Raw genomic sequence first — 137269 nt, 5'->3', positions numbered from 1 at the left:
CAGCTGGTGGGTTACCCCAGATTGGCCCATTCTAGTCCCAAGCTCAGATGGGGCAATTTCTAGAGCCTAGAAAGGAGGATCTAAGTGGCAAGCAAGCCTTTTATTAGGTAAGCAAACCTTAGGTCCATGAAGTATCTCTCTAGATTCACGCAAGTAAGATGCGAGTTCAAAACCCCAATCGGGCGGCTCAAATCTGAAATTTGCAATCGAAGGTCTAGAGAATCGAAGGGTGCGTCGTAAGCTCTAATGCACAAGTGAAATTCCTTTCTCTAACTATGAAACAAAGATGAGGATCCCTCTGCATCCCTGCCCGAAGCCTTTGTTTTAGCGTCTCAATAAATCTACCATTGTTGTGTTAGTGATAACAATCGTCGATTGTGCACATCAGCACAAAGAGTGTCGCGTTGGCGACCAACGGTGGGGATTGGACGGAATCACGACAAAATGCTATTTTTGTCATACGAGCTAAAGTTTATGTTTTTATTTGGTACATTTGAAAGGTTGGGTTATTTTTGTCGGACGGGCCAAAGTTTGTGTTTCTCTTAGGCTATTTGGCCTGGAACCCCAAGGGATTTCCCCTCCCTCAGCCCTCGATCATGGAACTTTTTCCAGCTAATATAGAGAATAGGAAGGAGACTTGTCATCTGTTGCCCTCATTAACGTCAATCTGTGTTTGCCGACACAATTAATATTAGTACTTAATTAATGTTACCTTAATGAACACCGGCCAAGAAAAGATTTTAGGTAACATTGCTTGGCGAAAGAAACACTTAGTCTAGGGAATGAATATCGTTACAGAATAGCTGGAATTTCTTCGTAAATTTAGATGTTATGAGAGACTTATGGGATAATAGATTGGTAAGTATGGACCCTTTGAAATTATCATGTTGTCCACTGTTTAAAAATATGTGATTAGTATCCATTATATTACCTGCCATGAGTCTTGATGGAATTTTCTGGCCAACCTTTCGAGATTGGAAGAGGCACGCATCTGTTTTATAATATAGAGAGATGATTTGCTCTAGGAAACTTCACAGTCACATCCCCAATTCTATATTCATTATCCCACGAACATTCCCAAACATGCATCAGAAGAACGCCCTTGCTGCTTTATTCAAAGTGAGAGGAGTATACAGGAAGCAAACCAGAACAAGCAACGCCCATACCGACTAGTCATTAATTTAGTGACCAAAGGTCATCACTTCAGTAGAGATTTTAGCCTCCTTGAAGCTTCCAACATGGACTCTCTGTGCCCGAATGCGCTCACTCTGATATACCCTTCGCCGCCGGGGCCAAAACCGGCCCCCGGGACGGTCACGACATGGGCCCTCTCCAGGATCTCATCGAACACCTCCCAGGAACTCCGGCCTGGGAAGTGCACCCACGCGTATGGCGCGTTCTTGCCACCGTAGACTTTTAATCCGAGAGACGTGAAGGCATCGACGATTATGTCCACGTTCTCGTGGTAGTAGTCTATGGATCTGCAAAGAGCCTGAGAAAGAAGTTGGAAATCCTCTGTTAGATTATCATACTCGGTGCTTTCGAAAAATCGAGAAATATAGACGAACGTCAATATCAGTTGATCTGATCACCTGGTAACCATCTGCAGAGAGGCAAGCTAGACCTCCTGCCTGAGCGATGCTCGATGCGCCATTAAAGCACGTGCACACGATGCGATTAAAATCCTTCATGACTGGAAATCCATTTGAGTATTTCAGTTCCTTTGGCACGACGGTCCAGCCGAGACGGACACCCGTGAACCCAGCAAACTTAGAAAAGGAAGAGATCTCTATTGCGACCTGCGCATAAAGAGCACTAGTCAACTTTAATCACACCTCAATCTTCCACCATTCGAGCTCATATGATTGGTTTTGTTTACCCTGCCGTACTTAGGTAACGTGTTCCATCTAACAATCTTCTTGGTCATCATGAGGGTTATTAGTGTAAAATGAAACAAACCTCATTGGCTCCGGGGATCTCGAAGATCGACCTAGGGCTCTCGTCTGAAATATACGAAGAATACGCAGAATCGTGAACTATGATCGACCCGTTCGCCTTGGCGAATTCCACTAGTCGCTCTAATTGTGGACGGGACGCGGCGGTGCCGGTCGGATTGTTGGGAGAGCAGAAGAAAATGACGTCAGTTTGCGGGGTTGTCGTCAGGTCAGGGAAGAAGTCGTTCTCAGGACAACCTCTCATGTACACAATGTTCTGATACTTCCCGGTTTCCTCCTGGAACTTCCCTGCTTGACCCACGATTATGCTGGAATCAACGTACGCCTGTCATGGATGACATGGTTTTCTGAGTACTTTTGACAGCTTAGTCCACGTAGATTTTTTAACTTTTCTTTTACCATGTATGTGCTTTACGACATTAACTTTTCATGCTATAGAATTATCGTCGTAATTACCGGAAAAGTTGGGTCCTGCACAGCAATTGTCACTCCGGATCCCAGAAGCATCTGTTGAAGAAAATTAAGATCATCGGGGTTTTCAAGCAATGTTAACTCTGCATTTCATTGACCCAAAAAATAAATAAATAAACTGCCTTAAAGAATAGTTCTTAGCTTTTTATACTTAGAACATTTATTTCTCCACAAAATTTACATGACTACGACGGAATACGCACATAAAACTAAGATTCTCTTTGCATATTTTGTTGTACGCTAATAGGAGAGAAAATATTTTTTAAAAGCCGCGTCAAATAAACGACATGTATATAACCGCATCGATCACGAATCTACATATAATATATCGAATGCGACTTGTGGAGACCATTTTTTTCTCTAGTAGTATTTCTTATCCTACTTTTGTTTATTTGTTATTATTAATTTTTTTTATGCTTTCTCTAGTAACAATGCATTACCTGAAGGCGAGAAATGTCACATTGGGCACCATCCGATATGAAAACTTCGTCCCACTTCACTCCCTTGTCTTTGTAAACGACGTTTGCGATAACCTCCCTCAGATCCTTCACAGAAGCCAAGTCGAATCTTAATAACTCGAGCGCAGACAACAACTACCGGACATAAGCTTCATTAAAATAGAAGAAGAAGAAGATGAAGCCCTCGTGACGTGATCGCTCATGCGTATGATCTCATCCTTTAGGACGCAGCACATTTGCAATTTATTTGAAACCCTAATCATTGCACTATTCTTTAACCTCCACATCGTGGAACATAAAGTAATGCAAGGTGGTCCATGTTATTTTTGTCTGTCGGTACACTAAATAGAAGTTGACCTAACATTGGGAACGCCTCACGAAACAACTCATTGGCCATATAATGTTGTCATGTGAGTAGAGTAGGTAGCGTTTCATTCATTGAACTTATGGGCGGCCACCTAATACGTCCAAAAATGACCTTTCATGGTACTTTGGTTTGGCATCTTATATGTTGATAAGGATCATTATCCATACTATGTGTTAACTACAAGAGAAATCATTTTCAAGGGCATCGGTGCAATAAGTCGTAACTATCGCTTGAGATAATAAAATTCTTGCAACATCCATGGCTATTGCTCTCCTGTCTATAATCACTACAGTATATTCTTTCGAATCCTAGATACAAAAGAAGCATATTTGGAGTTGCTCATTTATGGTGAAAGACAAGTAAAGAAGGGAGTCAAATTTGATAGGTGCGATCGACCCCTATTCCTTGACAATTCACCGAAGGCTTGAGACAAGTGAATTTTCTCTTTAAGGTAGTCTGACACACGTTCTAGGGAGTTGCGTGATTCAAAGGCTTAAATCTAGTCTTGGTGATGGAGCACTTTGGTCACATAACTCACGTCAAAAGCATAAATTTTCCACGACTGTGTAGTCAAGGATGGCTAGAAAAATAAGGCTCAATGCTCGTAAATCTACCATGCATAGAAAAGATAAAAAGGACCCACAAAAAACTGGAATTACATCGAGTTTGGGTTTCCTCTTCCTAGTTTGCAAGTACTATAAACGAGGAGGTCAAGCAATAACTTTCCGTGAGAGTTTCCTGCTCGAAAGCTGACATTATTTATGACGCAAGCAATAAATCATAAGTGCACAAAAGTTCTAGACCACGTACAGCTCATGGTTCATTCACAAGTTTAAGCCTAATCAAGATGCTTCCTCCTTTAACTTCTAACCCTCGAATTTAAAGGATCCCCGTGAGTAGAATTCGATCCGTCTTTGAAATCTCGATTTTACATAGTTCATAAAGACATTTTTCTATATTGAGTACAATCTAATTTTTTGTTTCCGCAATGAGAGCTTGCTTATACAAGAAACAAGGCATAAAAGTTCTTCCCCTCTTTGGTATGGGCTAGGTTACCACAACGAGGTAGGAAGAGACATTTCCTCGTATCTACCTGAGAAAAGTTGCTTGCATTATGGAGATTCTATGGTCCAACTCATTCTAACAAGTTTAGTCGTTGCAAGATTAGGTAATAAGATGGGTAAAAAGAGCTTACTTTAGGGAGTTTATACCTTGTACCTGACTTGGATTTGATTGACTCTTAAATATAAAAACAAGTCAAAGTCTAACTTGAAAAGTCAAAATGAATAGTCAGGTGTAGAAGTTGCCCCCTCCTAGCTTTTCCGTTTTGCGTTTTTGGGTTTTTAGTAAAGATAAATATGAATAGGTTTAGATTGTAATATATTGTAACAAATTTTTATATGCTTTTCGTGGTTTCTTGAGTAACAACCGCAATAATAAGTATTTTTAAATTTTCCTGACAAGAAAGCTCACTTTAAATAGGTGAATCTTGAGTCGATAAATAATCCACTAACAACATGGAGTAGACAAGATGCAGGCCAAATGTTGGGTGGATGGCCCGAATGAGGACTGTTTACACTTTGTAGGATGGGGAATTGAATTTGTACCGTGCTCCTAATCCACACACCAAGTCTGCTCTTTAATGTTAAATTAAACGAAGGCTTCAAAATGATAAATTCAGCAAATTTCTTCGTTGAGAATAAACTACAAATTGCGAGAAAAACACAAACACTAATATTTTACCTTGTTTCCTTGCTCATCTCCATATCCTGTGTATCCTATATCCGTGGAAAGAGCAAGTGCTTTCTGCAACAGGAAACCAAATCAAAGAAGAATCACTTAGAGAAATTAAAAAGAGAAAGGAAGAGTGGCTGCTGATTCAAGATCCAGCATACTTTTCTATATCAGATCCAAGATGGAAAGTAACAAATTATCCTAACCCTGCCCACCACCTTCCTCAAGAAGAAGGAGAGAGAGAAAGTATCCCATTAATTATTGGAGTATAACAAGAAGTTGTCGTTCGAGAAGAGAGAGATGCACCACGTGTTTTGACTTTCAACCCCTATTTAGATTCAGCTAGGGCAACCGGGAGACGGAGGAAGTTTCTTGATCATTTGGCATGTCTTGCCTGGCTATTGCGCTATCATGTTGTGTGCACGGGTTTTGAAGGGGAAAAATAGGATCTTGATCATGACCATGGCCGCCTGGCTATTACAGACAAATGGTTATACTTATCTTGACTCACTTATTTTCCACAGGTTTTTTTCTAGTCCAGCGACAATGAACATAACAAAATCTTCTGGAAAAGGGTATCCCCGCGTCGGTCCCTTAAATTATTGTTGACTTATAACCCAGTCGTCAAATTTGTTCGGGGATCATACTTGGTGTTAACTTTTCAAAATAATACAAGGGGCACAGAAGCTGGACCACGAAATTGAATTATAAGAGAATGCGACATATTGTAGTGGGTATGTGACTAAGCGAGTCATGACCAAGCATTCAATAACATTTTCTAATAATGATTTGTCAACTATTTTTATAACCCTATTTTTATAGCTCTACTATTTCTTTTGTGGACTTTGTCATGGGTACACGTTACTTGTAACTTGGGATTGATTTTCGGATTGATTTTCTAAGAGTAAGATCCATACCAAGAAGAATGATTTAGAAGTTTCATTTATAAAGTGATTGTGATAGGCTTTTATCAAATGTGGAATGTAAATGCAATCAAAGTTTCATGCACGTAATAATGCAGTCAAGTTTTAAGTATTTTACTAAATGCAATCAAAGTCCAAAATGTCTTTGAAAAAACGCAACTAAGTCCTACGGTAGTTCCTCTAAAAAATGACTTTCGTGACAATCGAAATTATCTACATGATTAACTTATATTACTCTTTTCGATGAGAGGACTCGATTTTACCTAAAATTGATTTAGGACTTGAATTGATCAACTAAGAGGCTTAATCTTCGATCATGTTCTGTACTCTAACATCAACTTTGGGTGCACTTTTTTTCGTCCTTTGACCTTTTAGCCTCTAGGGCCATCAACGGTGGACCAAGGTGTCCACAAGACCCGCCAGAAAAATCTTTAAACCGAAAAAGAAACATCGTGAAGGTCAAATCAAATATCGACAATATCAAAGTCTGTCTGCATAAAGTCATTTCACCTGGGCCATGGCCGAGGTTATGACGTGGGGAATAGGCCGTGTGGTGTCGCCTATTCCGAGCTTTATCAACTTTGCATGCGGATACTTCTCGCTGTGTTCAGCCTCACGAATCGAAATCTTTAGTTCCACCACCGAAAAAACCAGAACATGTCAGGAGAAAAACAAAATCTCAAAAGAAAAGAACTCGTCTTGCTCGATCGCCACCGTTGAGAGCTGACCTCGGGAAAAAGATAACCATTTTTCAGGCTCTCCATGTTGACATTTCGGGGGACTTTTGTGCAGTTACCTGTGATTGGTCTCGGAAGTATGGGTTAGATACGAGAAATTATTTGAAAACTTCGATACCATTGATCCATTCAAACGACCCTAGTTTGAATATATTAGACTGCATACATAAAACTAAGTCAAACACGAAATGGACCGATCTACGTACATGTGTGTCACGTATTGTGATAAGAAGAGAGAGAGAGAGAGAGAGAGAGAGAGAGAGAGAGAGAGAGAGAGAGAGAGAGAGAGAGAGAGAGAGCGATGAGATGAGGACACGACTGACGATCTCGCGTCTCTCTTGACTTTGAAGAAGAATAATCCACCCACTTGCTCAAGTTATAGAACAGAAGTACTCCCTTTGACTTTGTGAGTGAACACTCCTAAATTTTTTTCTCCAGGTTGAATTCTAGAAAAGCACGCTTGGAGAGACGTTGAAATGCCAACCGTGTAACGACCACGTACAAGTAAGACCACCATTCACATTTGGATGTATCCTTTTATTTTAAACAAATGAATTTTTTGGGTAACCCATTGATAACGTTGGAAAAAAGAGAGGAAAAGAAAATCCATTTTCTCCTTATTATGTGGTGATCGGACTAATCCTGTCACATGATGCTCCTAGAGAGAAATCGGTGCGCTGTTAGCAAAGTGAGATCAACCGAAGAAAGGGTTAAATCAACTTGAAGTGATAGAAATCCTGGCAATCAAAAGCTGAATTATTCCAATGAAGTCATGAGTATATCGTCGATAAGAATAATTTGTGTGCGTGACATGTCATGATTTGAATTCGTTTAATCAACTCAATTTGCCACCCGTGGATCAAGATGGTACGCATCCTACGAAAAGTGCATATTCTCGGTGTCGTGAGATGCACTGGGATAGACTTACCAAGTCTTGCCTTGTCCTCCGATGTTGCATTGCAGATCACCCTGAAAACACAGTGAACACGAAAGCTACTTTAGAGTAGTACCGGCACGATAACTCCTAATTCATCTTCCCCTTGAGCAATCTAATCTGACTTCATACGTGATTAACAAGAGAGATCGGGAGAGAAATTTGTAACCTCAAGTGTAACACGATATACCAGACCTGGACAAATAGAGTTTTGGATGGCGGGAAGAAGCTGCATGAGGCATGCAATAGCGAGAAGATGATGGGTAAAGATACATAGTTCTCCCTTCTTCGAGATCAGATACTTCTCTGTATCGAAAGAGCAAGCAAACGATGCTATAGATTGAATGATATGTGAGCTTAGGAAGAATTAGAGGGCCGGTTGGACATATATATAGTGCACGAGTACTAAGCCCTAGAAAATATTTGACCATTTGGTGGGTGTGGAAATCTAACTAGCCATGTAATTTTCGTCGGAACTTCCAGGAAAAGAACATAGGGAGATGAGACAGGTGCTCACGCAAGCCCGTCAACCATTTGGTGGCTTTCTCTCTCTCTCTCTTCATTTTCTTTGGGGCCTTCGTTTTTTAGCATGAATTATTATTTCTTATTCTAACATGCAGAGATATGATCGCTCTTTCATCCCACATGTATACGTATAATCTTCAAAGTACTTGCTCTCAAAATGTGCTTCGTTTATGTGGAAATTTTGTGCGGGGCACTCTTTCCCAGAACTTGCATCGTCTTTTTTGAGTCCATGACGAACCGTCACATGCAAATAACTTGCTTTTAGTGACTAAACAAGCGAACATCGTATTCATTCTAGGAACCTGCCCCGAAGTTTATATTTCGTACAACTTAGAACAGGAGCACATCTCAAAGAAACTACCCCTTGAGACAGAGGTCAAACGTGGGAAAAGAGAAAGGGGCTTTGAAAAAGTACTTCAAACCCTACGTTGAGTAGCTACAACGTTACTCTCTGCTAATCTGCTTTAGTAAATTAACATTCAAGAAGTAGCTAGCTGGTTCCAGGCAAGTTTCGAACCGTCTTCTACACTTGGACACAGCTCGTTCAACAAGAGAGGCAGCACAATCTGCAGATATATGTTATATTTGGTTATATGCTATTGGGTGTAGTGAAACTTCTCTGTGTTTTGCAAGTATACGCCGATCTAATGCCTAGAGCTAACTACGGGGGATCTAATCTTGACGCTGTGCTTAGTCATTACATAGTCGATAGACAATACATGATTTCCCCGGCCTTTCCACGAGCTGTCGACCTCATTCTGGTCTATTTGTACTTGTTATGGGCTTCAGATCGACATGTACACGCTATCGAGTACACAAATCCTTTAGTAAGTCCGCTACTCCTAAGGGTGCCTCGTTGTATCTCATCCGTTTGCCTAATTTACATGCATCGACAGCTAAGAGGTGATCGAGACGCTAATAGAAGCACCATATGTAGAGTAGAGGATCTTTGTATTAGTATCATCCCTGTCATTGTGTAGGGGAATTTTTTTTCTTATATTGGGAAAACCCATGACATAAATAGGTCCATGCGGGTTGGATAAATTGCCGAAGGTGCAAGGCTGGCCTGTCCTTGATTGGCAACAAGCTAGGCAGTCCTATCGCGACCTTCCCAGAGGTGAACTACCAAAGGGAAGGCTAATGGATTACTAAGCCCAAAAACTTAGCTCAGACATTACCAAGCGCTACCACTTACAACTTGGTACTCAATTTAATCAATTTAAACATGCAATTTTATTCGATCAGGAGTCGCCACTAATCAATTAGGGTCGATTAGAAACCCAATTAAAGTATTGAAGAATACTTAACTTCTACAAACCAGAGCTTTAATAAGTTCGAGGACTTGATTACGCCAAATTAATCTAATGCACTTTCGGCACATTTTCTCTTTATTTTCAAAAATATTTTGCAAGCAATTTGGATTAATTTTTGACCTAAACTACTAACATGCATGCGGCTGCACAATCAATTAATGTAACACTCAATAAATCAAAGCATTAAATAATTTGCTAGAATAGGGTAAGAATTTACTGCCTCAAGCGAGGAAACCATGGCCCTACCAATTAATTTCCAAATAACTACAAAGTATTAATTAAAAATGCAATACCTAGCCTAACATGGTTTCTAAATGACTAATTCTTATTGGGTTTTTCTTTTTAATGAAAATTAAACTATATGCAATGCATAAAATTCAATTTTAATCTAAGTTATGTCTATGTGATGCTAATTTAACATGACATATAATACACAATTTATATGTCATAATTCTACTGACGGACAAAATCTATGAACTATTCTAACATGGTATGCAATCTAATTTATATCACCCTAAATATGCATTTACTAGATTACATGGAATTGATGACATGACATAGGTGGTGACATGGCATAGATGAAGTGGCATATAGGATGATACGGCAGGTGATGCAACCTATTATATATAACATATTCAGACTTTTTTTTATTTTCTATTAAGCTAAAAAATTATGTGATTACCTAAATTACCATATATTTCCTAAACATGCAATTCTAATTAGGAAAACTAATCTATCATAATACGCAGTGCAATTATTTTTTTTCATTTTTCACAATAAGCAAGCTTATTAAATCGAAGACCTAGAATATAATAGACCCACATCCACATCAAAATATTCACCAAGACCCAAAAAATCATAATAATCAAAAAAATGATTCCGACATCGGCTCAAATGAATGATTATTATGATTTTTTGTTATATATGAAAATCCCCTAATTGGGTATTGCCTAAAATATCAATTTGGGCAATGCAAAGAATAAAAGTGTGTATGGTAGATAAAGATATGTTGTTCATCACTTTAGAGCACTTAAATTCTCATTTGAGTTCATTTGCAATAAGACACTAGAAGATTGATTCAAGTGAGGGCAAGCAATATCTATTCATTTTTCTCACCTTGTAATATCAACTTTACCTCCATTCTTCCCCGATGTGGGATGGTTCTTGACAAAGGTAATTTGAAAGAATTCTTTCAATTTTTCAGGCTCAATGGGGTTAACAATGATTTATCTGTAGTACTTAGGATAAAAAAGTGAAATGCGTCTCATCATTTCTAAGCGCTTACCTTTCGCAAGAAATCCCTTTACCTTTTACACTTAGGACTTTCCCACTCATCTCACACTGTATAAACAAGGAATTTTGTATAGAATTATGGCTTGCCTTTCATCATCCTGACATGTCTTATTTAGCATTCACAAGTAATTCCACATCATGCACTAAATTGGTCCATTTTGATAACCTTAGTGGAATTGGTGAATTAGATAGGTAAAATTACTAGGCAAAAAAGTTTATTTTAACGGTCAAAAACATTTCTTTAATTTCAAATAAATTCAGAGTGCTTCATCGCAATAAGAACAAAGAACATATGAATAACTAAACACTCAAATTAAATGTCTGAGAAAATGATAAACGATATCACGGATAGTATTTCTTCACGGCATCAGAATTGACTGTATTAGCAAACGTTCGCCCATCCATTTCTGCCAAGATCAAGGCACCTCCAAGGAGCTTTCTTCACGACATATGGTGCACTATAATTTGGAGTGAACTTGCCTCGAGGATCAGGATAATTGGCAATATCTTCCGTAGGACCATATCATTTACCTCGATATGTCTCGGGTGAATCTTTCGATTAAAGGACTTGGCTACTCACCGTTGATAACACTGACCATGGCACAGAGCCTCCAATTTCTTTTCATCAATCATATTAAGCTGATCAAACTTATGCTGCATCCATTTTGCTTCAGTCAACTTAACCCGAGACAACACTCGCAAAGAAGGGATTTTGACTTCCGTGGGCAAAACCGTATCTATGCCATACACCAGATAGAAAGTAGTTGCCCCAATATAAGTCTAGGCGGTAAGGAGATGAATATAGATGACAGATCTTGAAATCCTTGAACAGCTCATCAACAAGCTTGTTATTCAAATTAGATCCATTGTTAGTGAAAATAGCTTTAGGAACACCATAAAGGGCGATAATGTCACGATGGATGAACTTCACGACATTCCATGTAGTATCATTTGCATAAGAAGATGCTTCAATCCATTTGGAAAGATAATCAATGGCAAAAAGAATGAAACGATGGCTATTTGACGCCTTTGGATTAATTAGGTCAATCACATTGATGCCCCACATTGGAAAAGGCCAAGGCTCGGAATACTGACACAATTCATTGGGAGGGACATTAATTTTACTGTCCACTAAAAATTTAGACATGTCTATCTAAATTAAAATTGACTACACATCTATCTATCCAAAAAATCCGTCGAATTTTTTTAAGAACATATGTTTTTCGTAATTGAGGGCTTTGAAATGTCTACAATCACTTGATATAATTTTGACATGGGGAAAAAAATTCATGTAATGGATGATTCAGAATAAATATCTTTTTTATTATAAGGAAATGAAATTAAACAAATTCCAAAATCATCTGGGCACACATCAGGGTTCATATTTTCCACTTACTAGTTTTTTGATTGACAATTGCAAATATATGGATATCACTCATATGCGAAATCAACTAGTGCACAATCCGACTTTGATATCATTTTAGAATGTCCAACACAAAAGCTCAAACTGATAGGTGGAAGGAAACCACATGTGCCCATGATTAAGCAATGTGCGATATTTCAACACCAACAACACTACATTTTATGAGGCGGAGTGCTTTTTATTTAAAAAGCAACCAAACAAATTATTCTTATTTAACCAAATAAAAAGTAAACAATCAAAAAGTTTGAGCCATTAGATGAAAACCCCATGCATACACTAGATTTTGGCTAGACTAAAGCGTAAAATGTATATAAAAGGACTGCAAAATTAGGTGGATGGAAAGAATTTAATTGAGGACCTTTTATTATGATATGAACTTGATCAGAAAATCTATGAAAGCATGGGGACGAAGATTTGTGAAAGTAGAGGGACTTGATCAGAAAATCATAAAAATACGGGGACAAAAATTACAATTTTTCCTTCTAATATCATGCAAGATATGGAGAGATAGCTGCCAACTATTCTAATAACTTCAAGTTTTTATATGAAAGCATTGGTTAATATTAAAATGTTGTAAGAGAAACCACATGGTCTTCCACTACTCATCACCTAGTCGTTGCCGGTAGGAATACTAACGTCTCTATAGTGAACTTTTATGCTGAAATATTCAACAGGAACGTTTTCCCTGCTAGTCGTTACCAATAAGAATATAAACGTCTCTATAGCCAACTTTTATGCAGAAATATTCAACAGGATCTTTTCCCTGAACTTGCCAAACTATGGAATCCTGAAGGATCCCACGCAAATGATTACGTCATAATTCCATATATGCAACAAACTAAGCGGAGTATGCCAACAAATGAGAGTCCAATATCATAAAAAAAAAACAAGTGTGAACTTCGCAAGAGTTTCTGGCATTATAAATTGATCGATTTTCTTCACATTTGTAAGGGAGAGGATTGACGTCGGAGCCCAAATATTTTTCCTGTTCCACAATAATTTTTTTGAAATTGCGGTCTAACATGAATTTTAGTTTGAGGAGGAAAGCTATAGTTTGGGGCAGACATCGATGTTTTTTTAGGACCGTCTCGAGACAAATAAGACGAGACGGATCGCTTTTGAAGCAGGAGTCTCTGGCTGCTGTAAACAAAACCTAAACTTGTAGAAAATAGGAGTCGTGGTCGGGGAGAGCTGCTCGGCTTTGAATTGTGTAGTAGGGAAAAGTTCACTGGAGGGTGGGGGCATGGCCTCCCATTTTCTCATCGTCTCGGATTCCGTCGTATCCATATGCGTCACGTGTCAATTTAGGGTTGTCAGAGAGACAAAAACCTCCTACCCCCACCAAGACCCTTGGCCATCTTCCACTACATCGCCACTGCCATCGCCATCGCCATCGCCATCGCCATCGCCATGACGATGACTGCTGGTATCACCTGTTTCTCTCTCCTCTTTCTGTGAGAGAGAGATGGCATGGCCATGGCGGCATTGGTTTCGATCGTGGACCTGTAGATCCGAAGGTAGAAGTGAAGGCATCCGCACTATAATCTAGCCCGCTGGATCTGTGCAACACCGCAACACTGACTGAATCGATGTACTTTAGGCTTACCCTTAATTACCTGCTTCTACACAAGGGTGTTTTTCTTTCATAAAGTGCTATAGGTCTCATGATGTGTGTTCATGTTAACATACATGCTTATATAGAAGAAATAAAGCATCAGTCTCGGGACGTGTAGAGATCAATATGTCATAAGAGCAGCGAAAAAACATTTCTCTATAGGTCGATCTTATGTAAATTTCATTACAAAATACTTATACAAAACGACTATAGTAGAATATGCTAATGTTGGGTTATAATGATGTAATAAAGTGTCTTATCTCTTTTTCATATTTCCCAGCAAACTTGTTAACTCACTAATGAAAAGGTACACCTTCTTAGTTTTCTACTTAACGAATTAGATCATAACCGTGCAGCTTGAGAAAAACAGAGAGCGTGTGACATCTAGCTAAATTCGGAAAAATTTCAAAAAAAAGTCTTGAACTTATCGTACGGATGTCAATTCAATTCTAAATATTTCAACTTGGCTAATTAATTTAGTTATAAATCTTTTGACAAGTTGCCAATATAGTCATTTCGACTAATTTTAGCCAGAAATTGCTAGTGTGGACACCGGCCTCCTACGTGGCACGATCGGCACTGATGTGGACAAATTGAATTTTTTTATTTTCCTTTTTTATTATTATTTTTTATTTTTTTTCATCCTAGGCCCTCTGCCAATCGCAAAGAGGACTGTGATGGCCTCTCCTAGGCGAGTCCTCGCCAAATCCAGCAAGGGCAGCCTCACCTAGATTGTGAGAGTTTAGCCCTCGCCAGATCCGGTGAGGGGTCACGACTCTCACTCGCGGCCGGCGACTTCCGCTGGTCATGCCAAGGTCCGACGACCGGTGGAGGGAAATAGGTGAAAAAGAAAAAAATAAAGAGGAAAGAAAAAAAAAACAAAGGAAAACAAAAAATTAAAAATTTTAAAATATTGTACGCGTCAGCGTCGATTGTACCACGTAGAACGATTGGCATTTACGTCAGCGATTCTGGTCAAAATTTGTTGGAATGACTATATTAGCAAATCGTAAAAAAATTTAGGACTAAAATGGCACAATTTAAAATTTTAGGATTAAATTGGCCACCGTATAATTTAGGACTTTTTGAATAATTTTCCCAACTAAATTCAATGTGTCAAGCCACCCTTTAAACACTAACCCCTCAAAGAAAAATATGTGTGTCCGATGTAATGTAGGGAAAAAAATGACAAAGATGGAGCATTGAAGGCAAACATTTGCGAGCAAGGATTGAAGTCGAACTAGTTCCTAATAGTCTTGATTTGTCTTATTTTATACATAGACATCGAAAAAACTACAGCAAACAAAGATGGAAATGAGAAGTACAAAAATTATATGGATATACACAATAAAAAAAAAAAAAGGAACCTCATGCTCAAAAAACTATGAAATCACTTTTAACCCGTTTGAAAGTCCAAACCACCGAAAGACGAATGTATGATTTAATATTTAAGTACTTTCTTCGATGGTTTCCACGAAACAAAAGCTAAAATCTAGCAATTACACCAGAAAGTTCGATGACATCGACTCTTCTTTCTCCATCACCAAATGACTACAGCGTGGGAGTAATGTCACCCACGACGATAATTTATCCAAAATTCTCATTCAAATGTGGAAGCATGTTTCTAGCAAAAAGTCACCCTCGGAAAAATTCCAAATTGCCACGACCCGAACGTGCAAAGTCTTCAACCTAATCACTTATTATAATTTTATTTATTTTATTTTGGGCATTACAATATGAAAAGTGACCCGATCGGACTTGCTCAGTTTAATCAATTGATGCTTCGACCACTTTCAAAAATGGCAATAGATCCACCGTTTTGTGGGTGGAAAATTGTGGAGTTTACTAGTTAAGGTTATATGGGGTTGCCGCATTATTAATTCCTATGAAATGAGCCGCCAACAAGAACAGGGTATTAGAAATTTTTTTGTGAAATTCGCTTATGTATTCGTGTCGATTCGTATTTCGTGTTATTACAAAGCATGATCTTATCTAATATAATGAAAAGATCAAATGCTTTCGTCTCTGATTTCAGTGAATTGGAGTTGAAGAGGTGGTCGAATTTCATTGAAAACTCGTTGCTTCATTTTATCATTCACTTCATACAAAAGTATGCTCTTCCAAAATTTCAGTCTATGTTAGCTTAAAGAATATGTTGGAATTACAGATGAAGGGACACAATTGGAGTAGTTCTACAAGTTCAAGAACTTGTTTGAATAAATACAAGTTCGAAAATGAAATTGGAAAAAATTAGTGCATTTTCATGGACCAAATGTGTACTTTTTGAAAAATGACCATATTTTCCATGATCGCTAGTTCAATGAAATTTCCTCCGATTAGTCTTTTGATATGTAGATTTAACAATTGTGGGCATTGTCCCCATTTATTTTTAGTTAAAGTTACATTTATTTTCGCAAAAAATGAATGATTTGTAAAAAAATTTCCTAAAAATGATTACTTGTATTGCTTACAAAAGCGAAAGAACGAAAAATATTTTGTTTTTGTTTTTTGGTAACCCAGGAACCCCGCCCGCCGACAAATGGAGCAGAACCCTGGGGCGACACGTGCTTAGCCACCACATACGCGCACCGTTAAGTCACCCTGCGGCGCCCGGGATTCGAACACCCAACCATTTGCGAGAGGAAGAGTGCCCTTTCCAGCAGCGCCACCCAAGCGGGTGGTACGAAAAAAATTCTGTTCGTCTATGAAAATTTTTAGATATACATTATTGTTGATAATGAAAATATTTTTTATTGATGAATTATTACAAGCGATATTAGTGATCATTTGTAAGAAAATATTTTCCCCTAAATTAGCATGACTTATATCCATGAAATTTTTGAAGCTTTTGAGTGTCATCAAATCTTGACATTGTGTTTTGTCATTATATAGTCGATAGACAATACACCTCATTCTGGTCTGCATGTGCTTGTGATGGACTGTGGATCGACATGTGCATTATCGAGGACGCGGATCCTTTACTCAGTATCAGCTTTTAAGGATGACGACGTGGACATGTGTGGAAAATTTTAGGTAATATAGACCAAAGGGACTTGATAAGACAAAAGTATACGGACTTGAGGAGAAAAATGCGTAATGGTATGGAAACGAAAAGTAAAATTTTCTTTTGATATAATGTAAAATATTGTTGGATCACTCGTTCCAAAAAACCTTAAACCATAGTCTTCCACTGCACATCATCTATTCGTTACAAATACGAATATAAAACATCTCTATAGTGAACTTTCAACAGGATCTTTTCCTCGAACTTGCCAAACTCTGGATTCCTGTCGGCTCCCACGTGAATGATGACGTCATAATTCCACATATGAAACAAACGTAAGCGGGACTAAGCCAATGTATGAGAGTCCAATGTCCAATAGATCCACTTGATGTGACCTCAACGCAAAGCAACGTTGACAAAATCAAACGTGGAGCCAAATATTCTTAGCTTTGTGAAATTGCCCCCGCATAATTTAAGTTTTGAGGAGGAAAGCTATGGTAGTTCGGGCCACACCGCACATGGTTCGCTTTCATCGGTGTTTGTAATGATGCTGTCGAGACAAAGAAGACAAGATGGGATGGCTTTTTGAAGCAAGGGAGAGTGTATGGCTGCCATAAACAAAACCTGAACTCGTGGAAAACAGTGAGTCGTGGTCGGAGAGAATTGCTTGGCTTTGATTGATGCCACTTCAATTGGTGCAGGAGGAAAAAAGTTTCACTGGAGCGTGGGAGGAGCATGCCCTCCCCTTTTGTATTCATCTGGTGTCTCTATTCACGCACCGCCGTACCCACATGGGCCGCGTGTTAATTTAGAGTCGTGGAAGAAAGAAAACCTACCCCTCCCTACGCTAACCGATACCTTTAGCCATCTTCCACTCCATCGCCATCGCCATCGCCACGGCCATGGCCATGCCGATGGCTACCAATATCATCTCTTCCGCTGGTCATCTCATAATCTCAATGAAACTTATATTAAACAATACTTACACAAAGCGACTATAGTAGAATATGCTAATAATGTGTTATAATGATGTAATGAAGTGTTTTTCTTTCTTTTTCATATTTACCGGCAAGCTTCTTAACTCGCTAATGACAAGGTAAACCTTCTTACTTTTCCACTTAATGAATTGGATCATAATTGTGCGGCTTCAAAAAAAAAACGGAGAGCGTCCGGCATCGAAGAATTATATATAAACAAAGATGTAAATGCGAAGTACATGTATATTTGAACATGTGCAAAAGAAAAATCACGGTATTTTAAAAGTTTAAACCGTGAGATGAATGGATGATTAATATTTTTAGATGTTTCGGTGATTATCCAAAAGCCCCGTACAAACATGGCAGTATATTTCTAGCAAAGTCACCCTCGAAACAATTCCAAATTGCCATGACCCGAATGAGCAAAGTCTTCAACCTAATCACTTATTGAATTTTTTATTTTTGTTTTGGGCATTGGAATATGAAAAGTGGCCCGACAGGACTTATTACTCATTTTAGTCAATTGATGTTTCGACCACTCTTAAAAAAATGGTAAATTATTCACCGCTTCATGGGTGGAAAGATTAAGAGGTTTATTTTAATCAACGACTATATGGAGTCGCCGCATTATTAAATTCCTATGAGAAACTTCTTGTTTATGTTGGAACGATAAAAGCTAGTATTCGTTGGGCCGCCAACAAGAAAAAGAAATACAAAATATTTGGAATATTCGCGTGGGAGATGCTTATGAATTCACGTCCATTCGTATCATCACAAAACCTCATATTAGTTGATAGGGATAAGCGCATTGGAAGTCCTGAAACTTGCTATGAAAGTGCAATTGAGTCCCAAAACTTTAAAAAAGTACAATCAAGTCCTAAAACTTGTTAAATTGGTTCAATTAAGTTCTTTTTTTAAAGTTTTAGTACTTGATTGCATCTTCGTAACAAGTTTTAAGACATAATTACACTTTTTGGAAGTTTTAAAACTTGATTGCGCTTTTTAAAAGTTTTAGAACTTAATTGCACTTTCGTGACAAGTTTTAGAATTTTCAATGCTATCCCTAGTCAATATTATGAAAAGATCAAATGCTTCGTGTTCTGATTTCAGTGAATTGAAATTGAAGAGGCGATGGAATATCATTGGTGGCGCCAAATTAAAATCGAATAATTCTTTTAAATAATAATTAACAAAAAAATCGTCGGCGGGCCCGGCCCACCTCACTCATCTACTGGGCCGGGCCCGAACCGCAAAACAGGCCCGGATGTCGGGCCTGGACAGAGCCCGAGTTGTTACCACTCAAGAGCTCGCAAGTCCAATAGGCCCGGGCCAATGTGACCCGACCCGACCCGAACCGTGCGGCCGCTGAGCGTTGTGGGCGGGGGAGTCTCCATCTCGCTCTTCGAGCCCCCTCAGCTTTCGTCGATCTTCGGCATCTCTCTCTCTCTCTCGTCAATCCTCGATGCTGCGCGGATGAAAATTTTTACGGAGGTGCTCTTTCTCTGCTCGACCAAAACCATGCTGGGAATCGTCCGTTTCTTCTGTAGTTGATGATGGTGATGATGACGCGATTGCTTCGCGCTTCGGGTCCGTTCTTGATTTGACTCTCCCTTCTTTCCTTTGTGTGTGTTGTGGCGGCGGCGGCGGCGTCGGCTTCGCTTTTTTCTTTGGTTGGGGGTGTCTCTTCCGTTATCGGGGTTCTGCTCGAGGACGTGATTGGGAAGTAAGTAAAAAAGGGCTTTTGAATTTCCCGTTTGCTGGGTGGGTGGGTGGGTTGGTTGTTCTTGGTGCCGATGGCGGTTGGATTAGGGCGCGTTTGCCCATATGATGTCAAAAGTTTTTCCCTTCCGGTGAATTTTGACCCGAGGCGTGGCGGAGGATGTTTCGGGGGCAATGGTGCATTTGAACTTTGAAGACTGTCTGGATGCATTTGAGCTTTGAAGCATGTTTCGCGTCGTTCTTGTTGTTCGTAGCATTTTGGGAATCTTTGCTAAATTTGCGTGTTAGGACTTTCGCTGCCGTTTCGTTATGCGTTTCGAACGAGCTAAACGTTTGTTTTCACGACCTGCTTTAGATGTGGCGTTGTTCCCTCCTCTTTGCATGTTGAGATTTTGTGAGAGCGAAGTGCGGCTTCGGTCATCATCGAGGGTTGATTAGGCATTGTTGTGCATTCTACAACCCCATGTGCTGGTGCACTGCACTTGCGTTTTGGGGTTGTAGAGCCGGTTCAAGAAGCAGTTCTCGTCTTCTTTGGACCTATTCTTCCTGATTTTAAGGCACGCTGCTGGCCTTCGTCATCTGCTATCGCTTTACTTGGCTTCCTGGAAGTGCTCCATGTAGTGTGGAAATTAAAATGATCCACAAAGGTCTATGCATGAGCTACAACCGATGGATGAAATTACGGGGAAAATGAGAAAACTTAAAAATTTAATCGCGGGATAGGTCTGATTGTGACATCATTTAATGTTGCTGGACCTATCAGCATACTTCCATAAATTCACGAAGGTGTGGCTGTATTGTGATGTATTTCAATGAAACATTTAGAGCCCTAGCAATTTTCTGCTGAATTCCGCGAGATGGCACTTGAGATTTTTCTCTCTTGAACTTTGCTAGACAACCGCATTTCTTTTTTCCATCCTGAGTGTGATTGGGGCATGCTTTGGAAAGTTAATTACGTCATTCTTCTAACTTAGTCTTCTTGTTCCCCAGTCTTGTGTCTGGTTAGCCACTGTGTTTCTTGTTGATGATCAATACCTTCCTGAGAGAAAATAGATGCTCGTCCGCAACTCGGAAGGCATTGCGTGTTCCAACAAGTTCAAGGGCCTGGCTATCTAAGACCTATAGTACTATGCGAGAAGATAACAGTTTTTCCACTGGATGTGGTAGCGACTTAATCCAGAAATCTGCTTCCACATGTGACGACGAGAAATGCTCCTCCAGAAATGTGGAGTACACCCCGGAAATAGAAAAGAAGTATGTTCACCGTGTTTATGACGCTATAGCTCCTCATTTCAGTTCCACTCGATTTGCTAAGTGGCCAAAGGTTGCCACCTTTCTAAAAACTCTGCCTCCAGGATCGCTCATCTTGGATGCAGGTTGTGGAAATGGGAAGTACTTGGGCTTGAATCCCGATTGCTATTTCATTGGATGCGATATAAGTGCTCCCCTGATCAAAATATGTGCAGATAGAGAGCATGAGGTTCTGGTTGCGGATGCTGTCAATCTTCCTTACAGAACTTGTTTCGGGGATGCTGCAATCTCAATAGCCGTGTTGCATCACTTGAGTACGGAGAATAGGAGGAAAAGAGCGATTGAAGAGTTAGTTCGTGTCGTGAAAAAGGGCGGACTGGTTCTGATAACTGTTTGGGCTGTAGAACAGGAAGATAGATCATTGCTTACCAAGTGGACTCCTCTAGCACCGAAATATGTGGAAGAATGGGTAGGACCAGGAAGTCCCCGAGTTCGCAGCCCTTCATCTTTGATGTTGGAAAGCATCCCAGAGACAGATGACAGTTCCGTACAGAGCATGAGGGAAGTTACAGTTAATATAGCTGCGGAGCCAGAGAAGACTCAGAATTTAAATCATTGTGGAGAGGATGAGGCATTGGCATCGAGACAAGAAAAGAATATCAAGGATCAACAGGAATACTTTGTACCTTGGCACTTACCCTATCATCGTGCTGAAGTCAGTGGAGCTTCCATGACTGCTCTTGCAAGTGGTTTGGCAAAAAAGGATGATAAGAAGGGTGCCGTAGTGTATAATAGATATTACCATGTCTTTGGTGAGGGTGAGCTTGAGAGGTAAATCAATTTAATATGTTTTTAGATACAACTACTCATCATTAACATAGATACAACAATTTTATGTGTTCTTTGTCAATTCTTTAAATTAATTTTACATGCTCTTTATGGGTCTTTTGGCATCATGCTTCCTTTTAAGGTAGTTCTATCGTATACACTGTTGAGCAATTCTCGGATCAAATTAAAAAGTTCTACCTGTTGGGGTTACGCTGCTACTAAAGGTTTTGATGTTTTTATTCCTTAAACCGTTTTGCAAGAAATTACTTCCCGCCCATACTCTCTCATGGCGCTTGTGTTCAGCTGATAAAATTAACGTCTTGGCATTCGCAGGTTGGTATCTGGCATGGACAACATCATAGTTGTTGATCGTTTTTATGACAAATCAAACTGGTGTATTATTCTCGAGAAGACATGCTGACACAATCAGGTGTGGAGATCATGGATCTATTGCGGTGGGAACTGGTACATTCTCATGCTGATGCCAAAGCCTGCAAGTTATGTGCCTGAGCACAATATATGTTTTGAGTATGAATTTTCAGAGAATCATTCATTCCATAAACGAGTGGACAAGGGTATGATTGAGGCCGAGTTTTCACTTTTTGGCCAAAATTTTGTGGGTTTTCACTGTTAGTGTAGATTGCCGGCATGAAACGGTCGGAAATGCCAAGATGGCATGAAGCAACTGATCACTATGGTCTGCAACTCACTGTACTCATGATGTGCTTATCTGTTCTATAGCTGCCATTTTGATTCTTTGTAGTTTCCGTTATGCAATGGTCATTATAGCAAATTATATTTCATAGAGTTTCGGATTTCCTGGTCACAAAAAGAGAGCTGTTCTGTGAGCAGTGACTTTCGATAAACGATAATATAAGAAACATGGTTTTGGCATGTAGACTTGGTACTTTACAGAGACCAACTTCATATATTAGATGTTGGATCCTTGTTTGTTGACATGTCATTATCTTAAGCAGGAATACGTAATTGCACCCGGATAGGAAACTTGAAAAAGCTTTTCCCACGAGATTTTATTTAATGCGCAATCTGGGAAGGACGAAGAAGGCCAAAGACCAAGTTCGTGACACTGTTTAGTTTAGTTAATACTAACAATCAAAGCAGCAGAAGTTTCTTTCTTATATTTCTGCAGAGAAAGGTTGCAGGCATATTCAATTCAACAAGCATAGCCAGTTGAAAAAGGCAAATCTAAATATTTGAAAGCCCTGGCAGTTGTCTTATGGTCTCGGCAATGCGTTCAGTAGTATTTGCAGCTCAGTGCTGTCTTGTTTAACAAGTGGGAATACCAAGAACAAAATTACTAACACGCGACTTGCAAAATCTTCCCTAGCGCTTGACTTAGGGATTGTGTATTGGATATCATTATGCATGTACAATTGCACGTCCACATCTTTATCGATACAGACGAATTTCCCAGTTAAAGTGATATGAATATTATGCAATGTACCGATCACAAATACATTATAGGTGACAAATGAATTTTCTCGTTATGTACGTTTCGTCAGTTCTCCCTTTCCTTCAGCCACCCACACACCCAGCTCTCCAATGTTTACGGAGCTTTGGCATTTCCTGGAGATGACAAATTATATGATGTTAAGGAGTTCCATGCCCCACTTTCCTCCGTCACACGTTCCTTGATATTGCTGCATGGAAGAGGGTGGATATACCGGATATAACTCAGAAGTCAGGCCAATCAACCTTCGTGGCAGACTTTCTGTTCCACCCAGGCAACATTTCTTTAACATGTATATCATCTATTCCTGAGCCAATGGTTGTATACGGATCGTCATCCGGGAGCCAATGACTACTTCATGCACAATTGGTTTCCATGGAAATCGCATTAAGAGCTGAAATGTCAACTAGATTGCAAGCAATATTCTGATGAAGGTTCTTTGTCCCACTCCAAATCTCCACATGTAGTGAGAACTGTGGCGAGTACATAGTCATCCACCTCAATACCTTCTGCTCTCATCCGATACATGAGCTTTAAAGCCTCTTGGCAATGCCCTTTCCTTGCATACCCCATTATCATAGCCTTCCACGTTACCAGGTTACGCTGCGGCATGCTGTCAAAAACTTGAGATGCCTCTGCTAAGTATCCACATTTTGCATACATATGGACTAACGCACTACCAACAAACACGTTAGACAAGGCAGAAGTTTTGTTTGCAGAGGAGTGAAGTAACTTTCCTTGGAAAAGATCTTCTAGCTTAGCACATGCTTTTAGTGCTGATGAATACGTAAAGGCATTGGGTTCCACACCTTCATCCAACATATCTTTCAAGCGTTCAAGTGCTTCTGATCCCAGCCCAAGATGTGCGCAGCCAGATATCAATGCTGTCCAAGAGACAACATCTCTGAACGGCATCTGGCGGAGGACATTGGAGGCATACGAATACTTTCCGTATTTACAATACAACCATACAAGAGTGCTTCCTATGTGGACATTAGTTTGAACAGATTTCTTGACTATCTGTGCATGAACTTCCCTTCCCAACTCTAACTTCTTGATTGAACCACAAGCTAGGAGAATGCTTACAATGGTGAGGTTATTAGCAAATATATTCCTTCTCTTCATCTCCCTGAAAAGGTGTATGGCCACCTCACCAAGCCAATTCCGAGCGTATCCAGCTATCATGGTCGTCCATGTCACTGTGTTTCTATTCTTCATTCCATCAAAAACTTTTCTTGAATCTACTATCTCCCCACATTTTGCATACATATCCACTAAAGACGTCCACATGAAAACATCATTCTTGATCATCCTTTTAAATGTGATGCAGTGTAACTGTCTCCCGAATTTCAATGCCTTCTCCTCGCCGCATACATTCAAAATGCTACACACAGTATGCTCGTTGGGAAATAATCCATCCCTTAACATTCGCCCAAACATTGAAAAAGCCTCTTTTCCATGTCCTTGTTGGGAACAAGCAGTGATGATTGTCGTCCAAGACACCACATCATGCTCATTCATCCGGTCAAATGCACAAAATGCGCTATCAAGCACCCCACACTGTGCATAGAAATGAACTATAGCACTCTCAACAATCAAGTTCCGCTGCTCATTCTTGATAACACAGGCGTGAACTTGTTTTCCGAGTTGAAAATCTAATCTCCTGCTACATAAATTCAGGATGCACACATAAGTCTTGCAGTTTGCTCGAACCCCATTACCAAGAGCATCAAGAAATAACCTCAAAGCCTCCCTGTCCAAGCCAAACCTAACGCACGCATTAATCATCGTAGTCCAACTAACCACATTCCTCTCGGTCATTTCGTCAAACACCTTCCTGACCTCGTCCAGCCTCCCAAATCTCAAATACGCAGACATCAGATTATTATTAACGTAAGCAGCACTGGGTCCTGAACATTTCGAAGCCACAGCTTGAACTTTTTGAACATCCCTCACGCCAGAACACGACTGCAGCCAAGAAGCAAGAACATCATCGCTCATGCATTGAGCTCCAGAAGGGTCGTCGCACGAATCGCCATCTGGGTTTTCTCCGGAGCACGACACATCGCTGGAAAAGCGACATTCCGACGTCGAAGGCGAGCGTTCGGAGCACGAGGGACGACGGAACCTTCCGTCGCCGCCGTTTCTTGCTTCCGACGAAAGGCGGCGCTTCGGCGTCTGAGGCTTCTGACGGAGGAGAGGGGCGGGTACTGTGTCGAACGGAGCGAGGTTTGCGGAGAGGAAGGTGTAGGAGGAGAGCATTTGCCTGAAATGGTACGAAGTTCCTTCCCGGAGAATCGGTCTGAGAAGCTCGCTCATGTCATCTGTTCTGTTGTTGGTCGGTCAAAGGAAGTTCGCTTTATGTTCGGTTTTGAGCTTTGATATGATGACTGGCTTGTGTCGTTTTTCCCCGCGCGTGTACAAACTACAAACGGTGCATGGAAGCATTTCCTAGGACAAAATTTTTAATGGGAGAAAGGTCCAATTTTTCATAAAATAGATTATGAATATCTTGAGCTAAGTTAGGAGCTCCCTTTACAAAGAAACCGACATTATATGAATGTAAAGAAACTTTGTGTTATTTTCCGATATTATTAGCAAAAATTAAAGCATACATATATGAGAAAAAATGGGCAAAGATTCATAAAAGAAAAGGTTTGACTTGAAGTAGTTTACGAATTTGGTCAAAAAGATACTTTTAGAAAATGACTCTGAATTGTTGTAATTGAGAAAAAAAATTTAACTGCGATTTGTTACTTAGTTATGATCGTTATTCATCCTATAGTAAGGATACACATTGGTGTGGAAAGTTTGAACAAAAAATCGGTTTTTACTTTGGATTTGTTTTATAGTGTAATGAGATCAATTTTTTTCTAAGGCTCGGGACATAAATCCAAACAGTACGACTTTTCTCCTAACTTGTCTCATCAAGTTTCAAGTGAAGGGTGTGTTTGGCTCAATTTTTTAGAAAAGTCTTTGGAAAAATGCAAAGAATTTATTTAGGTTAAATTGTTTTTTTTCGTAACGCAAATAGTGATTAGCGACCTATAATATAAAAATGTAATGGAAAGCAACTTTAATTAAATGTTGTTCGAAAAACCACAATTATCAAGGACTTTAGCTTCTTTTTTTTTAAACTGAACCTTAAACCTTCACCGGATGCTGACAAAGAGCTTGGGCCGTTGATAAGCCAGATTTGGCACAAGCGACCATCGCCTAAGGTCACACAACCTCAAGCAACCCCAACAAGGGTCAACCTCAGCAAGGGGTCACCCGACCTCAAGTAAAGCTCTTTGGCAGTCAAATCTAGCATTGGCAATGTCACAGGAGATGGAAATTATTGAGGGCATTTTTGGAATTTGAAAATTTAGCGAGGCCAAAATTGAAAAGAAAAACATATATTAACATTTCGAAATTGCTAAAGTCCAAAACTCCTGCGAACCTATCTTGTGCTAAGGGACTCTAGAAAACTTTGGAAATGAATAATATTTCTCCAAAGCTCTCTAAAAAAATTTGCCAAAACGCCTTAGCATATGGCCAAGGGCTTTTAGAGACCAAAAGCCTCTGTAAAAGTGGCTGCCAGATGCAGCCTTAAACTTGTGCCTAAGACTAAAGCACATGCATTTAAAGTTTCTCGCGGTGACGATGTCCCGTACCATACGAGGCATAAGCCAAAAAAGTTAAGTGGGTTCATACAGGAATTCCTATATTTATTGATGAGAACTTTATATGTCCAGAGTTATTGCATTCAATGGCAATACTTGGAACGAACGAGACAGGAGAATCACCAAATGTAAAGCACCAAGGGCAAAATTTTAAGAACGAAATGATGAGAAATAAGAGTTGCGCATTAACAGGAGAAATTGCGGACATCATCACTAATGTCCAGTTAAAAAAGAGCGGTTCTAGTCCTTTGTTTTTGCCAACTTGGATTGTATTAGTTTGTCCAAGATTGGTGGCTCCAGAGGGATTGGATCAAGACAACGCTCCGCAGCAGCAACGATCACCTGCCCCATACATGACGAGAACCATCACGATTGCATTCTAAAAACTCGAGACAAGCAATGCAAAATAGCTAAGAACAGGAAATGTAAGTCAACAGATCACGAACACAACTTTTTTGTTAGACATTTGGCGAAATAACAGAAACCATGCATACAACTGAAGAAAAGGAGCTTGTTTTCTGTGCAAATCTAATCCTGACAAGGGACAAGTTTTAGCTGTCATTGATGCATGGAAGGTCAAACACAACAGAATGACATGGGAGTAGCATGACAGTTACCTTACCCCCAGCTCCAGCAAACGATTAGTCTACTAGGCCGACACTCTACTCTCAATCCTCAACAAAAAATTTCACAACAATAATATAGAAGACCACTGAGTAGCATGACAATGAAAAGCCAAAAACTCATTGGTAGAAGCTGGAGGGAAGGTCGATGCTTCTGCGTGTGAATTCTTTCTCACAAAATTTTCGCTAAATTAGAATTTTGAAGATTTTTCAAGAATTGCTAGTGGCATGGGATTGACTTCATGAAGATTCAACTAAGCCAGGTGTCAACTCCCTGAGATCGTCCTCCTTTATCCAGGTTAGGTAACATCTATGAATACTTATACCAACACAGGAGTTGAATAGGGAGATGAAAGCTGACACTGAACCGCAGTACAACCCAAATCAATATCCACCACAGATATGCTTGATCTTGCACTATATAATAAATTACCTCATCTAGCAAGAAGTCAATCGCAGCTTCATCCTCGGCACTTTCCTTTAAGGGAGCCCTTAGAAACTGAATATCCAGCTGAATTTGCTGAAACCCACTCCTATTGAAAGTTTGAAGTCGAACAAATTCTTGCAGACTTTTCAGAGACAGTTTTATGATTGTAGTTATGACCGACTCCTGAAATAGAGATATCGATTCAGATCATTTGATGACGAGACTGCTTACAACCACATTTTCCTAGCAGGAAGGGAACTAGACCTGTGTGTATTCAACTTTAGTGAAAATTTCCACTTTCTGCTTGAACAATTTTGCTAGATGCGTTTCCAAAAGCTGGCTCCTCGCCCTATTGGTATTAGATCGACCCATTTTGTCATCTCGTAATGGATTACTACGTGAAGATGTAGTGCTTCCATTGCTGTCAGAACGACGATGCTTTCTTTGGAGCCCTTGGGGTAATATCTGCTTCACTTCAGACCCTACTGCTTCCAACTATGACAGATAAAATCACCTCAATGTCAACTAAAGGCGAGAAGATTTCATATTTATTTTAATTGTAGATTATCCATTAAGAATGTAGCAGTAGCATAATTTGAAGGCATAGCTTCCTTCTCTTTTGGATACTGCAACATTAGAAATAGAACAAAAAAAAGAAGAAGTGCCAACCTCTTGCAGTAGTAAATCAACGAACATATGAACCTCTCTAGGCTCCTTATGCTGTCAGAAAAGAAAAAGTGAAACATACGGCCAATGCAAAATAAATGCATCTCACTCGAAGAAACTATAACCATACTGACCTTGACCCAATTTGGTGTAGTAAACCTCTTTCTCAGGATGACAGAGATCCTCTGTGTACTCATTTTTATGTACTGTGAAAAAGAGATACAATATCAACTTCCTTCAAATCCCTAAATACTAGAACAGACGAAATTCGGCAGAACAGACGAAATTCGGCTATACTAATTAGTACACATATTCATGATAGAAAACTAATTCCTCTAGGCAGTTGACTGGTCCTAGTAATAGAAAAACCAACAAGAATAAGGTTAGATGAACCCAATGTTTTTAACTAAAAGACAAGAAGGTCCAAGAACAACTTCTCGCGTCACTTCTAGCTGAAGCATCATAAAACATCTTCAGATTTTAAAATTGGAGGGTTTTCCATAACATTGCCCCTTGAAAAACAAAAAGCATAATGATGGCCAGACTTGCAATGTTGAATTCAGAGACACATCCTTTTCATTGAATTGAAGAGCCATCCTGTTTAATCGGAGTATCCCCCACCAAAGTACAATCACAGTTAGCAGCAATGCTATGAAAAGGTTAAGCTTGAAGACACATCCTGTTTATTGAATTGAAAATTTCTGAGTCAATGTGCTGATTTTGCTACCCTAAAGGCCACATTGACAAAAGTATGTCAGAGGATGCAATCGACTATCCACAAAAAGGGATCATCTGGTCTAACTGATAATGCTTCAACATGGTACCATTTCCAACCTATGCAGGTCAGATTTATCACTAGTCTGTCATGAGTGAAAGTTCAGACTCGTACATATGGATTCTCAAGAGATAAAATTCAAACCATACAAGGTGCAGAAACTTTTCTCCAGCTGATCGAAATCTGCGACAAATTTCTCCTGGAACAAAAGCAGGTCCATATTCATATCCTCGAACACCACCACCAGAAAAAGAAGCAGCGATTTCCTGGCAAGCAGAAAATTGGGTAAAAGCTCTAATCCATGCCCCAATGATAAAAGATGAAAAGCATAACGGGAATCATTAACCATAAATATCAAACTTGACAGCTAATGATATTAAACTCCTTGCCTCAGTGATTCTCGGAATTGCACTCTGCTCAATGAAAACAGAGATTTGAGACAGCACCAGGACAAGGCCCAAGAGACCTTTATCACTTTGTGTCACCTCCATTGTACTTTGCTCTTTATTCGCAAGATTCTTCTTCCCAGAAAGCAAGTTAAAGTGATCATCCAGTGTTTTAAAGAAATCTTGGAATCCTTCTTGAACCCAATCCACAATAAAGTCTCTCAGTTTAACTAGTAACCCCAAGTCGTCTTCCAAAAGTTGCTGGAAGTCCTAAGGTAAATATACTGAATAAGAGTCAGAAATTTGCTAAAAAAAATAAGAGTCAGAAAGATTTGTTACCAAAATTCACAGTCTAATTTTAAGAAAGGCCATATTAGGCAGTAGCCGAACAAAATACTGCTAAACAATGTGAAGATTCAAGCATCACATAAATGCTCACAATCCAAATAGGAACTTGCTGAAATAGGAGCAAAGGAGAGTGAGGCCAATACAGGGACTATTAGCTTAAGATACATTTCTAGTGCATAATGCAAATGTGGAGGATTGATGTGAACCTAAAATAAAAAGACATATGAGATAAAACTAACAGACCAATTACTCCATGCTTAAAGTCAGTAAAACTGTCACGGCAAGCATCTCTCACCAGTAAGACATTTATGCTGCCTTGAAGAACACTTTCTTTGCCAGCTTCCAAGGCAATCTGCAAGGAATAACTTACAGTGTTCTCGTTTCGCCTAAGAAGGTCATCTGTCAGTTCATAGTCATACGAGATCAATTAGCAGTTGTAAAAATAAAAATAAAAAAGTTATTCCGGCAGGCAGTCAAGTGATGCACAGATGATGCGGATGTCAATTAATGTAGTAAAACGTCCTGTATTTAATTATATCCACAAGTTCACCAATGGCAAGATAGTAATGTCCTGAAATACTTTCAAAATATTACACTTAACAGAATGATAAAATCATCATTCTTAACAACTCCTTTCATGTTAAATGATCCCCAAGAAAATATGGATAGATATTAACCTGAGATATCTTGTAGAAGGTAAGAAAATTTTCCAGCTACATACTTCTTGACAGCAACCTGGGCAGCCTGAGAAAAATTAGAAGAGGTCAGCACTACAGAGATCTACTAATTCACCCAAACAAGGAGGCAACATAAGGAATTAATCACTTTAGCAATTGCTTAAAGAATTCTAATGTGAGAAAACAATGGCGTAAAGGTTTCTAATCAGGACCTCCAGTGAGAACTCAGGTAGAGCAGCTTCCTTTAGGACCTCATCCATCAGAATCACATCAGTCCATATTGTTTCTGTATAAGACAGGGATTTAGTTAAGCATTGCTGGATTGACATGGCAAAGTAATAAGATACCCTATCATGAAGACTTAAAATCATGAATTCGTAAACCAATCCTGGAGGAAGTCCACTCTTAAAAGTAATTCAAACATGATCTTATGGAATGATACAGTGATTGATAAGACGTCAAGCATCACTTATCACTAAACAGTACAAATAACAGTCAGCTCCATGCCACGGGCATTGTGTTCTTGGCATCACTATAGCGAAAGCCAACTATACGACTATCAAACCAAAACACACAGTAACTTCCACCAAAACTTGATGCTCCCAAAAGTCCAATAATCTATTTGACTTGATTACTTTACCCAGATCATAGAGAATACTGTGTAGTAATCATTTAAAGTAAAGAACAACACCAAGAAGCTGGCCCTCAATATTACAGTTAAATGAGGACAGAAATTCATTAAGCATCTTTTGGCCACAAGAGAAGCTCATCAGGCATCTGACACTCATTTGGAAGGATTGGCAAAGCAAAGCTAGCCCTAAATTGTCTCGACATTTTTAACCTCCTGACTATGTATTGCTCCAAGTCTGCAGATCTCTTCCTTTTGTTTTCCTTTCTATACCTTTTTTAAATTTTTTAAGGATAATAACACAAATAATCCTTAAACCATGGTCCAATGTGCAATATCCAATGTACAATGTCGTCCTTGGACTTTTAATTTGTTTAATGTGGTCCCCAAACTATTTGTAATAAGTCAATGTAGTCCTTCCGTTTGCGTCATTTTCACATAGTCTACGGAAAATTGAACATTTACCAATACTTCAAGTACCACATTTAACAAATTAAAAGTTCAGAGATAATATTGCATATTGGGCCAAAGTTTAGGGACCACATTGAACAAATCAGAAGTTCCAAGACGACATTACACATTGGACCAAAGTTTAACGACCATTTGTGTCATTTTCCCAAATTTTTTAGAGGTCGGGAGGGAGGGAACCAATAATGCCTTTACTAATTACTAAGGACCTGCTCTTGCGCACTACCCTAATTTGACTGGAATACAAGTTAAAAATAATTCTGACAAGCATGTTCAAGGTAAGGACTCCAATTTTGCATTGAGTAATTTCTTTGGACAACTGAGCAAAAAGAAAATGAAAACAAACATTCTTGGAGAGTCATTCCTAGCCTACTAGGTACACATCGATAAATATGTCCCAACAAGCAAGAATACTATTGATTTATTGTGAAAGAGCTATAAAAGAGTAAAACTTAGATTAATGAGAACAAAAGCAAATAAATCCCCAGAAAGCAACCAGTATCCTAGTCAAAAGCTTATTTATAAAACTGTAGGCATGAGCTGCCCTAGATAAAATGCAACAAGGTTACTCACTAAGGATGGTAATAAGATCAGTCGAAGAAATTCGTTTCTGAAGATACTGCTCCATTGTCTCAAAGTGCCTATATAAACAAAGAAAGTCTGCTTAAACAATGCAAGAAATATATGTCAACAAAAGGAGTTTATTAGCTAAGAGAACAGTAGACATGAATGATAATACACTTACTTGATAACTAAATCCCGCGAAAGGGAACTAAGTTGCTTTTCTGAATCAGGAAATATGACCCGATAAGCACGGACGGCCTCCACAAACTCCCGAACAGAAGCCTACTTCACAAGTTAAAAGGCATGCAGTTTAAAGATAATGCAATGTATATTTTTTAAGGAGATGCAAGTCATGTGTATCTACAGAGTAGGGGAACAAAATGCTTAACTTCTCTATCATAACCTCATTGCAACTGTACAGGTGTCACTAGAATAATCCTCATGGAGTTTATTGCACTTAATTTCTTGGTACCTAATCCTTTTTGCACTTTTTACTATCCTCGTCAGGATGCTAGAGACTTTTATTAAATTGCAGGTGATAGATTACAAAATAGATACCAAACAACTCATTGGAAATCTTGTTAATCTCAAGCTCATTTATCCCATTCACATCAGATTAAAGTGCTGTAATGGCAAATTATACTAGTTTGTTGCTTCTTGTTATTCTCAAAAGTCAAACAAAAACTCAGTTCTATCTGCTCTGCCAAAAAACAAGGATGAAACATCTACATTAGAGAAAATTGTAGATTATCTTAAGCAGGCTATTTTATTAGAGTATTGCTTCATATTACCAAATTAATTGAAGCAACATGGACATGTAATTCATCTGACTTATATTGTTGGTCCACAAAATTCCAAAACAGAACACTAGTAGCAATATTCAATCTATCAATGTATCTTTTAAATCTGCTGGTGCAAAGTGGTGGAACTATAATATGTTTTTTTGTACAAAGAATTATCCAAGTATTCTGAATCTGAAGTTGCAATTGCTATTGAACATTTTGGGGTTGAAAGTCTAGTGACCACATGCAAAATCACAGATATATATTCCAGTGACAGGTGTGAAGTGTAGTCTAATTAAGTGGCAAAGGAATAGTCGAAGGTGGCAAATTTGACTTAACTACTTAGAACATACAAAAGAACAGCGCTCCTCAAATAAGGGGGAAAGAATGAAAATCCTTTAGGGTGATTCTAGTTAGATGAGGAGACAGAGAGAACTAAAACGATGCTACTAATAACCAGCCTTAGTTTTCTTAGGAGGTTTGAAGGAACAAACGTTAACAAGTAAACCTGGTAAAAGGTTTATGTCAGCGTCGCATTTTGTATCCAAGGAAACAATTACCATAAATTTTGTTTTCGCTGAGTGGGAGTACAGGCATTTGATTTAAAAGATTAAAGACAATGTGAGAACATGTAGGAACTTCATATTGGGAGGGGTGAATGCAGAGAACGATTTTAGAAGTAAAGAATTGGTAAATCTACGAGTGAATGGTTTCATCCTGCAGGGTTCAAGGCAACCTTTCTGGTCTTTAACTCGGCTTTGGGTTTTTTTATTGGGCTTGATAGAATTTAATATGCTGTTATAAAAGGGGTGGTTATCCCCTTGAAACTTTTTTGAGTAATACTTTTTCTTATAGAAAAAATAAATAGTTTCTCTAGTCATTTTCTAATAAAAAGAAGGCTAAACGGGAGTCCCCTTGGTGCCACCATTTCTATGAAAACTCTTACTAATCAGCCAAATAAAAAAAATAAAAAAAGAGGCACAATTGTCTTCTAATGACTGGTCGCAGCCATAGTTGAACTAGGTTCATTACCTACCATTCTTCTGAATGATCAATGCACAACTTAAATCTGTAAGCATGTAACCAGCAGGAATTGGGTTACTAGACTTTCAAAGGTCAGATCAACACTTCTCACACCTGACACTGAAAAAGAGGGCATCTATTCTCCGACATAATAGAAGAACATCTGAAGCTAATCAGAAATAATGGGAAACATGAAAATAAGAAATAGTGATTAAATTGGAGGGTTTATCCTGGATTTTTTGTTGAAGGTGATCATTGAAAGCTATCCCCTAAGATCACTTTATAGCTTGTGCAGCATGGAAATAGATAAGCCCACGCCAAATTATAGAGACAAGCCATTTGTTCACAAAAATCTAAGTCATGCATCTTCTCGACACGCTTATAAAATACGCCAATCCTGGAGAACTTGTACATCATAACGATAAGAAGCATGCTTTATTATGTCAGCTTCAAGATCAAGGAGATTAAGCTAATAACTCAGAGTGATAACATTTTCACTATCTCTGGAATTACAATCTTTCAAATCCTTTCCGTTAAATTGCCAGATGGCAACGTATGCACTTTTTACCTCATGAGAGGCGGGGGAGAGTAACTCAGATAAGCTTCCTTCTTTTGAATTGTCATTTGGATCCACTGAAGATTTGTTTGTTTCTCCAGCCTTAAGATTAAGGTCCATAAGAGACAGTTCCAACTTCTCAAGTAGCTTTGCCTTCAAACTCTCTACCTGCCAACACCAAGCAATCAATCATAGATATAGGTGATAATGCATAAATCATAGTGCTCATATTTTATGACGAGCTCTTCTGAGAAAAATCCAAGCATAAAATATCTAGACAAGAAGAGACAAAACTCCAGGAGTTTGCAATAACCAATTGTAACTTGATAAGAGAGAACAAGAACAAAAGGTTTATTCCTCTTGCCATTTGTAATTTCAAACAAGTGGGATCGAAACACAATCACTAATGTACTTAAAACTCATTCACTAGGCTAAAAAAAAGGAAAGTCATGGAGCAGTACAAACCGGGAAATCTAACTGCTTGAGAAGCATTGCAGCCTCAGCTCGTGCTTGGATGGATTCAGAATCAGAGAACAGCTTTCCCTGAAAAGTTTCGCAAAAGGGAAGGGGAAAACAATAGGAAGAAGGTGTGTTATACATAATTAATGAACGCAAACATAACAAAGGGGATAGTGGACACATTATTCAGCCTAAGAATATTTATCGTAACTGACTATCTCATGACTCGTTAACCAATTGCAGTTGGTAAAAGTGAAGACTTTGGAACAACTCCCTCTGTAAAATGCTATGATTTCTAGCAGACGCAAAAAGTGCAACACTACTTCAACACTAATAGTACCTTTTGGCATGACATGGCGCAGTGTCAATACTATCTCATTCTCAAGGGCTGATTTAAAAAGGACACTGAGGGCACACCTCAAAGTTGATTTATTAAGCATTTCCAGTTATTGGACTCGACAATTCAACTGGTGCAGGAAAAACCCCACCAGTACGACTGTTCCCACATAAGGCTACAGTTCATAAACAGATGGACTAATTTATTTTTTGAAAATATTGGGCAAACAGATTATGTGAAATAAATGATATTTCAACTTTTAACCTGGCTGAATCTTTTTCTTCCTCATTTCCCAAGCCAAATGTTTTGGCAAGATGAACATGCAAGATCCACTGCTAATCTTACTAATAAAAACCTATAAGAGATCCGTGCAGCCAAAACAAACTTAAATAGTTCAGACACAGATACAAATCGCTTCAATCCGTCAACAGTAAGTATCAAGGGTAACATAACTGCATCGATGCTAGTCCTCCAATAGGGGATAGGAAATTGCAGTAACATAACTGCAATCAACGCTCATCCTCCAAAATGGCATAGGAAATTACAGAAATATAAAAGTGAAAGCTTGACCCCTGACTTAGGCAAATTAGTTGAACAATAACTGTTGCAAGAAATCATGAGAGATTGGTTCTGTATTCTTTCATCTTCTGTTGTGAGATTTCACTAAGCAACATATTTAACATCCACAGTCAGGATGTTTGATCAGGTTTTGGATATTAGAAAGAAAATTACCATCATTCAAAGATATTATACCTGTAAGTTCTTTATGACTGTCGCCATTGCTTCTTCAGAAGCCCTTTTACAATCTTGGAACGATGAGTCCCCGTATGCCTAAAGAGATATAAAAAATTAAGGACTGCTTTAGAGATAGAGCTTTTCCCTTGTCTCATTGGCAATCTAACTGTGCTTTGTTTTAACAGATAAAGAGGAAGGGAGCACACAGAAGACTACAAAGAATTGACCTTAAAAATTGGCATTGCTCCAGTATAAAACTTGACTGCATCAGCATATGCTTTAGATTTGATGCACTTGTTAAGTCTAGCCGGCAGATCATATATGAACTGTTCTGTCCACGGAAGATGAAACGTGTTTAACTCATACATGGCCAAAAACAGATCTTACAGAAAGTACCGAATATCAGATACCATCCACCATTACTTTAGTATGTACGATTAAAAAGTTCTCTCTATGCGTAATATCCCCACAATATGTCAAGAAACTATTATGGTAGTACCATAAAAGATGAGGACTAGTCACATCATTAACAAAAGGCTAGACCAACTAGCATGTCTTACCACAAAACACTCAGAGCCAACACCAGAGCTGCCTGTCCAAATACAACTTAGAGGCTAGAAATGTGACTATTCCCAATCAGCTATTCTACTAACCATCAAATCCTTTCCTTGTGAGGTTATAATGGTCCAAGGTTTGGAGGACTTTGCGCCAAATTCTTCCCAAATAATAAGAACATCAAAAAAGCAGGATCATACATTATGGGTCAAATACCTGAACCTTCCGTAGTAGATTGCGTGTGCGATGCAATTTCTCAATGTGCTCTCTCTTTTCGAAAAGAGAGGTGTTGACACCATCACTTCTGGATTGAACCGACATTATCTGCCATAGTTGGGGTAGTTAATCAGTCCTGATCTAAAGTTGAGGATTCATCAGTGCATTCTCCGCTACACGCACCTATATTGGCACAAGAAGGCGCCTGTGCATTTACACACACACAAACAAGTGTGCATACATATGTGCCCACAAGAGAGAGGGGGAGAGGTTCCATATACCTTTTCAAGGAGCTGGTCCATATTTGTTTCCATGCCAACAATGTTGCTCTTCATTCTGTCAGAAAAGAAACCAAGCTTCACCTTTACTAAATAACGAGAATACCAATAGAAAGCTAACTAGTACCCAACAGAAACACAGCAAACAATCATTCACACCATAAAGACTGCCTAGATGTTAAAATGACACGATAACAATCAAAACCATAATGAAGCTTTCTAACACTTGCAAGATTTGATGCCCGGTTTACCTCTTGATTGTATCCGTAGCACTGATGAACTTATTGTAGTTTTCGTAAACCAACATCTGGAGGTCGGTATCAAGATTTTTTATCTCGGCCGCCATTCCCACATGCCTCTTGAGCAGCCCCTCTAAATTCGACTTTTGGACCTGCACGATTCGCGACGGTCGCCAATTAACTCCTATCATATTCATCATTTAAGCCCTCCCTCTCTACCAAAGCCAGTCATTGCGATTTTATCGAAAAACAGGAGTAAAATGCCGAAGGTCCAACATGGAATTAGCTCTCAGGAAACGCCAACGCTGAGAAGTTACACACATCTCCACTGAACACTGACAATAGAAAGCCAAGCCTAAAAAATCTTTCAAGGAGAAAGAATTACGGACACCGCAGATCGCGATGCCAACACAATTCAGCCAACAATTCTACGCGGCCGAACCGAACCGAGCGATTCGGCGACATGCTCGAGAGCTAAACTAAAAAACTCTCCTCGCGCGAGATCATCACAGAGGACACGGCGGCAAGCGAATCGGACCGGGAGAAGGGAAAAAGGAGGAACATCGAGAGTACCAGCAGATTCATGTACTGATCGGCGTCGAAGGAAGTGGTGTTGATGGCGTCCAGGGAGTAGGATTTGGACGACGCGTCGGAGGAGGCGGACGGATCTGGAGAGTAGAAGCTGGACAGCAGATCCCGCATCCGCTTCGCCTTGTCGTCCAACGGAACGTCGGCCTCCGCCGCCATTTCGGGTTCTTCCGGCTTTCTCTCTCTCTCTCTCTCTCTGTTCCTGAAGAAGCTCGCTTCGACGTTCGACGAGATTGCTGCGCAGTGCTGTTCGGAAGACGATCGTGTCGCGATCAAGACGATCCTCCTCCTTCTGCTCTTCTTCTTCTTCTTCTTCTTCTTCGGTAACCAGGCCTTCAGCCTCGGCCTTCGCTGCAAGTCCACCTTCGGGCCGCGACTCTTCCCGAATTGCTATTTCCACGGCAGAAACTGAAACGGAAGTGACCAAAATGCCCCTACTGATGTCTTTCGTTTTTCGCTTTTGGGGTAATGCCCGGTAACTCGCGTGTAGTCTTCTCATTCGAAATTCAAAATTACTCATTTACTTTTTTTATTTAATATTGAACCTTATACGTATTTTAAAAGCCAGCAGCTGCAATCGACGGCAGGTCGGGGTCGCGTGACCTCAACGAGAGCTCGCCTAGGGTCGCACAACTTTGGGGTCATGCGGCTTCAACACGGGCTTGCTGAGGTTAGCGTGACCTTAAGTGAGATCTGACTCGTTTAAGATCGCGTCGACCCGTGGCTCGAAGACAATTTGCTTGAGGTCATGAGACCTTGGTGAGGGTTTGTGGACGTTGGCCCGACCCTAGGTGAGATTTAGTTTACTTGGAGTCGTGCAATCTCGACACTTGCCCAGAGTCACGGGACCTCGGCGTTTACCTGAATCTAATGACGGCCACGAGTCATGTAAAACATGTCATAACTCGTCGAAGTTGCACACAGATTGAAATCCGTAAAAGAGGCTACGTCATCCTAAAATTTGCCTAATTCCGTAATTCAATCCAACTAGACTCGATCATGAATGCATGATTCCACTGGTCTTCAAATTTGTTCTATGAAGGGATGATTACACAGACGATCTCTGAACATTGATCCGATGTGCAATGTCGCCCCTGAATTTATAACTTGTTTAATATGGTGCATGAATTTTAGGCTAGTACAATATCATTCCCAAATTTTTAATTTGTAATCTAGAGATTATATGAAAATATCTAATATTATCCTTTATTATTTCGAATTCAAAAATAATATCGAACATTTTACTTTAGGTGTTAAATTAAATATATGTTAAAAAATTAGGACGATACTGTAAATTAGGTTAAAAGTTCAGACACCACGTTCATCAAACAAAATCTATCCACCGTCTATGTTATTTTTCTCGTGTACGTACGACCTGGGGACAATAAAAACAAACGATAAATTAACGTGGAAGCAATAAGATAAAACCACATAAGCAAAAAAAGAGGAGTGTCGTCGCCTGCGATTGTCCGATGTTCAATGATCGTAGCCTCATCAAGCACTGCGGATCGTCTTCGCTTCCTCGACTACACATTCGAAATCGATCGAGCTTCGTCGTGATCGGGCTCCGTTCCTCGTCGGATCGTCTCCTTCGATCCGGGGACTTTCCTTCGCGCAGCTGATCCCCTGCGGGCGTTCCGTGGGATTCCGGGCGGGTCTCGGGCTGTTCCTTCGGGGGCGCGGTTCATCGGCGGCGACCTGGACGATGGCCAGAAGACCCAGCACCTGCGCCATCTGCGAAAATCTGAATCGCGCGTCCATCTGCACGGCGTGCGTCAACTACAGGTATCTCGAATCCTGTTCGTGGATGGCGATTTCGTGTTTCATGGGTTCTGTCTAGCGTCGCGGGGACAACGTGTCGGGGAACGTGTCGAAGTGTTTGGATAGGCTTCTCCTTTTAGAATTGCCGGTGTGGAGCATGAATTCGCCGCTGATGGCTGGGTTATCTTGCCGTGAAATTCACTGGGTATGCGAATCATGGAGGCGCTTTGTCTTTGTGCGCAGGCTGAATGATTACAATCATGGTTTGAAATCGCTTAAAAGCCGTCGGGACGCCCTGTATTCGAGATTGAGCGAAGTGCTGGTGGCGAAGGTTTGGTTTCTGCCGTATGAAGCAACTGCATTCTCTTGTTCATTCGTGTGTGCTTCCAGAAAACAAAAGGAATATAGCAAGTAGGAGCGAGGACTCGGATTTTATTCCCCCCTCGTTTCTCTTTCTTTAATTGATGATGCTGATTTAGCTCTTTAAGTAGAATAGGATTGTCGCGACCCCTTTGATTCCCGAGTCCTAAGCTATCTCGAGTTTTTTTTTTTCTTTTGACTGTTCTCCACTACCCTTATCTAAAATGGCATTCTTGACATTGATAGCATGCTTTGTCTCTGCTGGTGATGCTGATAGAGTGCCAAATAACAATGGTTATGTAAGCAGTGTGTAGTTCTGGCCTGTCACTGGCCCTCGCGGCACTTCATTAAGTCGAGGTTGATAAAATGTTGTTAATATTACTGGCGTCTTGGCGATCTATATGTAGAGGGCTGGGGCACCTTGAGATCATTGCCGTTTATTGATAATTATAAAGTACACAGCGGAGATGTGACCCATCATACTCTTCTATGTCATATTTGTGTGATTAGCGTTCTTTCCATTTTTGGTAACGCTGGTAACAGCTCAGGACTTGTAAGATTGCATGGCTGTTACAGTCAATCTGATGCTTGTTCTGTTCATCAGGGCAAGGCAGATGATCAATTTAATTGGAGAGTGACACAGAATGAGAAACTTGCAAAGTTGAGGGAAAAGCTTCATTGCAAGAAAGAACAGCTTGTTCAAGGTATTTTTGAGTGCAGTGTATTAGATTTGGCTCTATAATCTTCCTAAGCTGTGAGACTGATGGATGACTTGCAGGGAAGGCTAAGGTCGAGAGACTGTCAAACGATTTGGCGGCAAAGTATGGGGAACTGGATTCTGCGCTAGCCAAGGTGCAACCAAGTTTCCTTATTTTATATTTTCATTCCCGGATTTACTTTGGTAGTGTTCTTTGTCACATTCAGTATCAAGCAAATTGTGTTTCTATTGCACCATAATATAGTCAATTTTTGGCTTTTCTATGCAGTTGGATAGGAATCGTGTGGAACAACTGGAGAAGTTCTATCCTAACCTTGTATGCACACAGACCTTGGGACTTGTGAGGAATTAATCCTATTACCTTTTATTTTAGATACTTTGTGATACTTTTAATTTCTCTCTTGCAGTGGGATTACATTGATAATTTCTTTTTTGATTTTTCTTTGGCTGTTCACTATGACATATTAAATGTGCGGTGACTCCTTTGGCATCTTTCTGCTTTCTATTCTCAGCTTTCTGTAGTTGATTGAGCTTTTAGTCTTGGACATCACACATGCACTAGTTCTCTTTGACACCTGTGTCTGTGCACAAACAAGCTCTTATATGCCATTGGTGATTGTTTATAAGTGTTTGATGGACATTATAGATTTTTTTTGTTTTTTGGATTAGCATAGGCGGTCATGTAACTCTAGAGTAGAGTTTTCAGCCTTGATATGGACTCCTTGATCTGCATTCTTGGTATGCTTTCTGAGCTGTTTAAGCTTTTTATTTTAACAAATTCTGTCTTCTCATTTGCAGATGGCTATTACCTCAGAGCGCCTTCATAAACAATCTGTGGTCATAAAACAGATATGCAAATTGTTCCCCCAACGTCGAGTAAGATCATAAATAATAACTGCTTGCTAATGAGTAATTAGAAACTGTGAGCATTGATAATGCACCATATTCTTGCTATGCTTTATGAAGGCCCTTTTCCTTCCCTTGAGTGAAAAGGTTGAGAAATGACTAGTGAAGTGTATGTATGTCTTTAATAAACAGAGTTTGTGTACGAAATTATGTGCATCATGGTGTATTTGAATGAGAGACTTGATGGCGTAAAATTTTTAAGACTTGAGAATTCACCAACTGAAGTAGCATGCATGACGATCCCTCTCAGTTGGAAGGACTGTCAGGCAAAGCTACATCACAGAACATGGACAGGAATAATGGTCGTAAAGAACAAGAACATTGCTGGGTATCTGTTTATAGTTAGAGTGTTTGGCTTGCTTCTTTGAGCTCTAAAGATTTTGAGTTTGTCATTGCTGCATGTAGTAGACGATCCTGAAGATTTTTATCTGACTCTCATAGAGCTTCAGCCGACTTTGAATTAATAATGGCATCAGCTGAACATCTAATCTTGGGCTTAGCGTGTTTGCCTTTCTGCATCCGACTGTTAATGTGCATGAACAATAACTTTTGGTTAATACTATTGAAGATTTTCTTATGAAGTGTACTACTTGTTGCACAAGTTTTGTCAGAAATGTGCTATATAGATTTCCTTTCATGGTTCATATGGTGCTGGCGTAATTGTTGTAATGAGTATATTCCTGGCGAAAACCATTGTGAAACACTTGAAATTTATTATTTTGTTGCATAACATCATATTAATAGATCGGTTCATTTAATTTATGCCTCAGGTGAATGTGGATGGGGAAAGGAAAGATGGATCCATTGGTCAATTTGATCAAATTTGCAATGCACGTTTACCTAGAGGACTTGATCCCCACTCTGTTCCTTCGGAGGAGCTTGGTGCTTCATTGGGGTAATTTTATGGATATGACAAAAAACTTGCCAAGATTCTCTTGTTCTAGTTCACCTTTTCCTTTTAGTCTCTTTCAGGCATAGTTTGTCGTTTTGTTTTTAAATGATTAATGCAGTCCTTCCTTGATAGTGTCTTGTTTCTCAACAACTTGAGTTTCTCTTTACTAACATTGTAATTACTTTGTTGCATAACAGATACATGGTTCAACTTCTTAATATTGTTGTTCAGATCTTAGCTGCACCGGCACTTCACAACTCAGGATTTGCGGTGAGGACAATTTTATGATTTGAACAATGTGAACTCTTTCACTGAGTTTTATTTGTGATTCTCTCGACATCTTTGTTCTGGTTCTTTCCTTTCGGCATTTGGCCTAAAGTAAAAATAGTTTTCCTATGTGCTAGATCCTTGAATGTGATACAAAATGACTGTCGACTTCTAACCAAACACAGGCATATAAGTAGACAGGAAAAAAGAACAATAAAAAAGTGCTTGCTGCTCTTTCTGATGGTTACCTGTCAATTGGACTCTTACCCTTGAACTGAAAGGCAGCTGTGATTCAAAAGTAATACTTGTTTATCTTTTCAATTCATTTGTGAAGATATGCATCAGCATTAATTTTCCAAAGGCTTGAATGAATATGCTAACTGTATAACTTGCCTTTGCTTCAGCAATGCCTGTATTCTTTTTTGAGAATTAGCTGTATTTGTGGGCTTACCTTTGTTTCATATAATATTGATTTACTTGGAACAGAAATTGGAGTTGTGTTTCTTTAATAGTGCAATACTATATTCTGTTATTAACCGGTCCAAACATTTTTCACTCACATCTTATTAAAATGGATGACTCTATGTTTCTTAATCAAGGATGTTTCATTTAGCTAAGAATAAACTCTCTATGATGATTGACTGTTATTTGTCCCTTTTGTATAATAGGGTTCTTGCTCTCGAATTTGGCAACGAGATTCTTATTTGGATGCTCGTCCATCTTCTCGAAGGTAGAATCTTGTGCAATCACATTTGACAACTTGAGTGCTCAAGCTTGCTTGTCTGAAATTTTTGTATGCCTTGCAGCAATGAATATCCCCTTTTTATACCACGCCAAAACTATTGCTCCACTAGTGGAGAAAATTCATGGTCAGACAGAAGCTCTAGTAATTTCGGTGTTGCTTCAATGGAGTCAGAGAGAAAGCCCCAGCTTGATATTTGTAGAAGTGGCAGTTTTAATTATTCTTCTGCTTCTTCTCATTCTGTTGAAACACACAAGGATTTGCAGAGAGGAATATCCCTTTTGAAGAAAAGTGTGGCATGCATTACAACATACTGCTACAATTCTCTCTGCTTAGATGTCCCTTCTGAGGCGTCTACTTTTGAGGCATTTGCTAGATTATTGAGCATACTCTCTTCTTCGAAGGAAGTTCGCTCTGTAACATCTCTGAAAATGGCTTGTTCAAGGTACACACTTTCATTGCCTTTTAGCACAATGAAGAAAGTAGAAACTGTGTTTTCAGTCTGATTTTGAGTTAGATTGTCACCTTTCTAGGTGTGTACTTGTATGGATATGCCAGAGTTAGATCACTTGTTTCTTCCGTAATAACCATGTTGAACAAGATAAGGTGATGACAATAGTAGGTATATTTGTTCAAAAAGATGAGAAGTAGATATATTTGTCAGAAACATAAAACTTCCCTTTTGAAGTTGACTTGTAACTTGGAGTTTGTGCCAAAACCTCAAGGACTTCATGACTTTGAGGTCAGGTGATATAGTTTATATGTTATTCTGCATATCGGGCATTATGCAAACTTAATACTAGTTTTGTTAATATGCCACATTTTCTAGCTGATACCGTGATACACATATACATTATGTGTCTCACTTTTATATCTCCATTGATTTGCAGATCAAGTAAGCAAGTTCAACAGTTAAATAAGTCTGTGTGGAACGTGAACTCAGCTATCACATCAAGCACTTTATTGGAAAGTGCACATACACTTCCTCTCGTGGTATGAGTGAGACTATATTCGGATCTTCACAATTGATTCATTTTTTATAGTTCTTATATTATTTGAGTACTTTTAGCTTACTTGTATTCTGTAATATGATCCTTTTGCACTTGACCTTTGCTCACATAGAATTAAAACTGGCATATCCTAAGATGATATTGAGAGCTGTTACTTAAATTGCTTACATTGTGCTATATAGGACAGTTTTACTAATTACACTGTCACTCCCCCTCTTCTTTTGGCTACATTAAGACAATAGGCAATTGTGATCATGAAATCTGTTTTTGGCTATTTGTATCACAGGCTAATACTAATCTAATGCTAATATAATAAAAAATACTAATAGAAATGAAAGGAACTGTCTTTTCTGTATACTTTCCCCCTTTCAAATTAGTGGATGCTGCCAAAGGGAGTGGCGATGCCAAACGCACAAAGATAGAGACTGTGAACGTGAATTGCATGCCATGATATGCAATGCAGTCAATTTGTTTGGTAGAGTTATATTCTGTGTATTGCAACTGTTGTTAAGAGATCATTTGATCCTTCTTTCGGTTGAATTAGTATGAGAATCTTGGATAAATTTTTAGTTATGTGCATAAAACTGTCATTACCAATATGTCTTCTCTATTCTTTTATGTTCAGAGGACAGCTTCCAAAGATGAGATTCCTTTTACATAATCTTGGTTGATTTACACCTTCGTTGGTTTTGATGAGCTTGCCGTGCTATGCAGAAAAACATTGGTAATGCCAATCTTCCTAATTCAGCTGCCAGCTTTCTTTATGCTACTGATTTGTCGGAGATAGGAAAGAATGAGTCTCTTATCGATGGATGGGATTTAGTGGAGCATCCTACTTTTCCTCCGCCACCATCACAAAATGAGGATGTTGAGCATTGGACCCGAGCAATGTTTATTGATGTCACAAAGAAATGATTTGGCGACCAAACAACCTTCCTACTTTATGTAAGTTACCATACTAGTGCACTGTATTTGCCAGTTACTTAAAAGATGTGGAAAGGGACATATCATTCTTTCAATAATGCCTTCAAAGTGGAAGTGGGCAGGAGCTTTGGCCCCTGTAAATTCCCACTAGTTTAGCCTTGGTATTTAGCTGTCAACTTCTTTGCTTTCTCCATGATGTCGTTGAGTTGCAGTATTCAGCACTCTCAGTGCCCTTATTTTAATGCAGTATCAATGCTGTGGTTCCACTTGTGCAGAATCTATGCAGAACTTTTAGCCTGTTTAAGAGGGCTTTTCGCACTGGCTTCTAGTCCTGGCTTTTTGCTTTGAATTTAACTTGAAGCTGTTGGCACTGGAACCTAGTGAAAAGCCGATAAGTAAATCCCAAAAGTAGAAGTCAAAAGTATGTCCCTGAGTTTTGGTTTGTGCTTTTGCCTTTTGAAAAGTATGCGAGATATGTTAAAAATATCCCGGAAGTGTCAAATGTACGATTTATAAGGAATTTTCATTTATTAGTTATATATCTGAGTAGAAGTCGCTTAAGAGTTATGACTTCTTAATGGTAATAGCTATTTAGTTCAAAAGTTCTGATTCCTTAAACCCCCCCCCAATTCCCTTTAAAACTAGGGCTAAGTAGGTGTTTTGTGTGGCTTTTATTTGTAAGAAGAACTTTTACAGTTTCAAAACAGATTTTTACTTGGGGATGTGTATTTTTCTGTTGATTGATATACTTTGGTCATATTCTGCATTTTCCTGAGTCTCAGTTCAGGCCCTGAATCATGTAGTCAGAGTTTCTTAGGATGCACTAAAGATACTTTGCTGACTAAAACACTTCATCTCGGTATGAGTTTTGCATTTTAGGACAATAATCTTGACTTTTGTTGTAAATGACAGGATGTGACTTTTCTATGTTTCTTCGTTGATTCTTCAATCTGTGAGAGTATACTTATGACCTTTTGGCCATCATATTCATGCATCAGTTGATTGATTTAAAGAAAACCTTGTGGAAAAGGATAAAAATCTCAAATAAGTATATTGTAGAGTCATTTGTTGCATCATTATAAGGTACTACAGCATCTGAAACATCTCCCTGGTTGTTGTATGCAGGTTTCTCTTCTTGTTTTTCTGTCAGAGCTAGCTCTGCTACTCTGTTATAAGGGTTTTCGGATCTTCTCTTTGCAGTTGGCAGGTTCATTGAAGAAAGGGCATACAAAAAAAGTACTTGCTCAACTAGCATTGCTATTGTAAATATGGGGCGATAGGGATTAGGTGCTAACATGTAAATACAAAAGGGCTGTCTCTAGTTACTAATTTGGTTGTAGTGTTTCTTTCTGTTGTCTGTCAGACCATGTTACGACTTGGTAGATACTAACTAGACTACACCTTGAAGATGTACATTCCCTGCAGGAAGGACCAAATTGAAGAAAAGGAAATTCACTCATGTTCCTGTTAATTCTTTCGATCTTCATTTAGTCTGAAGTCATAATGCTGTGAAGCGAGCTATCTTCATTCTTCAGTGTGTCTGTGTAGGGGTCATGCCCTTCTGCAGTGAGCCTGCAAAACCAAAGTTCATCGAGAATTTATGTGATGTTTGGAACAAATGTGATGATTGAGGCAATGGCACTTTGTGCTGGATATCATAGTCTGAATAGTTTTGCACAGGTCCGTCTGATCTCTCTCTCTTAAGATAAGGAGCGACTGTAATTGTGGACGGTCATGCTATACTTGATGAATCTGTTGTGGGGGGCTGGAGCCTGGAATGTGAATGGACCTCTTTCCCTCTTACCAACTTAAGTTAACATGCCTGTGGGAAAACTTAGAGAACCGTGGATGGATCGCGAATGTCTACTGCAACTATAGAACGAGAAATGCAGTCATTCCTAATGGCATTTCAAGAACTGGAGTCGTCATAATGTTTTCCTAGGAACCTTTGCGCCCGAGAATTAGGAATCCTAATAGCTGTGATGAGGATATTCAGGAGCCACTGTATTAGAACCTTAATGTTGCACCTCTCGCGGTTATCTTCAGCTTGACTCATAATCAGTAGTTGAATTTGATTTCTCTCTTCTAATATGCTCAAGCTACAAAAAGCCCCTTTCCTGGATTAACATGTGCCTACTTCGGGTGTCCACAGAAATGCAGAACAGACCTTCTGCTTTTGGAATTTAATGGCGAAGGAAATGTGCCTGATATATGCACAATATGTCACTCATCTACATACAGAGAGGTCTATATGTCTTTTCTGAGCAGAACATCCACTCTGGGCATTAGATGCTTGTGAGTAAGAGCAACAACGTGAAAAGCCAGCAGGCTGAGACTGAAAAAAGTGCACTTTTTCTCTGTTCATTTAAAGTAATGCTATTATTGGTATGTCTTCTTCCACAATAGCAGCAAAAACTGGTTGACGAGTTCTTTCCAAAATTTAATGGGCGAAGTTTCCGGAAAACCAATCTTAGGACTCAAGTAGATCGAAACAATAAAGAATAAAAAATCCCATATTCTATGTTTTATATATTAAAAAAGAGCTGAGCTGGTGCGGCGGAGTTGGTACTTGGGCATGGAGCTCGAATCTGAGTAAAAGAGCAACTCCAGTTCCTACGCAAGAGAAAAATTTCAGAATAAGTAAGAACTCATGTTTTCAGTGATTTTGAGTAGGAAAATGGAAACCTTCAAGTATGTATTCACGAGATTCAAAGCGATGCAAGTGCGATAAGAAGATGAGTTTCCCTCCAAAACACAAAGATTGCAAAAATGCAGAACCACATGTTGAATCCAATACGAGAGCTGCTGTTTATAGTGCTATTCCCGTTAACTAGTTTGGCTCTTTTCCTCATGTGCCGCAGGAATTCGGGTGCAAGTGAGAGGAAGAAAGACGAAGACAATGAACATTCTCAATGTAAAGAAAAATCCTTTCTGCCAAATAAACAAAATGCAAGGAAAATCCCTGATGGAATTGGACAGCTAATGGGCATCTCTATCTAGTTCCACCACCCCCTGAAAGGAAGAGAAACAAAATCAGTGTCCAAGGGGGACTTACGAAGGCCTCTATTCCTATCAATCTCAGCATTTTGGTCCTCCTCAACACGAGCAAATCGCTTCTGTATATATAAGTTTGTTCAGCCGCCTGAGTAAATACAAGATATCAAACGAGGACTTCTGATGACCTACTTAAGAATGGTCGAATCCTCAACTACCTTAGCCTGAGAGGAGAGAAATGTTTACACAGTTCATGTTGGAAACTCAATGCCCCTACTTCAGAGACCATAATCGGAGTGTTATGGCACAAAGAAACCTTTTCAAAATTCCAAGATGACCCGTTGATTTTGGCCCGATTAGGATTTGGTGCAGAAATCCTTTCATGGAGAATTGATTGAAGGCGTTATGAAAGGAACCTCTCTACTAGAATCCGACAAATGTCTCTATATTCTATCGTGGTTGCTAATTCTGATTTTCTCCCCCAAGAAGTCTCCTCAGGAGTCGCAAATCTATGAAAATTTACCAAATGAAAGTCTGCAAAGCAAAAAATGAGACTGAAAATCTGGTGGTCGTGTGGTATCTACTATAAGCATATTGAGTTCTTCCATGACGCTGGCAACAGAATGCCCCATGATGAGCAAGCTAAAATTTTCCAAGTGATTGGAAAATTTACTGTGAGGGAAAGCAATGCAACGAACGACATGCAAAACTAAGAAACAGAGATGCACACTACAATGCATGTCGTTCAGCAACTAGCTTATGTTCTCGAGAGAGTGAAACAGAAATTTACTATATTGAAGTTGGACTACACATGTCAGAAGAAAAGGCACTACAAAACCTGGCCCCCATATGCACCTGAACCCTCACGAATTACAATCTCACTCTTAACAGGTAAGTTTGATAAGTCTAATAAGTCCTACAATCTCACTCTTAACAGGTAAGCTTAATAAATCTAACCAGTCCAATTCCGCTGATTCCACCACAGACAGCGACAAACAGATGCGACAAAAGAGATGAACGGTGATAGTTAAACAAAGCTGTGATTGATGATAAGAATGCCATGAAGAATGGAGTCGTTCTATCCTTTCCAAAATAACTCCACGATCTACTCAGAAACTAAAATGTAGAACAAAGTGCAATATTCTTGTCACATAAAGGATGAAATTCTAATCTCTGTTTCATACAATGTCGTGCCAAAAGAGATCAAGAAGTCATTTATCTTTTGTCAAAAAAGATAGCAAAAATTATACCTTCTGTTTCCTGAGCCAGTTATTTGTTTTCCTCAAGCGAAGAACTTGATGTTCCAAATGGTTGGTGTAGGCCTTCATCAACACAAGAAGAATACAGATCAGAAGATAGAACACAACTTTGAAGGTAGCTAGTAGAAGATTTCAACAGGTCACAAACAACCATCAGCTTAAATCATGTGGCTAACCTGTTTCCTCGCCCTTGATCTGGCAGCTGACTCGCGATTCTTGATCATCCTCTTTTGCCTCCTCTCTACGGTCTTATCCATGACCTCATCTGAGTATCTACACTTCTTTTCACTGGATCCCTGAGAGTCAGGTGATGTAGCAGATATGGCTGGCGCTGAAATGGGCAGTGATGTTTGGTTCTCTGCGTAACCCGTTTCAAAACCTTGGTTTTCGTAGGCAGAACTCGAAACATTGAAATTCGAATTAAGCACTACCATTGGCTGCTGCTGTTGGACTGAAGCCATGTGAAGTTGCACCCAGTCCATCGGCTGTGAAACCACCATCATGGGATCAATTGCTGCTGGCGGTTCCTGATTGATGGGATTTTCCTGAACATCCAAGTTGATAACACCAGCACCAACAAGAAAGTTCTCCAGTGTGGTTTCTCCGAGAGTCATATGTGGATTCAGGGACTGATTATTTATGGAACCGGCTTGCTCAGTATCCACAATCTCACCCCAAACATCTTCCTCTGATTTCTTATTCAGCGTCTCATTCAGGTTGAAGTTTCCAAGGAAGACAGAAGGGGCAGAAATAGGATTCTGCAGCTGAAGGCCTTCTTCAGCTGGTGTGGCTCTAGCTAGTTCGTTTAAGGTCATGCCGTTAAAGGGTTTGCCAAGATTCCCCATCTGCCTATGAACATCACCGAAGGTGAGAGTGGAGAGAGATTCTTCACTACCCAACGGAAGGAAATGTGTCCCGTGAGCTTTAATTGGAGAAGGCATACTTTTGTCATCCATATAGGAACAATACAGAGGCTGAAAACTTCATCCAAGATTGAGCTTTCAATGAAATATCATTGCAAGCAAACCATGAAACGTTGAATTTGCATTGTTCAATGAATGAGCCAACATAACCCGGGCGAAGCAGATTTAGACTATGTTGTAGAATGCTCAAGCAGATGGCGATAAGAAAATCGATACTCCGAGAACGGTTTAAATGACTGTATAAACACGAGAGCACGCGGACTTAGAGGGGGTCAATGAAGAAGATTACGCGGAGCGAAATGTGAGCTGCCAAAAAGATCGAAGAACCAGTTCGGTTAAAGAGTGGCGAGCGGATCCTACTTTCGGAGGGGGAAGGGGAAAGAGAGAAGGTTCTCATCTTAACAGCAAATGCTGATTTTCATGCTACATTGTAGGGATACAATGAAGGGTCTCTCAGGACCCCAACAACACTACTGAATTACTCGACCTACCTACCTTCTTTCTCTCTCTCTCTGCAGGAATAAATAGTGTCAGGAGGTTGACAGTTAATTCTGGTAGTGGAAAAGCGCAACTAGACACCCGAATATACTGAGATTAGTGCCGGAAGTATAGAAACCTTTTGAATGACACTCAGAATTGATCGGAGATTGAGCTTATGATATGACTACGGAAGGCAATGAAAATATGTCATATTCATGATAGAACTCAATTGGTTATGATTCTATCGTCTATTGGAAGTTCATAATCAGGGACTATAAAAGCGATTAATCTGGTTACAGGTACTGATCGTGTTGTTTATTTTCCTCTTTGGAAATTGGAAATGTTTGAGGCTTGTTTCGTAATATTAGTCAACATGACAATCGGTTTAAAGAGACATTTTCTCAATTTAACGATGAATAGAAGATCTTGATATTCACGTTTCTTTGTAGCCTCAGCAGTTCCAGCCAAAATTAGAACTTCGCACAAGTGCCACGCTACGATGAGCACAAGAAACCAAGCAAGGTGAGGTGCTTATAGCTTACTAGTCACATTGTGTATCACGTGGCATCGACAAGCGATGATGCGAGCCGATCAACATAGAGATATTTTAAAACTGAAAAATGCTGAAGTACCATCAAATTACTCATGCAAGAGTCCCCAGTAATTGTCAGGAAAACAACTCTAAACAGAAGCTCCCTCCGAGAATGGTAAACACAGAGGAGAAATGGGTATCACAGAGTCAATTTTTTCATCTTTTTGTTCGGCTGAGGTAAAATGTCACCATTCAACTCGGATCAAACTTTTCGATTATGATCAGTCCAGTATGCTATTCGATAGCCTTCTCATTTCACCTTAATGACAACCTGTTCTGCAGCATTCCGGGTTGCAAGTTCTGACAGAGCATCAAAACTAGACAACTTTCCACAGTTCCTACCCTTTTCTCAAACATGCCGGTCATAATCTAAGTGATTACATGTGGTAAAGGAAAGAAAATGATCTGCCACCAACATAACTGAAGAAGGCTAACACCCTACCTCAAAAAGAATTGGAACTTGGCCCTGTTACATGGACAGAAATCAAAAGGACCAGTTCGACCGAACCATGAAAGCTGTTAATCTGGCATTCCCATCAATTACATGTACAACACCAGGGCGCAGGTTAAATTTCTTGCCTATGTTGAACTTAATATAAGATTCGGCCTGAAACCGATCCCATCTGGACTGACCTTCAGATGTCCCACTGAGACTCAAACCCCAGCCCAGTTCATCATTGCAATCATCAGACAAGCTGACAGCCCATTCTACGCGTTTGGGATTTGACCTTTTCATCTCCATCCAAGCTCCTAGTCTTATATCCTCATCCAACTCCGACTCCAGCATCAGAGCGACAGATCCAGATGACGCGTAACCTTCTGTGCTCTCTCCCATGGTTTGACTAGAAGATTCTCCAAATGTGGCATGATCCCTGTCTTGCTTCAGTAAACTTATAGGAACTGAAAGGGGTCCACAAGAAAGATGTCGATTAGATAGTCTCTGAAATTCATGAAGACCCAAAAGAGAGAGTTTTGTTTTTCCTGGAATTTGACACACAACTTGACCGAAAGTACTAAACAACTGCTCAATTTCGCCAGAACCGATATGCCTCCGCAATCCAGAAACACATTGACCGAGCGAGGCAGCAATATTTGATTTTCTTACGGTTAGTCCGATGGCACTGCCACTGTGATGATTTATCAGGGGAGGTCCAGAACACGAATTTTCAGTGAGACCCTTTCCCTGCCACATAGAAGATGTTATTGGAATCTTGAGGGGGGAACAAGAAGCTGATTTGGGAGAATTTTCGTTGACAAAGGCGTTTCAAGTTGAAATAGGGTGATGTAATCACGTGAATACATATTCAAATGCAGAGAAGTCACACAGTTGCTGGTAAGGAGAGGGTTAACGTACATGGCGTCATTGAGAAAAAAAGCTCTACTTATTCTTGAACACCTATTTGACAAATTAGATCCTAGTACTGAAATTATTTGCCTAGTTATCTCCTATGAAAGCCATGCAACAGGAATTTTGTTCTGCACTTTGTTTTACTAAAACATATATCAAACCAAAGTCGTGAGAAAATTTGACTATCAGCTCGTACCTGATGAAAACAACTTGGAATGACACCAACATCTCTGCATTGAGCTCCAATTGGGACTGCCATCACAGAAAACCAATCACTGAGATGTGCCTTGTAGAACACTTTTGCTAGGGAAAGTGGTGGGCTTTCTAGAAAACCATTCACATCTTCTCTGCCCCTTTGACCCGCAATAAACTGTGCCACGAGCACATCTTTCTCGCGGACAGTTGTTTCGAAAGTGAACTTCGTGTCAATTCCAGTTCGAATTCCGGGTCCTGGGAAAGTACCATAATCCTGCTGATCAACGTTATTAATCTTCAAAAGACCTCCCAAAACATCAACCTCCCCCCGCACATGGGTACTGGCTTCCTGGAAAGGACTGTCCTTGGAAGCCTTATAAAAAGTGAGGACGCGCTCGACTTTGTCTTGTCTGTCCCTCAGTTTCATAATGTCTGAAAATGCTTCCCTCTGCAACCGCTTTAAGATTTCAATCTGAGAATAAAATCACAGGACCAACAATGAACAATGAAGCCCTATCATACAACCTATTGCTACATAGAAAATCTGCATATCAGTTTATGTTGCAACCACAAAGCAGGACTAACTATTTATGTAAATGGGTTTACATGTAAGCATAAAATGAGATGATAAGCCTTAGATTTGGGGCAGCATTTGCTAAGAGAATTGTTCTATCATCTGAACGGGCGCAAGTTAACGATGAAAGTAATGAAGCAACAAATCAAAAAGCAAAAAATCAGAATGGTTACGGCGCAGAATCATCTAAATATTAGAACACGTGTTATCTTCATGCTGATTTGTGGAAGATTCTGCACTCTAACCATCCTGATTTTTTGCCTTTTGATTTGTTACTTCAATCGAAAGAGCTCGGACGGTAAAAGTCGAAACCGTCATCGCAACAATCAACCAGACAGATTGATCGCATACCATGTGATCTATCGAAGAAATTGCATCATCCAACTCGTAGAATCCATTAACTTTACATAAAAAAATTGCATGCGAATTTCGACTTGGGAGCGCCTGTCCCGTCGCCTGTCCAGATCTTTCTCTCACCAGCTGCTTCTTTCTCTATAATTCTACTAAGAAGATGTCGGAGTTCTATCTGATTCATCCTCCACGTCTAATCAACAACTACTAACCGCTCTTAGCATCATCATCATCATCGGCCTCCCGCGAAGGGTAGACAACAGTTCACATCACGCGAAGCACGAAGCTATGCCGCAAATGGATGGGATTTAGAAGAACGAGCGCAGGAGACAAGCAGCGACAAAACCCTGGACCGCCGCGAGCGAAACAGGATGGAGACGAAAACGAGGCGGCGGCGGAAGAGGGGGGCGTACCGGACGGCGGCGAGCGGGGCCGTCGCGGCGGTGGACGACGCCGGAGACGAACTCATGGGCCGATCTGGCCGCCCCTTGAAGCGATTCGAGGAACGACGCGATCGGGTCCATGGCGGTGGTTCGAGGCCGGAGAGCTGGAGGTTCGAAGCGGCTGAGCTGGGCTGGGCGGCCTCGCCGAGGAGGAGAAGGTGATGGGACTGGCGAACCGGATCGGCTGAACCGGGCCTGCGGATGCAACTCGAGCGGACCGGACGGTCGGGCCGTTCTGCAGCTCTTTAAGATTTGTGACGAAGCCCTTTTGAGGCTCACCTGGCTTTATACTATGTACAAGTACAAGAAAAATGACACAAATAGTTCATAAAATATAGTCCAATATGCAATGATTCTTGTATTTTTAATTTGTTCAATGTGATCCCTAAATTTTAAGCTAATGTACAATGTGGTTCCTGAATTTTTAATATCTTCAATGTCATCCATAAACTTTTGATACATGTTTAATGTAATATAATTCAGAGACTGAATTGAACATGTATCAAAAGTCCAGGAACCATATTGAACAAATTAAAAGTTCGAGGACCACATTGAACATTAGACTAAAGTTCATGGGCTATATCGAACAAATTAAAACTTCAAGGATTACATTGCACAGTGGGCCAAAGTTCAGGAACTATTTGTGTTATTATCTCCTAAGTAAACTTTACTTTTGACTTAGACCAAAAAAAAAAAACTTTACTTTTGACCAACAAAAAAAAGATACTTTGAAATGATCAACTTTCAAGTATTTGGTATTGAAAATGAAAGTAAAAATTTACCTGGCAGTGATTATAAATTGGGTGACAAATATTATTGAATTTGAATTTTTGGATACCGTAAACAGATTTGCGTCATAATCGCATAAATATTTATGAGGTTTTTCAATGAGCGATTTCAGCATGCTTGTTTCTTGAAGTTTTGAGTCAGATGGTAGATGATGGAATGGAACTTAACGGATGACATAGTAACGAAGTCAATTATAAAAACTTGATCAGTTGTATTCAAATTTAAGCAACATACGATGATAAAATCAATCTGTCATTCCGTGTTGTTTGTATTTAAGAATATACTTATACATGTTCCTCAACATACAAGAACTAATTAATCGTCGTCCGTAGCATGAAGAGCATAGTAAAAGATCGTCGTCGTCGCCGCCGTCTTCGCCATCATGAGTATAGGTCGACCAGGAGCTTCCCCAGCAGCCCCTGGACCATGATCTTGTAGGCATTTTCCGTGGGATGATAGCTGTCCCAGAACACATATCCTGAGGCATTTGAGCATGTCAAGAAATTCCACTGGTTGCACATAAATCCGGCCTCTATTAGACCCGAGCCGCAGCACCCTCGGTCCGAGATTTCGAACCCTGTCACGATGGGGAAAGCCGAGAAATCTATTGTCACCGAGAGAAAATCGAGCTCGAGACCTCTGTCTCCGGTACCGAGTTGAAATTCGGTGTGCAACCACCGTTAACGTGCAAAAAGCTTTGATCGGACTATGTATAATTTATTAGGACATCTTTGTACCAAGTCTTACCATATTTCCTGGGATTCTTCATGATGTCGAGTAAGAGGCCGTAGACGTCGATAAGGGCCATCCTGGCATGAGGGAAGGCTCTGTTGAGGTGACGCAACTCCCGCGTCCACTTTGAGTTGAGCAGTTGAACCATCCGATTGTAATCCTCTGCGCATCTCCTCTCGAGTCCGCCGGCTAGAGTTCTCTGCAAGGGTATGCACCCGAGGGGAGCCAAGCTGAAGACGCCGATCCTCCGAGCACCCTTTGCGTGTAGTTCCTAGAGTGGTTACGCGAGACGGGTTAGAGCACATTAGCATGTCCCCCTGGAGATTTTAGCTTTTCTAGTGCAGCTCGACAAAACTATGTATGCGTAGAGTGTCATTCTCGAGTAAATGATCGAAAGCTTGTTCAGAACAGGTGTTTGTTTCTCGGTTTCCCGATAATTCGGACGACAAACGGACATAAATGGCATGTATAGTTATATGAACGATCGAAAGCCACACTGGTATAGTAAATTTGAAGTACCTGCAAGAAGGATGAGGCTGAACGAGCCAAAAGTTGTGTGTAAGAAGAAACGTTGTAGTCAAATATCCGGGTCGGGGTATGAAAATAGGTATTCGCAATGTCGTCGCTCCCTGCAGACACAATATACAGGCCGTCCGCAACGATAGAATCCGCTCTCTCCTTTCCTATAAAGCTCTTCAGCTTCCTTTTGTACTCATCGAAGAGTCGTAATTGTTTCGACATAGGTATGACGAACTGATTTCAACCCAAGAAAAGAGAGGGACCATCAGCAGCGTCGATAACAATGGTTTGGTGAAAGGTAGCTTTCATAATGCGAGGAAGGGACATTTGTTTACCACGAGTTCTGATGTCAGAGGATCGAATCCTGCACCGGCCGAGGCGAAATTGACGCCTCCGATGAGGTCTTGAAGTTGCAGGTTCGGGTCGAGAAATGCGGGCAACAGTTCTTTGATCCCCAGTTGTTGTGCTGATGGAAGAAACAAGATAAAGCAGCTTAAGCTTAAATCATAGAGATAAGTTTTCAAAGTGAAAGTAAAACACGGAATGAAGCTCATCGGAATGCAATTTTCGCAAAATTATGAAAGTTACTGAAGTATAATTGTTTCTGTGCTACCAAAGATATCTGAGGGAACCTTGCCATTGCTGAACCTCCCGGTCGGTTTTCCTCCCATGAAATCCCTTCCATATGGAAGAAAATTACTCTTAACCAGAGTGATGAGGTGGTTGTTGTTGCCTGTGTCCAATATGGAGTCACCAAATGTGAAAACAGCCGAGATTGTTGCATTCTTCGGCACCACGACCGCAGCTTGCAGTGTGCAGATTTGCATCAAGAGGAAGAGAGAGAGAGGAATCAGAGACTGCATCAAGATTGTCTGCATTATTATTTTATCGAATTAGGCCGAGGAATCTGGAAGTAAATTGAATGAAACAGGAGGTTAGAAAAATCCAGTGAGTATGCCGCATTGGGTGCATTTGCATGTCCCTTCTTATAAGTTAACCTTCTCAGTGGGACAAACTTTCAGACACTTTTGAAGGAGAAACTTACTTCTAGGAGAAAGTGGAAAAAGATTTAAGGAACATAAAAGCAATTAAAACGTTAGCCATGTGACAGATACAGTGGCTGATATTCGCAAGTTTTCTGTTTCATGGGAAAACAGAAGCCAAAAAGATCATGCCATTTGAGTTTGGGATAGTCGATGATGGATAAGTGTTGATATCAAGGGAATGCCATTCACGTCACTCGAAACAAAATATGCATGTGCATAGTCAGGCTTTATCGTTAGACTTTCGGGTGCATTATCGCAGACCCGACTCCTTTCCCAACATATCTGGTGGGAAGGAGTCGGTCCCGAATTGGAATCGCCATTCCGGGCATGATTCCTCGACTCGAAAGAGCTGGAGTGCCCATTTTAGAATGAATAGGCATTCTGTCAAATGACAAGCATTCCCCATTATACTTTGTCCAATCTCGACCAATTGGATGCCCTGTGGCGGAAGGAAATCGGCTTTTCACTTTGGTCCGTATAGGAAAAGTAAAAGCATAGCTTATAGTCATTGGTGTCTCGCTCACAACCACAAAGAAAAACCTCAGATCAGCGTCCAACGATGAATTCATTTTTGCAGTATGGGAAACAGCTGACCCGCAGCATTAACGAACATTATCAAACTGCACACAAACATAATTAAGCCACTTCATTGCAACTTTTCCCCGGATCTCGAGGACTATAAGGTAAGTGACAGGGAAAGCCTAAGCAAACGGGAGCTGGAGCTAAACTAGAAAGAAGACACAGGATTAACATGATCAAGTAATTTTTACATCGAAAGTTAAGAAGTGACAAGCCGCTGGAATGCTGATGTGCTTCACCACGATACCTGCACTGACAATTATGCAGTTCATTCATGTACAAAAGTCACCACGTATACGAGACATATTTTAACACCTAGCACGAGGTAAATTTATCGCAGACAATATTTCCACGGTTCCTGCAGTGGTGCTGAAAGCTGAACCTGTAAAAACCAAAGCTGTGAGGGAAAAGGATACCGATGAACACTGAAGAGACAAGTGAGGCAGAAAGTATGTACCCTGCGAATGAAAATCTGTTCCACAAGCTGTACACTTTGAAACCGCTTTGTCGGGAGCCTAATAAGTAAAAACCAAGGAGCATGAGTAAGTTCCATGGAAAACAAGGGTAATATTATCCTCTAAGGAAACCAACAATCTGATTAAACTCCCATGCTTTTAACAGTTAGTTCTCATCAAGAATGAGAAAAAAATGCATACAAAATGCCTGGCAAAACATGATAGAATACGATTTCAAAGGGTGAACTTTGTTACGCAAAAAGAATTTACCAAGAGACATTTGCATATGGCAACTATGATCGACTCGAAGACGACATGCTTGACATGTTTTGATCCGTATTATCACATCAAAAGACAAACTAGATGCTTCGAAAGAAAGAGGCGATTCAATGGTAAGACCGTTAGAGAACCAATCAAATGGGTGTGCAAAGACAGGAGGGAAGTATATCTGTGCCCAGATATTAGCAAAGCCAGAAGACTTCCAATCATAAATTGGATGATAATTATTATTGAATTCGGAGTTTTGGATATGGTAAATGGATTTCGCAACATAATTGCATAGATATTTTTGAAGGTTTTTGAATGAGCGAATTCAGTATGCTTGTTTCTTAATTAGAATATTCAGCGGGCCGTTTATTTAGATTTGGGGTTTTGAGTCAATTGCTGGATGAGTGGTATGTGACATAAGGTAGTAATCAAGTCGTTTGAAAAACTTGATCAATTGTATTCGAACTCAACCAACAAATGATGATCAGGTTCATCTACCATGTCCGTTATGTCAAGAGTATACTTATACATGTTCCTCAATATACAAGAATTAATCATCATCTTTAGTATGAAGAGCATAGTAAAAGAGCATAGTCGCCGTCATCTTCATCATCATGAGTATAGGTCGATCATGAGCTTCCCCAGCTGCTCCTGGACCATGATCTTGTAGACATTTTCAGTGGGATGATAGCTGTCCCAGAACACATATTTTGAGACATTCGAGCATGTCAAGAAATCCCACCGGTTGCACAAAACTGCGGTCTCTATTAGACCCGAGCCGCAGCACCCTCGGTCTGAGATTTCAAACCCTGTCACGATGGGAAACCAGAGAAATCTATTGTCACTGAAAGAACATCTAGCTTGAGACCTCTGTCTCTGGTACCGAGTTGAAATTCAGTGTGCATCCACCTTTAACGTCCAAAAGCTTTAATCGATTTATAAGTAATTTTCCACAACGACATCTTTGTGCCAAGTCTTACCATATTTTCTGGGATTCTTCACGATGTCGAGTACAAGGCCGTAGATGTCTATAAGGACCATCCTGGCACGAGGGAAGGCTCCGTTGAGGTGATGCAACTCCGATGACAACTTTGAGTTGAGCAGTTGGACCATTTGATTGTAATCCTCCGCACATCTTCTCTCGATTCCACCGGCCAGAGTTCTCTGTGAGGGTATGCACCCAAGGGGAGTCAAGCTGAAGACGCCAATCTTCCGAGCACCCTTTGCGTGTAGTTCCTAGAGTGGTCACATGGGACGGGTTAGGGCACATTAGCACGTCCTCTTGGAGACTCCAGCTTCTCTAGTGCAGCTCGACAAACTATGTATGCACACAGTGCCATTCATGAATTTGATAATAAAAAGCTTGTTGAGAACAGGTGCTTGGTTTCATGGTTTCCCGATAATTCAGACGACAAGCCGACATTAATGGTATGGATAGCTACATAAACGATCAAAATCCACACTGGTTCATTAAATGTGAAGTACCTGCAAGAAGGATGAAGCCGAACGCACTAGAAGTTCCATGTAGGAAGAAACGCTGTAGCCAAATATCCGCGTGGGTGTACGAAAATAGGTATTCACAATGTCATCACTCCCTGCAGACACGATGTACAGGCCATTGGCAACAATAGCATCTGCTCTCTCCTTTCCTATCAAGCTCTTCAGCTTCGTTTTGTACTCATCGAAGAGTCGTAATTGTTTCGACATGGGTATAACGAACTGATTTCAACCCGAGAAAAGAGAGGAACCATCAGCAGTGTTGATAACAGTGGTTTGGTGAAAGGTAGTTTTCTTACTGCAAGGATCGAAAATTTGTTTACCACGAGTTCCGATGTCAGAGGATCAAATCCTGCGCCAGCTGAGGCGAAGTTGACACCTCCGATGAGGTCTTGAAGTTGCAGGTTCGGGTCGAGAAATGCGGGCAACAGTTCTTTGATCCCCAGTTGTTCAGCTGATGGATGAAACAAAATAAAGCAGCTTAAGCTTAAATCATAATGATAAGTTTTCAAACTTGAAGTAAAACACGAGATGATTAATCACACAAATACAAAAGAATCTTATATTGTCGTTCATTCCTTTGAATTTGGAGAACTTGGAAAAAGGACAAATAAATGAAGCTCAATCGCAATGCAATATGCAGAAAGTAAAGAAAGTGATTGAAGTATAATTGTTTTGGTGCTACCAAAGAAGTCCGAGGGAATCTTGCCATTGCTGAACCTCCCGGTCGGAATTCGTCCCATGAAATCCCTTCCATACGGAGGAAAATTACTCCTAACCAGAGTAATGAGGTTGTTGTTGTTGCCTGTGTCCAATATGGAGTCACCAAACGTGAAAACAGCGGAGATTGTTGCATTTTTTGGCACCACAACCTCGGCTTGCAGTGTGCAAATTCGCATCATGAGGAAGAGAGAGAGAGGAATTAGAGACTGTACCAAGAATTGGACCATTTTTTTAAAATGGGATGAGGCCAAAGTAGCTAGAAATAAGTTAAATGAAACAGGAGGGCAGAAAAATCAACTGAGAATGCTCCATTGGATGCATATGCATGGCCCTTTTTATATGTGAACGTTCTCAGTGGGACAAACTTCAGACGCTATTGAAGGACAAAGCTAATTCTAAAAGAAGTGGAAAAAGATTTAGGGAACATAAAAGCAAATAAAACGTTAATCATGGGAAAGATACAGCAGCTGATATTCACGAGTTTTCTGTTTCATGGGACAACAGAAGCCAAGAGATCATGCGTTTTGAGTTTGGGAAAATCAATGATCGATTAGTGTTGGTATCAAGGGAATGCGATTCACACGCAACAAAATATGCATGTTCATAAATCAGGCCTTTCAGGCTTTCTCTGTGAGCATTACCGCTACAGACCCAAATACTTTCCTGACATGTTTGGCAGTGCAGATTGGAATCGCCATTCGGGGAAAAATTCCTCGACTCGAAAGAGCTGGAGCGCTCATTTTAGAATGAATAGGCATTCCGTCAAATGACGAGCATTCCCTATTATACTTTGTCCAATCTCGACCAATTGAATGCCCCGGGGTGGAAGAGAATCGGCTTTTCACTAAGTTCCATATAGGAAAAGGAAAAGCATAGCATGTAGTCACTGGTGTCTCGCTCACAACCATGAAGAAAAACCTCAGACAGTTATTTCTGGTACTTGTGGCATGCTTTAATAATGGGAAAGCCCAACTAGACACCCGAAATTATAGTGAGATTAATGCCAGAAGTATAGAAACCTTTTGCAAGACGCTGAGTACTTGTCAGAGATTGAGCTAACAATATGACTACAAAAGGCAATGAAAACATGTCGTATTCATGTTGAACTCAATTGGTTATGATTGTGTTGCCTATGGAAGTTCCATAAACAATGACCCATAACAATGATTAATCTGGTTACAGGTACTGATAGCCTGATATATTTTCCTCTTTAAGAATTGCAAATGTTTGAGGCTTGTTTCATTTAGTTTAAAGAGTACATTTTCTCAATTTCCTTCTTTTTCCATTAACAAAAAATGACAGAAAATCTTGATATTCGCATTTCTTTGTAGCCTTGACAGTTTCATCCCAAGCTGGAACTTCAAACAAGCAGCCCTGCTGCGACAAGCATAAGAAAGCAAGCAAGATGAGGTGCTTACAGCTTACTAGTCACATTGATGACAGCATATATCACACATCTACTGTATCACGTGGCATTGACACGTGATGAAACAAACCGATCGACAGAGATATTTTAAAACTGCAAAAAAACTAACCATCCAATCAGTCAAGACAGAGCACAGATAAACCATCTTTTTGGGGGATGATGGTACACAATGGGAAATCAGTGAGACGGCAAGATCATACTTTTGACAGGAGATGACCATTCAAAGTGGCTTTGCAAGAGCTGAATGTTACAGGCAAGAACCCCCCCAGCAATTAGTAGATGTCAGGAAATCAACACTAAACTGAAGCTCCCTCCGAGCAATGGTAAGCAGATAGGAGATATGGGTATCAGAGAGTCATTTCATCCTCTGTTTGGCTGAGGTAAACTGCCACCATTTATCTAGGATCAATTTTTTTGATAATGATCAGTCTGGTATGCTATTCAATAGTCTATTTATTTCACCTTGATGACGAGCAGTTCTGCAGCATTTCAGCTTGCAAGTTCTGACAGAGCATCAAAACTAGACAACTTGCACAGTTCCTACCCTTTTCTCAAGCATGTCAATTCAATATCATGTGGTCATAATCCAAGTGATTGCATGTGATAAAGGAAACAAAATGATCTGCCACCAATATAACTGAAGAAAGCTAACACCCTACCTCAAAAAGAATTGGAACTTGGCCCTGTTACATGTACGGAACTAAAAGGACCAGTTAGACCAAACCGTAGGAGCTGTTAAATCAGGCATTCCCATCAATTACGTACAATGACAGGGCGCAGGTTGAGTTTCTTGCCTACATGGAACTTGATAAGATTTGGCTTGAAAACGATCCCATCTGGACTGGCCCTCAATTGACCCACTGAGACTCAAACCCCAGCTCAGTTCATCATTGCAATCATCAGAGTTCACTTTCCATTCTACGTGTTAGGGATTTGACCTTTTCATCTCCATCCACGCACCGAGTCTTGTATCCTCGTCCAGTTCCGACTCCAGCATCAGAGCGACAGATCCAGATGAGACATTACATAATAATTATAAATTTGGATGAAAATTATTGTTGAGTTTGGATTATCGGATACTATAAATAGGTTCCTTAATTGCATAAATACTTTTGAAGTTTTTTAAATGAGTAAATTCGGTATGCTTGTTTTTCTATTAAAGTAATTAGTGGACTGTTTTTGAAGTTTTGAGTTAATGCTAGATGATGGTATGTGACATAACACAGTAATGAACTCATATAGATAACTTGGTCTATTGTATTCGAACTTAACCAACATCTGTCATTCCATGTCGGTTGTATCCAGGGTATACTTATACATATTCCTCCACATACAAGAATTAATTATTGTCCGTAGTATGAAGAGAACAGTAAAATATCATCGTTGTCGTCGTCATCATGAGCATAGGTCGACCAGGAGCTTCGCCAGCAGCTTCTGGACGATAATCTTGTGGACACTTTCTGTTGGACGATAGCTGTCCCAGAACCCATATCCTGAAACATTCGAGCATGTCAAAAACTCCCACTGGTTGCACAAAAACGCCGTCTCTATTAGACCCGAGCCACAGCACCCTCGGCCTGAGATTTTGAACCCTGTCGCGATGGGAAAGCAGAGAAATCTATTGTCACTGTGAGAGAAAATCGAGCTCGAGACCACCATCTCCAATACCGAGTTGAAATTCAGTGTGCAACCACCGTGAACGACCAAAAGCTGTAATCAGTTTACATTTAATTTGTTGCAACGACATTTTTGTACCGAGTCTTACCATATCTTCTTAAATTCTTCAGGATGTCGAGTACACAGCCGTAGGTGTCGGCAAGGGCCATCCTGGCATGAGGGAAGGCTCCCTTGAGGTGACGCAACTCTGATGATAGCTTCCAGTTGAGCCATTTGATTGTAATTCTCCACACATCTTCTCTCAATTTCACCGGCCAGAGTTCTCTGCGAGGGTAAGCACCCGACGGGACACGTGAAGACACCAATCCTCCTAGCACCCTTTCCGTGTAGTTCCTAGAGCAATAACACGTGATGGGTTAGAGCACGTTAAGATGTCTTGGAGATTCTAGCTTCTCTAGCGCAGTTAGACAAACTATATATGCGCAGGGTGCCATTCATGAGTTCGATGATCGAAAGCTTGTTGAGAACAGGTGATCGGTTTCTTGGTTTCCCGATTGCTCGGACGAAAAACCGACATAAATGGCATGGATAGTTACATGAACGATCAAAAGCCACGCTGGTTCATTAAAATTAAAGTAGCTGCAAGAAGGGTGAAGCCGAACGCACCAAAAGTATCGTGTAAGAACAAACGCTGTACTCCAATATCCGAGTCGGGGTATGAAAGGAGGTATTTGCGATGTCACCACTCTGCAGCCACGGTATACAGGCCGTTGGCAACAATAGAATCTGCTCTCTCCTCTCCAATAAAGCTCTTCAGCTTTGTTTTGTACGCAAATACAAACAATCATTTTTTAGGAAAATATTTTTCTAATCATTCGTTTTCTGCGAAACAAATGAAGTCTAAGTTTGAATCCTAATGATTAGCGTTCAACAGGAGGATAGAAAAATCAAGTGAGTACACTCCATCGGGTGCAAGTTAACGTTCTCAGTGGGACAAACTGGAGACGCTATGGAAGGAGAAACTTAATTCTACAAGAAGTGGAAAGAGATTTAAGGAACATAAGACAGTTAAAAACGTTAGCCATGTGAACGATACAGAGACTTAACATTCGCAAGTTTTCTGTTTCATGGGACAACAGAAGCCAAAAGATCTTGCGTTCCGAGTTCGGGAAATTCAATGATGGATGTGCGTTGGGATCAAATCAAGGCCATTCAGGTCTAGGCTATTCAGGCTTTCTCGTTAGACTATGGTAGGCATTGCCATTACAGACCCAAATAGACTAATTTGGTGGGTAGGAGTGAGGCCGCCCCTGAATGGAATCGCCATTCTGAGCATAATTCCTCAACTCAAAAGAGCTGGAGCGCCCATTTTAGACGGTGCACGACGATGAATCCCTTTCTGTAGTATGGAAAACACCTGACCCATGGCATAAATGAACATGACCAAACTGCATCCCGACACAATTAAGCCACTTTATTGCAACTTATCCCCCGGATCTTGCTGATTATGAGTTATGCGACAGTGAACGCCTAAGCAAACGGTAGCTAAAATTTAAACGCCAAAGAATATACTTGCAAAAATGAAAAGTAAAGAAGTTACAGGATCAACATGATCAAATAATTTTTACATCGAAAGGTAACTAGTGACAAGCCACTGGTATGCGATATGCATCACCGCAATACCTGCACTGACAATTCTGCACTTCATCCATGTACAAAAGTCACCATCACACTCAGCACCAACTCAAATCTCAATATACAGTTTTATATCGTGAATAACCGACATTGGCTCAGGTTTTCCAAAGAAAACAAAGGAATTTACTAAATACTTCGCTAATCCTCATTGTACCCATCCAAAGCCCTTTTCCACATATGCTAAACAATTCGAAGAAGTTATAAAGCAGAAGCCTCCTCGCCCAAAGAGGGTGGCACTAGTGAGCACTCACGAGGAAGGGATGCTGGCACACTCCACATTCAATAGTCTCAGAACCAGAGGTCGGAACCTGGACCTGCAATTATCCCAGAACAGACCCCCTTTAATATCTAAGTATTAGACAATAGGACCAACATAACATCTCTGAGCTGCTGTAGGTTAAGGGTCTCAGACCTGCAAATGAACAGTGCATATGGGACAGGCAACTTCCTTCATCCTCCTTCCAGAACCATCTGACTGGGAGCCTGTAAAAAGACAGCTCTTCTGTCAACAATAGACACAAGCTCAACTAACATTGAGCCAAAAAAGGGTACTTTCATGACAGAATCCCTGAGATACATTAAAAAGATGGATCCTCTGAAAATAAACAGCTGCGATGAGGACAGTGTATCCAGTTAAGATTAAAAAATTACCTACTGATCCTTTACGATTCTTCTCCATCTCCTCCTGTCACAGACAAATAATGTCAGAAAATTATAGCATGATAACACACTTCCTTCAGAAGAGCCTCAAAAAGGATTGCGCAAAGTTGTCGCAAGACTTTGCCACGAAGTAATTACAGGGAAAACATGTATACGAACATTTAAAATATCCATGAAGCTATCTAAGCAAAGTATCAGAAAGACTACCTGAAGCTTTCTTGCAAGGTCCTCATGACTCTGAAATCCCACCGGTTTACTAGATGTTTCCTTCGCATTGCTCAGTCTCTGAGTAACCTCAGCCTACAAAACCACATTGTTTAAAGTGACAAGGTATGAGGAGTGCAATATGCCAGCCTCTTGCAAGTCATAATAGGTCTCAGGCCCCAGCACATACTAACATACGTGTGGAGTTTCTACATTAACTTCAAAGAAACTAGAAATATACCAAACAACGGTCACAAACGCGAACTGGTTGAGCATTCTCTTCGGCAGTTAGGGCAATTCTACCATGGGTACATTTATCGCAGAAAATATCTCCACAATTCCTGCAGTGGTGCTGAATCCAAAAAAACCACAGATATGAAGGAAAAGTATACAGATGAACACTGAAGAGACGAGTGGTGATAGAAAGATGTGTACCCTGCGAATAAAAGCATTAAAATCCGTTCCACAACCTGTACACTTCGAAACCGCTTCATCGGGAACCTAATAAGTAAAAACCAAGGAGCATGAGTAACTTTGATGGCAAACAAGGGTGATGTGATATTCTAAGAAAACCAATGATTTAATACTTCCACGCTTTTGACAGTAATTTCTCATTAAGAATGAGAATAAATGCATACAAAACGCCAGGTAAAACACAATATAATATGATTTCAAAGGGTGACAATTTTTTAACATATAAAAAATTAACTGAGAGACATTCGCATACGCTGACTATGATTAACTTGAAGATGACACGCTTGACATGTTTTGATCTATATTTTCATAAAACATGATGATGACATAAATGACCAACACAAGTACAATCAAACAACCAAAAGAAAAAAAAAACACAATTATGATGGCATAGCACAAGTTGTTAGCCAATTTTGGTCTGCACAAGATCTCTATGTAGCTAGTAGTCCAAGCCCACATAAAGGAGGAGGTCCGGGATACAAAAGGATATCGACATCTATGATTATCAGATCTTCTGTGAAATGGACAATAAAATAAGGATTATGAAGTGCAAAATCTTGTAGAGTACTTTGTACTAACTCTGGAAAAATCCTCACGCCAGCTACACTGGTTGGTGAATGTTTGGTTTTCAAGGTAGCAAATATGCATAAGCAATTTGAAGACGTTTGGTGCAAGTGTGATTGCTCGAGAATTGATATAGCTCAAAACGAATATCTTTAAAAAGTTGGAAGGGCCACATAACATAAGCTGATAAAAACCTGCTTAAGAATCCATCTTTTCAAAAGACTACCACTAGATGCTTCAAAACAAAGAGGCAATTTTATGGTAACACTGTAAGAGAACCAATCAAACAGGTGTGCAAAGACATAAGGTGAGTATATCTGTACACAGACTCCAGCAAAGCTTGAAAAATTCTAAATAGTCTAAAATTTCCATCCCATTTGCCTAATGGAGCTTCCAAGTTCATGTAAAGGCATGTGTGCAAGTCCACATGGAGCAAGTTTGTTTCTTCAATAGAGTTTCACAAATCTAGGCAGAATCAAGATCTCCAAATAATCCTGTTTTCACAAAAGCCTACTTGTAAACCATGGCAGGAAAAATTAAACAAAGCTTAAACTAGCTGCCATGGACTGACGGAACTTTTAGCTCAGCATCAGGTCAAATGCCACAAGCAACAAAAAGACTACCGTATGCTTTCCCAAATAGACAATGCAATAAAATAACATCAATTCCATCAGCATACAGAAAAAGAAAAAAAGAAAAAAAATGGATTTTGGGTTATACCCAGTGATCTTTCTCTTCAATGCCAGGCTTCATCCGATTCATCCAGTCAGCAAAACCTTTCTTCCTCTCTGCAGGCTGTTCAATTGTCTTTAAAGGATCAGAAGGCCTGCTCCTTCCACCCATTTCCTTTAACTGGAGCACGTAAAACATTTACTGTCAGTCCAGAAAGCACATAAGCCACCAGCTGAACCATGGAGCTATTTTCTGTTGATGGCCCAATGCAGGGATATGGATCCTTATATGAATTTATTTCTTTGCGAGTATGGACAACATGTGGTCCAACAGTTTAAGTGCACAAGTGCATCTCAACCCTCGGACTCCTGTCAAATGTTCAAATCTCACAAAGACCATCGGTTCAGTAGATGAACGGCTGTTATGAGCAATGTACATCCAATAGTAAGTCCGTGGATGAAAATTCTAAAAACTGGAATGCCAGTTTGGCCATAAACAATTTAGTAGTCCAAATCTGACCAGACCAAAGACCAGTTCCGGTCGAACCGGTCAAACCAGTGAGGTTTCAAAGTTTGGAAACGAATGAAGGCCTGGCTTGCGTTCTTGCAGGCCTTGCAAGTCCCATCAATATGCACATGAAAGAGAGGACTTAGGCCTCACACCAATACGCATATGAAAGTGAGGAAAAAGGCATGAAAATACTCAATATCTAGGCGACGGCTATAAAGTGTAAGAATCCGTTCATAAGTGGCAATAAATCATAACATATTAACATAACAGGGTAAAAACTTTTCTTAAGACATACACATTGGACAAGCCTTGCCACTAATTTATTCATCTACTACACCATGCCCATAATTGGTACATACAGGTGTAGCATTCTACCTGAACAGTCGCAGCTGTCACCGTATCAAGGAGTGTGTTGGTTGTGTAACGATTTGATTGTAATCGAATACGCCTTGGTTCAATATCCACAGAACTCTTTGACCAAAATGAAAATATAGAGGAATCCGTCACCTGCATGGCACCATGCATCCATAGGTCAACATTAAGTTAAAAATGGTAAAAGAACATGTAAACAAGGACAAGCAACTCACTTCACATCTTGTGATGGTCTCCAAAGGGTATATCCTCAAAGTCCGACTTGTCGAAGGATCAAGCATACGAATTCCATCCAAGCCTATCTGAAAAAGAATATGTAACATCAAGAGTTAGTCACAAAAGAATCAACCACCAAATGACTGAAGGATAGAAGCAAGAAAGAGACAAAACAATCTACTATATTGTCGCAAATCTTGTCTACAATAGGTATGTTACAACAAAACAAAGAGATAATATTAAGAACATGTTGAGGAGATAATCTGAAGAGTAATGAAATCAGTGAGTTCAATAAAAGGTGTTCTCCACCCCATATTCCTTCCCCACCCCCCCCCCCCCCCCCGGGGCGTAGGGCAACAAAATACACATGAGTGCACGCACACCACGATTTAGCGATGCCAAAGGGAATTATGACAGTTTACTAATAGGTGTTCTATTCCTCCTCTTTCAATAATTGGCATTCAGCAAGAGGGTGGGATAACTATTAACGTGATCGAGAAATGGATGAACAGCTTGTTCAATAAAATTGTAAAATAAGTTCTGGGAATTTAGACACTGAATATGTTTGATTTGTATGGTTTTTAAGTTATTTTTTTCCAAATCTTGCAGTGCTTATAATTTGATTTTTATTTAATGCAAAACACAAGAAATCTTTCAGAAAATTGCAAATATTGACATGTATATACCTATAAAATGTTACATTTTCATATAAGTAGGAAAGAAATTTTTTTAAGAAAACAAAACAAGTGCTTATATTATGATAACATTAAGTATTGAGGATGAAAACAAAAGGTTGTTCAATAAAAGCTGAAAAATGAACATTGCATCTTATTAGTTTCTCAACAAAACGGAGTTGTGGATATGATTGATAGATTTTAGCAATATAATTGGTAAAAGTTCTAACCTCCACAAGAGCTTTTCCGTCAAACAAATTAACTAACTACTTCCTGACTTCATCTCTTGAGAGAAATTTTTGCTTAAATGAATCTGTCAAGCCAAAATTAGTCAGTATTACCATACTACTTTAATCTTATCAAGTGTTGAATTTTTCAATTATCAGCAGTTAATTAAGTTGTCAAACAGGACCTAACTATTTGGGCTAATATGGTACTAACAAGAAACCTTCCAGGTATACCAATTTTCACCGTTCCACTTTTAGCTAGTCTACATTGTTTACTAACTTTTTCTACAGCAAACGCAGTCAGTGTCCTTCCCCATTAAATGATTTGGTCAGTAACAGTTATATTATTAATTGATTATGAAAATTTATGTAATTCTTTTGGTATTAGTCTTTTGAAGGCATCTACAAACAGTGATGCTAGCATCGCATTAATCTCTAACATCTACATTCCTCATAATCCCACATAATTTTAGGATAAATCCACCCAACACATCTGTCAAGCAATTATTTAGTCAAACAACGATCTTCAAGACATTAAAGATCAAAAGGCCATATCTTCAACTTCTTAAGACATGAGCTCATGGAAAAACATATTGGAATTACCATCTAAGGCAGGCAATCCTTTTACTTGCTTCGTTAATAAGCAAAGAGTATAATAGGAACTGGAATAATGAAGACAATACGAAATTACAACCTTGCATCTCTTACGAGCTATCAGTGTAGGATGTGCTAAGGTCTTTTGGAACTAAAACAGGTGTTGCCCAAAAACAGAAAATTTCTTTGCTTTGGATTTTAAAATGATTATGGCAGTTCAGCCAAAAAATCAGTTACTTCAGTTCACTTGCAGTGAAGAATCACAATGAAAACTATCATAATATTACAACTCGATCAGTCGTGAGCTGTAATATATTCAGCTGCACGGGTCAATTTCTACCCAAACATTGCAGGTTTTTTTTTTATTTTTTTAATGAATCACTTTGATGCTCAGACAGTCCATCTGTCCTAGAACCCCATAGAATCTTGGGTTAGCCTCTGATTTAAGACGAACTAATTATTAAATGAGTCCAATTCAGTAGCACTGAAATACTAACGACGAACTTACTACTCTGCACTATAAACTTCTAGAGGTAGAAATTAAGCAAATTGAACAAGCAAATCTAAACGAAAAGTGAACCGTCATTGACAAACCTGACAGAGAACATCCATTGTACTTTGAGAACCACTTTCAGGCAAGAGCTTCACCCTAAACTTCTGGACCCCACTCTTCACATCCTGCTGCGTCTCCGCCTTGGGCACTGCTCTTACAATCTTCGGTGAGCTGACTGAAGAATCCTTCCCAGAAGGAAAACTGATTGGTCTTCCATAATCATCGAACGCAGAAGACCAGGTCGATGATTTCGAAGAAGTGCCTCGAGCACCATATGGCTCGACTTTCCCTCCTTCATAAGCATACACGCCATCTCCAAACGCATCGTCCCGCCTCGAACCCGAGCCATACTGCGAAACATCCGATTGCTTCCTGTAGAAATCCGACCCATAATCGGACATGCTACGACCATATCCTCCGCCGTACCTATCATCGAGGTACGAGCCACCCTGATCGTACTTCACGGAATTATCATACGCCGGCTCATACGGCGGCGGGTTGTACGGAGCTGACGAGGCATAGACGGACGAGTAAGGCGGGTTCGTGCTCGGATTGGGGACCGAGCTAGGGTTCAGAGCAGGGGGCGGCGCGATCGCGGACTGCGGAGGGTAGCTCGCAGCAGCCTGATGCTGATCGTAGGGCCCGGGCGGAGGCACGGGCGACGGGCCGGGCGGGGGAGGGGCGTAGTAAGACTGCTGCTGCGGCGGAGGCGCCTGGTACGGGGCGTGAGAATCGAACGGAGGGAAGGAGGACGGAGCCTGCGGGGTGGAAGGGGCGAAGGGGGGCGGCGGCGGCGGCGTCGGCGGGGCTTGCGGATTGGAATTGGAGATCGGAGGCGGGGCGTAGGAAGGGGCGGTCGGGGGGGCGACGATCGGATCGGGGATCGGCGGAGCGTTGTAGGGAGGGTAGCCGGAGAAATCGGAGGGGGCGTAGCCGGAGGAGAAGGGCGGCGCGGAGGCGAAGGAGATCGGGGGGTGATCGGCGGCGCTAGGGTTCGGGCCGGGGTTCGGCAGGTGAGGGTAAAGGTAGTACGGAGCGGAGGTGTAGTCGCCCTGCTGCATGATGAGAGAGAGAGAGAGAGATTGGGTTGGTTTGTTGGTCGAAGAGGAAGAAGGAGAAGAGGAAGAAGGAGAAGGAAGATGATTCTGTTGCTTAGGAACGCGGAAATGAGAAGAGAGAGAGAGAAGGGGGGGATTGGGTGGAGTCTGGTGCACGCGAAGTTACGGTGAGCCGGCGTGATTGAATTATTTGTTCCGTGAGGTCAAGGTCAAGATTGGAATTTCGGTTCCGGGGGTGGGGCGGGGGGACGTGGACACGCGGCACCGACGGGAGAGGCCCGGGGCGGGGGACCAAAGTCAAGTCTCCTCCGGCGTCCGATAGTGGCTTTGGTTGATTTTTGGGAAATTATACGATGGTTTCCACTCCAGCGATTTAACGCAAACCGATTCGGTACGTAATCTGCACCGTTAGAATACAGTAAATTCAAATTGTGTACACAATCCTTCGCGCAGGATTTCGAATCGTGAGGATATTCGACCTCGCGAGACTGAATTGCTAGATGTGGAGGATGTATCTAACTTGTCGTTTATAAAAACTAATAAAAAAAACTTATAATTATTGAGGACAATTACTGAGGAGAAATAACTTCACGAGAATTTGAGGTATTTTACTATGCTATTTTGTTTAATTAGGTGCGGAAATGCAGAAAAGGGAATGTGAATTATTCCAAGAGTAAACAGTGTTGGCCTGTTGGAAAAAAACTGACCAAAGGATCCAGCCAAGGGTCAAAATCCCCAAAAAACGCAGAAAAAATCGCATTCTTGAAGAAGAACATGAGTAGAGTAGGCGTCCATTGCCGTTCGATCCATATGACCAAAACCTCGTGGTTAAGGACAGATATAGTGGTCATTTGCATACAGAGAAAACCTCAGTTAGAAGTTGCACACACACGGCTCTCATTTACCTAAATGTCTCCGCAGATGCTACGTCAACTTCTGTGGCGTTTAAGAAGCTTCTCCATAGTCAAGCAGCAGCGGAAGGCGATCCTAGGACCGTAAACGGCAAAGCAAGCATCAGGTCACTGAGCACATACATTCCATAGAATGCACCCATCGCTTGCAAATGAATTGCTGGCTTATAGCGCAATCTGCGCATACAATTTATTTGAAATGCGTACCGAAATGGTAAAAGTAACTTATTGACACAGCACTCTCTCACTGCTATAAAGAACAGCAGAAATAGCCCAAAATGCTGACAGAAAACAGAAAAAAGGAAGAAGGGGAGGGGGGGGGGGTGTGGTGAGTAAGATTCTTATGAGACTCAGGGCATCGCCGACTCCACAAAATCATCCGCCGCCTTCTAATATCTTTCCCTAGACTTGTGCCACGACTAAGTCATTACCCTAGCAGAATCCCCCACGGCACGTTGCATTCTGTCATACCATTCACCTATCCGAGTATGATCCACCATATCTTTCCCAGATTGGAGGTGCCGGATTGGCCTCAGCACGCCAAAAACAGCAAGATCAGCTAAATTAGGCTTTACACCACCTGTTGCAGACAACCACCAGAAAAGAGAGTCAAGTCTTTCAGCAGTCTTCTTGTGCTTCTGACCAACCAATGAGCAGAACCAATCAAGCTTACCACAATATGGCCTTCCCTTTAAGGCGTCCACCCATGTTTCGGCAGCTTCGTACAAGGCTGCGCGTTCATCTGTAATATTGTGTCTCTTCTTCAACTTCTTCGACACTAAATACATGGCTGCAGCTCCGCTGTACTTAGCAACTAACCTCTCCATGAAGCTGAAGTTGCCTAGAATTGTGGATGCTCATCAAACTATAATCATAATGTATTGTAGTATATAGAGCAAGCACAATAGTAAATAAGTAAACCATTTCCTCGCAATTAGCAGAATAAATACACAAGGGTATACAGAAAGGTGCACTTTAAAACTATTATCTGTTGAAATTCTAGTACATGAGAAATAGACAAGATCAGAGAGAAAAAGAAACGACAAACTAAACCAAGCAACACTGGAAATAGATTAAACTAGAGTATAGATCCCGTAGACGCTTAGAACACACTAGAAATAGATGAAACTGGAGTATGGCTATTGGATCCCATAGGCACTTCAACTATAGGTCCTAGAGCCAAACCCAAGCCGAACAATAAATTTCAGTGAGTCTAGTACTAAAAACGATCAAAAGAAATGAAAGATCCTGATTAGCAGCAACGTTAGCCCAACCACAAAAGGTTAGATCAGTCACGAAAAAAAAGGAAGACCACATGGATGTTGATTAAGTCCTTGTAGCGCCTTTGCACGTCTACTGTTATATCGTGTATAAGTTGCAGACTTTTGCCACAGTGTATAACTCTTAGTGTCATAATTGTCAACTCATTTTACTGGGTTGTGCATGTCCAAAGATGTGGGCATTCAGAAAATCTGAACTTGTTTATCTTCAAGAAAAGAAACTCCATAGATTCCCAGAAAGCTCTGGATATGCTCAAAACAGCTATGATCTGGGAATTAGGGATGGTTTCTGGATTCAAAACCCTGCTATACTCAAAACAGCTATGATCTAAGAATTAAGGATGCTTCAAAACTGATGTCCTGCGATAGACAACAATTGCGATACCATATCACTGCAGATATAAATGAAAACTTGAGCCGGTGGACCAAGCTCCCATGGGCTGGATCAGAGTTCACTTGCCTTTTCCTTAAACAAACAGCTTGACTCATGGTCAGCTCTTGCTGCTATACCAAAATAAACCTTCCCAGAAAAAATGCATTGCCAAGTCAACTACTGTGAACTAAAGCACAACGACACGCCTAGCTTAGCCTCACTACTCATGGCTCAGTACAAGGTAAACGATGATCATGCTCTTTGGAAATATAGATGCACATTCATAGGTTGAGGTTCCCATCGTTGACTTGCTAGCTACCAGTAAAGTGCACAATGCTTTCACACAGCTTGCAGGCAGCTCTTTCACTTGTAAAGAACTAGCAACTACAGTTAAGTATTAAAATAACGGTGACATCAAAATTTTCCACACTAATTGCTTGCTTTTGTTAGAATTGGAACAAGTTATCAACAGTTAGCAACTAAATGGGGTGAAAGTTAAAAAAAGAAAAGAAAAAGGGAACAGCCAGCGAGCTGCTTCCTCGAAAGACAGATACATTACCAAAAACAAAACAGGAGTACTGATGCATGAGTCATCCTTACCATGGGTAGTAATATAGTCAAATGACTCGAGGGCCTCTGAAGGAGTTCTGTATATATTTGGTGATAAAACATGAACCAAATGATTATCCACCCACCTACATCCAGTCATATTACACACCAATGGTGAGACGGATTGCGTGGAACTTTATAGGAGAAATTTAAGGGAACTTGGAGAAAAGGAAATGAAATGTCACAGAATCCCCAGAAACAGAAAGAGAATGACAGAGAAGTTAATTGTACCCATGCCACTTCCTCTCCTCCTCATCTTCCGCCAACTCCCCAGGATGAATTTTTTCGAACAACTGATCAATGATAGCTGCACACGCCAAAACCGGTCATTGCAGAGTGTGACTGAAAATCATAAGGACCTTTGAAGACTTGCGCATTCAGAAAAAAAGGCTGAATGCTCCAAAATTAGCTATTATTAATTGCATCAACATGAAAGATCGAACATTAGATAAAAAGGAATCAGGGAAATGATCAACAACCTGAAGAGTCATTCATCTGCCTTCCATCAACCATCAGTACAGGCACCTTCTTGTAATCAGACCATTTGATCTCTTTCTTGCTGATCGGGTTGACCTCCACAACTTTGTATGGGATTTTATAGTAATCCAAGAATGCTGAAAGGGGGGGGGAATAATCAAACAACATCGATCATGAGATAAATGACACCAAATGCGGGATACAGAATCAACAATAGCTAACAGACAAACTAACAATCATGATAGATACCATATCCCAGCAGCACAAGCAAAGCCACACTTCAGCATTTTACATTCTCTCATTTCAGTTTGGTCTTCCTGGTCAAGAACTATTTTCCTAAATTTTCTCTAGAACCTTCCAGGGCCAAAGTCCACTAACTACTTCCCCCCACAAATAAGAAGCAGCACATACTCAACACAGCGAAGCGCTTCGCTCGCTGAACCATTTTAGCTCCGCGGAGATTCTAGAGAAAGCTGAGTAGCTCACCTTTAACTTTGTTGCAGAAAGGGCAAGCCTCGTACTGGTAGAGGACGACGTCGTCGGGGAGAAACTTCGCCCCGCGCAAGCCCTCTGCCCGAGCCGCAGACATCGCCGCCGCGGCGGACAGGAGCCTGGCCCCCGCGACGCCATTGGACACGGAGGTTATCACCGGCCAACGCCGGCCGCTCGATACCTCGGAGAGCCACGGGGAGCTCGCGCTCGCCTGGGGATTGCGAAGCGCCGCTTGAAGAAGGCGGTGCTGGGCGGCGCCGGTGGCGGCCGCCCCGGCTACGGCGGCTCGGGCCAAAGTGGCGGCTCCTCTGATCGACCTCGTCATCGTTCGGATTCCGAAACCGGGGAGGCTTTTCAGCGCGAGAGGAATGGCGAGGATGCGAATGGCGAAGCGCTAGGTTGAAAGTGAAGCAGGGAAGAGTTTGAAACACGTAGAAGGTTCTTGTTCTCCGTGGAACTGGCGCGTGACGGAAAACGCTACGGTGGCGCGTGTTGCTTCAAGCCGTACGTTTGGCACCGATATTTCAGGGAAGATGAATTTTGGCCAAATTTATTGAGGAAGTTTTAACTCGTTCAATATCAAAATTTTAATAAATATTTAATTTATTTTTTGAATTTAAATTATTAATAAAATTGTATTAAATATTTTTATATAATTTATGAATTAAATTGAATATATATAAAAAGTTTGGGAACAACAGTAAACAAATTATGGGCGGGCCCGAGTAGGAGACCATTAGGCCCAATACAAGGACCGACCCGGCCGCGCTCGGGTTTTTTCTTTGTGGGCCTAAGCGGAGACGGAACTGGAAAGGGCATTATCGGAATATCACAGAACGCGCTTCATTAAGTCGGCAAGTTTCTCTATAAATACAAACCTGCCTGCAGCTACGGCAGCATAGAAAGAAATCGAAAGGTTTGGGGCTAGGGTTTCTACGTCTCCCGCGTTCTCCTCCGTAGTTCTCCTCCGTCTCTCTCTCGCTCTCGCGCTCGCGCTTCTGTGGCCGGATTTGCGCTCTGCTTCTCTCCAGCCTCACCTCGAGTTGGGATTGACTCGGGTTTTCGATCCATCCGCGCGCGCTCCCCGTGATCTCTCGTGGGTGAAAAGGGGCCGAAGCGAAAGGGCGGATTTTGGGGGGCACGATGTCTCGTTGCTTTCCTTATGCGCCTCGCGAGGGATGCGTGAAGAGGGGGACGCTGAGGGAGACTTTGATGGGGTCTCTTAAGGTTGGTTGAGAAATTTCGGTTTTTCTCTCGCGACTTGGGTCTTTGATTGATTGATGTATCGATGATGCCTGAGGGGCCTTGGATTCTTCGGGCCCCGTGATTGACGGGGGGTCTGTTTTAGCGATCTGTTGTACATTTGCTGGGTCTTGAGGTTGAGTGAACCCCAGGTAGAAGGTTGTATTGCGTGTAGGGGTAGACGTTGACTGTCCACGTATTTTCTGGATCTTGGAATAGTGGTTGCTCTGTTTTGTATATGATGAGGCAAGAGCTATGGAGTATGCAAGTGAAAGTAACGAACTCTGTCCATCTTCTGTGTTTTGTGAGGCATTGTTTTCAGATTTGCGCTCCATAACATCGATTCCCATCGGTATAGGACATAGCAATAGCAAATGCGGCCTAAGTGCCGATTTATTTCTTTTGGTGAAGATTGAAGTACCTGCCCGGTTGCCTTTGCTTGGTATTTGGTGCACAAGTAGTTCAATCTAAAATACGAATTACGCTGACTGAAGTGCTAGATGCACCTATCCTCTCTTTTGTGTTGGGTTAATTTCAATGATTTAAATTAAAATCGTTTTGTGAGAGGTCAAACTGCGCATAGAATTATCAATCCTGCTACAATGACAAGTTTACAATGATTAACAGTAAACTGGGTATATGGATTGTTTTCAATGGCGATGTAGTTTTGAAATGATGCTGTTAAAACAGCTGTTTCTGGTTACGCAGTTATTTCCTGAGATTGGCGAGCACACTCTGGTTTTATCTGTTTATTTTTACTTGTTTCGCATCCTTCTATGGATTTCTGAATTTGGTTTATTATTAATTGGATTTGATGATGAAATATATGAAAAATTATCGTATTAGCTGCCAATGCTATCCTCTTTTTAGATGTTCACTAGCAACAGGTAGAAAAAACGTTTTCTACCTCTGCCTATCATGTTTTTTCTGCTGGTTGAGGGAGGGTGAGTGGGTTGATCGGATCTGAATGTGTCTGGACCTTCATGTGGAAAGAACTAGAAAACTTGTCTTGTTGCGACCAATGCTTTGTGATAATGCTTGGTCGTGCTTGCTTCTTGGTTCCCTGGTCCCCTGGTTTCCTGTCTCTGTGCTAAATGTTCTTCTGGTGCTTCAAAGCTCCAGAAGGAAAAGGAGAAGGCGGCTGAGACAAAAAGAAGTAAGCCAAACAAGAGGGAAAAGGAGAAGACAGAAACCCACTGGAAACCCTTGGGCATTAATGATAGTAAGGTAAAGAGATCATCTCATGAGAAACCACCGGCAGGAGTGAGGAAAAGAAAAGTTTTTGATTCAGACTCCCCTCCAGCAAGTAAAGACTCCTCTGAGCAGGCGGAGAAGAGTTCAATTACAGAAGAGCATGAGCAACCAGTTGGTTACCTATCTGATGGGAGCAAGAGCAGCAACAAGAGTAGACAAGATGCCTCATCCTCTACCATCGAAAGACGAGGTAAGTTTTGCTCATTTGCATTAACATTGGAGCTGATTGGTGCTGGTGGTTGGACATGACTAATCTTTTCGTTTCTTTTTTTGACACCACAGGCAACATTCTCAGAATCCGGCTGAAACGAGCAGCAGCACCCGAGAGTCCACTTGTTGGACAACCCGAGTGCACTACATCCGGAAGAGCAGATTTTCCCCCCAAGTACCTGCGTGAGACAAGTCATGCGCCTTGTCAAATCAATACCCCTTCTGCTGATTCAAGGGAGCTTGTATTGGCGAAGCCAGAAACCTCTGCTCAATTGGATACAGCATTTCAAACCGTCCCTTCATCGTCCAGAAATGAATCGTCAGAGCTAGAATCCGCATATGAAGCTCTGATGGATCATTGGGTGCCCCTTCCTTTGGATCACGGACTCGATGAACCTGTCGACGAAGACTGGCTTTTCCAGACGAAGCGGGCGGAGGGCAAAGGCCCAAAGCGACCCAAAGCAGGGGACGATGTCGTAATCCCATCTTCGTGGCCGCCGCAAGCCCATTATTTGCCCGCGGCCGAGATTTATGCCCTGCCTTATACTGTTCCCTTTTGATTTTTTTTCCCCTTTTCAAATCACTTTGTAAAGCCGGCACAAACGTACATAAGTTGAGCAAAACGAAAGAGAAATTTTGTTCCTTTGCCTTGTCTAGTTTGGAAATGTCATTGCTTGATTCAAAGATAAAGAGGGAATGAATGGTCTCTGTGGGTCATCTCCTTTGACCCTGCTCATATGAAGTGATGTGGGTCATGTATGCTACACGAAGCCTTTGCATGCAATTGGAAGAACAGTGGAACTGTCAATTGTTGAAAAACGGTTGTCATGTTGGAAGATCTTGTCAAGCTCCAAGTCACATCGACGCGTCGTGTAGGCCCCCGCCACGTGGCAAATGATTTCGCACGCAGAAAAATTGGCTTTTAACTAATTCGTCAATCGCATACGGCTTTCGCCATAATTCGTTCTTCCTTCCCAACTACGTTTCTCTCTTCTTCTTCCTCCTCTTCTTCCTTGGATACGGAGGGGGTCGAATCTCTCGAAACCGTCAATGGTGCTGGAACGAGCCGCCGAGGACGAGGAGAAGTGGCTCGCCGAAGGGATCGCCGCCATCCAGCAGAATGCGTTCTACATGCACCGCGCGCTGGTGCTCCTCCTCGCCGCCTCCGAGCTCCCTCCGATCACCGTCGCCGTCGCGTCGGAGTTTCCGTTTAAGCCTTCTCTTGGATTATTCCGCGGTGGTTCTTATTCCGATCCTCTTTCTCGTTTCAGGACGCCAACAATCTGAGAGAAGCTCTCAAGTATTCGGCTCTGATGCTGTCCGAGCTCCGGACTTCGAATCTTTCTCCTCACAAGTATTACGATCTCTGTATGTCCTCTCTCTCTGTCTCTCTTTCCCCCCTCCCTGGTGTCACTGGCGTAGTGATGCTGTTGCTCTCTTTCGATACGGTTCGGTAGTTTTGAACTTGAAGGCAATTGGCCGAGTGTGCTCGTTCGTTTCGTATTGTTGGTGATTTAGCCGTTTTTTTGGGTTTGGTGAACCATTAGATATGAGAGCTTTCGATGAGCTGAGGAGGCTGGAGATGTTCTTCAAGGACGAAAGCAGACATGGCGTTTCCATAGTCGATTTGTATGAGCTCGTGCAACATGCTGGCAACATATTGCCCCGACTGTAAGTGACGGGAATGTTGGAAAATCTTTTTGATTATGGCCTCGCTCTTCTCTTTTGGTCTTTTTTTTTTTTTTTGCGGGAATTCTTTCTTTTGTTTATTTGTTTACAATTTGATTGTGGCTGAGTCCTACTTTTCCTTACTTTTTGTGTCTTCTCAGCTTTGCTATAACGTGCTCCTTTCGATATATCTACTGTACTAGTTAAATCCACAATCTTCAAAACCAAATTCAGCTGTTATGGCATGGTAGCTTGTGGTGTGTGGTTTAACCTTCTCCGCCCCTACAATCTATCTAGAAACCCTTTTTATGAGTAGTCATGATGGATAAAGTCAGGCAATTACTGTAAATTGTCAAGTGTGAAGGAAAAAGCATTAGCTCATAGTGTCCTTTGCATGGGCTGGAGTAGTCCCGAATTGATAGAGAGATCAATTATCAACCGATATATAGGGGAGACCCGCCCCAAAAGGCCACCCACCACCTCTGGTGCTCCTTGGGGGCTTGGCCCCCATGAATCGGGCTGAGTCGTTATAAACGATATCTGAGCAGCGCACCAGCCGAAAGTGTGGGATTATCCTACTTGGATTTTATAGTGATACATAAGGGCGACCCACCACCAAAAGGCCGCTACCTCTAATACTTGGTGGGTCGGTAGCCTGAACAAATAAAGTCTGGATGTTTTATGAAGGTGGCAATGACATCCTATTTCACACAATGACCACGTGGATGAGAGAACCATGTGTGTGTATGATTCGTTTCACACCGTGTACGTAAATCAACCTATTTATAACATGTACGTTAATCAATCACACATAACTGTTGCCAAAAAAGAATAAATTAAATCACACACAACTGCTGCCAATCAATATTCTCAGATGAAATGACCCTTAATTCCAGGAGTTGATGTTGGCTCATCCAATACACTCGTTACATCTGTAGTAACTTTTTCTGTATTATGACGCTTCGTTTCTAACTTCATGTGAACATATCTTTTTTCTTGACAACATTTCTGTAGCTGTATTACTATCTTCATCTTATTATGTGTATCCTTCACTCACACTTAGATCGCATAATTGTTTCCCTGCCAATGTCTTGTGGGTGCATTTTGAGTTTTTCTCTCGGAATTCCAGCTATCTCCTATGTACTGTGGGATCTGTGTACATCAAGTCCAAGGAAGCACCTGCCAAGGATATCCTTAAAGATCTTGTCGAGATGTGTCGTGGTGTTCAGCATCCAATACGGGGCCTGTTTTTGAGAAGTTACCTATCTCAAGTCAGTAGAGATAAGTTACCAGACATTGGTTCTGAATATGAAGGGTATGAGTACTCGTTCTATCCTTTCCCACTTCACATTCAAGTTCTTCAATAAGGCCAGCCTCCTCTTCCTGGATATAGATCTGGATGTGAGACAGGGCAACAATAATGATGACGCTCGTACTCTAACAGGCAAATAAATTTGTGTTTGCTCGCTAAAAAAAATGCCACAAAATACACGTTAATGACGCTCTATTTTATGTTCATGCTTCGAATTTCAAAGGGCTTTCTTATTTTTGTCCCTTGTTGGTTCTGTTCAAGGTAGAGATTGACTCTTCAAGGAAGTATAAAGAGACAAGAAACATGTCTGAGTTTGTACTTGTGGTGAATTTCATTAAGATGCTGAACTTTTGCTTCCTTCCTTCCTTCTTTTTATCCAGGATAATGTAGTTAGATTTGATGCATTCTCTCTGTATACCATGTTTGGCAAGCTTGTAGTTCATAAGTACTTCTTCTACATACATTAAGTTGTTTATTGAGAATTAAATCCTCTTATAGATCCAAATTATAGAGTACATCTAGCGCTGAAGTGTTGTGGCTCTATTAGTCTGACTTTGTTGTTATATCTTCTCTGGTTACTGTCGGTTGCTCCGTTCATTCTTATGTGGTATATAGTAAGAATTGGACGTGATCGGTGATTGGCTACAAATTAATAGTCTTGATCAGTTGGCCCATTGATGTATCGGCTTCTATGTCAACCTGCAGAGATGGCGACACTGTTATGGATGCTGTTGAATTTGTGCTGCAAAATTTTACTGAAATGAATAAGCTTTGGGTCCGCTTGCAGCATCAGGTGAATCTTGCTCACCCTTATGCTATACTTCAACGACATGCACGGTGCCATAGAATCTGCAATTACATGCTACTAGTGCATCATGAAATTATAATTTTTTTGGCATGTAGGTTTTATGGTGCTTGTCTGTCATTCATTGTCTATGGTGATCCTGGTTTGAGGCATTCAATCTGACATTCTAGTCGCAGGGTCCTGGTCGGATTAGGGAGAAGCGGGAAAAAGAAAGGAGTGAGCTTCGTGATCTCGTAATAATCTGACATTATCTTCATCCAAGTTTCATTTCTGTTATATTAGGACACATGAATTAACTGTGACTAATCATTCCAGGTAGGGAAAAACCTCCATGTTCTTAGTCAGATAGAGGGTGTGGATCTTGGAATATACAAAGAAACTGTTCTTCCCGGGGTCTTGGAGCAGGTACCATGACCGATTATAGGCATCGGCTATTATTGTCATTCTGGTTACTGACTTTGAATTTTGTTTCTTCCAAAACTTGCATCATACTCTTTGGTAATATCAAGATAAAATTGTCTTTGAACAGGTTGTCAACTGTAAAGATGATCTTGCCCAGTATTATCTGATGGAATGCCTGATCCAGGTCTTCCCAGATGAATACCATTTGCAGACCCTTGAGGCATTATTGGGTTCTTGCTCTCAGCTTCAGGTGGGTAGCTGTTTTTATACTTACCTCACTGTTTTTATTATCATGTGTGATGCTATAAATAGAACAACTTAATTGTTTAGTTTTTTGCAATCACTGCCGCTACTGCTATGATGACACCGCTTCTACAACCTCGTCCCTTATCCATCTGTATTAACTCCATTTTCCACAAAATTAAACTTTAATGAAGGTTACTTATGTGTTTAAAAATTAGTTAAACTGTTGGGAGACTAGCATTGAGTTCCTGGTTGATTAAGTCATCGTGGCAGTCATATTATTACAGTTTCCATGAGACTTGCCTGAACATCCAGATCTTTTAGCCAGTAAGAACAACTATTGCATGGGAAGATCAAAGTATTGCCAAGTTGGATGGGAAGCTTGCCAGCTTTGCAATTGGGGGCTATGTTCTACCAGAACTTTGAATTCACTGATGAGTATAAATACTTCCTTTTAAACTGGCTCTTTATCGGTGCCAAATTGTCAGTATAATTTTAATGCTCATTTTAAGATACAAGAAAAATTCCTTTCAAACTGACTCTTTATCACTGCCAAACTGCAAATATAATTTTACATGCTCATCTTAAGATACAAAAAAGTGGATTTTGGAACAAAGATGGCTTACTTAATTGTTCTCTAAAAGAAAGAAAAACTTGGTATCTCCCCTAGTCATCCTACACTGAGCAGTATACTTTCAAGTTTTTTTCTTTCCTTTCTTTTCCAACTGATATGATGCAGGGCTGTGTGGTATAGCTTCTCATAAGTAGGAATTTGTCATCTTCAAGAACCCATAAGTAGGATATATTTAATGCTGCTAGTCTTCTAAGAGAGATAAACTGATAGATCCCGTAGAAGTTTGAACTTTTTTTCTTTCATTCATCTGAATTGATTTTGGTACTCAGCCAACTGTCGACATCAAGATACTGCTGTCTCAGTTGATGGAAAGATTGTCAAATTATGCTGCTTCAAGCCCAGATGTAAGTTAGCATAATAAAATCTTGTGCAGATCTTCTTTCCCCGACTTTATTGACATTTTCTTCGGTTAATGTCAGGTATTACCAGAATTTCTGCAAGTCGAGGCATTTGCTAAGTTGAGCAGTGCCATTTGGAAGGTGAATAGCTAAGTTTGTGTCCTGAACGATATTCAGGCATCAATTTCTTGTAAAGATCCCAAAATTCAATTCATGATAGTTCTTTTAGCTGTTCTGAGCTTACACCCAGCTGCAGACTCTTGACAAAATTTTGGTGGTGATATGGAAAACGTAGATCTGGATTTCAAACGATAATTAAAACTTCATGAGAGGAGCTGAAAAATTAATCACAAAAACAAATTCAGGGATATAGTGCCAGTGGTCCTTAAAAATTCACCCAAGCTCTATGCTTGTGACCCTGAAGCTAAAATTTTAAAGTTTTTGAAATGCTCCTTCTTTTGCAAACTATCTCTTAAATATTCATTTTGACAATAGTTGGTCTTCATCCTCATTTAGGAGAATTTGAGTCATGTGTTTTGGATGGCAGCTTCCTGGTTGGACTGCCAAACCCAAGATATGCAGTTAAATTTTACTTAAATTTCTTGAACTTCTCCCATTATATGCATCACTTGGAAGAAACACGATCAGCATCTACTTAACAAATGAGGTCTGGGAGTAGGGATCAATTAATTCTAAATGATTATTGAGGGATTAGATTTTCAAATGTAAAAATTTTGGGACTAAGATTGAAGCTTGGAAATTGATAAATGGGGAGGCAAACAAATGCCTAGAGAGATTGAAACAAAGGCCTGTTTTGATACTATGAAAATTTAAGGGACGACAGTCAATTGATTTGAAAGCTTAGGCTATTACATTAAAGCATTTTTCTATACTTAAATGAGGTAACTGTAGGAAAGAATTCATGCTAGTAAGGATGTATTCTACGAATATGTAACTGCTAATTGCATGTACTTGTTTGAGTTTGACAAGACTGCATTGAAACAGCAGAACAAAGATGTGGAGACGAAGAATTCATATTGCTCAAGAGCATTAGATTACAACTTTAATAGTCTGAGTAACCATATAATGCAAGCTTATAGGAAATACCTTGAGAGAACCAAATCTAGGTCTTTTGCATGTCTTTCAATGATTTTATATCTCCATGGCAAAATTTTGGACCTTAAAGTTTGTAGGATCCAGGTTGATAAGTTATAATCTGATGGCAGGTTATAGATGCCCATGCTGAGATGCCAGTTGTTGGAGCCATTTCTTTGTATGTTTCTCTTCTCACATTTACTCTCCGTGTCCACCCTGATCGGCTTGATTATGTGGATCAAATTCTGGTATATGCTCTTCTTATACTTATTGCAGTTCAAGCATTCTAGTTTTTTCCAACACTATACCATGGTATTGGACTGATTTCAGTGAGAATGGATCGTGTCTTGAGATCATACTTCGTGTCACCATCATTTTAGAGAGGTGTATATGGGCATGATCTATCATTTCTGTGAAAACTGTTGTGCAGGGAGCCTGTGTTAAGAAGCTGTCCGGCAAACCAAAGCTTGAAGACAGAAGAGCAACTAAACAAATTGTTGCACTCCTAAGTGCTCCGATAGAGAAATACAATGATGTTGTCAGAGCCTTGACACTTCCTAATTATCCGCGCGTCATGGAATACCTTGATAGTTCGACAAACAAACAAATGGCAATGGTTATAATTCAAAGCATCATGAAGAATAACACCTGCATCAGGGAGGCTGATAAGGTCTGTATCACCCTTTCACTTTGTATTTTCATATTATGAATTTGTGACTGAGTTCCGAATTTGATTTTGTAGGTTGAGGTGTTGTTTGAATTAATCGAAGGACTTGTTAAAGATGTGGAGGGAATAGCTGTGGATGAGGTACGGAAGTATATTATCATTTCTTTATTTGCAAATCCTGTACTTGATTGGTAGAGGTCTATAGGGTGTTTTATAACAATTAGATGGCAATTGACTAAGTTTTGCTCATCGTGTCAATAGGTATTGTTAAATAATGTTATATGACATATATCTTTGTGTTTTCAACATTACTTTACTTTCTTCTCTTTCCTTCTCACTTTTATTATATCAAACATTGACTGTAGCTTGATGAGGAAGACTTCAACGAAGAGCAAAATTCTGTTGCTCGGCTTATACATATGCTATTTAACGATGACCCAGAAGAAATGCTAAAGGTAAGTAAATCATGCTCTGATGCATGTTTTATGCTAATTCTTTATGAATATAATGACTTTGAGAGAAGACTTGTCTGTTATTGCTGTCTGCGTATGGGCTTTTATGGAGAGAATGGGGATTCGGCAGGAAAGGAGAAAACCTGTCTTGTTTGTTAAGGATAAATGACATCACCTGGGAAAATTTTAAAAAGAGGTTTGATCACATGACATGTGTACATCTTGGGCTCTGGGATAGATTGTCTCATATCGGTTTGTGAATTACTGCCTTATATCTGTTAGAGTTCCAGTTCAGGAATAAAATTTCTCTACCATTTCAACTGAAAAATTTCTTTGACTGATGAAGAAATCCTTTTGATAGTTTTTTACAGAGTTATGGTTAGCTTTATCATAGGGAGAAATGCGGTCTGTGTATCTTGAGAAACTTGTTATATAGGAAAAGGCTTATTGACAGTTGCACCCTACTTGAGCAGAGATTAAAACTGATCCTGATTAATGGGTGATTTAATTGATTTCACATATGTTATTTATGAGGTAACCAGTACTCTGCTTTATTATTGCTTCATATTTCTTTGACTACAAAACAGTTGGTAATTGATTCCATGATTGTTCATTTGCAGATTATATGTGCAGTGCAAAAGCACATAATGGGTGGAGGTCCAAAGCGCCTGCCTTTTACAGTTCCACCTCTTGTTTTTTCTGCTCTCAGGGTATGCTTTTATTCTCCTCCACTGTAGACTGACCTGTTGAAGACTTTTAATTGATTATCCACTTGAAAACTACACAATGAGATCCGAATCGGATGAAAATTCGCAGACATAGAATCATCTCAGAATTGGTATAGTATTTTTCTTTATTTTTGCCCCCTTACCATTTACTTAATTGTTGGATTGCCTGTCAGTCAGTTAGACATTTATATTTATACAAAAAGGAGGCTCCTCCAAAATAAGTAGCTAATATTAGGCACTTTTGGGTTCACTAACTGCTGATTTCCATCTCCACTTTCAACAGATATTTGGTGTGCATAAATTACTTAGAGGTGCAGATATTCTTTATTTGATGGAGGAACAACTGGGTAATGGTATCACTAGATCTAAAGCATAATTTACTTATTAGAGTCTAGATAATTTGTGTTTTAGATGAACGAACAAACTGAATGCGGATATCACAGATCTGCTTAGCTTCCGCACCAACTTTTGAATCTGAATTTGTTTTGGTCTCTGATTTAACAACCTGAAGACAATGCATCCTATAGGTAAAAGTTTCATGGTTGCCATAAATAAATACTGCACATTATGCTTCCATTAGAGCTATTTTGTAATGAATATATCAGGAATTGTGAGGTAGAGTTTACTTTTGGCAGCACTATCTATTCCAATAAAAAAGGAGATGCATCATAACTGCTTAAGCAAAACGTTTACGTGGCTCCCATTACTTTATCACATAAAGGGGGTTGCTACAAGGGTCACAATCAAAAGCATGATAAAGCTGATTGCTTGGAGTTGTTACTTTATTGATGATGTACTCTTTGCATTTGTCAGAATTCCTTTTTCCCCTTTTGTCCCCTACCCCCCTTAAGACAATATGAGCTTAGATTTTCTTTGCTTAAATATTCTCAAGCAGCCGGACGGTTTGCTACAATAAATCCAATTATGTCTTTAGTTTTGTGATTGTACTCCGGCATCACTTTGAATATTCTGAACTGGAAGTGAGTCAAGGCAACAGTTTTTTGTCAGCTTGGATTTCACATTGTGAGAATTTTGTGGAACCACTGCCAACTGTTCTAAAGTTTAAGCTGTTAGATGAAAACATGGTTTAATATTTAATTATTCTAACACTCCTCCTCATGCTTAGTCTGGTCTTTTGCCTAGCGGTAAGCGTGGACATATTTAATTGGGGAGGCAAATGGGGCCTGGAAAGATTTGAACTCAGGACCTCTTGCTCTGATACCATGTGAGATTTTCGTGGGACCACTACCAACTGTTTTAAAAGCTTAAGCTGTTAGATGAAAGTATGGTTTAATATTTAGTTATTCTAACACACGTAATATGTGTTTTACCCCTGTTATATCCATGTAAGCCTGAGTTGGATTTTGAGAAATATCCGTACTCTGGAGAGATATGAATATGGTTTTTAAACCTGCTTGCTTGTAATTTCACTTTGTGATTCTGGAGAGGGGAGCATACACAAGGATAAATACTGCACCATTTGAAGAATGTAAGCTTAAAATATTTTTGCTAACTAAATCTTTAGGACTTGTAACATTTAGTTATAACCCAAAGAGACTTATCCAGCGTAGTTTTTTTTTTTTTGGTCAAAAATCCAGCGTAGTTAGCCATCTTCAATTTTCACCTGCAAGTGGGTAGTTTAATCTTGAAAACTATAAATTAACTGCCTCAGACATTGTGTTGAAATCTACAGTTGGTCAGACGTTTGCAAAGTCAAGATGGTGAAGTTGTGGGAGAAGAATTGCCTGCAACTCCTAGAAAACTTTTCCAGCTTCTGAACCAGGTGTAGTTCCTTATGTTTATTACTGCAACTCTTTGAGGTGAAGTAAACTTGTTATACACATGGACTTTGTCATCTTTCCATTCTCAGTTTTTCAGCAATTTTAACATTCTAGTATTGATTGATAGATTTCTGGCAACAAATTCTTTATGAGAAAACTCAAACAACCTCATACCCGGTCCTCTTGCTTAGTATGAATTCGCATCCTAGGAGCCCATGCCCCCACTGTTCTATTTTTTCACAACTCTGCTCTTCTTGCTTGCCCCGGTATATGGATTGGTCAGCCTGCCCAGCTTCTTCCATTTGATTTATAGGGGTTTCGACCTTGTCCATTAGAACGATCCACTGATAGCTCATTCTTCTTTCTCACAAAAGTGGACATTGTTGTGCAAAGTCTTTTCCGAAACCATTTTTTAACACCATTTTCATTATCTTGCCTGCAGTTATTTTTTTATTCTGCAAAGTTTTTTCTTATTCGCTAAGATCTGACCTATCATCTGTTTTACTTTTGTTTTCAGATAATTGAGGCTCTTTCATCTGTACCATTTCCTGAACTTGCACTAAGGTTATATCTGCAATGTGCAGAGGTATGCTATGACCTTTTTCTTTTCCCATTCTTCTTTTACCAAATGAGGTATGGTGTGATTTAATTCCTTGTTAAGGAAGAAGAAAGAATTTCTTTTTTTCCCTTCACTCAGAACTGAAAAGCTGTTTTTGCTTTTAACATCATAAACATTAAATTTTTCAGAAAGATTCAAGTGGCCCTGATTTTGATGACTTTTAAGAAAACTTATTATACCTCTGAAATTACCTTATTTTGGGATCACTTTTGTCAATATTATCTGACTGAAGAGTTTGAAAGTGGTAGTGACCTGATTCAAGATAGAGCCAACATCAAATAACCGCTTTTGTGAGATACCCTAAATTTTGGTTTCTAAAAGAAATAAGCATTTCTCCAATTTGAGACCAAGTTATGGTGTTGAGATGAGTTCCATATAAGTCTTGCCTTGCTCTCTGTTTAGTTAGGAAAATCGTAGTCTCAGGCTTTCAGATTCATGTGCATAGGTTTTGTACATTTGTCTGATACTCGGAGACTCATGATTTCCTATCAGCAATTGTGAGCTGTGGCAACCAAGGCCATGCTGTGAGCAAACCATTTTAACTCTCAGTTTGCATAACATTTTTGGCATTGCATGTGGAATACTAGGCTGCCGGCGATTGTGATCTTGAACCAGTGGCTTATGAATTTTTTACCCAGGCTTTCGTACTATATGAAGAAGAAGTCGCGGTAATTGCTTCATACTGTTGATGTGTTTTTTACAAGATTTCGAGTCTTTGACTGACAAATGAGGAACTAAGTTTGTTGCTTTGAATCCATTTCCTTTAACGATATTTTAAAGGACTCCAAAGCCCAGGTTACAGCAATACATTTAATTATTGGGAGTCTCCAGCGGATGTCTGTATTTGGTGTTGAGAATAGAGATACTTTAACACACAAGGCCACTGGGGTAATAATATGCCTGTAGATTTTTCTGCTTCTTTTTCTAATTAAATTATTAAGGACAGAGCCTAAATTTTTCTCCCATGTTTGTCAGTATTCTGCAAAGCTTCTGAAGAAGCCCGATCAGTGCAGAGCAGTTTATGCATGTTCCCACCTTTTCTGGGTCGATGATCAGGAAGGCATTAAAGATGGGGAAAGGTGCCTGCTTCCCATAACATCTACTTTTTCACTATTTTCAGCTTTTGTTGGGGACTCGTTCGTGTTTTTGCAATAGGAAAAATGAAAAAGAATACTTGTATCGATATTATCCTTTGGGGGATTCATTTTTGCTCTTGGTTCAAGGAAGTTATTCCTTTGCCTGGATGATGAGTATAATTTTCTTCATTGTATTTCGCCTTTGTTAGTTTTTGGGGAATGTGCTCCTTTTTTCAAATGTATGCAGGAGCATGAAATTTTGGATATTTTCTGTAACTGCAGGGTTCTACTTTGCCTAAAACGTGCTTTGAGAATAGCTAATGCAGCGCAACAGATGGCCAGCGTTACAAGGGGTAGTACTGGGCCAGTCACGCTGTTCGTGGAAATTCTGAACAAGTGAGTGAGATTTTACAAAACTACCCGTCTTTCTTAATGCCAAGAAGTCTTTTTTGTTCCTCGGTGCAGTTGATGGGAATATGTGTTTCAGGTACCTCTACTTTTTTGAGAAAGGCAACCCACAGGTCACAAGTTCTGCAATTCAGAGCCTTGTTGAGCTAATAAAGAATGAGATGCAAAGCGATTCCACGACGCAGGATCCGGCTTCAGATACGTTCTTTGCCAGCACGGTTCGGTACATCCAATATCAAACAGAGAAGGGAGGCGTGATGGGTGAGAGGTACGAACCGATTAAGGTATGATCTCCGAGTGAATCGTAGGTTATATTTATTCAAAACCCAGCGGGTGCGCATGTCATTCTTTTGGCCCGGGCACATGTTCTTGCTGAAGAGGGAAGCTTGAAGAGGTTTTGGCATGGACTCTTCAAGAAAAGAGGTGGTTCGGGTTGCTTCGACGTTGATTATGATGGTCAGGCAAAATTAAGTTATTTGGTATATAGATCGATCGGTGATTTACTGCAATTCAAATGCGAATGAAGAAAACAGGCCTCTCTTGTACAGCTATTCTTTTGTTCTTTTTGACCTTTTTCGCTCCCCGTGAGGCAAGACTTCTTCTTCTTTTTTCCTTTGTTTGCCAAGTCTGGAATAAATTCATGGCCAAGGCTGGTCATAAAATGTGATAACTGCTTACATGTTATTGAGCAGATTAATGGAAACTAACTACTCCAATTACACCATCGAGAAAGCAATACGAAAGTGGGCATAGCTCTCGCTAGGTCGAATCCAAATGCAAGCTTTATCCAGTAATTTGCTTTTGATAATCACCTCGGTAAATCTTCCATCCTAGCATGACCTCTGATGCATCTTTTAAGTCTTGTGCATATTTTAGTAATTAATCCCGTCAAATCTCAAATCAAGAGACGGGAATTCACATTCTCGCCTTATACTTTCACTTTTATGTTACTTAGCAATTTATATTATGTTGCATACCTAAAATATTGTGTGTACTGATATTATGATTCGATAAATATTGCAATTTCGTGTCGTGTGTTTTGTTTTAATTGGAGAATGTACCTACATGATGGGGTTTGGCCCTACTTCAAATAAATTTCCGCGAGCTCTAACGGATAAATTGATTGGTGTGGGTGTTTATTTTGTTACAATTTTCGCGTGTTATTCCTTCTAGAAAAATTCAAGTTGACACCAACATAACAGATATAAGTAAAGTGATGAGTAATCAGTAAAGAGGTGTATGAACCACGGCCCTATGGACGAATGTCTGGGAACAACTGAACTGACGAGATCTTTGACTGAGAATATGCGGTGTCGGTAGTATTGGCTATGATATAAGACGTGTAAACCGCTTGAGTTTTATTGAGCAAATCAAGAAAGTAATTTCACCAATTACACTGCCGAGAAAGCTATAAACTAATCAGGATTTTTTTACCTGTGTATGCATCTTCTTTTGTCTAAGACAAATTACTCAGGATCTGCAACTCAAAGACTATGAACAATTCTTAACGAGAGATGTATTCCAGCTTCGCCAGTAGATTGTGGCAGCAATCCTATCTGCTAGGCTTCAACAACTCAGATAATCGTTGCCTCCCCACATGCTGGCTATGAAATTGCTTCCAGGTTCTTCTCCTCCTGTTGAAGGCTAACCAAATTCCTATAGAGTCCACCGGGTTTTGCAATGAGCTGGTCATGGCGGCCTATTTCTGCTACCCTGCCGTTTTGCAGCACGGCGATTCTATCAGCATCCCGGATGGTCGTCAGCCTGTGCGCCACTAAGATCGTCGTCAGGCCTTCCATGAGCTTGTCAAGAGCATCCTGGACCAACTTCTCCGACGATGCGTCCAAAGCACTGGTCGCTTCGTCCAGGAGGAGGATCGAAGGGTCCTTCAGGATTGCTCTTGCTATAGCCACCCTCTGTTTCTGTCCTCCCGACAATTGCACTCCCCTATCCCCAACATGTGTTTGGTACCCTTCCGGCATTGTGCTGATAAACTCGTGGGCATTCGCCGCTTTGGCCGCCTCCATCACCTCTATTATCGAAGCTTCTGAATTTCCATACTTTATGTTCTCGTATATCGTCGTGGCAAATAACGCTGGTTCCTGCTGGACCAAACCTATTCTTAACCTTAGCATTCTCAAGTTCAAGTATTTTATATTACAGCCATCTATAAGAACTGATCCAGAGATGGGGTCGTAAAATCTCATCACTAGGGAGATCACGGTACTCTTTCCCGACCCACTTTGTCCTACCACTGCAAGACTCCTTCCGGCCGGAACTTTCAGATTCAAATCTTCAAAGATGCGGATATCCGGCCTGGTCGGATACCTAAAACTGACGCTCCTAAATTCTATATGTCCTCTGACCTTGAGCACCATTTTCGACAGGCGGTTGTGAGGATTTATAGCCGTCCTCCTCTTGAGGATACGGAAAACAGACCCTAGTGCTTGTGTGCCCTTCACAATGTCTGGTGTGAGAGCAAGGGTCTCTGCAATGGCTAATGCAGTAACTATCAAAACCACGAAGGACTTGATAATGTCTCCAAAGTTTGACTCCCTGCGCTTGATTAGAACGGAAGCATACCAAAGGCCTAGTGAGTAGGAACAGAATGCAAAGAACTGTGATATGCCATAGCCAAAGCCTGATATGTGCCCTCGTATAAGCGCTTGCTTGTTTGGTTGGGCTAATTCAGAGGCAAACTGATTTGAGATCCGGTCTTCAGCACCGAATGCAGCAACCACACGAATGTTTGCAATTGCTTCGCGTGCCAATGAAGTGGCCCGAGAATAGGCACTGCTGTAGTCTCCTCCAAATCCCTTGAGAAATAATTGCTGCATTGTTTTTTCGGGATGTGAGGACACACATAGATGTTATTTTTGAGATAGAGAAAAGTCTGGTTGCACATTTGAGCACTCAACAGTCTTGAAAGCAAAAACATCAACTGGCGGAATGCCAGAGATGAGCTGAATTTGATCAACAAGTTCGTTTAGCCAATTTGGTAGACAACAGATTCACGCAAGCATCCTTTATCATTGTCTAGGATGGTTTCAGATATTTACCTCAGTTATTGATGCTCCAACAAGGAGAGGGAATGAAGCAATGACAACAGCTGCTATCCGCCAGCTTAATTTGAAGGCAATGACAAATGCTGTCACTGTGAGTGCTAAATTCTGTGTAATGGTCGATAGACGGTCAGCTAGAGCACTCCGCACCAATGTTGCATCTGCTGCTAGAATTGATGTTAGGGAACCAGTGCTATTCTCCTCTAAATCAAACCACCCAATCTCGTTGGTGAGGATAGCTGCATTAAAACCGACACATTATTCCAAGATAGTCTCTAATTGAATTAATCTCAAGAATGGAAATTTTTATGGAAGCCTAGTGAAATTCATTTTTGTGTTGATTTCATGATCTGGATCTGTAAGTAAAATTTTCAAATTACTCTAGTAATCAAATTGTTAGCTGAAGAAAAAGAACCTGAGAACATTAATGAGCGAACACGGGTTATGAGGCGTTCCCCCATCAGCGTGTAGAAGAAATGCTGTATCAAGTAAATCGGGATGGTAATAACAGCTACTCCAACAAATAAGAGTACTAGCCGATCGACCTCGTGCTTAGCTTGATGAGCATCAGGTGAATAAAACGCAGACAAGACGTGGGTGATCCCAAGTGCAAATAGAGGAGCTTCCATGCCTGCCAGGACTGCACCAACTGACCCAAGCAATGCAAAAGGCCATTCAGGGGCATTCAGTTTTAACAGCTCCCAGATTGATGCAGAGGGAGCAGTGTCCCTTGGGGGGATGTCTTGGTTACTTCTCTGTGGTTTTCTAGTGTGCTCACTGTTAAAACTTCCTCGGAGGCTTGAATTTGCAGAAGAACCCGAGTGACATATTGAGCTCGATTGAGTGTCGTTTTCGGTTAACTGTAGGCTCACAAGGGTCGCGTACTCACCTCCCTTAGATAACAACTCTAAATGGTTTCCACTTTCAACTACCTTGCCGCTTTTCAGGACAACAATACAATCAACATCTCGGACTGTGGATAAACGGTGTGCGATGATTATCGTCGTCCTATTTGTCATTATTCTATCAAGTGCTTGTTGGACAACAAGTTCCGATTCTGCGTCGAGTGCACTGGTTGCCTCATCCAAAAGTAGTATCTTTGGGTTCCGTAGCACAGCTCTTGCAATGGCAATCCTCTGTTTCTGTCCTCCAGAAAGTTGGGTTCCTCCCTCTCCCACCTGAATTATATTTATTGTCAAGTATCATTCTTTCAAAAAAATTATTATGCGACAGTTCAGACAGAAAAAAGGGTACTATCCCAGGCCGCGGACTCATTAGGTGAATTTTACTCCCATATTCTATGTAAGCCAGGCAAATGGGAAAAGTATAGGTAAGAAACTTTCGTGTGCACATACTTCAGTGACTGCATTTGATTACTGAAGGGAAACTCCATTTATGAGAATAAGGTTTCTCTTGTGCCTTTTCCTTGTAATGTCGAAACCTTAAGTCAGCAGTCCTTCTAGAGAGACGAGCCCTGATAATCAGAAGAACGCACCTGAGTGTAATAACAATCAGGAAGCTTTTGGATGAAGGAATGTGCATTCGAAGCTTTAGCAGCTTCTACGACTTGATCCGTTCCGGCATCTGCTTTGCCAAATAGAATGTTAGCCACTATAGTAGTGGCAAATAGTGCTGGCTCTTGGCTAACCAATCCCATTTGCTCTCTCAGCCATTTTAATTGAAGAGTCTTGAGATCATGTCCGTCGAGCAGAATCTGGCCTACAAGTATCATAACCCACAGATTGATTTTATTAGCTGTCAGCGATAGAGTTTTGACCATTTGGCGATCACTGTAAAATTTGGGTTCAAACTCATTGCATGATAATAGATACCTGAAGTTGGATCATAGAACCGTTGTACCATGGAGATTATAGTACTCTTTCCAGAACCGCTCGGACCAACAATCGCTATGCTCTTACCAGCGCCAATGGTGAAGCTCAAATTCTCAAATACCATGTTGGGACGGGACGGATAAGCAAAGCAGACCTCACGAAATTCAATTTCTCCAGCTATTGCTGAAAATTTTTTTCCTCCATCGGATCCCTTAGACGGCTTATTATCTGTTCGTATCATGCTAATGATATTGGCGGCAGCTGCTTGCCCTTTTGCAATGGCAGCAAGGTTTGGGGCAGCTTGACCCAGCGCACTGCAAACATGAAAGTACTTAGATCTTATCAGAAGAAACAATGAAAAGCGTCCAGAGAAAACAAAAGGCTGGATGTTACCAGCGGCGTGCTAGACTTACAAACCACTGAAGATAACGTTTATGATGGTCGTGAATGCTTTCCCTCCGTTTGTATGGTGGTGCCTGACGAGAATGCTGGCATACCACAGAAGCAATGCCCAAGCACAAAATAAGAGAGCATATGTAAAGCCGACACCCACTCCTTTGGCGAAACCGCTCTTCTTCCCCAGTTTTAGTGCAACTTTAAGCGATTTAGAATATGCTTCCACTGCTTTGTCCTCCCCTACAAAAGAGTATACCGTTCGAATCTGCGAGATAACCTGATCCATGCAAAAAGGATTAGAATATAATTGCTACTTCAGTGACTATAATCAACTTGTGGGGTGAAGTAAGCAGCAAAGCAAAACATAATTTGGGTTTTGGGAGGAGAGGTTGAGTGAAGTGTCTGAAATAGGAAGACAATGCTTACTAAGAGAAACACATTCATTGGGAAAGCTAGTGTCTACCTCTTCCGCAACCTTCCCTGCTTCAGCATAGGCAGCTTCACCTTTCCCTGATAGAGTAGACATGGTAACAGTATAAGCTCCTCCCGCAATCGCTATCAACGGAACAACAGCCAAGGTCAGAAGCGTGAGCTGCCACACCGACGTAAATCCAACAGCAAATCCTACAACGAATTGCGAAAGGTAGCGCAAGGTATGGCCTGTCTGCAGTGCATAAAAGGAATAAGTTGTAGAAGTACCCTTATCACAACAGGGATTGAGAATACAAATGCATGCAGATTTCTTTCGCCGTATACCTTGTCGCCTATTGCATCTTGTACTAGTATTGCATCGCTGGAAATGTGGTAAAGAATATTACTATCCTTAGCTTCCATATCAAAAAAATTGATGTCCTTTCTAAGAACTGCCTCGAGATACTTAAGTCGCAAACGGGCCGTTTGCCTCTCCCCAGTTTGCATCCAGAATGCAACACCTAAAAACTTATATGACCAGGAATTAAGCTCAGATAGGGATGGATTTTTTAAATTTGTACAGTTGAACAAAATTCATCCATAACGAGCTTGATGCATACCTATCCACGCCGATGCAAACACGATGAGTCCTAGATACACGAGGTACAGAGCATACTGCAAAAATATTAGAATGTCAGATGCATACTAGCTATAGAAACATTAAGTCCGAATTGTCAACTGCAATTGCTTACTGTCATTCTACTGTGATTCAATTGTCAGTGACAGTCACTCAAAAAAAAGTAACTCACATCACTGATATCCGAGACCCATAGTCCCGGAAAAGTGACTTTTTCACTTGTACATGAGTATGCCGATTGATCGATCACCGATGATGTCGTGATTTGCTAGCTTAGGTAGCGACAATGTTACGATCAAACATGAGCCAAACAAGCACCACTAACGATACACGACAATCCGTTCATTGGAGCAATGAAAACCAGTTACTGTCTTCTCTCATAAATCTATTCGAAAGCATGGCTGATCGCACTGCTCTGTACTCCCGAGAGAATGAAGCCAAACGGCCATGCATTACCTCAGAAACACGGGAAGACAATCCGTGGGGATCGGAAGACAACTTTCCAAGAGAATCAATCAGCCGGCCGAACAGAACGAAGAACATGGGGAGCGCGGCGCCATGGACGCACGCGCCGGCGCTTCCGACGAACATCAAAACGTAATCAATCCTGTCAGCAGCCACAAACAAGCCGAAGAAGGAAACGCTCTGCTTCTCCTTATCCTTCGCGGGCTCCGACTGCTTTTCCGTCTCCGGCGGCGGCGCCAGAGCCCGACCATCACGACCAATGACACGAGCAAGCTCGCGCTCAAGCTCAAGCGCCTCCATGATCGCTCAACGACGACAACAACGGGCACCAAGAATTTGAAATGCAGAGCTTCAGAAAACGGGAACAGAGCATGAGAGAGCGGGCACCACCATGGACTGCTCGTCCGAGGAGGGAGGAAGAGGGGGAAGGTCACAGGTCACACAGGTCAGCTTTCCCGCCAATAAATGCAGGGAGGAAATAGTTGGCCAACCAACAACTCGACTTCATTACTAGCCCACACCGCGTCGACAGAGAGAGAGACAGAGAGAGAGACAGAGATGGAGTGAAACGTAGAAGACGAAGAGCGATTGGTTTGACGAGACAGCGTCCTGCGCATGACGAAGACTCGTTCGTTCTTCTCTCCTTTTCTCTGGGGGGGGGAACATGTTGAATCCAACTGTTTCGGTTTTGCCGCTTCTTGCAGAGAGCTTTTTCAGTCATGGAGTTCCCTCGAAATTTATTAGGTCTCTCCTCTTTTTTACAGGCGACATGTGCCCGATCGAAACCATTGGCTATGATGTTATGGGCATTAAGGGCCACACGTGTCATGGAAATATATATATCCATAAACTTTCCTCTCCTAAGCAAGAGCTTAGACAGCTTCATCTAAGGCACCATGCAAATCTCGGCATCTCTTAGACGTTAAACACACAGAGGGTATTCCCTCCGTCAGGTGTATACATCTGGACAGGCAGGAAGGCCCTAGTCGGAGCTTCGGCTCGTGCTCTTTGGTGAGGATTCACCTTAACTACCAATGATCCAAGAATTAAGAGCCGCACGTGTCATATATCCATAAACTTCACCAGAATCACCAATTCATGGCTCAATTTGGGATCTTTATAGTTGTATAATTTCATAATAAGCGAAAGTTCGGAGCGTTGGGTGATTGAAATCAAAGTTCAGTGGTTAGTTTGCAAACAATTGACTCGGCTGAAGTTTACCCGTGGTGAATTATAGATCCTTATCATTTGATGAAACCCCCGTCTGTGTACCTCGTTACTTTCGACTTTATTAGGTTTGTCTGAACGTATTGCATGAGGGTCGTATGAGTCACCGGATCATAAAGCAACAAATCCTTTCTACTTAGTGTATATGTCTTAATTGAGATGCAATAAGAGCAAAGTACCCTGAACATGTAATAATAACTCTGTTATCTCTAAATTATGCGATTGACTCGATTTTGGATAGAACGAGTCTGTTGGACAATACTGGCTTCGAATCCTCCAATTTAGAGGAAGAGGAGGTTTGAAATGAGACGGGGCTTGCAATTATATACATCTCGTGGCGTGCTGACTCGCTATCTCCACACCAATTGAGAGTACTTATGTTTCGATAAAACGAAGCGATACTAAATTTTCGTGTTCCGCTCTTCAAAAAAGAGGACGTTCACATGACATCATGCAAAACAGACGGTACAAATATGGAACACGATGTCCCAAAATCCTTATCCATTAAGGAAGCGGACCATCAATGTGTATCAACCATACTTCATATAGCACAGGAAACCGATGCATGGGCAATGGTGGTGGACACAAGTAGAACCAAACCCAACCAACAATTTCCGTGCATAGATTAGAGGCTCAGAAACTCTCATCCGTCCAACATTGTCAAGTTGGCTAGCGTCATTAATTACCGATGCATCATTGTGAGTTGTACGATAGCGAAGTGTTCGAGGAATTCATTGATGATTCTCATCCACCGAGTTAGCTGCTTTGGGTCCCCACGTCTATACGCTCCATAATGTGGGCATTAACTTGGTATTTGCTCAGAGTTTATTTGTAGAAACATAAGTAACTAAGATATTGAACTTCGCAGGCTCGCCTTTTTCCCATATTCCAATGTGACAACTCAATAATTAAAACGACTATATTCCGATGGACGGCGATGTCATGTCAATTTGTCAAGTGATGCGCGAGTAACAGGACGAGCATTCTTAGCAAGTAGGGACGGAAAAGTTGGGAGACGTCGGACCAAACGTCGAAAGGTGGCCTCGCCCGATCCCTTGTCCCTATCGAATGTTACCAGAGCAGTCCGAAGTGAGAACATAAAGGGAGGTGGCTTGATTAATGGGGAAATTACCGAAGAAATCCCAAATCTATTACACTTGTGCCAATTCAGTCATAAATTTTTCAATTGTGCCAATTGAGACCTAAACCTTTTGACGATTTGCTAATGTAATCTATCTATCCAATTTTGGTTGAAAATCACTAACATGGATGTCGATCATGCCTACGTGGCGTGACCGGTGCTGACCTGGATAATTTTTAATAATATTTTTTTTACTTTTTCCTTTCTTTTTCTTTTCTTTTCTTTTCTTTCTCTTTATCTTCTTCAATGCTTTCCTACTGTAAGCCGGTGACTGGTGGGGCCGGCGAGGGTCGTTGGGCCCTCGCCGGCCACTAGCTAGGCGAGGATCACCGGGCCCTCGCTCGCGGCCACGCGATGGCCTCCCCCAATTAGGCGAGGGAGTCCCAGCCCTCACCTAGCCACTGGACGAGGGTCGCCAAGCCCTCACCGGCCATAGTAAGAAAGCAGTGAAGAAGGAAAAGAGAAATAAAAGAGAAAAAAGGAAAAATAAATTAAAATTTTTTAATTAAAATGTTTTTAAAATTTGTCGACGTCAACATTGGCCGCGCTGTGTAGGATGGCCAGTGTTCACGTCAGCGATTTCCAGCCAAAATTGATCATATCGACTCAATTGGCAAAACTTGAAAAGGTTTAAGACTCAATTAGCAAAATTGAAAGGTTTAGGACTGAATTGGCAAAAGTGCAATCGATTTAAAACTTTTTGGACAATTTTCTCCATTTTTCCAGGGTATGAATCATGGTTAACTGACCCAACTCATATTAGACCTCCCGTGCAAAGGTGGCTCGGCCAATACTCGACCAAGAGATATCGATCAATGATACGACGGAATATCCAACGGAATATAATCTAGAAGTAGCGAGACTTCTATTTCAAGAGATGTTTCAATCGTTGTATATTTCAAAACATTAAGAAGATGTCGCAACCATCTATCACTGATGATGAAATGCTTGTTTGGTGTCGAACAACCACCGCATTGATTATGCGATCGCACTCTGTGTCTCTAATAATCTCGAAAAAAGAACCGGGAACTCCTTCTGGAGACCCGATCCAAACATGCATCTTTTGCGAAACAGACGAAGGATGCGCCGAGTTTAAGTTGGAGTGGCACTAGTAATACAACAGGAGAGGAAAAAAAACTCCCGTTCAAACAATACGTCTGGGCGACCTATTTGGACTATGGATTGCGTCTCAACTGGATTTAAGAGGTTTTTAAGGTGTTTCACAGGTCCGTATTGACCCCATTGGACAGTTCATGGTTTCCACAAACAACCCAAGAACGCAATGGGAACAACCATGTCACTTTCAGGATTCATTAATATCACAGAAGATCAAACCGACTTCAGCGTTTTGCACTTCGTGAAGGAAGAGGTTCAGCCACAACTCCGTACCTACTTCTCACTTAACAATTTACAACTATCAACTGGTCCCGGTACCCCGTGATTTAACCTACTGTTCACAGTTTTGAAGACGCGGATAGAAAGAAAGAGAGGAAAAGTATCCGTCAAAAGTGGTATTGTATGGTATCACGGTAGTGTAAGGTTGTCGACCCGCTCGATATAAGGTACAGACGCGACGCGTATTTCTGGCCAGTTTGAAACCGGCAAACCCTTTTTGAACTAGAATGCTTAAACGTGTGATCTGCAAGTTGACCTTTTGAGCCCACATATGACATGTTTAAATAGGGCTGGCCCTTTTTTGACATGAACATGTTTACACGACAAGCATAGAAAAGTGCCAACTCGTGAACAAAACATTTCGTCATTCGTGTCTCAAAGGATTGCTTGTTTATGACACAAACATAATCAAGCTCAATCCAAACATGTTCAACTATATGCTAAGGTTCCCATCACGCTATTATTGGAGTTAAGGACTCTGAGCTTGGTGGCATTGCAAATCCAAGGTGAAATATTACCACTAATCTTGTTGTTTGCAATGGACTAGAACAGAGTGCCGGGTGGTGGAATTGGAAGAGGACCTTCAGATTTATTGTTGGATGGATCAACCATTCACAAATTCAACCCAATGGAGAAAATGTCCTTCGGGCCATTGACCCCTTATTATTAGATATGGAAAAGTTATAAAGCGTGGAGGGAAGAAATTGAGCAATTGGAGGATAAATTTGGCCATGGAATCCATCGAACTGCAGATTGATGCTCCTTAATGAAAGTGCTTCTAGCAACCACTTCGGAAAAGTATCTTTGATTTTGTTGTAACCGACGTTTAGATCGAACAATCATGCACAATTGTCTAAAGACTGCAGTAATGTCCATTCAAACTCGTTGGCACTCAAGTCTAAGTTCAGAGAGGTTTGTCAAATTTCCCAAGCATTCGGAATAGAGCCAGGGAGATTGTTACGAGCCGGGTGTAGAGTATCAAGGGAGCCTAATATGCAAATGGAAGATGGAATCTCTCTGCCGAAGCAGTTTTTTGGTGGCCCGAAAGATGAGTAAAGGGAGTGGTAGAATTGGAAGCGGCCCCCAGGTACGTTGTCATTAAGGTCAACAGTGATAAACTCTTTCCAGGGAAATTCATGTATACCTCCCTTAACAAGGTTACTAGAAATATCAAGAATACTGTAACGTGCCTTTCCCTAAACCCAATACCATCTTGGTATCTGACAGCCGATCCTGTTTTGGGCGAGATGTAATTCTCTTAGCTTTTTTTAAGTAGTTCAGAAGAAATGGAAGCTTGGTCAAGTTGCAGGAAGACGATGCCAATGTCTCGAGCTCTGGAAATGTACAATGCACATTGTCGTGAGCTAGACTTAACTCTATTGGGAGCCTAAGGAGATTTTTCAGTGCCGAAGCGATTCTGAAGTCCAAAACACCAGTAAATAGATGAAGAAAGGTCTAGATTAGGAATCGTTCAAGCATTCCAAGGAATGACTTCATTGCCTGAAAGGTCCAACCTGGTTAATTTTATTAAGTTCACAAGCAATAAGGGAATTGATCCTATCAATATGCACTAACTGAGATACAGAGTTTTTAAATTCTTCAACTCTCCGGTTGAATGGGATATTTTGATGGAGTTGCTTGTATACAAGAGGGTTTAGGATTCAAGAGACTTGCTCCGGTTAGACTTCTGAAAAGAAACCGCGATATCATTGAATTTCAAATTGCAATCAAGGAGGTCTGTCAAGTGGAAAATGTCGTGCGGAAGTTCCCCTTGTAAATTGCAAATAGACGCACTGAAAGACGTCAGGGCAGATGATGAATCACGACGGAACTAGGCGAAACAGCAGACATTTCTACTAGATCGAGTTTAAGTTCCCTCAACTCTGTCAAATTTTGAGCAAGCATTTTGAAACCAGTATTTTCAATCTTAAGTCCGCGTGTCACATACGTACCCCCATTAAAGTTTAAAAAGAGATCAAGTAAAACAGGTTTAGAAAAGTAAGAAACTTCAATAGAAACTAGACTTGAAAAATTGGAACAAGAGAGATTGAGGTGCCTCAATTCAGTAAACGCACTTAGTTCAAGCAAAGTGGGTGAGGCACGGAAATTGTTAACAGCAAGGTTGAGGCCTTGAAGCCGGCAAAGTGTGAAGAGCGAGCTGTCGGAATGGAAGGTGCCTTGAAGACAGCCGAGTGCAAGATCGAAGCCGATCACATTATCCGTTATGTCATCACGGGCGACGCCGTCCCACGAGCAGCAATCCAAGCAGTTCTTCCAGTTAGTCTCGACTACTATTTGGATGAACTTGGCACTACATCCGCACCCGCCAGCGGATTTCTAAAATTCCGATTAGCCGAAAATGGAATTTTTTTTTTCGGCGCCTGGTTAATTTGAATAATTGATAATATATTTGAAAAACCTTTGGTAAGTAAAACCTGACCGATAACTTATTGTCGCGACCTAAAATTTCTCTCAGGCTAATGGATTATTAAGACTAAGCCTAACTCGGGCCCTCCCAAACCTACCAATTCGCAACTTAGGGTTTAAGTTTTTAACATGCAAAAGTTTTCATGCTTGGAGTCGCCACTAATCTATTTATGGTAGGTCGATTAGAAACCTAAATAAAACATAGGGAGATATGTTTTATTCCTACGAACCAGAGATTCTAAGCTCGGGGACTTGGTTACGCTAGATCTAGTCTAACGCCCTTTCGGTACCTTTTCTTTTCAAAAAATGTTTATGCATGCAGTCTGGATCCATTTTAACTTAGTCACTAGCATGTAAGGTGATCATGCGAGTGCGCAAACCACCAAAGTAACACCCAATAATCAAAACATTAAATAAATTGCAAGATTGGGAGAATTACTTATCTCGAAGCAATGTAAGCATCTGCATTGTTAGCTAGAAAATCACATCAATAATCCTAATATGATTTCTAATTAACAAGCAGTTCACTCAATATTTTTTTAGGATTTTCACTTATTTAAATAAAAGCTAACCTATGTGTAATGACGTGCAAAAATTAACATGCGATTAATGCAGCCTAACATGCAAACTATATGTCATGCGACAACGTGACCTAATTCTAATGACGGACAAATGATTTATTTTTGAATGAATTTCGGAATTAAGAAAATGCCTAAATTAACATGCAATCTATTCTAAAAAAGGATAATTTAATCTATCCTAAAGTGACTTCTTTTTGGTATTTTTATGAAAATTCGAAATCAAGAATTACCCTAAAATGAACCATCGAGATCAGGATAATATCTAAATTAAACTAGGAAATAAATTACTCTAATTCCTAATTTAAATTAAAAAGTTATCCTATTGATTTATTCAAAGAAAGTTATTCTAAACCTATCCTAAACATGCATCATTATCTTCTAATAAAATCAATTCAAATCCTAACTAATCTTTTTTGGAATTTTCTTTTTAAAGGAAATAAATCAAACAGATAGATGACCACCACAATCAAAACCAATCCACGCGATCCGCAAGATTTGTTTTATTATCTTTGAATTAGGGAAACGATATAAACCGGCGATCATATCCATGTGGTTATGGATATTGATGGAAGGCTATTCGTTTGAATTTGGGAACAAAATAAAATCTACTATCGTATCCAAATAGTTATGGACAGGATAAAGATTTTCCGTGCCAACGAGTATCGTGTCTCATGGTTGAGATCGGATAGTCGTCCCGACACGTTGTTAAGTTAGGAATTTCCTAACTTAGTGTATTTTTTGGAATCTTGCGAATATGCCATGCATCATTCAAATATATCTACTAACCAACAAAAGACAATAAAATCACTCGAATTAGGAATTTAAATATTTGAAACGATATCGGATAAAGTTTCTTACCTAATTTACGGATAACTTCCAAATTCGAGCTTGATGCCGGATCGGGTTCGCGGATCACAGGACGGCCGACTGCGAGTGGTGACAGCGGCGCAGACTCAGCTCGCAGCGGTTTCCGGCTCAATTTGCGGTGGTGCTCGCGAATCACGGGAATTGGCTGACAGTGATACTCGACGGCGAGGACGGTGGGATGATGAGGCGATGCTCAGCCTTGGCGTGAAGCTTTCTGGTGCTGTGGCTTTGCTTGAGGGACACCTAAAGGAGCAGAACAGCGACAGCTGGATGGAGAGGCTTGTAGGAGTTAGGTCGTTGATCAGAATCTCCACCGAGTGTTACTGATAATGGAAGAATGACGTCTGGGAAGCTGCTGGAGTTGACAAGTGGCTGCTTTGACAAGGCTGGGACTTCAATTGCGTCAGGCGGAAGTCCACTGGGATTGTTCGATCAAGCACCAGAGTAGCTGCAAGGATGTAGCACCAAGATGGGAGGCGTAGCATGGGACTGCCATGAAGGAACGTTGCCGGAAAACCTGCAAACACCACTTAAGAAAAACTCCGTGATATTTGGTGTTGTAAGTGACCGTGAGCGCTGATTCGCCGGTGCAAATGTTCGAGCCCGAGGTGGCTGGCTGTTCGTCAGTAAGGCTCGGCAAGGCTGCTTCGTCGTCGAACGGTGAACAGAAACGTCGTCAAGGTCAGTGTCGAGCACGCAGGGGCAGATCAGAACAACTTGCCGTCGTGGAAGGAGCGGCAGTCAGCTGGCAAGGGGTGGCGCCGAAGAAGGAGTCTCGGCCAGAAGATGTTTGGCCGAGAGACCTCTTCTCTCTCTAACCTCACGTACGTGTGTCTCTCAAAAATCGTGTTCTGAAAATTGTGAGAGCCCCCCTAAAATCCTGACCTAATGATGTATATATAACACTAATCTAGGTCAATCAGATGGGCTCTCTAGTCCTAATGGGCTTAGGCTTGGGCTTAGATTTTAATTTAATTTAAATGGGCTGAATTAATTAAGGATAATGGGCTGAATTAAGCTCAAATTAAAACAACCGAGCCCGTTTGACTTGTAACTCCCGGCCCTTGCATTCCAAGCGAGCCGAGTCCCATTCGATGAAATTTAAGCTCGTTCGTCACCGCCGGTCCGATGCAAAATGCAATTAATTTAAAATGAATTTAAACTATATGTTTATGCAATCTAAATATTTTTGTTTAGGGGTTAAAAATTTAATCCCTAATTTTCTATACAAATTACGACTAAATGGTCGCTAAAATTTAGGTGTCAACACTTATTTTTTCAACCAACCAAAATACCAATCAAATAACGAGTTTACCATCATCTAACCCATTAGTATATCACCATCTTTTTTTTTTATTCTAGAGGTTGCCCCCTTCGTTAGTTAGTAGATTACGAATTGCTTAGATACTTTGCTGTGAGTATCGACCAACGGTTTCAACTTACGGACAAAATATCTACTTTACCGCTATAAATTTCTAGTAAATTATTAACATCATTTTGATTTTATGAGTACCAATGTTCATCTGTCAGTAATCCACTAACAAAATAATCGATTAACCAGGTTGAAATACCTTGGAGATTACGAACTGTCGTTTGTTTTTACCGGCGAGCGTGTTTTTTCTTAGTAGGCTACAAATTGCTTACATACTTTACTAGTAGCATCGATTGACAACTATCACTTCGTGAACAAAATAATCATTTCATTGCTATAAATTCGTAGTGGATTATTACTATTTTTGCGGTTTACAAGTACCAATGTTTATTCGTCAATAACATACTAAGGAATTAATCAATTTACCAAGTTAAACTACCCCAGTAGTTTACGAAGAATAGTTTTTTTATTGTAGATGAGCACATTTTTCCATTGGTAAGAGTACAAAGTACCTGTATATTTAACTAGCAGTGTCTGTTAATGGTTGTAACTTACAAACAAAATAATTATTTTACTATTATAAATTCCTATTCGACTGTTAATTTACTATTTACACCGCTAAGATTTAGTTATGAATAGTACATTTATAAAAAGAGAAAAAAAAAACTTAATAAATTATTCTTAAATTGACGGTCGTAAGTCGCTAACGTCATTTTGTAATTGCAACGGAGAGCATTATCATCCAAGCAGGTCATTAATTGTACAAACTTACCTATACGATTGAATTGGAAAAAAAAACGTGGGCACCGAAGATGGTCTTCTTGGGTAATAACCAACCTGCAAGGTCCATTACGAAGGACTCACGAACCGTGGCAGCCTCAAATTCGTATTTTTTTTAGAAACTACGCCATACGGGAGGATGGAAAAGATACATAGAGAGATTAATGGCCTTTGCTTCATTTTTCTACCTTTTGCTTCTTCTTCTTTTTTTAAAGAGATGTGCTTGACAGATCTCATGGTTCATTTTCTCAATTAATATGATACACAGCTGCACCAAGAAAAACAAGAACAGAAGACAATAGAAACGAGCCCTCGGGAAATGACATCTCAAGCTTGTCTAGTGACATTTATTCGATGAATCTACGTTGTGTAGTATAAAGAAACCACTCCGCAAACAATTTCATTTTCCATGAAATTTAGTGACCTTCCGTTTTGGTTTCTCCATCCACTCGGCTGCTCTTCTCTCTAGCATTCTCACACCTTGCGCAAGCCATTTGGGCCTTCGTATTTCAACTGCGATGTATGCTATGGAAATCCCAATTACAATTCCCGATGAATAACCTATCCACACTGTTTTCTGTTTGAACCAATTCTCATGCCCTTTGCAACCGAAAGTTGACAAGGAAGATCCCGGAGAGCATTCTTTTGGTAATGGAACTCCACATAAGCCTGGATTCCCACTAAACGAGTCACTTGAAAATGTGTCGAATTGCATGCCCTGAGGAATTCGACCGATGAGTCGGTTGTTCGAAAGGTTTAAGTACGAAAGGAACAACAAATTTACCAGTGCTCCAGGAATTCCCCCACAAAGCTTGTTCGAAGATACATCGAGCATTTCAAGATTAGTCATGTTCCCTAGAGTCGGAGGGATGGAACCTGTAAAGTGGTTATGAGAAAGATTGAGCCCTCTGAGAGACTTAAGATGTCCAATATCTCCTAGGATATCACCTTTGAAAGAGTTGCACGACAAGTCAATGAATGTGAGGACGGTCAAGATCCTCATTAGCTCAAATTTTCGCCCCTTTAGGGTTGCGGATACAGAATTATTATATGAACTCTTTTCAAAAGACTGTCATAAAAAGTGATGTTTCTTGCCAAATTATATCATCGGTCATAGCTCTAAGGTTCGTAATAAAGTTGGCTGGCAATGGACCGCCAAAGTTGTTGTTGGAGAGGTCTAAAATGTGTAACTTTGAAAAGAGGCCAGCTTGCCTGGGATCATCCAAAAAACCAGCAAAATTGTTGGACCTCAAAATGAGAATTTTTAGTTGTGGGAGTATTCCCAACCATCCCGGGAATGTATCCATTATCTGATTGTCACTGAGATCCATAACTTCTAAATATTCACATTTGTCGAGGGACCGGGGCAATTTGCCTTTAAACCGATTTTGACTCAAGTCAAGAGTCACCAAGCTATTTCTCCAAGAAAATGATTGAGGAATTGTGCCCTCAAGATGATTCATTCGCAAGTTCAAAACTGACAAATGGGTGCTAAAATTTGTTATGCACCAAGGCAAGCTACCTATTAAGCTGTTGTTAGACAAGTCGATCATCTCGAGCTTGGTGGCATTGCATATCAAAGAAGGGATCTTTCCTGCTAAATTATTACTTGCAATGGAATAATACTTGGTGATGGGAGATGGAAGTGGAATTGGCCCTCCAAACTTGTTGTTGGACAGATCTATTACACACAATGAGGTGTTTGAGAAATCCTCTGTGGGCCACCATCCAATAAAATTATTGTTGGAAAGAAATAAATATGCAAGAGCATGGAAGGAGGGTCCTAAGACAGTGAGGTTGATCCTACCATGGAATTTGTTGGATTGCAAATCAAGTGAATATAGTTGCGGTACTTCCAACCAATGTGGGAAGATATCACTGAACTCATTGTGACTGAGACCTAGTGAAAATAACTTCACACATTTGACTAGGGAGCGCGGTAATGATCCTTGTAATTTATTGCTGCTCAAATCTAGATCCAGGAGATTGGATATATTGCCAAAACATGGTGGCATATTTCCAGAAAGATTATTGTTAGACAAATCTAAATACTTGAGTGAACTCAACTGGCAAATTGAAGAGGGGATCTCACCGGTGAAACCATTGTTGGAGGCATAAAAGGAAGAAGTAGAAGGTGGAGGGATTGGGAGTGGTCCTTGGAACAAGTTATTCTCAAGGTTAACAGACGACAATCGCTTCCAGTTCAATTGCTGTATACCTCCCACCATAAGGTTATGAGAAATTTCTAATTTTTCCAATGTATCATGGCTAATTCCCCAAAACCACTCCGGGATCTCCCCACTAATGCTATTGGAAGAGAGGTCTAGAGATATTAGTCCTTTTAACGAATTTAAGAAATAGGGGAACTTGATCAAGTTGCAAGAACGCAACAGCAGCACTTCAAGCTTCGGGAGGAGGAGGGAGCTACTGGAATAAAGAGCGCCACGAAACCAACTGCAAGTGAGATCGAGACGGATGACGTTACCAGTGACATTGTCGCAAGTGACGCCGCCCCACAAGCAGCAGTCCACGCCCTTGTTCCATGAGTTTGTCTTCGGATAAGATGGGTAATGCAAATGACAGTAGTCCGACGCCACGGCATCAAGCACGAAGGAATTCTTGAAACGGAGCAAGGCATCACGCTGGTCAGGCGGGCAAAGGGGCGAGGCAAAGGGAAGGGAGGAATGTAAGGAAAAGAGGAAGCAGAGGAGGCCGAGGATTTGATGCCACCCCATTTTGCAAATTAGCATGCGAGTGAGTTTATTGTTGGTGGAGAGTGCTTCAGCTTATATGGCCCTTCTCAAGTGTGAAGTCATCGAAACAAGTCTTCTCTAAGGTCCGTCGGTGGGCTCACAACGTGTGTTGCCCGTTCTGAAAGCACTGTTGGTCGGCATACAAGTAATCTCATTTAAGATTCAGTCAGGATGATTTCTCATTTTCTCATGGTTAAGGAAGATCAGATTGTCTGTCAAAGTTAGTTCAGTCATAGGTACACAAGCGCGTAAAATTAAGTATCCAGGTTAAGTCCATGATTCTAATCGATTCCGTTTACTTTTGTCTGATCGATTCCGAGAGCTTCTTCTCTGCCAATTAGTCCGAGTCATAGGGACAGACAAGCGCTCAATGCTTCCATCAAAATTGGAACTTTCCTGGAAAAATAAAAGGGAAAAAGTAACATTAAAAAAAGGAAAATAAAAAGGAATTCTTTAATTTTATGATGATGAGGTGGACAGAAAAAGAAACATTAACACGAAGTGATATCTGATGTTCTATAGGTGCATGATCCAAACAATATGAAGAGAGTAGTCGTTTGTGAATTTTTTTTTTTCTAGTGTGATAACTTTGAATTTGCCGATTCTTTGAATTTTTAATATCTTTAAGATTGATAAAGTTCTTGTCAAATATTTTACAGCTATAATATAGCTTATAACAACTTTCAAAAACGGTCTCACACGATTTTAAGATGCTGTAACTTTAAAATACGTATTACCAGATAAAAAAAAATTGCAATACTTTATCTCATAGCTATAATGCATCACTACAGCTATACCCAACATATTTGAGCTCTTATTAGTCCAATTCAAAGTCGAAGTGACGTTGCATACTGCTAGATATACGCAACATAAATTCACTTGATTACTAAGTTACTAACTCCGCATGACTGTCGAATCAAATCTCCTTACGTATCCACTTTGTAATTGGCAAACGAATGTTGAACACCAAATCTGTAACGATGAAAGGAGAAGAATGTAGAAGCATAGCTTAGGGGAGGAAATCTTCATCGTCATTTCCGGGAACTTTCTTCCTTCCACCACAATCCAAAGACCAAAGACCGGCATAAAGTCCTTGTGGGAAAGGTCTGCGTAATTGCTCGGGAGGGTGAGGATTTGATGGCGCCCCATTTTCAACTGCAGAAGTTGGCATATAATTAAATGAGATTTTCCTAAACTTTTCAATTTTACCAATTGAATCTTAAGTATTTTAATTTATTATCAATTGAGTTCATCCGGCTAATTTTGGCTGGAAATCGCTGACATTGACACCGGCCGGCCTACGAGGCGCTAACGTGGACAATTATATTCTTGGAATTTTTTATTTTTCCTTTTTTTATTTTTCTTTTCTGTTTCTTTTTTTTTTTTCATCCCCTTCTTCCTCCCCCAACCGGTCGCGGCCAAAGGGGAGGGCCGGCAAGGTCGGGCAAACCTAGCCCCCACTGGCCAAAGGGGACCCTGCCGGCCCTCCCCTCTGGCCGATTGCCAAGGCTTGGGGACCGGCTGGAGGAGAAGAAGGGAAGGAAAAAAAACTAAAAATAAAAATAAAAAGAGTAGAAAGGAAAAATAAAAAATTCAAAAAATAGTAAAATATTATTAAAAATTATCCACGACAGCGTCATATAGGCCGGCCGGTGTCCACATCAGCGATTTCCGATCAAAATTAGCTGGATGAACTTAATTAATAAAATTGAAAAGTTTAGAACTGAATTAATAAAAGTATAATAAATTTAATATTTTTTTGACAATTTTCCCCACCTTAATCAATCGTACGACCACCTAAGAAAGTGGCTCTAGTAAAAGTGAGAGGGCATTATTGTATGGACTCGAGTGGTCGTCGTTCTGCTTTTCGTTTCATCCAATCCAAGCGCAAGTCAAGTCTCCTCCAACAGACCAAAAAAAAAGTCTCCTCCGTTTTTGATGCGCCAAATATCGTGGCAAGCCTCCGTGCATGGTTGTTCTTCACGGTTGTCGTGAAGAATTGGTTCTAATTCAGTCTTAAATTTTTTGTATTGATGTCAATTCAGTCCTTTCGATTAATTTAGCTCAAATAGGTTTAGGACTGAATTGGCACAAATGCAAAAGGTTTAGGACTAAATTAACACCAATGCAAAAGGTTTAGAACTCAAGTAGCACTAAAAAAAGGTTTATAACTTAATTGGCACAAATACAAAAGATTTAGGACTGAATTGACACTAATACAAAAGGTTTAGGACTGAATTGGCACCAAAAAAAGGTTTATGACTCAATTGGCACAAATGCAAAAGGTTTAGGACTGAATTGGCATCAAAAAAATGTTTATGACTAAATTGGCACAAATGCAAAAGGTTTAGGACTTTTTTGACACTTTTGCCATATAAAGAATATCAAGATCTATGGAGGATTAGCATGTCTAGAATCCTCATGTTAATCCTTCCATTGCTCAACCTCTGAGGTAAACTGGACGGACTAAGCTCAAGTACAAACCCAATATCACAACAATGGTACCAAGTCCTTACAACTTACAAGTCCATCAACATCCCACAAACCGAAATTCACAGGCTCAAAGAAACATCTAAAATTTCTCCAAAGCCCAAAATCAAAATTGCTCGTATCAACTTATAAAAACATCCAAAATTTCTCCAATGCCCCATCTGGAACACAAACCTTTATCTGCATCAGTCAAAAACAAATTCGTTTCCTGCAACACAGCTTCAATTCAAACCCAACCCACTTAATAACTCGAACAATCTGAGGAACAACATGATCGTGCAAGACATCATTTCTCTTCCTCTGAATTTGATAGACAGCCCCATTCTAAGCAAGTTTTAGCACAGTTTTAAGCAGAGATTTCCCCTTAGCAGTTCGAAGCATCCATTCAAACTCTAAATCCCATGCTGTGTTTGAAAATATAGCTTCACTTCAAGTAGAGATAAGCCGAAAAGCAAACCAAAGCTCAGGAGGCAGATATAAGCATGAAGAATCTCAGTTACAAATCTTAGGACTAAAGTGACCATCAATATACCTCTGGTATTTTGATATTCAGCTCTTCTGAAAGCTGATTGATGGTTGTGTTATCATCAACGTCAAATATTCTATCTGATCACATTGTTATGTAGCCCGTTTTCTTCTCAATATCCTCCTGTTACACCCAAGATATCACTGGGAATAAAATATTGTAGAATAGCAAATTCAATGATGTATACGAAGAAATGCTTTGAGTATCATGTCATATTTATTGGCTCGTGGAAATAACAATACCGAGTTCAAATCTCATACTTGATTACTGTACTTGTACTTTTTGATTGTTTTCATTGAGAAAATAAGTGCGAGAAGGAGTTCTATTTTAAATCAGAAAGAATTACAAAGCCTGTGGGAAATTCACCACATAATTCTAAATGTGTCATTATCGGAGAGCCATTTAAGAAACTCGATTCTTGGGAATTAATTAATACCATAACTGAAATGAAGCAAATGGCAGCTTGATGCTCTTTGGGATCAAATTTTGAACTTCTCTTGGCCATGAGGATATTCTTATCTGTTTTGTTCTTCATAAAGCCACATTTTTTGTATCTGCAGGTGAAAACACATTGCTACTAGAGATAATACTTAGTGTCCTAACAAGCCAAGGGCACCATTAAAAGCTTGATAATTCATAGCCTTTATTGAAATCACTGCTCCTGCTTAAGCAGTCAAAGATGTAACTCAAAGTTTCAGGACTCGAGTCCTGCTATTGGCAATTCCACAATAGCATGCATTGATGGTATTATATTTCAGAGCTGACCTAGAATGAGTTTCGTATCAAATACGACCGTAATTTAAGGACTAGAGAGGTGTCTCCAACCCTCTGTCATGTTTGTGGTTCTAATCTTATCCAGATTGGATCTAACTTTTATTTAGCAAGCGACTGCGTGGCTTTACTTCTGTTCTCTCTGCAATGTCTTGAAAGGCCCTAACGTTGCCTATACTCATGGAGCTCAAGAAAAGCTAATAAATCTGAACTGAAGTATGAACTTCGACTATATGCAAGCACTACGCTTCGTAAATGCCAAATGATCACATAAAAAGTCTTAACGGGCTTACTTTTGAATCGTTTTCATCAAGGATTTCACCGGCACATTCCTCAACCATATCTCCCAAAGTCACTATCTGTTTCCGCCATCCCAACATAACATGGGTAAGGCACAATATAAGAATCCTAACACAATGTCATCACAGAAACATCACACTGTAATTTTTTTAGAAAAGCATATTGACATGTGAAAAACCCCAGGTATGTCTGTTGCTATGAGAGGCGACTTATATCCCACTTTGACACCAAAACATCACTTCAATCAGAAAGCTCTCCCAAGCGCAGTGAAATAATCTTGTCACTGCCAAGATGACAATTTATTTACGTATATGTATACGGTGAAGCTGAGAAAATTATATTGCCCTGTTCATGGATTTGTCTTTTCTATAGTTAGCCTATTCAAAAGTCTGTCTTGTGCAACTATCTGTTACTGGTTATGTACACATAACGCTTCAGAAAGCTTATCTGCCAAAGCATCTGTCCATCAAAGTTGTTCTACCTACAGTAGCTTTCCCCATTTACATGCACCCTGCCGCTGACAACAGTCGCAAAATTTCAGTTGTTCATGATAAAGTGCAGTCCATATAATAAATTTTCACAAAGAATTTAACCTGAGATATTGCTGCTCGCTTGGTTACTGAATTGAATCTCTAAGGTTGTCAAGTCATATGTAATGAAATTCAACTCAAACAAGGTGACAATCTGATTACATTGCAAGCATCGTAAGGCATATCAACTTGCAAATAACATTTTATCACCACAGTTCACTTGACAGAAGAACAATAAATTGCATCACAAAGAACACCAAAATTTGTCCATATTCACGTCAATCCAGCGCCAACAGTGCAATCAAACATCAATATGTTGAAACCAAGATAGCAAAGCCTCATGCATTTATAAATGCAGGGAAGCAAAAGGTGAACTGTGTAAGAATCAGAGGATCAATGTATCGAGAATTCAAGTTTGCAAAAAGGGTGGGAAAATGCTGCGACCTCAGAGCAATTGCAATTTTAAAATATGAAACCGGAACCTGAATGACCGTCATTCTTAAGCCACAAAAAGAAAAACGACACTTTTCTGGAGAGAGCGTACTACCCGAAACAAAGTATGCAGGTTCATGCGTTTTATAGTGATATCATGTGCCATCCCCTTCAAAGGTATACGATTCTCGATACTATGAAAACGTCATCTGAGAACAAACAAAGGAAGTCATCCCTCAAAGTGGCGGATGGAACCTCTTGAAAATAGTACAGCAGATCAAGATTCAAGAGCATATGCAACTCCTACTCTATTATCTCAATCCGCGAAAACAACAAATCGATAGTCATCCAGGAGATGAGGTACTAGCTGGAATATAGCGCTGCCAGAACAAATTAATTGATAGTTAACCAGGACAAGAGGTTCAAGTGCCTAGAAGATTGATGAGCCGTCCACAACTGTGAAAATCCACGAGTTTTAAGCTGGCATCGACCGCAACTACATTGACTGTGTTTCCTTAATGAAGACATGCACGGTTATGGGAATCACCATATGGTAGACAATTTACTCTGAATTTGTCACTCTCTTTTGTTATTTTTTTTTAGTAGATTTATTTGGAATTTGAAGAAACTTTTAATATTTCACATTTCACTTGACCTATTTTCCCTATTAAAGACAGATGTCTAATAGCATTCGGTCCACAATCAACTACTGACCTGCAACTTAAAGGATTTTAGTGTTGATTCTTCAGGATAAGAGGATACTAGAAGTGTCATAATTTTCGTACTGCGCTTATTTTAGTGTCAAAACTTTTCGCCAGATCACTTTAGTGCCGCATCAGAGAAAAATGATCACCCAAATGCCTCCGGCGATAAGTTCCAGCAAAAAGTCTTACGTGGCTTTTTAAATAAAATGTTAATGCTCACATGGCTTTTTTATTAAAAAAGAAAGTCCAACGTGAAGGATAAGGTGGCCTTTTATGACAAAACGATGCCGCATCTTTTGTTGACTATACCATTACCATAGTGATGTTTTTTTTGGTCGACCATAGTGATGCTTTACTGCGGGCCAAATTAGTCCTCCTTGATTAATTTACCGAGAGACTTTAGGATATATTTGTATAAGTCCCATTCATATTGGTGGGCCCACACAAGGTATGGTAGGATTCCATGTTTTTGGCTTATGGTCGGCGGTGCACTTAATTATAAATGCTAAGTAGACTTATTGAAATGACATTAGTGGGGTCACAAATCTAGTTTTCTTCATCGTCTTGGTAGAATTCCATGCTAATCGCGATAAACACGTTAAGGTGCGTTTATTTCACGAAAAATAAATGATTTTAAAAATATTTTCCTAAAAAAGATCGTTTATATTGTCTGAAATAATAAGTCGATGAAAATTATGTTTTCATTACCGACAATAATTTTTGTCTAAATATTTTCGTGGACGTTAAAAATATTTTTGTTCATTCATTCTTGTAAACGATCATTTTTTAAGAAAAATGTTTTTCACATTATTCATCTTTCTCAAAACAAATGGATCCTTAAGTAACGGTGGACATTTCTAAGTTGGTTGACTTTGAGTGATTTTCAACGGGGTGCTACAACATATTTTAGTAAAAATAAATTATACAATATAAAAAGATATATCTCTATAATATATAGAGCAAACTTGAAGGTGTTTCATTTCAACCTTAAATTTTAACGGAAAAAAATATCCAAAGAGTCCTAAATTTATTGTACTTTTGTCAATCCAGTTTTAAACCTTTCAATTTTATCAATTAAGTTGTGAACTTTTTTCACGTTTACCAATTGAGTCAATTTGATCAATTTTGGCCGGAAATCGCTGACATGGACGCCGACCATCCTACATGACGTGACTAGCGCTGACACAGATAATTTTTAATAATATTCTACTATTTTTTTCGAAATTTTTAATCATTAATTATTCTCTTTTTCCTTTTTTTCTTTTTCTTTTCTTTCTTTTTTTTCTTCCCTTATTCCTCCTCTAGCCGGTTGCCGGGCCTTGATGATGGCCGATGACTAGCCACGAGCGAGGGCCGATGAGGTCGACCTCACCAACTCGACAATGGTGAGCCTCAATAGGGACGAAGGAAGCTCGCCCTTGCCAGAGGCCAGAAGGGCCGAGCTTCGCCAGCCCTCGCCTCTGGCCAGTCGCCAAGGCCCGGCGACCAGCTAGAGGAGGAAGAAGGGAAGAAAGAAAAGAATGAGAAAAGAATAAATATATAAATAGAAAAAATATTAAAACATTCATTAAAATTATCCACATCAGCCCCGGTCGCGCCACGTAAGACAGTCGGCATTTATATCAGCGATTTTTTGCCATCAAAAAGTGAAAATATTTATGACTCAATTAGCAAAATTAAAAGGTTTAGAACTAAATTGGTAAAAGCGTTAAAGTGTAATAGGTTTAAAATTTTTTGAATAATTTCCCCAATTTTAACAAATCAATTTTTCAATTTCAATATTACATTGGACATATAGTAATTTGTAAGTATAAATGGATTTTGATAGTAAAACCGATTGAGTTTATACAATGTGAAGTGGATTTTGATAGTAGTGCTTTGAATAAAAAATAATTAATCCGGCTCTAATATATGATTTATAACTTTATTCAAGCTATATATTATATACAACAATCAACTTGACTCCCAGCAACGTTCGTATGATTCTTTTGATAATTTGAGAAATTAAATAAAACAATCTTGACAAAAATAATGTACTGGATAATCATAGCAATATCTATTTACTTTTAGCATGTAAATATTACATGGAACTTAAGTATACAAAAAAACACACTATATAAAACACGATTAATCTATAATTTTACATATGGATATGAGAATCTAAAATAGGTAAATTTGGATTTTGATGACATGTGTATTGACGAAGATTCGAAATGTATGTAATAGTTTGAAAAATAGATAAAAACAATTTTAACAAAATAATATACTCGATAATTATTATATGGGATAAGTGCATTCAAAGTCCTAAAACTTGTCACGAAAGTGCAATTGAGTCTTAAAACTTTCATAATGTGCAATTTAGTCCTAAAAATTATTAGAAAAGTACAATTAAGTCCTAAAACTTTCAAAAAGTGCAAACAAGTCCTAAAGCTTGTCACGAAAATGTAAATAAGTCCTAAAACTTATCAAATTGATTCAATCAAGTCCTTCCATTGATTGCACTTTTTGAAAGTTTTGGACTTGATTACACTTTTGTGATAAGTTTTAGGACTTGATTGCATCTTCATGATAAGTTTTAGGACTTGATTGCACTTTTTGAAAGTTTTAGGACTTAATTGTACTTTCGTAATAAGTTTTGTGACTTGATCGCATTTTTTAAAAGTTTTATGATTTAATTGTACTTTCTTAATAAGTTTTAAGACTTTTAGTACACTTATCCCTTAATATATAGACCGCGTCGATTTATTTTTTAGGTTGTGACATGAACAAAACCTTGGGAAAATTTCAATTAAGGACCCCAAGTGGGGTCAAATTCTCAAAAGAGCACCCAAAGTGAATATAGTGTTAAATAAGGACCTGAAGTACCTAATCAGTCTCAAATAAGGACCTGAAGTGCCCAAAAAGTCTCAAATAAGGCCTGGGTCGCCGGCTGGCAAAATGCCCGCCGCGGCGAGAATATTACTATTCCTAAGACCTAACAAGAACATTTTTTATTTTTTCCTTCCTGTTTTTCTTTTTCGAGTTTTTTTTCTTTTCCTTTTTCTTTTCTTTTTTTTTCTTCTCTTCCTCCGCCGGCCATAGCCGGGGCCGGCGGAGGTCGCCGGCCTCAGGCGAGGCCGCCCTCGCCGGCGTCAGGAGAGACCGGCCTCGCCCGACGCCGGTGAGGGCTCGACCTTGCCGGCGTCGGGCGAGGCCGACCTTGCCGTTGCGGGCGAGACCGACCTCGCCGGCGTCGGGCTAGGCCGGCCTTGCTGGTTGCGAGCAAGACCGGCCTCGCCGGCAGCGGCGAGGCCGAGCCCTCGCCCGAACCGGCAAGGCTCGACCTCGCTGCAGCTTGGGCGAGGTCGAGCCTCGCCGAGATCCGGCGAGGGCTCGACCTCGCCGGCGTCGCCGCGTGCGAGCGAGACAGAGCCTCGCCGACGCCGGCGAGGCCGAGCCCTCGCCGGAACCGGCGAGGCTCGACCTCGCCGTTGTTGGGCGAGGCCGAGCCCTCACCCGGGATCCGGCGAGGGCTCGACCTCGCCGGCGTCGGGCTAGGCCGGCCTTGCCGCTGCGTGCGCGAGGCCGACCTCGCCGAAGCGGCGAGGCCGACCTCGCCCGGCCCAGCGAGGCGGCCTTCGCCCGACGCCGGCGAGGCGGCCTCGCCTGAGGCCGGCGACCTCCGCCGGCCCCGGCTATGGCCGGCGGAGGAAGAGAAGAAAAAAAAAAGAAAAGGAAAAGGAAAAGAAAATAAACAGAAAAGGAAAAAAAAATTACTGTTCCGGTACCGGAATAGTAATTTCTCTCTCCGGCCGGCGGACATTTTGGTCGGCCGGCGATCCAAGCCCTTATTTGAGACTTTTTGAGTACTTCACATCCTTATTTAAGACTAATTTGACACTTCAAATCTTTATTTGACGTTATGTTCACTTTTGTCCTCTGTTTTTAGAATTTGACCCCGTTTGATGCCCTTAATTGAAATTTTCCCCAAAACCTTTAACCTCTAAACCTCAGCCTACCTGTCGGCGCAGTCGGGCTCTCGAGCCGCAGCAATCCTCGCCGCCGTCGTCGGACCTCCCTCTTCTTCGCAGCGACCCAGCTCCGCCTCCCGTTCTTTTGCAGCTCGTCACGCCCCGATTCGCCGCCGGTCTTCGTCCGCCGCCACGCCTCGCTCGCGGGTCCGACGCCGAAAACTAAGGCGAGTCTCGTTTACCCTTTTGGAGCTATCGAATGGCTTGGGGTTCTAAGAAGTAGAGGTAGTTTAGGGACATTTCAATTCTTTCTAGAACGCTTCTTTGCTAGGTGACACCCTTGTATGAATTTGTATACTGTCAAAGCTGGTGTAAGGGTGAAAAAGAGGAGAGAAAAATCTGATTAAGGTTTGTCCTCTGCAGGCCGATTCATGGCGCGTTCCCGGGATCGTGATTTCTTGTTTTGCGACTTATGCGGGACGATGCTTACATTGAGTTCAGTCAAGTTTGCAAAATGCCCTTTGTGTAATTTCAAGCGGAGCACTAAAGGTTAGGATCTGCCTCCTCAATCGCTCAATGTACTTGATTAATAATTATAGAGATGGTTCTGCTTTTGGGGTCTCTCTTTCTTGGTCTTGAAGTTGACATGAGATTGGTTTTTTTATACTATGTCTCAAGATTGTCAAGTGTTGCTTCTCAGGGTAGGCTGTTGTGCCCTTCCGTTTCTGTGTTCTGCTCTTTTTTATAGTGGCAGTGGCTCGCCATTGTTCTTTTATACTGCAAAGCTTTGATGCTTTGTCACGCGATGCATTGAAAAGAAATAATTTCTTTGCCTAGGATATCGGAAATTTTTCGTCTTTCCATCTGCAAATTTTCCATTTTGAGCCTTCTGCATACCTTGGGACATGTCCCCTTGTGAATTTGTATTTGGTTAGAAGTATCTTAGGTCTTGATTTTGGATGATGATGATGATGATCCATGGAGAGGCACCCTGCGAATTTGATTTTTGAGGAGAATAAAGGAAAAGGCTGGAGAGGAACTCTTTTAATGGCGGTGAGAGGTGTGATCAGCTATCCTACGTATATACTGGCTAATATGAACTTGGAGATACTATTATGCTGGCCAAAATCATTCCTCAGTAGGTTTTTCGCAGAATTTGTTACTGTTTACACCCGAGACCACTAGTTTGGGCAAAAAATAGCCCTTTCAAGTCAAACCACTAATGTGAAATGCATATCTTAGCACAGCCGTCTCATTCTCTGACGATGTCTGCTGTCTTTTTGTTTGGAGTGGTGCGGTGTTCAGTCATTGTGTGTTTTTATTGTTATTTTCAGATATTAGCTGCCGGTTAGCTGTTTATTAGACCTGACCATTTTGCTCTGCGAGTCAATTTATACTTTTCTCAATTATGTGCCTTTGCTCTCAGATATTGCTGGAAGAGAAATTAAATACAGAGTAACCGCTCAGGTATGCCTTGAACTGGCTGACTGATTGATGCATGCACTCCGTTGGATCTTAGAATCATGAGTTAAGTGCATACATGTTCTAGTAGTTCAACAATTTAAGAGAATATACTTATATGTCATCATGTTCTACTGCCTAGGTAGTCATTTTTAGAGTGACCATCAAATATAGAAAATGCTAGAGATTTGAATGGCTATGGTGACTCTTCGGTACTAAAGAACATTTGAGGCTTAGGAAGGGCATCGACTTGGGACAAAATGCGAACCCCTACTCACGATGGAAAAAATACATCAAGTTTTCTCGCTTCTGGAAGGCTTTCAATTCGCTGACCACAACCTGAATATGAGGCTATCTGTTGTTAGTGAAGCTTAAATTTTCACAACTACCTTTTGTTGCTTCCAATAACTGACCTTGATGAGAATGGAAGGTACTGAGATGAGTGGTTCTGCTGCAACATAGATGCATGTAGCTCTTGATGGCTTCTCTAACATTATTGACTCAAATAGTGCCCACATCATGTAGAATTTGCAACCTTGTGGAGAGATTTGGTAGGGATCACTAGGCTTGTGTTTTTGTCCTATTAAAGATGATTCTATCAAAGAAAACCTTTGCCATTATCTTAAACCTTTTCTTATTAACACGTGGAATCACGGACCTTTATTTTTTTTAACTTTTGAAGCAACACCTAGATTAGTACTTTAGTTGAGAAAGAGCTATTGTCCTTCTTGATTTTCCTTAATAATTGGATCAAATTTCACACGTTAGTAAGCTTCTCATGGTCATCTACCATATCGCAGGACATAAGGAGGGAGCTAGGCATGTCTACCTTCAGTGAGGGGACGCTGCAATTAGCTACGGTAGTGGCTAGATTCTGCTGTATTAGTATATTGACATGATTTTTCCTTTGTGAACGGAATGTGATCTTCTCTTATGTCGGTCTTGCTTCTCAGATAAATCGTAAGTGTGAAAAATGTGGCAACGATGAATTCGAGTATACCCGGAAGCAGGTAATGTACAAGTTTAGCATGCTGCTATTTCCTCTCACGTTAATCTTCCCTAACACGGGTATTTCCCGCCTTCCCTTTTCTCTTCACTCATTCCTTCTTGATATCTGACTCGTTGCAGATGAGATCGGCAGATGAAGGGCAAACGACATTTTTGACATGTACCAAATGCAGGGATACTATTACGGAAAACTAACTGTACAACTTATCGGATTATTATGCAATTTTGAGTCCACGGGGGGGAGTTGTACTATGTGGTGATGTTTACACTGCTAAGTTTTTTGTTTCAAGCATGTGCATCTCGTTGTGGAAATTCCGGAATGAGCTTCCTAGAGTTTCACTGGAGCAATTTCTCTTGCTGTTATCAGGTTGACTAAGCTCACTCATTGCTCAAGAGAAGTCGATGAAAAGAACCCCTTAAGTAAGCAAAGCCCACTCTGTACTGTGTCTGAAAGCCATCATGGGTTATGGATAAATTCAAGCATTAAGTCTAAATAATCAGTGGGGCTAAAGTTCACGGCCATAGGAACCAGGGGTCGAGAAGGTACACGGCCCTGCCTTGCATGATCATGATCGGTTTGAATAGGTTTGAAATCAAGTGAAAGAGCCGTGCCTTGCATGATCATGATTTTAAGGTTAGAGCCCTTTTGATATTGTAGTTCATCTGCCTGTCGCAAGGCATCAAACGATTGAAGTGCATGCAGGCCGTGTATCAAAGCAATACTAAAAGACGGCTGCCGACAGAGCTATCAACCTGGTATAAATTTAGGGGAAAACTATACGAACTGCTTTTGAACTTTTAGGACGGTACACTTTTGCCACTCAACTTTCAACAAGTATAATTTTCAATTTGTTACGGCTGCCAGCCCGCTATAGATTTTTCCATTTGCACGCGCTTAACATGTCGATTTTCAAGGGTGAGATTGTAATTCTCCTCCATTTTCAGTCAAATGACTCTTTTGCCACCAAAGTACGCGAAAATAAACTAAAATCTAGAGAAAAATGTAGAAAGATAAAAAAGAAATTGGATCTTTAAATTATTAGAAAGAAACAATGAGAAGAACAATACTGACAATGATGACGATGATGAGTTAAGAAAAAACAAGTGAAGGGATGGATATATGATGACATTCAAATAGAAATATAATAATAACAACAACAATAATATTGATTATAATCTCTGTTTTCCTTTTACTTTTTCTTTGATTATAATTATATCCTGAAACTAATTATCTCGTCCTCTACTTCCAAGAAATCGCTCCTGGCGAAGTTGGCTTTGCTCGTCATAGTCACAAAGTCGTTCCTTTCATTCATGTTGTGAAAATGATATTTCTCTGATTTAGATGGCTCGATTTGATTCTCTCTTAATTTCTTCCAGCATTCTAAGAATCTCATTAGTTAGTATTGTTTCCATAGCTCTTTTGGTGTGTGCATGATTAAGTAGAATAGTGCCTAAAATTACAATAGTGCATAATTATATAACGCCAATGGCTTGGTCTTTTTAAAGTCCTAACTAATGGAGGATCTAAGGAAAATAAAATAAAAACACAACGCATTGCGTTTTTTATGTCCTAATTTTTTCAAATAGATCATTGCATTTTTTTCCTCGTTTTCCCATATTCAGTTTACGATTTCTAATTTGTATTACCACATTGCGAGCAAAAGAGTAATTTGTCTAAAAAATAAAATAAAATTACAATTTTATCCTCGAAAAATCACATGCTACGCAAGTGTAAACCGAAAAATGGACAGAGGATTGACGGTTATAATGAAATAAAAGTTTAGGAGGATTTTGTGTACGCTTAAAATGCGGGGCAAATGTGTATCACTCTAAAAGTTAGAGAGGCCAAGAGGATGTTGTGCCTAGGGAATTTATTTCAATTAAAATTAAAATTAAGATAGAAACAAAAAGAGAATATTACGCAGGATCGTTCCTGCGGATCAAGGGAAACAGTCAATAAATGGAAGTTTGAATTTTTAGTGAGAGGCAAGAAAAATATGCGGTTATGTGAAAATATAAATTAATATGCATATCGACCGCCCAATCTTGATAAGACCCACATCACCTAATACTCTCCGGCGGGCTCTTGTCTTACATAAGATGAGAAGAATGTTTACGATAAAGGTTAATATCACGAAAAATCTCAAATAGGTACATTGGTGGCAGATTTAGCTTAAATTAATTTTTTGATCACCAAAAATTTCAAACTTATATATTTATGGCAAATTTGCTCTCCGTTAAATTGGATTAATATCACGAAAACTCACAAAATGGTACACCTATAATAGACGGAGGGTAAAACCCTAAACTAATACATCCGTTTACGTGTCATTCAACTCAGAAATTTGACAATAAAATTTAACGGAAACTAACAGAGGGTAAAATTGTTTCAGGTGTACCAGCTTTGGTTTTTTCATGGTCAAAAAATTAGTTTTGAAATAAATTTATCATAAGTGTACCAGTTTGGAGTTTTCCGTGATATTAACCCTTATAATAACATAAGTTAAAATCAGAGAAGGAGGAAACCAATAATGATTTTCTTAATATTTTCCACACATATAATAGAGGTTAGCCCCATCTATCTTAATTATTTTGCTTGTTGAAAGAAAATGGATATAAAATATTTCTTTTCTTCGTGGCCAGATTTATCATGGGAAAATGACACAAATAGTCCATGAATGTTGGTCTAATGTGCAATATTGTTCATGAACTTTTAATTTGTTCAATTTGGTCCATAAATTATTAATAAATGTTCAATCTAGTCCCTAGATTATATGAAAACATTCAATGTCGTCATTCCGCTAATCCAAGTTAACGGAATTTGCTGATGAAACTTCCAATCTGTTAAGTTTGAACGATAGACAACAAAATAAAAATTGCATGCAGACTATCCAAGTAGGATATTCATCTCAAATCAAGGTATGACAATCCACTTCATCGATAATAGTGGACATGTTAATGCCCTGATTTTTTTGTACTTTGCTAAAATATATGAATAAAAAGATTGACATGTTGACCCATGATTTATAAGAGTCCAACTCGGTATATATTCACGTCATCAAATAACGTCTGATTTGTCGTTCAAGCAAACGAAATGACCGCATTAAACATTTACTAATAGTTCGGGGACCGCATTGAACAAATCGGAAGTCCAGGGACACACTGCGCCAAAGTTCGGGGATTATATCTGCGTCATTTTCCCATTAGCTAAAAAATTGTTAGACCTAATAAGAACAATCCTACTAAAACTCTTCTACCAAGTAATATTCTTAGCAATCTAGATGACATGGTTCCACATAACCCAAGCCAATATATATTCCAAGTTTGGGTCAACTCCACAATTTCAAGTCTAGTGCAAGAGTCGTCTCAACCTATTTGATAAGGATTTCTCACGTCCTCTCGTCAAAGGAACCTCGAAAAGTCGGCATCTTGGCGTTTGCCCTCGTTGATAATCTGCGAAACCCCTTGTGAATGTATACCCCACGTAGGGTTTTGTAGCTTCTTTCTCGTTTGTTTATTTGTGGTCGGAAATTTTTTCGAAGCTGCTCTTCCAATAGGAATATTGCATGGTTTTTTGTTGGGGTGGGGGCCTTGTTTTTCAACTACAAGTCCACAAGGCGGTGCTTCACGTGCTTATAGTCTAAAAAATTTGATTTATTTATTCTTAGGTCGAAGTCGTATTGTCCGCAACCTTTGTCTATATTTGTGTATTGTCGTTTTTGTGCGTTCTTGTCCACAAGAGCTTTGGTTCAAAGGCATTTCTAGGGTAAGCAAAGTCACCCAATGCGGTGTGAAAGTCTTAGTCTGTGCTCTTCTACAACATGGCACCTTCCCTAAGTTTTTACTATCATTAATAGTGTGACAAGAAAACGCACCTTAAATAGGTAAATTCTAAGCTCGGCAATTACTCTATCCATATTTGGGACATAGTCTATATATCAATTCCGTATTCCTTCGATTTCCCAGAAGATGAACGATTCAGAAAATATATTCCTAAAAATAATTATTTGTATCGTTTGAAATAATTAATTAATGAAAAGTATGTTCATTACCAACAACAATTATGTCTATATATTTTGGTGGAAAATGAAAATATTTTTTGTTTGTTCATTTTTATAAGCGATACAAGTGATCATTTATTTAAAAAAATTACCAAATTATTCGCTTTCCGCGAAACAAAGGCACCCAAAAGTCATTGCTTTTTGCATTTTATGACCAATATCTTGATATCTAGAAAAAAGAAATATCCATGATGTTCTACTTCCAAATACTCTATTTGCCATGCAAACGTTGGGTACAATTGCATGCACAACGTGACCTAACGTTATCTGGGTTGAAAAGAAAACTCTGTGTGTTTCCTCGACTCAACTTAGTAGCAGCAGCATAAATAATAATAAACTAGAGGGAGTGAGGAGAAAACAGATATAATATAAATTTCTCATATCCAATTCCATAAGCTTATAACCATAGGTTTTTATCAAAATCTAATTCAAATGTACCAAACAATCCGGAAGTCGACAGGCCTTGTCGTCACAAAAATTTTAAACAGAAGAGCAGATGTATATGTAACCAAAATATTTGCTGTAACCAAAATCTTTGCTGTGACCTACTAAATCTAAAATTGCAATGACACCAATGCCCGGAATCACACGCAAACCCACTAGCCCCCACCCATCACGGACAGCCGCGATTGGCCGCCCGATCGCCACGTGTCCACAGACAATGCGCCTCCACCGTACGTTCTGTAGGACCCTTAGCAACCCCCCGAGCCGGGGGACCCAAAAAAGGAAATATCTCCTTTTTTTATCGGGATTTTTTTTATTATTATTTTATTTGTTTCGACCACACCTTTGAATTCCCCGCACATGAGGTCATAACGACTAGGCTTAGGACGACGCTAGCCGCAGGCTGCCTGCCCGAGGGCCCCCACCGGCCTTTTCTTCCGGAAACGTGTACGGCCACGATTGGCTCGATCCCCGGGCCCCCCCCCCCCCCTCGCCACACCAACTTCGAGGACCCCGAGGGGAAGGGGGGAGGAAGGGGCGATGGACGGCCAGGATCCCCCCAACGGCTCATTCCCCCCGAAGGGGATCCGACGGTCCACATACGAATGGCGGTTGCCGCCCTACAGTGGACCGACCGCAACGGTTGTCGGTAAATTAGGAGATTCATACAGCGACGTTATTCTGTAGTATTAGACGCGGTATTTGACAAGCAAAATGGCAACACGAAATACATTAACATCGGGGGTCGCGCAAATACATGCTTTGAGGCACTTTCATTTTCGAAATGGCAACACATCATGCGATAAAAAATCATTGTATCTGTTCAAAAAATTAAGAATACGGACCAATCCAATTTTTCGAATATTGATTAATACCACGCGAGAAATGAAAAGCAGTATATCATGACCGCGTCCCATTGCTGCGAAGTAGTAATGGGTTTTTAAGTCAACCCGCGATTTAGAAAGCGTGGTCATGAAATTGAGTCGGGGTAAGAAGATTTTTCTTTTAATCCTTATTTTACGACGTCTTGTCGTAATACTTACTCAATTCTCATTGGTCCAAAGGAGAGGTCCGGGGATGGGATGAGATCGAAGGGAAAAAAACAAATGAAAAGGGGGAAATAATCAAAGGCCATGTTCTGTTGCCATGTGTAGCCGTTGGAGATATTTGGCCTATAAAATGATGGGGCGAGCTGACAGAAAGCTGCGTTCATTCACAGGAAAAGCAGATCAAGAAAACCCTGTGGGAATCTGAGAAAGGGTTCATTCATATCGGTCGATCGTGAATCGACATATGTAGCTGATGATCATCCTCCTACACCTCTGTGTTCTTCCTCTCTTTACTCAAATCTTTTGATACCGACCAGGCGGTCCGTATCTTTTGTTATTTTGTGGTTTTCGTCTCGTTTTTTCTCGTTCCGCCCCTCACGTGAGTTTCTGTAAAGCTCTCTACCTGCAAACTTTCCCGAGAAAATCATCCTTGAGGATTTTCCCTAAGAGCTCTCAAGCTGAACAAACGTCAAACTGCCTTTTTGGTGAATCAGTTTGAAACTCTTTGATCACGTCGTTTCTTGTTTTTTCCCCAGATCTCGATCAAAGAAACTCTCTCTCTCTCTCTCTCTCTCTCTCTCTCTCTCTCTCTCTCTCTCTCTCTGTTCTGTGAGTTTGTGAAGGAACCACCATGGAAGCAGTTGCTGCATCGTACGCACGAGATCATCAGCCGATCTCCCCATGCAAGCAGGTCAAGGAGGTGCCAAAGAGAAACCACCACCACAGCCACCATAGCTTCACGGTGAAACCATCTCCCATGAGTACCGTCCATAACGGAGGAGGAGGAGGAGGTCATGTGCTGCTCTTCACTTGTCCACCTCCGCCTTCGCGTTCTCTCTCCTTCTCTTACCCTCCTCCATCATCGCCACCGATTTCCAACCCTCTCAGCTTCAACAACGTCCCTCCTCATCACCACCAAGGGCAACCACCTTTGCTTCCTTTGCCAAAACCCTACTCTTCCCTCTCTCTCCCACCCCCTAATTCTAACATGAAGACCAACAAGCCCAAGTCGTCGTCCTCGCTCACTCCCAAGAAATCTTCTCCGAAGCACCCGAAAAGGCAAGACCACAACAACAAAAAGAAGGACCCCAAGAACCCAGTGAAATCACCCTCCACCCCACGTTCGGATAACTCGTCAGCTGACGACGGTGTCGCGATTATCGGGTCGACATGCTCGATGGGTCCCGACCCCGATAAGCTCCCAAGGGACGTCTTTGTGTCCAAAGGTTCGTTAAGGGGCGATGTGGATTTTCGCTCGCTCTTTTTGGGAGATTTGGAGAAGTTCTCTGGCTCTGTGATGTACGCGATATCGCCTCCTCCGAGCAGCTTGCCGTTGCCCAAATTCTCTCTTCTGAGGCCGAAGCAGCTCAGCTGCAACGCCGAGGCCGCCGGAGTCGACGCCGGCGCGACCGACGATCTCCGGCGGATCCTCCGTCTTCCCTGAACACGTTTCTACATCTTTCTTCCGAAGCTCAAGAAGGGACAAACTCGAGCTAAAAGGGGTCCACGCGATCGCCCGACCTGAACCGCTTTTAGTCTGGTTTTGTTCTGGTGCTATGGTGATGTTTGGTGTCTCTGTGTCTGTGTGTGTACGTAGATTTCTATTGGGTTTTCTGTTTTCTGTTTATTGTCTTCTCTTTCTTTTCGTTTCCTGCTTCTGAAGATCGGTTTGTGACCACCACCTGCGTTTTAGAAATGGGGTGCACAAAGAAAGTGATCAACATATATGAAATAGCTCCTGTCGTTGTAAGATGCAAGAGCCTCTCTCTCTCTCTCTCTCTCTCTCTCTCTTCATAGATTATTTCTTCTTTTTGCTGATATATTCCTCGGGATGCTCTTGGTTCGGTTTGTGTCTAGTTCTCAGATATTTTGTGTGAATAAAAGTATTATACGATCCTTAAGAACTTAGGATGTGCCGCTATATATGTAATGAATATCATTTTATAATTTGTGAATCGTACTAAAGAAATATACTTGCACAAGAAAACAGTCTCATTTTTTCTTTTTTGGGTCGAAGAAATCTCGTTTATTCACTCATTTTGTGATGTCTTTCAAGCTGAGTTTTTTCTCGGCGCACGCCCATTTAACGAGCGGAACCGAATCTACAATACGATCCGCACAAGCAATCTTCTTGTATGAAAATATATTAGGGTACAAAGAAAATTAGTCATGGAAGGGTTTGCAGGTTTACAAGCGGCGAATGAAATTGCATTAGATCAGAAACTTTTACTTACTCTTTTGCCCGCAACCTCTCAACAAATGTGAACCCTTTCGACTCTTCATGGTTTGCTGTGATGAAGAATAGGTTGTTCTCAGATGAGTTGCTAATGAGAAGTGATAGAAAGAGCAAGGAATTGAGCATGAAAAAGTTTTTCTTGCTCGTCTACTTCTTTCTCTTAGCCTTCCTTGAACCATTAGGAGAAAGAGAAAGCTCGTATGAAAGACCGAGACCTCAATCTTTGGGGGAAGGTGTTCGATATACTTGTGAAAATTTGCTTGTGTTTTCATGAGCACCAATACTTTCTATCTTTACCTACTTAGCTTGTTTTTTGTATCTATTAGAATGTTTTTTTATTTGTGATTCCGTGGTGTGTTATGAGGACCCGATCATTAATAGTAGTCACCGTTCAATCAAAACAGATCCCGGATTCAGCAATAAAATCATTTTCGTACCAACTGTTGTCTGATTGGGAGGTTGAGGAATTCAATTCTTTTGGGAAAAAATTGGAAATGGACAAAGCTTTCTACTTCTAGATATATGACGCACACATCATTGATATTCGTGCTATATGACTAATAAATAACGCTTTGAAAGTACTAAGATATGCTTAAGGCAGTCTTTCGATATTAGTTTTCGTTTTTAATTGACATTGCATGTGACTTCCACAGACTACTAAGCATATTAAAGTTTGATGCATGATCTATCCACAACAGGAATAGATTTGAAAGTTCTGAGTTAAGGCCAAGAAAGTATCATACTTCTTTGTAAGTGTACGTGTGTTCTTAATCTGAGACTTGATTTGCAAGCCGAAGATCATAAGTAAAATTGCCCAGTTTATCTTTAATCTCTAGATACCCTATTAATTTGTGAAAGACGAGCCTCGACTTTGGTGCATCATTGTTGATAGGCTTCCCCACCGCCCCTGGCGAGGTTGTGGCAACAAGCTTGCCCAATGAGCAGTCGGTGTACAGTTGACACCTTATACCAAACGTTACTAGAGTAGCTAAGGAATGTCCCGACCCAGCCAAACCCTAATTAACTTAGCAAAAAAGAAAGCATAACATAGAATTGGAAGAGTAAGGTTTAACATACAATTGGAAAAGTAAGGTTTACCTCACTTCTTTAGACATTTTGGAATTATCCGACGTACTATTATTTCATAAGTAAATGAGTAATCACTCACTGCCTCCGCTAATCACCCATTTTTCTCCCATAATCACACAATTTTTCTTAAGCGCATAGGGCATGCCATGCATGACAAGTTTTTTTTTTTCCGAAAAAAGAAAAGACGTGGAGGGATTTTTCTTCTAAAACTCTGAAGCAAATTTATCTTTTTTGCAATTGCGTATGCATGTGTATAGACATATTTTTATCAATAATCTATACGAGAAGAGGCTTCCTCTGGGGTGGTTGAGAAGAGTTATAGCAGCTGGTTTTCTTTTTATCTATTGCCGGCCTAAAAAAAGATAATGATGGGATTCCTCCAATGAGCAATTACACATAGTTAATCTTAATCTAAACCTCCCCCAGATGGAGATCCAATCTGCTTATTACATGAACATTATATTTCAGTCACAGATTAGATCCATTGCGTCATGAAGAGATTTTGGGTATCAAGACCAACCACCAGTTGCAATTTCTTTCTCTCTTTTTTATTTTTTTTTTGTAGCTCCTTTAAGATTATTGTGTAAATTAGTATAAATTTAGAGGCAAGAGAATAATTTAGTAAATACTAATTTATTAATAGGGGAAACCCTTTGACGAAGAAACTTCGTGAAGAAATCGAAACAATTCGTGGCCTCCTCCATGACCCAATTGTGCTACTTTTGCTTTAGGACCAACCATTAAAGTGACCTCTACTTTTTACATCGATATCATATCATATTTATTGTGAAAGTATAACATAATGTACATTCATTACACATGTCTCTGACCCGTCGTCATCCGACTGCAAAGTGAAAAAAAATTAAATAACAATAATGACTAAAATTCTACTTCTCTCTTCCCTTAAAGAAAATTTCGACAATATTCGTCGTGTATACGTTGCAATAAACTTAGGCTCTATTTATTTCGCAAAAAATGAATAGTTCGAAAGACATTTTCTCGAAAAGAATTACTTATATTACTTAAAATAATTAGTCGGTGAGAAATCTTTTCATTATCGATCACAATTTATATCCAAAGACCCTCTCTCCTCCATAGATTCATTTTTTGTAAGCGATCATTTTTCGAAAAACGTTTTCTAACTCATTCATTTTTCACCCAACAAACGTGCTCTCAAATGCTAATCATTCATTTTACCATATACGAACATGCCAAATCGTTTTCTTATTATGTGTTGTTAGCCTATGGATTCAAAGTCCTTTCTTGCGTTTGTCTTCACATGACAATCAAAGGCTCACTCCATACCGTCGACTTCCCGTATACGGACGCCAACAGATTGCGCAGTAGCTGTGCGATATCTAGTTTGAAACTTTTAAAATTTATTGGTGGTGACGTGACTTACGACAAGTAACCACTCGCACGTTCGAGCGCCGACCATTCGTTGAAAGGTCCCCCTCTTTCTATATTGCTTCTGGCATTAAACTAGTTTCCATTATCAACCATGTAATTAATTGCAGGGCATCCGACACGCAAGCGCCCGTATTACAAGCTTTAGGGTGCATGACAGATGGATTTAAAATGCAGATTTTCGATGCTGTGGACTGGAAAGGAGATCGAGGGTTTGGTTCTTGTTTTTTTTTATTTTTATCAGAAGAACCATATTCATACAATTCTCACGACATAGCTTGCGAGTACAACGGCAAAGAATCGACACAAAGTAGACTCCAAAGATCGGGAGGGGGGTAGAGTTTCCAATTCTGTGGCAGAACATTTTTTTCTTTGAGCCTTCGCTATCCAGTCTGCCAAATTGTTGGACTCTCTATTACAAAAGGCCAACTTAATATCAGTAAAATTTTTGAACAGATCTTTGGCTTTCAAAATAAGCACATGTATATCCCACTTGAAATAATCTACACATATGACAGCTTTAACCAAGTCTAAATTATCTGACTCTAGTAGAAGGCAATCCTTTGCCCATTCAGAGAAGAAGACTAGCGTTTCTAGAAGAGCACTGACCTCGGCTCGAGCTGCAGAGTCAGCCTCACTGTTTTTGCAATGGGTCGATTTCATCACGAGGGGTTCGGTTTGGTTTTGATAAATATCTTTTAGGGTCCCATCATCACCATCATCATCATCGTCACATGAAAGAGAGAGAGAGAGAAAAGGCGAGGCAAAAGAGGAATACGCAGACAGCTCTTGAAGAAAGGGCCATTTTGCTTCAGTTGCATCGCAACGACATAAAGATTAAAGTGGGGGCACGATGAACATGGCCGATGCAATAAAGAAGTGCATGGTCGGTTCCTCAAAAGATGGTCGATGGTCGGACACTAATGGTGGCTTTTTAGGGTTTTGTTTCTTTTACTTCCTCCTTGTTATTATTGTTATCTTTGGTTCCGATCCCGATGTGATCCTCCCGCTTTCAGCGATCGGAGAGATCTAAGTCCTGCGTGCGGGGAATGGAGTTTCTCTCTAGCTTCGCCAAGTGTGGGGCTAACAATGATTTGCACACATTGCCGATGCGAAATTCGGGGAGGAATGATATCGCATCCTGCGTATGGTTATCTCTTGCATTGATGATGTATTGTATTACTAGCGCGAGATATCCAAACTCCGCTCGATTAATCTCCATCGATAATTTACACCAATAACTTTCTCGCTTGCATCGGGCAAGTCTCTATAATACACATATTGTAATGGTTGTAGAATAAAAGAATAATGATACAAATGATTCATGAACTTTGTCCTAATATGTCATGTGTCCCTAGACTTTTAATTTGTGCAATATAGTCCATAAACTTTTAATTTGTTCAATGTGATCCATGAATTTTTCTAGTCCCTCAACTAGAAACATTTTTCATATAATTTAAGGGCTAAATTGAACACATGTACCAAAAATCTAGGAACTACATTAAACAAATTAAAATTCATGGACCACATTGCACATTTTGCCATAGTTCAATGACTAATTGAATAAATTTAAAGTTCATGAATTACATTATACATTGGGCGAAAGTTCAGGGATCATTTCTGTCATTTTCCCGTGAATAAACTCGTATAAGTTGACGTAAAACAAAAAATGTCCAACTTATCGAAGTTTAGCCAACTTGAAGCGTTTCAATATATTTTTTTTCGAGTGAATTCGTTATTTTCTCTCTGATAACAACAAATTCACCGTCCTCCTTTCTAAATTCTAAAACGACTGGAGTAAAAGTTCTTGCACTAATTGTTTCAGAAAAAAAACATTACATACCACTCACTTCGTGAGTGATTTGACCAAAATGTCAACAACGATCAGTAGTTTTCAAACAAACTCAATAGGGTTTTGTGTTCGATGGGCCTAGCACAGAGGACACATTCTTCAGCCCTTGTCGTGACGGATATCACCTCGCCTCTTTCAAGGCCTTTTAGGTCACTATGGCGTATTATGGACAGTGACCACGAACGAGCCCAACTTCCTAGTACACTGTCGATCCGGTCCGATGACCTGAAACGTGTTGAGTCCGACCCAACCAACCAAAGAAAGAGCAATCGATGTTCTTCAAGGGGCGTATTTTGTTCTTCTTGATCGCGATGTTCCATCGGAAACTATACGGTATCGCGGGTACGTTATTAAGGTGCCGAATATACGCGCGATCGCAATTTGAATTTGGATCGATCATATTCTCCTGATGGTCGACATGAAATATCGATGTCATTAAAGATTCATGGCGTCTCATTGCAGATGATTAGAGCGAAAACACGTGGTAGATGGTCGGCATTTTGATCGCTGGCATTATCTTTTGAGTTCTCGCAATCATCGAAAGAAATTGGAGGGGGGGGGGGGGGGGGGCCTCCGTTGTCTCTGCAAGCACCATCACTTGGCATTTGAAAGGGACGGCTCTAAAGCCCTATTGCCCACCCATAAAACTTCGTTCCTATCCACCAAATTAGATTTATTTCTGAGTGGTCAAGAATGGGCGACTTGTAGGGTCAGTTCCCATCGCTTCGTTATAAAGGCCTAACACATTGCTACGAAAATGCCCGATTAAGAATCGTGACTACTCAATCCGCTTGTGGGTCTACGAGCCGATCGCTACGGTCCCATCCGCATGCCGGAAGTGAAGAATTCTCCACGTGAGGTAGCAAATGCCCGAGGCACAAGCTAACCGACAATTCCCTCACGACACGGGTCATTTTGTAATAGTGCGGTCCCTTTATCATTGAACAACCGACGAGCACCCCAAACAATTTCTTTATTCATCGATTAGTTATCCATTGTATTCTTGTATTCGATAAATATCGGACCATCGATATTCAATCTTGGCCGTCGAAAGAAAAATGCTATCCATGGACAAGATTAGAGACCGATGATCTGTGAAAGGCAATGAGCGGTTGGACAACCATTTATACTAAATTGCCATGATAACCACCTTCATTTGAAATCGAAATCACGAAGAACTCAAAGACTATTCCTCCATCAGTCGATCGGGCCCATCCCTCCAAAACCACCATAAGGCCCGTTTGCTCAGCGACCATAATTTACATTGATCTCGAAAAGAGATCGAACAAAACACAGGCCCGTTGCAAAACCCAATCAATCGGATTAAGCAGCAGCCTTTTTTTTTTTTACTAATAGCGTTCAATTATTTCCTAAATTAGAAAGATTCTACAGACCAAATATAAAAATAAAAATAAAAATAACATTAGGAAGATTCCAAGGGCAGTTTGGTGGGGATTGTGCTGTTTAATAGCACTGAGAAAGATAATTTCTGATCTCCTTTTGGGACGAAGACGGTTAAGTTTGACCAGAAGATACTCCCCGTTCCTTTTTTAACTTTGCCAAAGGGTGGCCATCATAGACTTTTCCAAAACGATTCAGGACCGCACGATTTGGCACCATCACGTATAAAAAATAAGCAATCATATCGTACCGCGTGGGGCCCACGAGATCGATTTTCCACC

The 137269-nt window shown here is 40.4% G+C and overlaps 17 protein-coding genes and 1 long non-coding RNA gene across 30 annotated transcripts; 7 read left to right on the top strand and 11 right to left on the bottom strand.

Moving 5' to 3' along the window:
- Positions 1-1050: 1050 nt before the first annotated feature.
- Positions 1051-7903, bottom strand: LOC115675156 (probable LL-diaminopimelate aminotransferase, chloroplastic). Its single transcript, XM_030597763.2, has 10 exons — positions 7775-7903; positions 7574-7614; positions 6637-6704; positions 6419-6535; positions 4995-5057; positions 2867-2971; positions 2412-2462; positions 1960-2280; positions 1593-1799; positions 1051-1492 (listed from the first exon to the last, which is right to left on the bottom strand). Exons 1-10 carry the CDS (start codon positions 7852-7854, stop codon positions 1199-1201), a joined length of 1347 nt encoding a protein of 448 aa, XP_030453623.1. The 5' UTR covers positions 7855-7903; the 3' UTR covers positions 1051-1198.
- A 12535-nt stretch (positions 7904-20438) lies between these two features.
- LOC115675088 (tRNA (carboxymethyluridine(34)-5-O)-methyltransferase) lies at positions 20439-22289 on the top strand. The gene is made up of 2 exons (XM_030597704.2): positions 20439-21530; positions 21861-22289. Exons 1-2 carry the CDS (start codon positions 20473-20475, stop codon positions 21946-21948), a joined length of 1146 nt encoding a protein of 381 aa, XP_030453564.1. The 5' UTR covers positions 20439-20472; the 3' UTR covers positions 21949-22289.
- Positions 22290-22857: 568 nt separating this feature from the next.
- Positions 22858-25416, bottom strand: LOC115675085 (pentatricopeptide repeat-containing protein At4g18520, chloroplastic). Its single transcript, XM_030597699.2, has one exon. It carries the CDS (start codon positions 25315-25317, stop codon positions 23401-23403), a length of 1917 nt encoding a protein of 638 aa, XP_030453559.1. The 5' UTR covers positions 25318-25416; the 3' UTR covers positions 22858-23400.
- A 1275-nt stretch (positions 25417-26691) lies between these two features.
- LOC115675084 (vacuolar protein sorting-associated protein 51 homolog) lies at positions 26692-38345 on the bottom strand. Of its 2 annotated transcripts, none has more exons than XM_056317277.1 (20): positions 37979-38345; positions 37418-37557; positions 37170-37224; positions 36889-36996; positions 36345-36443; positions 36143-36213; positions 35052-35136; positions 34599-34754; positions 32407-32507; positions 32235-32302; positions 30778-30851; positions 30566-30632; positions 30184-30287; positions 29544-29810; positions 29304-29420; positions 28514-28585; positions 28383-28433; positions 27978-28208; positions 27720-27896; positions 26692-27005 (listed from the first exon to the last, which is right to left on the bottom strand). In XM_056317277.1, the coding sequence occupies exons 1-20, from the start codon at positions 38150-38152 to the stop codon at positions 26904-26906; spliced, it is 2319 nt and encodes a 772-aa protein (XP_056173252.1). In that variant the 5' UTR covers positions 38153-38345; the 3' UTR covers positions 26692-26903. The 2 variants fall into 2 exon arrangements, with proteins under 2 accessions (XP_056173252.1, XP_030453558.1); XM_030597698.2 differs by having other exon boundaries at positions 35052-35129; positions 36136-36213; positions 37979-38344.
- LOC130139705 (uncharacterized) lies at positions 35011-36218 on the top strand. Its single transcript, XR_008817794.1, has 2 exons — positions 35011-35136; positions 36143-36218. It is a non-coding gene; the product is annotated as an uncharacterized LOC130139705 (long non-coding RNA).
- Positions 38346-39412: 1067 nt separating the features above from the next.
- Positions 39413-47044, top strand: LOC115675086 (uncharacterized). Of its 4 annotated transcripts, none has more exons than XM_056316977.1 (13): positions 39413-39778; positions 39998-40085; positions 40719-40818; positions 40893-40966; positions 41101-41172; positions 41631-41708; positions 42509-42633; positions 42828-42900; positions 43566-43627; positions 43704-44084; positions 44530-44632; positions 45364-45373; positions 46699-47044. In XM_056316977.1, the coding sequence occupies exons 1-13, from the start codon at positions 39699-39701 to the stop codon at positions 46746-46748; spliced, it is 1296 nt and encodes a 431-aa protein (XP_056172952.1). In that variant the 5' UTR covers positions 39413-39698; the 3' UTR covers positions 46749-47044. The 4 variants fall into 4 exon arrangements, with proteins under 4 accessions (XP_056172952.1, XP_030453562.1, XP_056172951.1 ...); XM_056316976.1 differs by having other exon boundaries at positions 39414-39778; positions 41101-41148; positions 45364-45594; XM_030597700.2 differs by having other exon boundaries at positions 39414-39778; positions 45364-45594.
- Positions 47045-47923: 879 nt separating this feature from the next.
- On the bottom strand, positions 47924-51179 carry LOC115675089 (ABSCISIC ACID-INSENSITIVE 5-like protein 3). Its single transcript, XM_030597705.2, has 3 exons — positions 50003-51179; positions 49818-49889; positions 47924-48186 (listed from the first exon to the last, which is right to left on the bottom strand). The coding sequence occupies exons 1-3, from the start codon at positions 50780-50782 to the stop codon at positions 48106-48108; spliced, it is 933 nt and encodes a 310-aa protein (XP_030453565.1). The 5' UTR covers positions 50783-51179; the 3' UTR covers positions 47924-48105.
- Positions 51180-52139: 960 nt separating this feature from the next.
- On the bottom strand, positions 52140-54992 carry LOC115675183 (uncharacterized). 4 transcript variants are annotated; one of them, XM_056316978.1, is made up of 3 exons: positions 54703-54992; positions 53366-53812; positions 52140-53004 (listed from the first exon to the last, which is right to left on the bottom strand). In XM_056316978.1, the coding sequence occupies exons 1-3, from the start codon at positions 54811-54813 to the stop codon at positions 52306-52308; spliced, it is 1257 nt and encodes a 418-aa protein (XP_056172953.1). In that variant the 5' UTR covers positions 54814-54992; the 3' UTR covers positions 52140-52305. The 4 variants fall into 4 exon arrangements, with proteins under 4 accessions (XP_056172953.1, XP_056172955.1, XP_056172954.1 ...); XM_056316980.1 differs by having other exon boundaries at positions 54290-54991; XM_056316979.1 differs by having other exon boundaries at positions 53366-53836; positions 54290-54990.
- Positions 54993-55879: 887 nt separating this feature from the next.
- Positions 55880-57787, bottom strand: LOC115675126 (GDSL esterase/lipase At5g42170-like). 2 transcript variants are annotated; one of them, XM_056317400.1, is made up of 5 exons: positions 57410-57787; positions 57108-57238; positions 56773-57006; positions 56269-56524; positions 55880-56098 (listed from the first exon to the last, which is right to left on the bottom strand). In XM_056317400.1, the coding sequence occupies exons 1-5, from the start codon at positions 57648-57650 to the stop codon at positions 55902-55904; spliced, it is 1059 nt and encodes a 352-aa protein (XP_056173375.1). In that variant the 5' UTR covers positions 57651-57787; the 3' UTR covers positions 55880-55901. The 2 variants fall into 2 exon arrangements, with proteins under 2 accessions (XP_056173375.1, XP_030453599.2); XM_030597739.2 differs by having other exon boundaries at positions 57386-57786.
- Positions 57788-58880: 1093 nt separating this feature from the next.
- LOC115675127 (GDSL esterase/lipase At5g42170-like) lies at positions 58881-61841 on the bottom strand. 2 transcript variants are annotated; one of them, XR_008817784.1, is made up of 6 exons: positions 61302-61841; positions 60940-61070; positions 60605-60838; positions 60100-60355; positions 59665-59928; positions 58881-58912 (listed from the first exon to the last, which is right to left on the bottom strand). XR_008817784.1 is itself a non-coding variant. In XM_030597740.2 (5 exons), exons 1-5 carry the CDS (start codon positions 61564-61566, stop codon positions 59732-59734), a joined length of 1083 nt encoding a protein of 360 aa, XP_030453600.2. In that variant the 5' UTR covers positions 61567-61840; the 3' UTR covers positions 59556-59731. The 2 variants fall into 2 exon arrangements, 1 of the variants encoding a protein (XP_030453600.2); XM_030597740.2 differs by lacking the exon at positions 58881-58912 and having other exon boundaries at positions 59556-59928; positions 61302-61840.
- A 4128-nt stretch (positions 61842-65969) lies between these two features.
- LOC115675002 (protein FREE1) lies at positions 65970-72917 on the bottom strand. The gene is made up of 10 exons (XM_030597568.2): positions 71839-72917; positions 69749-69835; positions 69537-69668; positions 68700-68831; positions 67377-67442; positions 67183-67293; positions 66945-67037; positions 66729-66762; positions 66490-66560; positions 65970-66391 (listed from the first exon to the last, which is right to left on the bottom strand). Exons 1-10 carry the CDS (start codon positions 72856-72858, stop codon positions 66314-66316), a joined length of 1824 nt encoding a protein of 607 aa, XP_030453428.1. The 5' UTR covers positions 72859-72917; the 3' UTR covers positions 65970-66313.
- Positions 72918-73892: 975 nt separating this feature from the next.
- Positions 73893-77421, bottom strand: LOC115675205 (uncharacterized). The gene is made up of 6 exons (XM_030597806.2): positions 76992-77421; positions 76508-76642; positions 76260-76335; positions 76020-76114; positions 74440-74607; positions 73893-74346 (listed from the first exon to the last, which is right to left on the bottom strand). Exons 1-6 carry the CDS (start codon positions 77320-77322, stop codon positions 74186-74188), a joined length of 966 nt encoding a protein of 321 aa, XP_030453666.1. The 5' UTR covers positions 77323-77421; the 3' UTR covers positions 73893-74185.
- A 471-nt stretch (positions 77422-77892) lies between these two features.
- LOC115675082 (uncharacterized) lies at positions 77893-80346 on the top strand. The gene is made up of 3 exons (XM_030597695.2): positions 77893-78224; positions 79356-79683; positions 79776-80346. Exons 1-3 carry the CDS (start codon positions 78141-78143, stop codon positions 80261-80263), a joined length of 900 nt encoding a protein of 299 aa, XP_030453555.1. The 5' UTR covers positions 77893-78140; the 3' UTR covers positions 80264-80346.
- A 301-nt stretch (positions 80347-80647) lies between these two features.
- On the top strand, positions 80648-92610 carry LOC115675021 (vacuolar protein sorting-associated protein 35B). 2 transcript variants are annotated; one of them, XM_030597610.2, is made up of 22 exons: positions 80648-80849; positions 80975-81071; positions 81251-81374; positions 82501-82686; positions 83389-83476; positions 83665-83721; positions 83804-83893; positions 84018-84140; positions 85037-85111; positions 85187-85246; positions 86332-86448; positions 86631-86870; positions 86943-87008; positions 87233-87322; positions 87940-88029; positions 89741-89830; positions 90346-90414; positions 91035-91115; positions 91228-91335; positions 91423-91526; positions 91806-91919; positions 92011-92610. In XM_030597610.2, the coding sequence occupies exons 1-22, from the start codon at positions 80754-80756 to the stop codon at positions 92219-92221; spliced, it is 2376 nt and encodes a 791-aa protein (XP_030453470.1). In that variant the 5' UTR covers positions 80648-80753; the 3' UTR covers positions 92222-92610. The 2 variants fall into 2 exon arrangements, with proteins under 2 accessions (XP_030453470.1, XP_030453469.1); XM_030597609.2 differs by having other exon boundaries at positions 83659-83721.
- A 655-nt stretch (positions 92611-93265) lies between these two features.
- On the bottom strand, positions 93266-99370 carry LOC115675067 (ABC transporter B family member 13-like). 2 transcript variants are annotated; one of them, XM_030597673.2, is made up of 10 exons: positions 98726-99370; positions 98253-98307; positions 97978-98153; positions 97685-97885; positions 97239-97498; positions 96826-97139; positions 96489-96712; positions 95409-96171; positions 94991-95232; positions 93266-94762 (listed from the first exon to the last, which is right to left on the bottom strand). In XM_030597673.2, exons 1-10 carry the CDS (start codon positions 99032-99034, stop codon positions 93536-93538), a joined length of 3771 nt encoding a protein of 1256 aa, XP_030453533.1. In that variant the 5' UTR covers positions 99035-99370; the 3' UTR covers positions 93266-93535. The 2 variants fall into 2 exon arrangements, with proteins under 2 accessions (XP_030453533.1, XP_030453534.1); XM_030597674.2 differs by having other exon boundaries at positions 97978-98160; positions 98726-98811.
- Positions 99371-108844: 9474 nt separating this feature from the next.
- LOC115675191 (receptor-like protein 9DC3) lies at positions 108845-111538 on the bottom strand. The gene is made up of 2 exons (XM_030597795.2): positions 111010-111538; positions 108845-109400 (listed from the first exon to the last, which is right to left on the bottom strand). The coding sequence occupies exons 1-2, from the start codon at positions 111272-111274 to the stop codon at positions 108925-108927; spliced, it is 741 nt and encodes a 246-aa protein (XP_030453655.1). The 5' UTR covers positions 111275-111538; the 3' UTR covers positions 108845-108924.
- A 9465-nt stretch (positions 111539-121003) lies between these two features.
- LOC115675190 (uncharacterized) lies at positions 121004-123805 on the top strand. Of its 2 annotated transcripts, none has more exons than XM_030597794.2 (6): positions 121004-121207; positions 121404-121529; positions 122407-122447; positions 123242-123301; positions 123395-123451; positions 123570-123805. In XM_030597794.2, exons 2-6 carry the CDS (start codon positions 121412-121414, stop codon positions 123642-123644), a joined length of 351 nt encoding a protein of 116 aa, XP_030453654.1. In that variant the 5' UTR covers positions 121004-121207; positions 121404-121411; the 3' UTR covers positions 123645-123805. The 2 variants fall into 2 exon arrangements, with proteins under 2 accessions (XP_030453654.1, XP_056173140.1); XM_056317165.1 differs by lacking the exon at positions 121004-121207 and adding an exon at positions 121244-121265.
- Positions 123806-129150: 5345 nt separating this feature from the next.
- Positions 129151-130753, top strand: LOC115674931 (formin-like protein 14). The gene has a single exon (XM_030597456.2). The coding sequence runs from the start codon at positions 129635-129637 to the stop codon at positions 130445-130447; it is 813 nt and encodes a 270-aa protein (XP_030453316.1). The 5' UTR covers positions 129151-129634; the 3' UTR covers positions 130448-130753.
- Positions 130754-137269: the final 6516 nt, after the last annotated feature.

Source organism: Syzygium oleosum, unplaced genomic scaffold (genome assembly GCF_021117445.2).
Source record: "Syzygium oleosum isolate NSW1041296 unplaced genomic scaffold, Sole_v2.1 Sole_v2.13, whole genome shotgun sequence".
NCBI lineage: Eukaryota > Viridiplantae > Streptophyta > Magnoliopsida > Myrtales > Myrtaceae > Syzygium > Syzygium oleosum.
Note: the sequence above shows the minus strand (reverse complement) of the source record. Positions and strands in the feature narration are given on the sequence as shown.

Bases quoted from the DNA above. Each gene is read 5' to 3' on its own strand.
- LOC115675002 (XM_030597568.2), bottom strand. From the start codon at position 72,858: ATGCAGCAGGGCGACTACACCTCCGCTCCGTACTACCTTTACCCTCAC. The intron at 67,443-68,699 runs GTATAACCCAAA...TTTACTTATTAG, and splicing joins TTGAAGAGAAAGATCACTGG to GTTCCCGATGAAGCGGTTTC. The intron at 66,392-66,489 runs GTCTGAGACCCT...GGATAATTGCAG, and splicing joins TATGCACTGTTCATTTGCAG to GTCCAGGTTCCGACCTCTGG.
- LOC115675126 (XM_030597739.2), bottom strand. From the start codon at position 57,650: ATGCAGACAATCTTGATGCAGTCTCTGATTCCTCTCTCTCTCTTCCTC. The intron at 57,007-57,107 runs GTAAACAAATGT...GGTTGAAATCAG, and splicing joins CTCTGACATCAGAACTCGTG to TTCGTCATACCTATGTCGAA. The intron at 56,525-56,772 runs GTACTTCAAATT...TAACCACTCTAG, and splicing joins CAGCCTCATCCTTCTTGCAG to GAACTACACGCAAAGGGTGC.
- LOC115675089 (XM_030597705.2), bottom strand. From the start codon at position 50,782: ATGGATGACAAAAGTATGCCTTCTCCAATTAAAGCTCACGGGACACAT. The intron at 49,890-50,002 runs GTTAGCCACATG...GTGTTGATGAAG, and splicing joins GATCAAGGGCGAGGAAACAG to GCCTACACCAACCATTTGGA. The intron at 48,187-49,817 runs GTATAATTTTTG...TCTCTTGCGTAG, and splicing joins ACTGGCTCAGGAAACAGAAG to GAACTGGAGTTGCTCTTTTA.
- LOC115675021 (XM_030597609.2), top strand. From the start codon at position 80,754: ATGGTGCTGGAACGAGCCGCCGAGGACGAGGAGAAGTGGCTCGCCGAA. The intron at 86,871-86,942 runs GTCTGTATCACC...TTGATTTTGTAG, and splicing joins GCATCAGGGAGGCTGATAAG to GTTGAGGTGTTGTTTGAATT. The intron at 88,030-89,740 runs GTATGCTTTTAT...TGAAATCTACAG, and splicing joins TTGTTTTTTCTGCTCTCAGG to TTGGTCAGACGTTTGCAAAG.
- LOC115675085 (XM_030597699.2), bottom strand. From the start codon at position 25,317: ATGAGCGAGCTTCTCAGACCGATTCTCCGGGAAGGAACTTCGTACCAT.
- LOC115675088 (XM_030597704.2), top strand. From the start codon at position 20,473: ATGATCAATACCTTCCTGAGAGAAAATAGATGCTCGTCCGCAACTCGG. The intron at 21,531-21,860 runs GTAAATCAATTT...TGGCATTCGCAG, and splicing joins GGTGAGGGTGAGCTTGAGAG to GTTGGTATCTGGCATGGACA.
- LOC115675067 (XM_030597673.2), bottom strand. From the start codon at position 99,034: ATGGAGGCGCTTGAGCTTGAGCGCGAGCTTGCTCGTGTCATTGGTCGT. The intron at 98,154-98,252 runs GTATGCATCAAG...ATAAGTTTTTAG, and splicing joins GTTTGCATCGGCGTGGATAG to GTGTTGCATTCTGGATGCAA. The intron at 96,172-96,488 runs GTGCGTTCTTCT...AATATAATTCAG, and splicing joins CTGATTGTTATTACACTCAG to GTGGGAGAGGGAGGAACCCA.
- LOC115675127 (XM_030597740.2), bottom strand. From the start codon at position 61,566: ATGGTCCAATTCTTGGTACAGTCTCTAATTCCTCTCTCTCTCTTCCTC. The intron at 61,071-61,301 runs GTAGCACCAAAA...TTCATCCATCAG, and splicing joins GATTCCCTCGGACTTCTTTG to CTGAACAACTGGGGATCAAA. The intron at 60,839-60,939 runs GTAAACAAATTT...GGTTGAAATCAG, and splicing joins CTCTGACATCGGAACTCGTG to TTCGTTATACCCATGTCGAA.
- LOC115675191 (XM_030597795.2), bottom strand. From the start codon at position 111,274: ATGCTAATTTGCAAAATGGGGTGGCATCAAATCCTCGGCCTCCTCTGC. The intron at 109,401-111,009 runs GTAACGTCATCC...ACCACTTTACAG, and splicing joins CACTTGCGACAATGTCACTG to GTTCCATCCCTCCGACTCTA.
- LOC115675082 (XM_030597695.2), top strand. From the start codon at position 78,141: ATGTCTCGTTGCTTTCCTTATGCGCCTCGCGAGGGATGCGTGAAGAGG. The intron at 78,225-79,355 runs GTTGGTTGAGAA...GGTGCTTCAAAG, and splicing joins CTTTGATGGGGTCTCTTAAG to CTCCAGAAGGAAAAGGAGAA. The intron at 79,684-79,775 runs GTAAGTTTTGCT...TTGACACCACAG, and splicing joins CTCTACCATCGAAAGACGAG to GCAACATTCTCAGAATCCGG.
- LOC115675086 (XM_030597700.2), top strand. From the start codon at position 39,699: ATGGCCAGAAGACCCAGCACCTGCGCCATCTGCGAAAATCTGAATCGC. The intron at 43,628-43,703 runs GTAGAATCTTGT...TATGCCTTGCAG, and splicing joins GCTCGTCCATCTTCTCGAAG to CAATGAATATCCCCTTTTTA. The intron at 44,085-44,529 runs GTACACACTTTC...ATTGATTTGCAG, and splicing joins CTGAAAATGGCTTGTTCAAG to ATCAAGTAAGCAAGTTCAAC.
- LOC115675190 (XM_030597794.2), top strand. From the start codon at position 121,412: ATGGCGCGTTCCCGGGATCGTGATTTCTTGTTTTGCGACTTATGCGGG. The intron at 121,530-122,406 runs GTTAGGATCTGC...CTTTGCTCTCAG, and splicing joins TTTCAAGCGGAGCACTAAAG to ATATTGCTGGAAGAGAAATT. The intron at 123,452-123,569 runs GTAATGTACAAG...GACTCGTTGCAG, and splicing joins TCGAGTATACCCGGAAGCAG to ATGAGATCGGCAGATGAAGG.
- LOC115675084 (XM_056317277.1), bottom strand. From the start codon at position 38,152: ATGGCGGCGGAGGCCGACGTTCCGTTGGACGACAAGGCGAAGCGGATG. The intron at 36,444-36,888 runs GTATTTGACCCA...TGGACAGAACAG, and splicing joins ATCTACTACGGAAGGTTCAG to TTCATATATGATCTGCCGGC. The intron at 32,508-34,598 runs GTAAAAAGTGCA...CTTGTGAAGTAG, and splicing joins TCTCCCCCGCCTCTCATGAG to GCTTCTGTTCGGGAGTTTGT.
- LOC115675156 (XM_030597763.2), bottom strand. From the start codon at position 7,854: ATGTATCTTTACCCATCATCTTCTCGCTATTGCATGCCTCATGCAGCT. The intron at 6,705-7,573 runs GTAAGTCTATCC...GACCAATCACAG, and splicing joins GGAGGACAAGGCAAGACTTG to GTAACTGCACAAAAGTCCCC. The intron at 5,058-6,418 runs GTGAAATGACTT...TTCCTGTTGCAG, and splicing joins TAACCTCGGCCATGGCCCAG to AAAGCACTTGCTCTTTCCAC.
- LOC115675205 (XM_030597806.2), bottom strand. From the start codon at position 77,322: ATGACGAGGTCGATCAGAGGAGCCGCCACTTTGGCCCGAGCCGCCGTA. The intron at 74,608-76,019 runs GTAAGGATGACT...CCACAATTCTAG, and splicing joins TGACTATATTACTACCCATG to GCAACTTCAGCTTCATGGAG. The intron at 74,347-74,439 runs GTAAGCTTGATT...TGTCTGCAACAG, and splicing joins AAAGGGAAGGCCATATTGTG to GTGGTGTAAAGCCTAATTTA.
- LOC115675183 (XM_030597785.2), bottom strand. From the start codon at position 54,813: ATGGACCCGATCGCGTCGTTCCTCGAATCGCTTCAAGGGGCGGCCAGA. The intron at 53,837-54,702 runs GTACGCCCCCCT...TTTTATTCTCAG, and splicing joins GCCCCGCTCGCCGCCGTCCG to ATTGAAATCTTAAAGCGGTT. The intron at 53,005-53,365 runs GTACGAGCTGAT...TCTATGTGGCAG, and splicing joins TTCCAAGTTGTTTTCATCAG to GGAAAGGGTCTCACTGAAAA.
- LOC115674931 (XM_030597456.2), top strand. From the start codon at position 129,635: ATGGAAGCAGTTGCTGCATCGTACGCACGAGATCATCAGCCGATCTCC.